This window comes from Peromyscus leucopus, chromosome 18 (assembly GCF_004664715.2).
Source record: "Peromyscus leucopus breed LL Stock chromosome 18, UCI_PerLeu_2.1, whole genome shotgun sequence".
NCBI lineage: Eukaryota > Metazoa > Chordata > Mammalia > Rodentia > Cricetidae > Peromyscus > Peromyscus leucopus.
The window spans coordinates 30,646,614-30,790,792 of NC_051078.1; the positions used below are offsets into that span (position 1 = coordinate 30,646,614).

The 144,179-nt window shown below is 42.0% G+C and overlaps 1 protein-coding gene and 1 long non-coding RNA gene across 6 annotated transcripts; one reads left to right on the forward strand and one right to left on the reverse strand.

Annotated features, from left to right (window-relative positions):
• Positions 1-242: 242 nt before the first annotated feature.
• Atp2b1 (ATPase plasma membrane Ca2+ transporting 1) lies at positions 243-112,531 on the reverse strand. 5 transcript variants are annotated; one of them, XM_028881193.2, is made up of 22 exons: positions 112,420-112,531; positions 58,326-58,755; positions 47,262-47,459; positions 37,449-37,703; positions 37,223-37,348; positions 33,490-33,630; positions 30,891-30,929; positions 29,923-30,084; positions 28,262-28,476; positions 25,623-25,865; positions 24,057-24,298; positions 21,101-21,338; positions 15,785-15,964; positions 15,060-15,147; positions 14,592-14,698; positions 10,994-11,185; positions 10,564-10,777; positions 9,928-10,139; positions 8,543-8,650; positions 6,610-6,792; positions 6,163-6,249; positions 243-3,563 (listed from the first exon to the last, which is right to left on the reverse strand). In XM_028881193.2, exons 2-22 carry the CDS (start codon positions 58,531-58,533, stop codon positions 3,252-3,254), a joined length of 3,750 nt encoding a protein of 1,249 aa, XP_028737026.1. In that variant the 5' UTR covers positions 58,534-58,755; positions 112,420-112,531; the 3' UTR covers positions 243-3,251. The 5 variants fall into 5 exon arrangements, with proteins under 5 accessions (XP_028737026.1, XP_028737027.1, XP_028737029.1 ...); XM_028881194.2 differs by lacking the exon at positions 112,420-112,531 and adding an exon at positions 111,703-112,068; XM_028881196.2 differs by lacking the exon at positions 112,420-112,531 and adding an exon at positions 111,552-111,604.
• Positions 112,532-117,647: 5,116 nt separating this feature from the next.
• Positions 117,648-129,888, forward strand: LOC119086198. Its single transcript, XR_005089436.1, has 3 exons — positions 117,648-118,330; positions 120,636-123,996; positions 129,105-129,888. It is a non-coding gene; the product is annotated as an uncharacterized LOC119086198 (long non-coding RNA).
• The last annotated feature ends 14,291 nt before the right edge of the window (positions 129,889-144,179 follow it).

The window sequence follows — 144,179 nt, forward strand, 5'->3', positions numbered from 1 at the left end:
AGAATTAATGCTCCGCTGAGGGCTGACCCCGTGGGCAGGAGTGTGTGGACACCATACACATTTTACTTCCAGAGGCGAGACCATGGACATGAGCACACCGAGTCACTGTATCGATCGTAACATTCCAAGTATATTATAGAACTTCCATTATGTAGATTTAAAAAAAAAAAACTCAAGTAGAAAAACAGAATGCCAAAATATGATGTTCAAATCATTCCAATATTCAAAAAGTTCAGTCCCCATTCAGAAACAGATAAACAGTATATTTATTAAATGAGTTAAGACAAATAAAACTTTACAAATAGACAAATAATAAAAGGCTCAGTGGTTAAAATAGATGGTAAGCATCATTAAAAGAAATCAACACCATCATGGTAGTATCTCGGTTGGCTTACACGTGGAAATGAAATTTTCAAAGAGCAATTTCACAGAAATGAAGCCAGGTTTTTTTTTTTTTTCTTATAAACAAATCACCATTTCTTGGTTCAAAACTGATATCTGTTATGAAAATGACCGTATCACATATTCGTAAGATGAGAGGGAGTAAACCCAGCGTCAAAGTGCAGCAAGTCTATTTACAACCACAAAAAAGGCAATGATGAGGAGAAAAGGATTTTTAAAAAATATACAAAGATTAAAAACATTTGGGATGCAAAATCAAACAAGTTTTCTCTTTTGTTAAAGATAAAATGTGAATTACAGATGTTGATTTAGCTATACACTCTATAACGGGATCCAAGATCTTTAACAGCTTGCTTGCATTTTATTCCCCCTTACTTACATAATGTTCTGGAAATCTCTAGTAGAAATTACAGTGTCTCAGAGAGAGAAATGCACACTGAGCGTGTCTTGCTATTACTTCATGGATGTCCTGAGACCCGTTTATGGACTGGAGGTGGTGTAAGAAGCCATTGCCTTGAGTTGATAAAAAAGACCGGAAAGCTGGACACAAACCCTCCAAAGCACATGCAAGTCTAAATCTTGTGGTAATTACATTCATATTTAAGCATAACCAAAATAAAAAAAAAAAGAAAATTGAAAACATTTCCCTTTTCTCTATTCCCTATGCCTTGCAGGCTTCTTCAGTGGATAGGGTCAATTTTTAGAGTAGAAAGGGCTCTTCAAGAGGAGTCTGGTCCCCCACCCTCTTTCAGGGTGAGTCATTTCCCCCAAGATCATGCAGCACATTAATGGCAAAATCAAGACTAGGCACCCACTGCGGATGCCTGGTCTAAATATGCTTCCCAGCATATCATGCTACCTCTTTTTACAGTATGAGTAACTACAAATACCTGATGAGTAAATGTACAGTGATGGATGCGACAGAGCCAGTATGTTCCTAAGACTTGCAGAGGATTACTGCAGGCAACTGATGGAGAGAAAAGATTCCTCCCACCCACCAAAAAAAAAAAAAAAAAAAAAAAAAAAAAAAAAATCTCGAGCACCATCAACTAGGTTTCTTTGCCGGGTCAACATTCTTGGATGTCACAGGCCTCGTATGCTTTATCAGCCTGAGGATGGTTTATCCGGTGAAATCTGCGCCCTGAAACAATACCAGTTTCAAAAGGGTGAAGACGCAGGGCAGACAAAGGAAGAAGGCAGACAGGAAAGAAGCAGAGAGCCCAGAAATTCAACTGACTCCGGGATGGGCATTTCAGCACATGGTTAATTATCACATCTGCGTATATTACGTTTAGAAGCTTTCATGTTTTCATGATTTATCTCCTTTCATCTAATGTTATTTGGCCACTTAATAATAAAAACAAGTGTGTCAGAGACAATGGCGGCCACGACTTTTTATAAAACGGTGACACTATTTTAGATAAAACTAGGTTCTATGAAGAACATGGTAGGTGGCAAAACTGTGCTGTCTCGGCCTGACTCTATGAGGTGAGCAACAAAGAATTCAAACAGTACTTCGTGGGGCCGTTACCAGCTTGAAATTTATTCCAATTGCAGGTAGAGGGAACAGACCGATGCATCACGTAGGCAGGACTGAGGATAGGAGCTGAGCTGTCTTAAAACCATTGCCGTGTGTTTATTTAATAAAAGGGCATATTCCTTTATGTTTACAAACAAGTTCCAAAAACAAAAGGAAAACATGTATGCTTCTACCTATTAACCTTTTTCAAAATGCCAACAGCCCTGTATGCTGTATGCAGGTCTCTAAGGAGTTATTAGAAAAATCAATACAGTTCACTCACAGTTCACCAAGACATCACTGAACTAACATATTTAGACAAAAACAAAAGGACTAAAGGTTCTCTTGTAGTTTGATAGTTTAATTTGATTTGCCTGAAATAACAAAAGCATTTCAAGCATCTTTCATTGTGTATTTGACGTCCGGCAATAAACAATCTACTAAATTCTGAACAAAAGGTTATTAGCAAGTTTTCAAAAAATTTAAAAATTAAACAGTTCTTTCAAAACCATTAAGTAGTAAATGTATTTAAGAAACTAATTAGGACAGATGCCATAACTTCATTAGAACACCACTGCTCATGTTTTTTTTTTTGTTGTTGCTGTTTTTTTTTTTGTCTTATTGTTTTCTTTTTTTTTGTTTTTTGTTTTTTAAACAAAGCATTAGTGTTATCTATTTGGCTATTAGTATTAGCAATTTATCTACAATATTTAACAAGATAAATTGTAGGCAAAAATTTAGTACAGTTTCAATAGAAACACCCCTTTTTTTTATTTCCTGAAAATACAGCAGTATTTGAAGGACTAAGTTTTCTCTGCATTAGTTATAAGGAAGCTTCCCATCTATGAAGAAGAACAAAAAAAAAAAGTATCTACAAACCTTGTAAACAGATCTGTATCATTTATAAACATAAATAATCCAAATTATTAACAGCCAACAGCAGAAATTAAAGTATTCATTCAATGATCCAGGGTTCTCTGTCTTGCCCAGCCTTACTTCTCCCCCTCTCCCATCAAGGACTGAGATAAACCACAGCTCTGTTAATACACCGTCAGGACCACGCCAGGTACCACGGATGATCCACAGGTCACGTATGCCGAGCTGTTCATCCGTCAGTTCATTTCTCCCACCCCCCAAAAAGCACCCTCAGTCTGGCAGAAAGCTTTGCATTTTTTTTTTTAAAAAAATAAATCTACATTCGTACAAGTGTGTGTCTTCTGTTGAAGTCCAAAGACAAGAAATACTATCTTGTCCGTCACAATATGTGAAAAGACTCAGTTTCAATTTGTTTCTTTACACTGCAGCTAGTGTGTTAACATTCAGCTTACAATCAGAGTGATGTTTCCAAACTATGTAGCGGGCTTCCTGGGGATGAAGAGGTAGCAGACTTGTTCATCTCTACTGTAAGGTGAATTCCGCTGTCAACAGCATTGTTATTTTTGTTAGGAGAGGGCGGGGGGCTGGAGTTGCGTTTGGTAGGAGCATCATCTTCAGCATCAGTGTCATCAATAAGAGGGATGTGAGGCTCTGAATCTTCTATCCTAAACTCAGGGTGTGTCATAAAGTTGTGGATTGAACTTCTTGATTCTGGCTTTTCTAACCCTTCATATAAAGAACTACGAAATGCATTCACCACTCGAATCTGTAAACAGCAGAAAACACAGAAAGATGTCAGAACACCAGTAGCTGTAACTACAGCAATGGTTCACTTATGAGTTTGAATCCACAAACAGCTAGGTATGAGTGAATCATATTTGCATGTAATGCAGTGGAGCTTGCAATACACTGTAAAAAAATGAATATTTTAGTAGGACACTACAGAACAACAAAACCACATACTCTAATTAAGAGGTATACATTCAAAGGGACACTAACAAAATCTTATTGTCACTGGCTAAAAATTTAATAGCCATTGTGTAGAATGTTTTTTTTTTCTCCCTAAGACGACAAAAACAAAAAACAAAATGAGAACTTAGCCATACACAAGCTTAGTTGAATTATCTTTAAATCAAAAAGAACGTACTTCTCAAAACAACTCAAGTCAACTAAACAAAGTCAAGCACAAGGGTTACTGTTAATCATGCTAGGAGTCGGGGTGTCACCAACCATGAGAAAGCCAGGCAAATATAAGCTGAATGCCACAATGAACTCACATCGGCCCCACTACTTCCTTAATTAAAAATGAAGACTAGAGACAAGTCCAAATACGTATCGATAAAATGCTAGTGAACAGCTATAAATATTTGAGCATATGCCATTTTTCTACACAGGTGTTAGTGGTTTTCTGTATAAGAGATTATAACTTAATCACTACAGTTTGCTGGAAAGAACAGCTTACACACACACACACACACACACACACACCTCTCTCTCTGGGACTCTTTGAAAAATTCTGAGAAAAGGACACACAGTTTCAAACAGTTTCAAAGTTTTCTACTAACTATTTAGACTTACGGCCCAGCAGTTTACTTTTCTTCTTGGGTGTCTGCTGTATACAAGAAACTAGGTTAAAGGGCAATCACAAAAATGTTGCTGTACTGCTGACAACAGGCTTCCACAAACTAGTGTCACTCAAAAAACGTTTGAAAAGAAAAAAATCCATTCAGCTGAGCACTTACGTTAGTTCAAAAATGTAAATATTTTCATAACATAAAAACGTTCACTTTTGTGTCAATTTTAATAATTTTAAGAATGAAATCATCATTTACTCATAAAGAGAAGTCACACCAGCATTGTAGAAGAAAAGTCATCACTAAAATTATCTCAACATTGAAATGATGATTAAGCACCATTCAAATATACGTTCGAATGTGAGTTCTAAAAATGTATGGCTAGGGTCATGTGCCCTTTCAAATGATCCTACACCCACCCGGGTTTGTCTTTCCGGACTTAGCGTCCTCATCTGTAAGCCATGTTAAGTCTAAATCGGTGGTTCTCATCTTGGGTGGGGGTGGTGTTGCGTATCAGATATTTACATTATGATTCATAACAGTAGCAAAATTGCAGTTATGAAGTAGAAATAAAAATAATTGTATGGCTGGGGGTCACCACAACATGAGGAACTGTATTTAAAGGGTTGCAGCGTTAGGAAGGTTGAGAACAACGTTAAGTGGTCTAAATTAACTTGGCCCTTTACAGACAAAATAGAGACGGAAAATGAGTTTCTGGTTTCCACTTACTAGAGGATCAGGAACTGTAATCAAATGGGATTCTTCAACACCTCGTAGTGTTGTTATCGGGTGTGGTACAGTGTTAGCATAGACGAACAATCCCAGGACCCTCAGACACTAATGTGCATATGCACCAATTGGGGGTCTCGGGAAAAGGCAGATTCTGAGCCAGGAGAGGTCCGAGCTGACGCTTGAGAAGCTTGGCCATGCCCACACACAAAACCAAACATATCCTGCCAAAATTATCTTGTGACTTGACTATGCTACTTTATAATTCTACTTTATTCATGCTTTTCTATTTCAATTTGACAGACTAACAGTAGTGAATACACTGTCAATTTTGTTTGTAACAGGAGAATATTATCTATGATGCATTTTTAAGCTGAACTGATGCACAAATGGGAAAAACCCAAGAACCCAAGCAATAGAAACAGCATAAAAACTTAGTCAAGGACCCTTCTCATAAACACACACAGAACAAGGCAAAGCAAGCTCAAGTCAGAAGGCAAGCAACTGGCTGTCTACACAAGAACTTTTTACTTCATGCTACTAAGTTACAGGACAATATTCAGGTTGAAATGCTAAATTCATTCTTTAGTGTTCTAAACGTCATTTTCTGGTTCTCTTAGCTCAGTTTCAAATCACATGCTATTGGGAACCATGCAGTATGAAAATGCTTAAAGGCATATACTCAAACATTTATAGTAGTTTCAAAAGTGCTGAGCTACAGTTTTATTCCCCATATTAGCTATAAAAGTTAACACAAGAGACAAGCTCCCTGATTTCACGTCTAATCTTTGGTTGCAATTGTTCGGCTCCTGTCTAACCCTCTAAGAAATAAAACAACAACAAATGGTAACACTTGAGGTCTCAATCCACTTTACGAAAAGAAAGCTTTATGGAAAGCCTGAACAATGAATTTAAACATTAAGGAGAAAATGAGAAAACGTTAGGTGTGTGAAGTAGGAAATGTTAATTTCATGCACTTAGGAACACACACTCACACCCCACAGTAGTAGAAGCAGTAGAAGAGGAAAACACTACATGTGTAGGGGTAGAAATATTTGTTACATCATGATGCTGGCTGGCGATGGAGGGTTGTCGCCTTAGAGCCCCCTGAATGGAACTTCCACTCTGGAAAGCATTCACTACATCCATCTGCAAGGAATCAGAGATTGTGACAGCGTGCTGAGCAAGAGAGAGAGAACAAGAGAAAGGACCGTTCCATCTACCAACATTTACAACGTAAAGAAAAAGGCACTTTACAGAGCAGATAAACAGGCCAGAAGTAGCATTTGGAGATGAAAGGGGGGGAAAAGCTTAGGGCGTATAAGAGACATTTTTTCATAATCAGTTCAGAGTTTCACCCAGTTCAGCCATCAGTAGGTTTCAAAAGAATAAACTTTGCGGGGTGGGAAGGCTGGAGAGGCAGTTCAAAAGCTCAGGTGGTCTGGACCTCTCTCCCCAGATAAAATCCTTACTCCCATCAGGTTTCCTACCTCTCTACCAGACCCATACCTGTGTTTGGATTCTGTTCAGACCTCTAAACCACAAGATCTGGCCACGCCGCAACTCCCTTTCGGCATGATCAATCTCTTCAACATCCTCGGCTAACTCCTCCTCGGGTATTTCTTCCTTTTGTGTTCCATGACCAGCTTCTTTTAGGAATTTTAAACGGCTAGTTGGAATTGTTGAAATAAGCTATAACACAGGGGAAAGAACTTAAGGTGTTATTAAAAACTACAGGAGTATCCGCTTATTTTCACTAGTGAAGCAATGAGATCTTGGTGATCAGACTTCAGAACAGAAATCACTCGGTTACAGAAAAGACCTAAGTTCACAAGGCAAAGTGTTTTCTGAATAGAAGTTAAGTTGATGGTATTTCTCATATTTTAATTTAGACATTCATGACATTAAATTGTACAACCATATTTCACTGTGTCTTTATGTATAAAATCTCCACCTGAACTCATATTAATTACATTTACTTCAAGTAAAATGAAATGGCGTGTGGTCTTACTGGATGCAAAACAAGCTTGTAATCCACTATTGCTATAAAAATTCAACAAGTAAAAGAACAAGAATTCAGGAAATCTTTAAGGTTATACTGAAATAGTTCAGGTTACTATTTTTATAAAACTTAGCTATCTAAATTAAATCAACACCGATCGATAATAGCAATACATAACAACAGATGCCTTCACAAACATGAGCATTATCAGAAACATCAGTAATACATATTAGCGTTTGAGCGTTAACAGGCGATACCTATGAAGTAGAGTTCACCAAGGGGAAACGAAGCTACATTCAGACACAGAACAGCCTGGAGAACTTCTCCTCGTGCCATTTGAGTTCACAGAGGTAAAACAGGATCGAATTTGTGAAGCAACCTGCTCATGAAATGGTTAAGATTCTAGGTCTCCCTGGCACCAAAGTCAGGACTTTTTTGTTTTCCAAAGAATCACACACTTGAAATCAACAAGACAAAAATCAATGTAAGCCTGCTGCTGCTGGCTGTGTGTGTATGCAGCACTGAGTTTTTTTCTTGAAATTAGCCAAGTTTTTAGGTTGTAGGCTTGTGCTCTGCCTATCAGAGAACATTGTGAAATAATTAGAATGGCAAGAAAGAAATGTGGACCAATTAGGGATCACTGAGAAAGAGATTTTTTAAGATAATAAAAACCACGTAGAACCCAGAACACAACTATGAAAAACATAAAACCTGAGTTTGGTTGATCTGCAGAATGACAATGAATGAGCTATATATATATAAATATAGATATAGATATCTATATCTATATATCCGCTAACACTCGACCCTGTACTCATGGATTCGTCAGTACCGATTGTCCAGCAGCTCGTTTGAGACTAGTAACAACAGCCCGCTGGTGAACACTGCGTGTGTACGCCAGGACCACTCATCTCTCAAAGAACGTCGTGCAGCGGCAGGCAAGACGACTATCTGCAAAGCTGAGGCGGATCCGACTTTCCTGGCCTTTTCATTGATAGACAACTGTTAAAACTACTGCAGTGCCTTAAAATCCCGTTTTGTGGCTCAGGTTTTTCAGCTACCCATTCACTATATAAGGCTCAAAATTCCTCCCAGGCTTTAAAAGATATTAAAGTCTACAGCAAAGCGACGAAGCATACACATCCTGAAAATATGAAGGCATGTGGTAAAGGCACAGGCATTACCATTCTAACCAGGCATATACATGCCATGTTTGTAATGGCAACAACCTGCTCTGAAGCCTTAGAAGGGAAGGAAAGTCCAATGAGCGTAATAAACAAAAGCCACCTCGGAAGAGCCACTTGGGAAAGGGACGAATCCCATGTCACTCAAGTTCCCTTTTGTAACTCAAGTGGTAACTAGAACAAGTAACAGAAATGGTTGAAAGTTAAAAAAAAAAAAAAATTACTTTAGGTTTTAACAAAACAGTGAGATTTTTACCTGGCCCCAGAGTAAGGTCCCCATTCCTAGGAATATTGACCACAGCCACTGTTCGATTGAAAGTTCTGAGCAGCTGAAAGGTTTCCCACCAAACTGCACAATTATTATCTGGAGGAATAATTAAGAGCAAATTCATTTAAACGACAACTAAAATAAAGCACAATCTCTGCCCCAAGTTTTAAATAGAGTAAATTACGCTTCTTGAAAATAAAAATCACATGACCAAAAGAATACCTTCATGTTCTTTCCTGTATTATCCCAAATAACTACATTCTTTGGTGTGCTTTCAATAGTTTAAGCCTTTCATGGAAGGTGGTGTTTTGTGGGAAGTACCACATGCCACGGAGACACATGTGGACAGACTATGCCACCTGGTTTCTTTCCTACACAGCAGCCACTCCTTGTCGACATTTAGATGTTAAGCCAACTACACATGCTCTGTGGTAGAAAAAAAGCAACCCGCCGAAGCTAGGATATGTGTGTTAGCCCTGCTAGTGTGTTCAACAGTGGGAGTAACGTCCAATGACATACATAAAGAAAAGTCACACTACGATGCTTGTGATCCCTTCCTGGTCCTTACTGTTCTACAGTAGTACACCTGGGAACAGTTAAGTAAGCAGCAAAATATTCACCTTTGTCTGCGTATGACAATTCTCTCTGATATAAGGAAGGAGATGTGAAATATGGAAATCCAAAAAAGGTCATTTTGGTACTGAACAGTCGTTACCATTTTTATACTTTTAAAAAGCATTACCAAAATTTCATGCTTTGCATTTATTTGTTAATTTCATTGCTTCTTTAATGTTAGGAATATTTGTCTATTTGTCCAGATAGAGTCGTCACTGGTTTGTTAGAAGCCTAGCATGACAGCTGATATTATATATATTATAATGTTATAGTATATAACCACTAGAACTGATTTGGTAATGAGGTCTGCATTTTCATAAAGGAATGAAAGTGAAACGGTTTTTCTTTTGTAAACAAAGAAAACAGGGAATGGGAAAATGTTCAGTGTTTCTAGTTTTTTTTAAAATTGGAAGGTTTTTTTTTTTTTGGTGTAATGAGGTGTGAAGGGAAGGCATTAAAATATGGGGACAACCAATAATTATGTGACTGGCTGATTTGGTCTCATTAAAAATAATTCTTTACTTTATAGCCGAAAAGAAATAAAGCTATTTGCTGAGGCAGCTGTGGAACTGACTTTTGAGAAAGCTAGAGAGAAGTCGCCATAGTTTTCAGAATATACCTGAAAGGACCATGAAGCTGGACAGACATCACAAGTCCATATACAGAAGCTCCCTCCCGGCTGGACTCATCTGCAGAACTAAGTACCTGCGTGTTGACTATGTTTCCTATAATCTAAAGCATCCTTGCCATGCACTCACCTGGACCACAAAGGTGCCTAGCACAATGGTGCAGAAGATGGCATTATTAAAGATTCCTTCAAACACATTTCTTTCACCATGAATTTTCCGGGCATTGATTTCATTGAAAAGCTGCATCAGCACGAAGGTATTGAACACAATAGTGTAATGTTCGGAGGGGGGAGCGTGCAGAGGTGCATTCCTTCCACTGTCGATATCAAAAAACTTCTCTCCTGAAATGGAAAGTCACCGTTTAGTAACGATCGCTTGAAAAGAGCATACCTTGTTTCGATAAAGTGCATCATCGCAAAGCTTGGCCAGTCTCAGGGCCAGAATGGAGCCTGGGATTATCTGGTGCAGCTTTTGTTTTACAGATAAGGAAAGTGAAACCCCTTAGCGTTATGGGGACAAGTCAAGATCACAGATCTATGAGTGGTGGAGCCTGGATAATAAAAGCTAAGCCTCTGTCTACTTCCCCCACCACCTCATCCCTCGCCCCAAACGGAGTAGGCAACACAAAAAGCAAGTAAAAATTTAAGGTATGTGGAGGCAGGAACAGAACTGAGGCTTCTGAAAATTCTGTCACACGAAAGTGAGGGACAGTAATGTCTTAACAGAAACGGTTTAAGCTGAAACTTTCACACAGTGAACTCTTACCCGCAAATAAGAGTGTAAAAACCACTACGAGCTGGTAGAATGCATGACCCAAAATATTCTTCATCATTGTGCGTGAGATGAGAGGCTTATTTCTACCATAGGGCTTCCGAAGCAGGAGCGACTCGGTAGGTGGCTCCGTGGCCAGGGCCAGGGAGGCCAGGGTGTCCATGATGAGGTTTACCCACAGCATCTGTACCGCCTTAAGTGGTGAATCCTGGAAAAGACAGGCTTCCTAATACACATTCACAACTGGGCAGGGAGGCAGCGACTTTCAGGAAGCCTTTAGGGTTACAGAGACTTAAGGAACAAAACAGATTACACTTTATGTTAATTAGCCTACAATATAAAGCATCTTACTTAAATACTTAAGGACTTTAAAAAGGCAGAGCATAAAATTTTGGCTTTGAAATAAATAGTAACAGTCACCTACTTGAGTAATACAAGCGCCCGTGAAAGCAACAATCACTGCTACTACATTAACAGTAAGCTGGAACTGAAGGAACTTTGAGATGCTGTCATAGACATTTCGTCCCCACATAACTGCTTTAACAATGCTTGTAAAGTTGTCATCTGTGAGAATAATATCAGATGCTTCTTTAGCCACATCAGTTCCAGCAATGCCCTGTTAAAAAAGTCTGTGAATTAGACTAGATGTTTAAAATATAACTTCACATATGCAAATGTGCACCATTATACTTAATAAAAAATAATCACACTTATGCTAAAAGAAGATAGTACTGTCATTTTAAGATGCCACCGAGAAAGACATTCAGGCTGAGAAGACATCGTACATCAAGAATGAGGCATGAGAAGCAAGATGCAAATGGTGTTGCAAATAAAGGGAGGCCTCTTCCCAAGTCATGCAAAAAGTGTATGAAAAATACTAAGAGAAAAAGAGTGGACACGAAGGTGGGGGGCAGGGGGGGCATGTTAGAGGGATTGGAGAAGAGAGGTGAAATGGAGGAGGTGGATTATGACTATTATACACTGTACATACGTATGACTTCTCAAATTTAAAGTATTATTGTAAAATTTTAGAAACTATTAAAAGTGATTAAATGTGAGGGAAAGGAATGTTTGCAAGAAACCCACAGGGACTGAAGCACATGATGAATAGCAAGTAACTCAGGAGACCGAAGGAATCTGAAGCTTAGGCCATCAGTAGGGAAAGCGGAGATGAGGTCTTTCTTCCCTGCTACAGAATTCCTACAAGGCTCAGGCCCTGCACACTTAGAAACGGATGAAACGAGAGATGCCCTTGAAGACCTGAAGACACTGAAGAAGCCATGAGAAGCCTCAGACTAGTAACACTGTCAACAGTAGAATGGGCAGATTAACAGACGGTGGGTTCATAAAAAACGAGTTAACTGTACCTATAAACATCCCAGATAACTTTCACATACTGGTGCTGACCCAAAGATGGACACAATGCATGAAACTCTGTATAGTTTAAAACAGGCAGAAGCAATGAGCTCCAGGAGTCACAGGACGAGGTCACTAGATCTCAGAGCTCTCTCAAATTCACATCTCCAGGCAGGCTGTCACTGCTACTCCATGGCCAGATTCAAGCAGGTCAAGGGGTAGGGCAGAGGGACACTGAGGTAAAACTGCTAAGATCACCAACTGTCTCTGAGTCACTGCAAAGAGACTCTGGGAATGAGTGTGTGCCGAGTATGTTAAAAATTATGGAAAAAATTAAGTGAACATCAACAAAAAAAATAATATGTAGGGAATATGAAAAGTTGTACAAAAAAAAGGAAAAATAATTGTAGGGGATCATGAGGCCTGGGATGGAATGGCACTGTTACAAGAAAGACTGAAGACTGATCTAACCCAAATGATGACGCAGTACTACTCTGGGAGAACAGCAGGGCAGGGGGAGCATGAATGTCCATGGAGAGAGTGTGGTACTGTGCCTGCGTTCAGTGCTGAATCCTCATCTTCCTGGAAAAGCCAGTAGTCAATGCTTTGTATGGTGACAAAGCACAGGAGTCACATGGTTATACGTATGGGGGACAAAATAGCTAAAATAGTCGTTTCCTTTTGGGAGTCAAAAAATAAGGTGAAAGAGATGGCATGTGGTAGGAGCATTCAACACCAAACTTGAAAGCTGTGGCGGACACTGTACGGCTCAGCAGGAAGAGCCAAAATGGAGCTTGACTCCAAGCATTCCGTTAGAAGCAACCATGATCTAAATTTTCAGTCTCTAGGTCTTCCCCTTAGCTTTACTCTCTCAATTCAGTCATTTTTATAGGTTGTAAACGCAAATCTCTTCATGTCTTTGTTCAAATCCTTACCAATTTGATAGTTGTAAGTGGTTAATTGGTATTCAAAGAAAACTTAAGTCCACAGACAACTATGGTTGGGAAAACTTTGGATCAAAACAGACATGAGATTTTAGTGAGTCCCCCAGTGCGACACAAAAACACACGGACCTAAACGGATTCATACTCTACCAGAAGTCAAGTTTTAGCAAAAACGGTTACAAGAGCAAGCCACCCAAGCACTTACTCCTTCCTCTAAAGTCAACTTAATTTTTTAAATTCAATTTTAAGCTGTGCAAAACCCACTACCCATTCAGCCTGTGTACTGTATTTCTTTTTTGTTTGTCCGGGTTAAGTTTTGCTAACCATTATCTAAAACTCACAATGTCCGTCTGATGCCCAAGTGTTGAGGACAAAAATCGTTTGTTCTATGGATCTAGTTTTGCCATCCTGGTTAGCGGTCAGGGTTGACAGAAGCAGAGAGACTTGTTAAGTGCTGTGGTACAACAACTGCTGGCCGTGACGTTCCTGAGTGGAACGATGCTGCTTGTTCAAAGCACAAGGCAGAATCTGAAGCATCCCTTGGCCCACTTCTGGAATTCTTCCCAAGATTTCAACATTTCACCTCAATAAAGCATCTAGATAGGGGTAGGGTGAGTCTCTTTGGAAACTTGGCTTTTGCTTGAGGGGAAATCTCTTCATATATTTCCTCTTACCATCTCTCTTAATTAAATCCTACTACAAGTCTTCCTTTAAATCTCTATTTTAGCAACAAAGTACTGAGGACAATTATGCACGTACACACTAGTGCACAGAAAACATCTGCATACCTGGGACCCTGAGTGCCAGGCTTTATTTCAGAGTTCAATGTCTCTTATACTTTAGGAGGAGGAGGCAAATTTAGCACCCCTTTAAAAAATTAGTATTTCTACAATGGCTATGGACAGTCACATTATGCAGAACAAATAGCTCTTCAGAAGAGATTTTTGTAGTCCAATGGAAAACTTTCCAATCCAATGCAAAAAAATAAAGACTAGGCTGTATATTAAACAAAAACAGTCAGGTATTCCGTTTTTTTCTGGTTCCGTTTTGGATTTGACAATTAGGATTATGGACTACTATTTTCTAAAAATAAGACAAAGAGTAAAGAAAACACTTCAGTGGAGGAACAAGCACCCCACTCCACCCCTTTAAAGCAACTCTCTGGTATGTAGACTCTGGACTGACAGACTGTGTAAGGCATCAAAGTAGAAGGGCAAACCGTGGAGGGTAAAGGGCCAGCAAGAGGGAGGGGGGTGAGTAAGAGAACAATGGCTATGTGTGAATATGAGCAAAGCACGCTGTATGCACGTGTGAGGATGCCATAATGAAACACAGTTTTACACACAGGAGACTGCATGTCTCTATAAAATGATGACATTCAAGCATCCTTTAAAAGCTCTGAGGTCACCATTGTGATCCGCTTGTTTAAGAAGCTGGTTCTAAGAGTCAGGTGATTTGACACATGCTTAAATGTTTCGCAGAGCACAAAGCAAAGGCATATTGTTAACAGTTGGCCAAAGGAATCATCTTCTAGCCAGACTTCAAAGTATCTAATAAAGCGAGCATATAAAATAGATGGATCAACTCACTCAGGCTTATCTTTTATCACTTAAACTAGTTTTTGAGAAACACTGTTTAAAATCAGCAGTACTTTTGGCACCAAGTAAGCAGACAACCCAGCTAGCCAACTGTACATAAATACGTGAGTAAGCAGGTTCCTACCATTGCAAATCCAACGTCTGCTTTCTTTAGTGCAGGGCCGTCATTTGTACCATCACCGGTTACAGCCACAACCTGACGTTGCTCGGAGACGGTGCTATCAATTATACCTTAAACAGAAGCAAACATGTGTGCTATAAAAACCCTCTGAACGGATAAGGCGGTTCCATGGACTATCCTGACCAGTCTGCTTCATAGACTGGAAGTCAAAAACTACATTTAAGCAAACATAAAAGTATAAACTACTTAGCTATGGCGCAAAGATCAATTCTAGAAACTAAGGTTCTATTAGAAGTAGTAATCATGCAAGATGAACCTAACTGTCCAAAGATACCAGAAGGAAATACATCTCCATTTTACTAGAAAACTGCTCTCTGTGACTCCATTTAATATTCAGGGTTTGTTTTAACTTAAGGAAGCAGAACGCGCTTCTGTATTAAGAAATTGTGAGACAGACAACAACTGACTTACCTTTAACCAGGGTATGTTTGTCAGTGGGGGAGGATCTTGCGAGGACTCGAAGCTTTGGCCAAATCTTGTCTATCCTCTCTTGTTCAATCTGTAAAGTTTTATCCAAGTTAAAATGTGCCAAAACTAGTCTTATAATTCCAAATTAGCTAGCTGCTATGCTTACCAGTGGTTCTTTATTATGGTCCAAAGAGTACTAGAAACTCCTTGGAATGTCTAGAATTGCATTCTTGGGCAGGGCCTCAGGTCAAACAATAAATACTCTTGAGTGGGGCATGTCAATCTGTTTTAACAAGCTGTCTTGGTGGCTCTGATTCATGTACAGGTTTAAAAACCACTGCTCTCTACACCTTAAGGTCAAATCTTGAAAAATCCCCCACTGCCTATGAAAATGCACTTCCTCAGCATGAGAACTGAGGATGGAGGGTCTCCTGACTTCCTCTCCACATCAGCTCTTCCAGCCCACCTTGTTACTCTTGGTAGCAGGTAGCGCAGTATTTATGAAAGTAGTCTAGACATGCCTAACTCCTTTCGTAAAGCATTCTTGCAACACATAATCCCTTTCAGATTCACTGTTCCTATCTCCTAGACTACAAGATGGTTTTGCTTCTGAACAGCATTACTGATGTATAGCGTCGAACAGAGAATGTATAATCAGTATGTATTGGCTGAAGAAATCACTAATACACTAAGCATATCAATTTAAAACTTAAAAAAAAAAATCTTACCTCTCCTTTCTCATTTCGTATTCTTCGGTTAAAATCTTTACCTTCTAGGCAAAGGAAATCTTCCCCTGGGTGTAAAATACCACATTTGGTAGCAATAGCACGAGCAGTATTAATATTATCACCAGTGACCATGCGCACAGTAATGCCAGCTCTCTGGCACTTCTTTATTGCCTCGGGTACCTGATTTACACAGGAAAGAGAAATCCAAAGGACAGAAAATTATTTCCAAAGAATAACGTCTCACCAAACAAGTGTGACCTCCCAAGCCCACAACTGACAACTTTATCTCAAACACTGCCAAAGATGTCTTCTTTTCTAGTACTGCCGGCCATTTTCAGCTGCCATCCTTACTGCAGATACGAATTTCCCAAGGTGACTGAAAGCCTCGTTTCCCTCTGGAAACCAGGCAGTTCTTATGTGCTAGTTGTCAACGATTCAGGTTTCCTGCCCAGGGGAGACCGGAGTAAAACGCTTAATTACAGATGGCTCCCTTTGATTTCCCTGTCTCCTAATCCAGTGATTCTCCACCTGAGGGTCGATATCAGAGATCCTGCCTCTTAGATATTCTCATTATGGTTCATAATAGCAGCGAAGTTAAAGTTATGAAGTAGCCACAGAAATAACTCTATGGGTAGGGGTCCCAACTGTATGATAGGGTGGCATCGTTAGGGGGTGGAGAGTCAGCAGCAGCCTAGGCCATCTTCTGTTTCCCTCCAAACCATTTATGAGCTAAGGACTTGACACCTGTACCCTTCCTTCACACTCTGAGAGGGGTCTGTATTCAAGGTTCCGTCTACAAAGTGGGCGTCACAATTTGGTACGGTATGCTTTCTAAACTAACCTGGGAGTCAACTCTAATTCCTCTCCCATTTCCTCCCTATGCTTCCATTAAGGCCCAACGAGTCGTAACAGATTCTGTCTCAAGCTTCTCCTGAGTCAGTTCTAGCCCCGGGGCTTATTGCAGCAACTTTTAACTGCTGCCCTCGTCTCTCGGCTGCTGCTTCTTTAAAATGTCTGATGCACTGTACGGTAGAATTCTTCCTCACATGGCAACACGTGTTAAAAATACGCTGTGACTCCTCAGCTGTTACACACAGAGCTCAGAGCTCTCAGTACTAAGAGTAACAGATGGCCTCAGGAGAGTTCTCGAGATTTACTGAAACTTTTCTCTACTACATATGGACTGACGTGGCAGTGTGCGTTTCTGCTACTGTAGTTTGTTCAGAAAAGCCTTTCCTGTTCCTCTGGCCAGAGAGCCCGTACAGACCCTCCTCCTAGAGCAGAGGCTGCAAATTCAGATGGCTTCAGGGCCACGCAGAGAGCAATGGGGAAAAATATGCTGATAGAGACACACCCAAGGGAAAAAAAAAACCGCTTAATCAAAGTGTTACTCAGCTCTCGCCGCCGCCGGGTTTGGTTTTTATGGGAGAATGAAGATAGCCTATGCGAATGCAATTTACGATTTCAAGAGAAAGGAGAAACTCTCCTGTGTGTGATCTCTCTACGTTCCACACGTCGCATACATACATGCAGAAGGAGGAGTACTAAATTAGTCCCGAGAGCTGCCTGCCTATGACCACTCCAAGTCCAGTGTAAATATAACTTCTCTGGAGCTCCACTGAACTAGCTACCCAGATAAACTTGGCCTTCATCGTATTATTAAATATCTCTATTATTGGCTACTCCAACATATTACAGATATTTGTTTCTTCATGTCCTCTGCAAGTCTGTTTCTCAAGGCAGGACCTTTGCTTTATCTCTAATTTAGCAGATTCTTTCATTTATTTACAGATTTAAGTATCTGGTAAATAATCAGAGCTTAGTATGTATTGTGCTTCTGAATTTAATGTTTCTGAAGAAATAGTTACCACAGGGATGCTTTTCAAGGGTGGTACAAATAGCAGGTATCTGCTAGTCTTAGAACACATAAATAATTAGGAACAACTTAAATATGTATCTAAGTTTAAAGGTTTATATTGTTTTCGCCTCCCTGCCAACTCTTAGTTGTCTATACCACTGGAGGGGCGCCTTCTCTACACTCCCTGGAGCCAATGTTTACTGGGTGCCATAGGAGGTCCTAATGATGCTTAGGTTATTGATTTTTTTTTTTTTTTTTTTTTTTTTGGTTTTTCGAGACAGGGTTTCTCTGTGTAGCTTTGCGCCTTTCCTGGAGCTCACTTGGCAGCCCAGGCTGGCCTCGAACTCACAGAGATCCACCTGGCTCTGCCTCCCGAGTGCTGGGATTAAAGGCGTGCGCCACCACCGCCCGGCTAGGTTATTGATTTTTAAATCAAGAAGTGATTTATGAAATACTGGCCAATTGTTTAAATATCATGTAACCCCTGACATCTCATACAAACTCAAGACACACTTTAGGTGAAACATCTAAGCAAAATCTCTGACTGGAAACTTACCTGGCATCACTGAGGCAAGGAGGACAGTGTGGAGAGGCTGGGACTGGTTTAAAACTATGTGGGGGTAGTATTTAGGAAGGGCACAGTTGCTCACAACTTGGGAGTTTAAGAGGTAGGGGGAATGGTGAGATGTAGGCCAGTCAATATTTAATTATAATGAGCTAAGGAGAATGGTTTTTGGTTTTTTTTAAAAAGTTCTAGGTAGGGTAAATATAGACACAGACATCAGACAAGTGCCTGGCACCACAGGATGCAGGATGCGGAAAGAGGGTATGGGTACCGGTGACTACGGAGCTTCTGTCTCAGGTGGTGACACTACTCTATGATTGGCTGTGATGACATCAGCCTAACCACCAGGAAGCAAAGGACGCACCATTAGACCACACCAGGTTTCTCTGGCTATACATCTTCCCCAGGACATCTCTGTTTGCCTCGGAATTTCTCCAGCCTAGACTATTTTGTTGGCTTCTAGGTCCAAAAGCCTACTCGACACACACAGGCTGTCTCATGCACTTCACCAGGGTCAAAAAACCAGCACACTCAAACCTAACCTACTCATTCATCCCCACTGGCCTACCTCTGAAGTCATCTTTCACTTTCCCTGTCAAAACTGGAGTCCAAGTACTGATGGAGACTGGTGAAAAAAAATTCCCCTGGGTGTTCCACTTCCCTTTCTCTCTTTCCAGCCTTCAAAATGGTATTTTAGCACACAATAATGCTACAGTATTGAAACTGTAGAAGAACTCAGAGGGAGGCCTTACAGTTTGTTGGGCCGTGGATAATCTCATCTCCTGCTTCTTTACACTCAGCACCACAATGGCTTCCTTTCCCTCTACCTCTGTACAGAGCGCAGTGCGGGGTTTTCTCACCTGCAGTCCCCTGTACTTTTTGCTGTCTGCCTGTGCAATGGCTGTTCTTGGTTGTCAATCTGACTACATCCGAATTAACAAAAGCCCAAGTGGTTGTTGGGTCACGGCGAGGGATAGTTTCTTAATTAAACCAAAGTGGAGAGACCCACTTTCAATCTGGATCTTCAGGCAGGAAGACCCACCTTTCATCTGGGCCACACCGTCCACTGCCAGCCCACCCAAAGGACACGGCAGAAGGAAGCCCCTTTTGCCCGCTTGCCCTCCCCACTCTCCCTGGCCAGTTCCTTCCTTTGCTGCATTAGAGCCTACTTCTCCAGGATTCTGGTGTATATGAACACCAGCTGAGATATCCAGTCTCAAGGACTGAACAACTCCTGAATTCTCCCCTTGGTAGATGGCCACTGTCGGACTAGCTGGACCATACTCTGTATGTAAGCCAGTCTAATAAATGCCCTTCCTATAGACATATAGATTCATTCTGTAAGTTCTGTTCCTCTAGAGAGCCCCGACTAATAGAGTCTGGAATGTTCTTCTTGCGGCTATTTATATGCCTGGCTCATAGCAAGCCACCATATTTCACTTCAGCTCAAATTCTTAATATAGTCTTCCTCAGTTTTCTTATTTTATTATGCTGTGCAGCTCCTTTACAACCCTTACGCTCTTATAAGAGCCCACGTAATGTCACGTTTCCATTTGGATCATCATCATAGCTGCCCCCTTCCCCATTTCAACGACACAGGTTATGAGCGCAGGGATCATCAGTATTCCTCACAAAGCCTTGCCCCTTCCCACTGGCACGCTGTCCAGGCATCCATCCCTGTACTAGGTGGGGTATTTTCTTCCAGCATGTACATTCTCTGACTATTTTGCTCACTGCAGTCAGCATTTCCTGTTCTCAGTTGCCCAGTATTAACGGTTGAATAAATTACTCGGTATAATCGCTGAACAAAAGGATTTTTTGCTTTTGTGCCTTCTTGGCTTAGATGTACTCACTGTGTTCCCAAAGCTGCCTGTCCTACCTTCTTTAGCTCATTATCCTCCTGAGACTCAAGACAAGCAATCAACCTTTAAGAAGTCTTATTTGAACCTTACAGTGAGGAATACAGTCTGATAATCTTTTTAACTTCTGTTTTAGAGTCAGAGCTAGGATCTGAACATATCATGTCTAAGTTTCCCACACATCTCAGTATTTTCCTGTCAAATCAGAGTAATTAATATTACAACCACCAGGTAAGCACTACATGAAGTTAGATGTGAACTGCTCAGAAAGAAACTTAATAAAAAAGATGCTATTGCTTTAGATTGGGCTGATACCCCCGGGTCTCCAATTATACAACATGCTCTGTATACAACTGGCAACGGACTAACATTAAGTACTGTGTTCACTGTCACCCAAGACATTGACTTCTTTGAAGCCGGGACCAGATTTCTAAATTCTTTCTGTCTCTAATACCTAGAACAGAGTCTGGGATATACTTCAAAACCAAAAGCCAGCAAGGAAACAAAAATTTCAATTAATTTAAAAGGCCAAGTCTAATGTTCTCTGCTAGCAGATATGGCAGATGTTTAAATGTAAGTCAAGTTAACAATTCGGTTCTCCAGTTGTATTAATCCCACCTCAAGAACATGATAGATAGACACTGCCAGTGTCTTTTGTACTGAGAGAAACGGAGACATTTCTGTCTTCCCTGAAAGCTCTGCTGGACAGAGTCCTGGTCTGCAGGATGAAAGCTAACCACTTAATGACATTCCTTATTAAGTTAAACGTCAATTGAAAAATGCACAGTGGAGGTACTGTGCTAGGTTATGGTGCCATAACCACACAGGACACCAGGGAAGTTGTCTCACCGATTAGCAGCAAGAGTAACAAGTGCTATTTTACTATTGTTCCATTATTATTCCGCTCTTTTTTGGTTCCCAGAGAGTAAAAAAATCACGAACATCAGGAGTTGTACTGGAAGGCTGGTTACGGTTAATGCCTAGATCCACTATAGCACAAGATTCTACACATGCAGAACGGGAGATTTCACCACCTCAGGCCTCACAGGATCTTCAATTCCCACAACAGCAATGCAAGTGAGGCCGGTGACGACATCGTTCTCGTTGTCCCACTCTGGCTCTGGCTCGCCCGCTGGGAAGTCTCTGAATGCCAGACAGATGGTTCTCAGGCCTTCCGAGGCCATCGGCTCAATCACAGTTTTCACAATATCATCACGGTCCCTGGGTCTGAATACTTTGGCCTCACCATTAGCACTCAAGATTTTGAAACACCTGAAAGGAAACATGAATCCAAACATCCACAATTAGCAAAAGAAAGAGCTGACGCCATGGAAGTGAACTGCAAGGCAAAGGGTATCATGGGGTCTGAGAGCTGGAGGTGAGGGAATCTCAAACTGTGCATTTTTTAGACTTGTTGACTTCTCCCCCGACTAAACAGTTCTCACCTGGATGGCTCTTGTCTGTGGTTCTTAACTAGTTACCACAGATAGTCTCTAGATTTTCTTTTTTGGAAATGCAATTTTTTTAAAAGCATTTTCACAAAGATTCCCAAGTAGTCACACAAAATATTTTCTCCTTTTCAATAGACAGTGTATCAACTCCTTACCTGTGAGGTTATTTCATCACCTATATTGTTTTAACCACAAAAGAAAAAAAAAGAATTTTTTTGTTAAAATATCAAAGTAGGCATTCTATTAGGGAAAGATTACATCAAAATAGTTTAATTTTTAGTGAGACTAGCCCCAAGATTCCCCCTAGTACATAGTCAAGTCACATCTTCCATACTCCTCTCTTGGTGATGCCCTTCTGTGTGTTTCCACGGAGGTGTCTGTCAAAGCCACACTCTCTGTTCGACTGCTTTCCAAGGCTCTCCGTCAGTGCTGGAGTGCTCTGCCCGACCTTTGAACCTCGGTGCACAGCACTGCATGCTGACTGTTCCTACCTGTGCGGGTGCCATCAACATCACCACACTTGCTTCTTCATCCCCCAAGTACTGTCATCTATCTCCTCAGCCCCACATTTCGCCTCTCTCTGCGGTCACGTGTTCATTCCTTTGGATTCCGTGCTACTTCCTCCTCGGGGCTCTCACTTCCCAGCCAGAGCTACTGTGTAACAGCCACAGCTGTTCCATCCATCCCTGGCATCAGGACTCCTTTCAGCCTGGCCTGGAATCAGTTCCTGTCTCAAGTCACAGCTTTCTTGTTTCTGTCTTTTAAATGAGGTTTCACTATGTAGCCCAGGCTGGTGTCTGATTTCTAATCCCCATGACTTTCCAATGCTAGGACACGCATTTATACGCATACACCCCACCCCCATGTCTAGCTTACGGTCACAGAACTTCAATGAAAAATGCTTTCACGATATTACCTGGTTTATTCATTCTTACCTGCCCAGTCTAACACTCAAGTCTTTAATCAAGGTATAAACATCACTGTGAGTTACTGTACGCTTCCTACCCATCAACCTCCACGGAAGAAATTTATAGGCTTGGCTTTGCTGCGGCAATGTTGCCACCCCCTTTTCGAATGGAGAATGGGAAGTAAGGAGAAAAAATTCTGCCTCAGATTTCAAAGCTAATTAGTTGCAAGGACGGAGTCAATGCCTGATTGATTTTGATTTAAACAAACAAACAAACAAACAAACAAACAAACAAACAACTCTCCTTTGCCATTTACCCATTACCAAGCATGCCAGGGATGCAACAGGTTTCTAACCTGTCACCCTGAAATCACATAACTAAGTATGCTATGGATGTGAGAAAGCCATTTGTAATCTAGGTCTCACAAAACCTTCTCACTTCCTGCTTAACTGTACAAGATGTTTTCCAGTACAACTGCATCCTGTCACCGTGAAGCCCTCGCTAACTCATCCCCAAACCCGTTTGAAGTGCTACCTCTCCACTAAAAGCTTGTGAGGAGTGCCAGTTCAAGGAGGCCTAGGTCAGATTCCCCAGCACTGCACACCCAGGAATGGGGCAAATGCCTGTCATCCCAGCACTTGGGAGTGGGGGAGAGCAGAGGGGTACAGCCCGAGGTACATGAGATTCTTTCTCAAAACAAAAACTAAGACAAGACAGTAAGATAACTTTATCAATCTACCAAAAGCTGCTTTTAAAAATGTACTTAGTCTCTTAAGGCTATTAAGACTATAATGTGTCAGGTGCTCATTAAAATAAGATTAAATTATAAACCATACACAAGCAATTTAACAGTAGAAACATTTAAAATTTCCAAAATTGCTCTTATGTTTTTCTGATACTTCTCTATTTCTCTATTAGAATAAAAGAAATCAAAGTAATTTTAATAGCTGTAATAACATAAATGGGGAATTATATGTTTCTACATGGAATGCTAACTTTGAAACTATGGAACTATAAAAGAACAAAGAAACAAAGATTATATATAAAATATATAAAAGAAGCTATACTTAAAAGACAGTGCAGCAGCATAAATATAAACTTCCCTTTGATACAAATGGGGAATCTTTCACTGAGTGGCCCATGCCTTTAATCCCAGCACACAGGACGCAGAGGCAGGAGAGTCATTGAGTTCTAGGCCAGCCTGGTCTACAGAGTGAGTTCCATGACAGCCAGGGCTACAAAGAGAAACCCTGTCCCCCCAAAAAAACTTAATGAATGAATGAATGAATCCAAAACCCAAACAAACAAAAAAACAAAAGGGGATTTTTTTTAAAGATTGTATAAAAATAATGGAATCAACATCTATTAAAAAAACTGAAACACTGAAGTTTATCTTATTTAAACTACCACACTAAATGTAAGAGGCTTATTTTCCCTAGAGCAAAATGCTGAGAAATTAGAAGCTAGAGTGTGAGAGGCAGAACCCAGTGGGCAACTCTCTGGATACCAGAAGTATGCTCCAAAGCTCTGTGATGCTATCAGATGCACAATGCTCACAAAGGACGTTAACAATACACAGAGGTATTCCATATCCAACAGTCGGCTTGTCCCTCCAAGTACCCCATGCTTACTTTTTCAGCATGATCTCAGATGCACCCTTGCTGAAGATGCGGTAACTTCCATCTGAATTTTTCAGGACTGTACTCATGGACTTCCTAACAGAATTGAAGGTGTAGACTTTGTACAATGCTTCTTCTGGTATTTCATTTCTAACATCTTGATAGTCCCGTTTTAAATCCAAGAGAAATCCCAACAAGGCACATTCTGTTTTATTACCCACATGACGAGGTAATCCACCCTCTTTCTCTGGTGGCTGGAAAAGAATAAGGGTTAGAAGCTAGCATTATCTTGCTTCCCTATTAAAAATTCAACTTAATGTAAAACAGGATATAGTTTCTGAAACAAAATAACGTAGAAACTGTCTTCTAATATGAGAATTTCAAAGAAGGACATAGGTAAGGTAGAAAAGAGTTTGGGGAGGGGGACATGGATTCCATCTCAGTCCAGATACTTGCTGGTCAAGTGAACGTCTAGAAGTCAAGCTTTCCAGCTACTATGGTGGTGGCTTCAGTAGCTATAAAGAGGAGTACTTATGAGCTTATAATCAAATAACATAAGATGCTCCTATCTTCTACTTAACTCTCTATACACAATACAACTTAAATTCCTTTTTCCCGTTTTCATTGAATATTTACATATTAAGTAATTCAAAATAAAGTCCTTATTTATAATTATAGAAAATAAGAACGCAAGACTTTCTGCTAGAAAATGGCAAGACTAGGTCTAGAACCAGAATCTCCTAACTCTCATCCACCCACCCACGTTTTTTTCATTCACCAACTTGCAATGTAACTTTTGCCCAACGATTTAACAAATCACTAGACAAGAAAAAGTCAAACACACGGGTTATGCTTCCTGTTTAAATAAAAATTTCAAGCTTGCAAAGTTGAGAATCCCTTAATGAAGTTCTCACAGAATCCACGGTTCCTTTGGGAGCCTTTAAAGGGTCTAAAGAAAGCTTTATGGGTAGGAAGTAGTGAACAAACATCCGAACAAGCACAGTATGCCACTGATAGCAGCTTCCAGGATTGCTTTAAACTGACACTGGGTGTTCGACCATGAGACAGCCAGGCAGGCAGGTCTGTTACACCATCAACCGAGTCACAATCATTTCATAGGATGAATCCGTTGGCTGGGAGTAGCATGGTGGTGGACCACTGACTTCACAGACACGAGGCCCCGTGTCCTACACCCACCGCGGCAAACGACAGCAAAAGTGAGAACGTAGCCTGGCGTTCTGACTGCAAGACTTCCTAGTTTCTGAATACCAGAAATTCAAGATAAATAAATAAATCAATAAAAAGCACAAGTGTGGGCTAGAAGAGGCTTCCGGGTTATGGCACTTGTATACGCCTGGAGACCTGAGTCTGATTCCTGGAGCACAAGTAAACTGAGAAAGAGGGACCACTTCCACAAAGTCATCCTCTGACCTCCAGAGGTGCCCCATGGCACACATTTGTGCCCACAGAAATACCATGCACACAAACCCAGCAATAATAATAAACAAGTAAATAGCTCTTGGAGTAATCCTATTACAAACAGTCACCCTTCATGCACGTAAATGAAAGGAATCTTACCAGTATTTTTGATGTATAAGCACAATTCACAGAAATTCCTGTTACTAGATAGGACAGAATATTCGGAGGAATGGCTTCTGGTTCAGGAACCTTTTTGTAGTGCTGTTCATTTATGTACGCTTGCACAACCGTCATTCTGTTCATTGTCAGTGTTCCCGTTTTATCTGAACAGATCGCTGTAGCATTCCCCATGGTCTCACAAGCATCCAGATGCCTCACTAAGTTATTATCCTTCATCATTTTCTACAGCGACAAAAAACAAAAAACAAAAACAAAAAAACAACCCGACAATCTCAAACAGTTGAACTACACAGAAAGACAATCATCTCATTACGTTACAACGGTAAAGTCAATTAAGGCAAACACAGCTTAAAGAGTGTCAGCCTAACACTGGAAGTTCTTGAAAATAGCATTGAATGGTTTCAACCATGTTACTGATGCATTACACAATCTAACAGAGATCTCAGTATCGATATTTAGGTGCTACATGCCTGGGATATGCTTAGTGAAATGTCTTACAACAGTCCAGGTATAGTGGTACTTACGGTAATGCAAGAGAAAGGACTAAGTCTCATTAAGTATGACATAAAAAGACCTCTTAGCAATTCCCAACAAACACATAGCTTTACTCAGAGAAAGTGAAAAATCTGGGGTGGGGGTTGTTTCCTCACCTTTTAAAGGCTAAGTTAACATTCTTTTTTGCCCCCCTTGGAGCTGAGGACCGAACCCAGGGCCCTGTGCTTGCTAGGCAAGTGCTCTACCACTGAGCTAAATCCCCAACCCCTGAGTTAACATTCAAAGGCATGATTGAGTCACTTGCATTCAATCCAAATGCTAGACATTTTCATCCTTAGGATCAAAGTGGACGTCACTGCTTTCATTTGTAACCAAAGAGGATAGTTTCAAAGATGCCAAGAGTTTTTACAATAGTTGAAAGACATTTAAGTTAAAATCTCTCTTTCTCTCTCTTACACACACACACACACACACACACACACACACACACACGGAAATTACATGAATTCATTTCCAAAGTTCCCCCACCCATAACTAAATCACAGGAGAATATTTTTTTTTAAAAAAAGGTTTTTGAATAAACATAGAAAAGGGAAATGTGTACTTCTGAAATTACTTATGGTCTGAATGTTAGAAACTAAGAGAATGAAATGTGCAGTGAAGGAAGCAGGTTCAATTTTAGGAAGCATGGACAGGGAATATAAAGACCACACACAGTGAAAGATCAGAAGGTGATTACTAGGGCCCAAGTAGACATTTAACACAGGCTTAAAGGACCTTGGGCAAAAGGATCTCACTTTTCTAGTCAAGGAACACAAACCTGTATCTATATCTATCAAACCTATAAACCTATATATAAATCTATATCTTCCCAATCAACTGAAAAATTAACATCATTCATGCCTATGCAAAACGAACTAACGACAATTTTTGCAAAAAGGGTGGTTTGTCTAAAATCAGTACTTATTCCAATTACTTTAGAGCACACAAAAACGGACAAATAGATGGTGAGCCTGTGTTCTGTGAACACCTTACTGGAACTTTTAAATTCTAAAAGCTGCGTTAAATGCCTGAAGAGAAAACAAAGAGTGGAGGGGCCGGCAGGTGGCTCAGCGGGCGAAAGCTGCGTGTCCCGAGCCCAGTGACTCGAGTGGGATCTCTGGGGCCCACGGACACGAAGGAAAGAATCCACTCCTGTCAACTGTCCTCCGACTTCCACACGCACACCGTGAGACGTACAAATGTGCAGACACGGTAAGTTTGAAAAAAACTGGAACAGCCGGGCGGTGGTGGTACATGCCTTTAATCCCAGCACTCAGGACACAGAGCCAGGCGGATCTCCGTGAGTTCGAGGCCAGCCTGGGCTACCAAGTGAGTTCCAGGAAAGGCGCAAAGCTACAGAGAGAAACCCTGTCTCGAACAGCAAGCAAGAGACGTTCTCCTGCCTGGCCATTTGTAAACCATTTGGAAGACTGAAGGAAAAATGTAAGCCCAGAAGCTGATTGATTAGATTCCTCCCCATCAGAAATGTTACTAACCAATTAACTTCACGAGTTACAAGAGCAGCATTCTTCGGTCAAGGGTAACCTGCACAACTATTAGAAAAGAAAAGCCCTAGATGGACTGCTTAGAAAACAGCAGGGTAGGCTGGGAGGGGGGGGGGCGGGGGCGGCGGAGGCAGATGAGCACCGACAGGGAGGTGAGCAAGGGCCAGCATGAGCGGGACTTTGCAGGCCACAGGAAGGGAGGCAGCGGATTGAACGCACGCATCTATCTGAGTTGTTTCTGGAAATATAACCCTGCCCACAAGTGGGAAGACTACGGTGTAGGAATAGAAAAGTAGGAACAGGCGGCCTCAGGAACTGGGCCCTAGGAAAATGTCCTCGCTCCTGTGCCCTATTCGAAACAGCGCATACCCTGGCCTCAATTTTACGGATGGGAGAGGGGGTGATAAGACCTCGCAAGGCTGCGGCTCTCCATGAAGTGAGCAGGTCTCCGTGCACAGAAATAGTGGAATCACAACCTGCATTTTCAAGGGAACGGAAACCCTCCACTCATCCAGTGTGTGCGGTTTCGATGCCAGCCAAGGCTTTAAGCGTTGTCTACCAACTCTTCCCACGAACCTTGACTGAGTAGGCCAATGAGATGGTGACGGCCAGCGGAAGACCTTCGGGCACTGCGACCACCAGAACCGTGACTCCGATAATGAAGAACTTCACAAAGTACTGTATGTAGATCGGGGTGCACTCAGCAAGCCACGGTCTCTTCTGGACCCAGAAGGTATCAATCACAAAATATAACACTAGGATGATAACTGTGATGGCAGACATCAGTAGACCTTGAAAGACAGAAAAAGGGCAACTGTTTCAATATATAAACACAACCCACTGCCAACTCTGTATTACCCACTGTACGGCTAGTCTCTTAACTCGCTAAGTTATGTCTGTTTTAATCTTTCTGAGAAGCTGTGATTTCCAGTTTGCATTTCACTCATCACATCTGACCCCTGCCTGTCAGATTTGAGTTTTGCTTCCAGGTATAATCGTGATTCCAGAGAACTGAGAGGAGCTTTTGGGATTCTTTAATAACTGTGTTTTGTCTTCGAAGGCCCAGACAAAGTAAGAGGCAAATACAAGCAACCCACAAGTCAGTGTGGGCTGGTCATCACAAAGATGCTGGGAAGACTGATCAACTTAGAGAGTCTCAAAATTAAATTAACGGTAGGTTTAAAAATATACACATAAAAGTATACTACCTAGATCATTTCCTAATTTATTTTTTTGTCTATCTTCACTGATACATTAACTCAGATAAATAAACTTTAACCACATATTACAAAACATCTACCTTTCTATGATATGTGTTACTTAGCCTCTTAAAAAATGAATATTAAAAGATAAAGCAAGTCTAAATATCTGGGTCTAATACCCTTACCCAATAGTCACTAAATGCTATTACTACCTCAGGTTTACCCTTCCCAGCGGCATGAGTCAACACTATGTTTGAGTGATTAATATACATATGTATTTGCTATTAGCAATAAACTTATTTAGTACAGAACACAGGCTGCTTCACCTATGATCCTAGTGGACCTCCAATAATGATGGCTGCATGACTCTCAAAATGCATGCTGTTTACATACAGTGATGTGTCCAAAGGTGGGAACACCCTAGGCTCTCCTTTTTTGGGCCCCCCGAGGAGGTTTCACAGGCACTTTCTAGCAAAAGCAGCATTTTCGTATCTCAGCTTCACGATTACCCGTGTTTTCAGGGGAAAAAAAATTACGTTTACAAAGATATAGTTTTTTTCACAGCCAGCCTATAAAAGGCCGAGCAAAATGTGTGCTAAGAACCTGTTACAGTTCAATAATTTGTACTAAGTAACTTCCCCGACAGTCCTTCTTCATTACTGACCCTAAACATTTAGAGCCGATTACAAGTGCTTGTAAATGAAGCAAAGGCAGGCACTGATTTTAACTTGACCACTCACTGGCTATCTCACCGACAGGAGGAGAAAGGGCCCGTACGCTGTAATCATGTTATGAGTGTCTATGGTCATTCAAAAGGTCCCATACAAAATAGAAAAATATTCTTCTAACATCCTTTTCTTTTTTTTTTTTGCCCCAGAGCTGAGGACCGAACCCAGGGCCTTGCGCTTGGCTAGGCCTCTTCTAACATCCTTTACACTTGCCAAGTAACAATGCCCAGCCCTTGCTGTGTCAAAAGACACCTTTAGAGTACAGAGGTACTTTAAAGCCAGCAGCCCGCTTTCTTCCGAGTCATACCCGCTTTGCCAATCTGAACGGCCAGTTTCGTCAGCTTCCCCTGAAGAACGGACTTTTCTTTTTTGGGCAGATTTGCTTTCTTCTTGTCCTTTTCGTCGCCATCCGCTCCTTCTTCGCTCTTTAAGGGCTGCATCTCCATGGCTGCGCCGTCCTGGGCTTTTGCTAAGTTCAGAGAAAACACGATCTCACGGCATTGTAAAGGTATGATTTGCACCTCGAAAACTTTTTTTTTTAAAACAGTATCAGTTTGTTATAGGAAAAAGGCTGAACAATAAACATTCAGCACTCTGTGTGTGTGTGTGCGCGCGCGCACGTATGCGTGTATGCGTGTATGCGTGTGTGTGTGTGTGTGTGTGTGTGTGTGTGTGTGTGTGTGTGTGTGTACTGGGGGTAGCTACACAGAGGGAATACGACAACAGTGACATAAGATTGGGATACTGTTCCAGATTTAAGAATGTCCCGTTCACTGACGGGAATGAGGCATACACAGTCCTCCAATTAAGAACTAAGAACACTAAATCTCTTTTCATGCGATGTTAGGGATTAGGTTCTATCCAAAGACTATACAGATCCCTCTCATGTAATTTATGATCAAATGCAGAGCATCACCTGTGATTCCACATATAGAATATGCATACGTTTATAGACTTTTAAATGTAATTTAGACCCTACAGATTCTTAGGTACTGTCTACCAACTAGGGACTAACATTTCAGGTATGTTACAAAGCACTTGAAACACTTATGTGGAAAGCCACCTCAGCCCAGCAGCACAAATCGTAATTCACAGCCTCTTCAGACTGTAGACAACATGACCAGAGCAATGGCAAGAGAGGGTGATCCAAGTGAACACTGTTGATGTGCCCCGCCATCAACAAAACCGAATTTTGGATAAATATAGTACACAGCAGATCTATTTTTGGAGACAATGAAAACAAGCTAACCGTACTTTTTATCTTCCTCAATTTACCTTTGTTGCGATTCTCAATAGCTCCATCTTGTTTCTTATCTGTAGGAACAAAATGGGAATGAAAGCTTTCCAAAAGAAATGGATACGGCCATGCTAAATTATGCAGGGGCAGTTCACATTTCCATAAGAGAACTGTTACACAATGGTGTGTAGGTATATACAAACAGAAAATGCCAGCTTGTTGAACTCACCTCAATCACTTCCTACATCTCACCATGGGAGAATGCTCCAAAATAATTTAGGGCACGCATACGGTATTTCTACATAAGGCTTTACTCTTTTATAAGTTACAATAAGCCCGAATATGGTACAAGAGATTGACAAGCTAAATACAGACCGGACCCTGAGAAAGCAGAGCAGGAGAGGATGGAGAGGGAGGGGGGGGAGATGCTATAAAAAGAAAACAGGCATACAGGAGAGCTTCAGTGGGAGTGAGAACAAGAGGATGTGAGAGCTGGGAGGCGAGTTAGGAAAGCCAGAGTATTAACAAGCCAGGATGATTGACAGCCAAAGCAACCCCTAAATTGGCTTAGATTCACAGACCACAGAGAGATGGTACACGTGAAGCAATAGGGGGGAGGGGGGGACAGACCTACTGTCTGGAACAAGCAAACCAGCCTATTTCTTTCCAACTTCCCTATCAAGAAGAGCATCTTCAAGCTGGGAAACCTGGAACGAGTATGTCAGGGAAGAAGAGGAGCTTGGGACAGATGATGGAGAGATAGTAAGGGAACACCTAGCTCTTTTCAGCGAGCTCGGGTTGGGAGACCGGAAAACCACATTGTAGGCAGGCAAGCCAATGCCCAGGGCACGGAGACAGATGAGCCCGGGCTGTGTTTGCTTAGGACAAAGTAGTCAAGAGACTAGGAGAAGAGGTAAAAGGAGACTAGAAGGAGGCGAAAAGCAAAAACAGCCAAACAATGATTCTGATGTTAATTCCTAGGGCTACTCCAAACAGTTGGGGAAGACCTTGGTGGACAGTGCTTACTGGAGGTCAGTAAGAGCAGTCATTAGCACACATTTTTTTTTTCCCCCATAGGATTCAATGATGTCTGAGGACAGAGAAGAGCACAGAGTTTGATCAGACACTCACTACCCGATCAGGTTACACAACCTCCATGTGGTTCATTTCCTAACAGAATGAAGGTAGATGAGGATGGGAGTGTGCAAAGCATTCAGTAAGTGCAGCTACCAGGTTTCAAGAGGCCTGTGTGGCTCGTCAAGGGCTGCCTGGGGTACTGAAGTGGAGAAATCTAGAACACAGGGCTAGCCACCCTCAACTTCAGCCACAACTTTCGACCGCCCCCACCCCTAGTGTTAGGAAATAAACACAGAGACTGAGTATGCCACTATGTTCTCCAACACTGAGCTACCCTCTCAACCTAAAGAATTCTTCAAATACATTTTGCTTGACATAAGAACTTCGTATGAAAAGATAATGCAAAAAGAACAAACAACCCACGAAACTATCAGAAGCTCTGATGCGAGCCAGGTGTCATGGCTCACACCTCTAATACCAATACAAGGAGGATGACTACCTCAAGTTCAAGCCAACCTGGGCTATCCACTGAATTCAAGACTAGCCCGAGGCAGAATGTGAGACCCTGCCTCAGTCGAAGCAACCAGGCACCTCCTCAACTGTGGGGCTGACTCTGGGTTCTACGCCCAGCATCATAAACTCCAACAACAAACTCCCAAAAAGCAACAGATTAAAAACAATGATACAGTACAGCAAGCCAAAATTTTAGCCAGACATTTATTTTAGAAGATCTTAAGGGACTCAGGTGAGAAAGCAAAATACAGGCTTACATCCTAAAGAAAATGAAATAAATCCAGATGGTTACAGATGGTTAACCACTGCCAAGGCAATGGGCAAAGAGTCCTGAAAGGTCCCTCTGAGTGAAATGGACGGCGTGGGGGGAGGGGGGGGGCGCATCTAAAGCGGCCCACCCTGAACTTCCAGTCCGAGAGGTCCTCCTGTGTGTACCACTGTGCTCTAAGATCTCTGTGGAAAAATGATATGCTACCAAAGTCTGCTGATGGAGCTCATGGTGGGGGGAGGAGGGGTAGGTAGCAGAGAGAGTCAAAATGAGAGATCTTGACATCGAATGATGGGGTCAGTCTGACGAGACAAGCATGAAGTGTCCAAGGGCAGCCCCCGTCAGCGTCCAAACATCCCACCATGTATGTACAGAATGGAACACGAGAGAGACGAATATCTGAAGATTAAAAACCAAACAAGGGCAAGAGGCAACTGGCTGAAGAGAAAAACTAGCAGTGAGGGAGAAGAAAAATCCAACCAGGAAGGGAGAGCCGAATTCATTTAGATGACCACATGGCCAGACAGGAGACTGCCCAAACTGAAGCACTACGTCTACACTGACCTGTCTCTTCCTGTGGTAGACGGGGCTGGTGGACCATTACAAGAAATCCCCTCTCCTTTAATTCTGTTACTTGAAAGTGTATCAGGTAATTAACATTTTACAGCCATTTTCACACGACAGTCTCCTGAGAGCAATCTATCTCTGTACCAGTTTTTAAGATTCCCGGCCGCTGTTATCTCCAAACGCCAATTCTTACAGCAAACGGCTAGACCTACTTTTCTTTTCTTTTTTCTTCTCATCTTTCTTTTCTTCTTCTTCACCTCCAGCTCCCAGTAAGGTGAAGATAATTCCAGTTTGAGAATTCACACCTACAGCTGTAACCACCATTCTTCCAGAACCTTCCATGACATGAGTGCCTAGAACAACAGAGAACGTTGTAAAAATTACAACAGGTTTCCCTCCAACTACCCAATTTCAAATCTCAGTAACACCGTTTTTAAATAAACTCAATATTTAATAAAGCAGACTAACATTGAATCTTCAACTCTTGTGACTGAAGACTGAGCCATTTGCAGTCAGTCATATACAAGTTCAAAACTTTTATCACCAAATGACAACAGGAAAATGATAATATATCAATTCCTTGTGTAAAATACAGATTATAGTACCCATATTTCATAAAATGTAATACAATTTATATTCCCCCCCCCAAAAAAAGCCTATAAGGGAAAAATTAGCACACTGCTTGGAATTGTATGAGTATTCAATGAAGTCAGTGTTAGCTATAACATAAGCACATAAGGGCATAAGGGCATGAGGAGTAGCATTAAAAAGTCATATCATTCAAACCTAAATATACTTATGACCAAGAATTCCACAGCACAAACATGTCCTCATATTCAACCCCCAAACCTCTTACACAGACTTTTGGCTCAGCTTGCTAAGGTTATTGCCAAGCTCGCTAACTAGTTTCTCTGACTCTCTAGTTTATCCTGGTGTTTACTATTCCACACTGTGACTTAGCGTCCCTCTTAGGGTCCAATCAATTCTGCCTCTACACACTGCCTACTGGATCAAGCCCAGCATCTTCAATTGAGAGCAACCAGCCATCTCAATCTTCTGCATCGGGACCATAAAATTCCAGTCCAGACAGCTAGGAACACAGACGGGAACACTGAATTCAGATCAGGTCCTTCATAACAATTTTGCAAGTTGACAAGCATCATCATTATTCTTTTCTAGACATTTGCCTAAAGTTATACAGTTATCACGAACAAGGCAAAGAGTCAATGTAGCTCTGTCAGAAGATAACGGGACCTACCGCCACCAGTTTCCTCTTTTCTCCAGTCTCCGTACATTTACACACAGTGCTCAAGGGCTATTTGCTAAATAAGACTATAAAGCGCATGTGCTTATTCGAGTCACTGGGATTCACATTTGGCTACAAATTATCGGGTAACTTATCCAGTGTGAACTTTTGAGGTCTTTGATTCTTTCCTTGCTTAGAGAACAAACAAACCCCACATTCTTAGTGTTTTACTGATTACTGCATTCGTTGTCAGTGAAAACAAAAGGTAAACACATGAAATTCAGAAGGATAATATTTATGAAATACGTATAAAAGACACATCCTTTGAACAATTCTGGCTTTCTTCAGATTTCAGTTTTTATGCTCTGTTTTTCCTTAGTCGAATAAGTCTGCTCAAATGTTAACAGTGAATGTGCTCAGGAAAAGTAAACAGTTTCTGTGCAGGTCCTATCCCACCACTAACCCAACACTGCTTTTAAAAATCTAAATTTAAGAAGCCAAGAACAGCAGGGAGAGATGGCAGCATGAGAGTAAATTTAAAAATAAATGCATGTCATGGTTTTTAGTGCATTTTTGGAACAGGGAAATAAATGCAGAGAAACTTTCCCACCCGTACTGTGATAAGGGACTGCACAAAGTTATTTCAGTCTTTTCTTGAACATGGAAAATTTATAGAGTTCTTTTGGTATCCTGGCATGTTGGGAAGGGAGTGTGTATGTCAAGTTTACCAGTCATCTTTGTCAGAGGACCAACGCTTAGTTAAAGGGACCAGGCTGAAACAGCTAAGCACTAGGTAAGTGAACGACACATGCATGAAAAGTCCATGATGCATACATATCAAAAGGCACCACAAGGCCATCTCTGTTCACCCAATATACTAGCTGGTGAGTCTACGATGAGAAGATGAGGACTGGGAATACTTCCTGTCCCCTCTGGAAGGACTATGGGTCTTACCTGGCTAACACTGATTTTAGTTTCTTAGAAACATGGCACAGCATTATAAAGTGAGGACACATTACTTACAGACATTATCCTTCTACATCGATGTAATGCATCCTCAGTATGTATTTTAAGTACATCAACATAACCACTCACAGGCTCAGCACTCTAAGTGGCCTAGGATTCTGACAAACAGCATACAATTCTCAATGTTCTGACAAGGCATTCCTATGTTACAACCGACACCCACTCTTTTCATCAATGAATGCACAGTTACTCTTGATTATTATTTATTTATTCTGCAGAAAGCCTTTTCATCGTCATTAAAAACTTTATAAAGATAATGGTTAATTTTAGGCTCCGATTTGAAGTTGTGAGTATAACTTAACTTCTGTAGGTATTGTAAGTTTGACTTCGATTCAATAAAGCTGTGTTCAATTTATTAAAATAGAAAGCTAACCAAGGCCTGAAAAAATACAGCTGCTAAATTATTTAATAGTCATTAAATATCAAATAGGGAGGAATCTTCAATTTACGGACACTAGCATCCCATGAACATTTGATGATACTAGATGGCCCAAGTACCACTATTAAAATTTAATCTAACAATACAGTTCTGACAAATAATTTCATAAATGTTTTAAAGGATATTTTAAGACTAAAAGTAGGGAATCGCAGAAATTTAAATTTAAAAAGTGAACAAACTTTTACAGACAACCTGGCATTCTGGTTTCTTCTCGTTTAGTATTTGAGAAGGCAGCTTGTACTTTTTTCAGTGTCCCTTCAATTTCAATCCCAAATAACCTTAGTTTATGTTATTACTCCTATATTGTGTTGTGGGATGTTCTCTATGCTGTGAATGTGTAGCTCTGATTGGTTAATAAATAAATAAAGTGCTGATTGGCCAGTAGCCAGGCAGGAAGTATAGGCGGGACAAAGACAGAGGAGAATTCTGGGAACAGGAAGGCTGAATCAGAGAGATGCTGCCAGCCACTGCCATGAGGAACAGGATGTAAAGTACCGGTAAGCCACGAGCCACATGGCAAGGTATAGATTTATAGAAATGGGGTTAATTTAAGATATAAGAGCAAGAAGCCTGAGCCATTAGGCCAAACAGTTTAAATAATATAAGTGCCCGTGTGTTTATTTGCTGAGTGGCTGCCGGGCGGGACTGGAGATAACTCCAGCTACAATACATGACCACACATGTCCTAAGCAGACATCTACATCTTCCTTTCCAATAGCACCCTTGCCTGTGAAAATCCTCCAGCTCTGTCCCTGTAACATGGACATTCAAACTCACTCCTGACGGGTCTATGTGAACGTCACTCCAGTGTGACTGCCGTCAGTTACTCATGTAACCTGACCTAAACAGTTCCCATTTCAAACAAATTACCCAACAGTTCAGGGAGGGAGGGGATTCAACTTTAGGTGTATGTAAAACAAAATGAACCAGTTCTTTGCAGTGCATTTTTTTTTTTTTTTTTGCTTTAAATCTATAATCATTCTTTAGTATTTGGCTATAACAAGCCTTAAGAACAAACTAGAAATATAGAAAGAGTTTAATAGATACCATTTATCATTAACACTATCTTTCACATTCTTTACCTTTTGGATTCTATCCTCATTTATGAAATACAGCGCTGTATTCCAAGGCCTGCAATATAGCTGTCATTTCATAAAAATCTTCATGAATTCTAAGATTAGTGCTTTCTTGGCTTTTCTTTTTTTAGTAAAATATTCAGTTTGTAAATGCCTACCCGATAGAAGTAAGGGATCCTTATCTAGAGACTTCTTAACATGATCAGATTCACCCGTCAACGAACTTTCATCAATTTTCAGGTCATTGCCTTGAATCAGTATGCCGTCCGCCGGGAGGAGATCGCCTGAAAGAGAAGGGCAGTGACTTGCTCAACCGTGCCCGAGTTCAGAACAGCCTCGGTGGGACCCTGCAGGTGGACGCGGCCGGCGCTCTGCCTGCCTTACCGTACTTCACTTGGGCAATGTCTCCCACCGTGATGTCGGCTACAGGTATCTGGATGACTTGACCGCCCCTGATGACCGTGAACTTCTGTTCCTGTTCGATCCGACTCTGCAAACCTCGGAACTGCTTCTCCTTACTCCAGTCGTTGAAGGCTGTCACCAACACCACACACACGACCGACAAGAGGATCGCGGCTCCTTCGATCCACCCGGTTTCACCTTCCCCTTCTTCTTCCCCGACCGCAACTTCTCCACAAACTGTTTGAAAAGAAGAAAATGACGATGATAAAAAACGGAGCGAATGTTTCCCGTTGTTTTTTTTTTTTAACTTCATCCATTTTACACAGAGCTTTGAGCACCACTGAACTTAATCCTTTTGCCAAGGTGAAGAGCCTCGCTCTGTCAATTTCAAAGTTGCCAGCCTTTCAGAGGGTGCCAGTAAAGAGTAGAGAAGGAAAATGTGGGGAAGGCCAAGCGTCAGCCGGCAGGGAAGTTACAGCCACATCTCTGTGATTCAGGGCTTCATTCCAGACAGACCCAATGCAGTCAGGATTTCAACTTACAGTTTCAGCTTTCTCGTGCTTTTCAGCTACGTCCACACTATAGTCTAGACAGGCTGCAAATGCATGAAGTCTAAAAATGTACACACCGTAATTATACACAGCTTTGTTGCTGAACCTGCCAATGGTGATCTGAGTCTTCAGTAACTCCTAAGTTTTTGGTGGTGTGAGCACTGCTCTTGATTCTAATGGTGGCTGCTGACTGATCAGGGTAGTTAGTGGTTGCTGAAGGAAGGGATATAAAGCAGCAACTTCCATGAAGAAGACAGGATGACTAAGACCTTTATTTTATTTTATTTTATTTTAAAGGGCAGGGCCTCTGTGTGTAGCTCTGGCTGACCTGGAACTGACTATGCAAACCAGGCTGAGCCCAAACTCACAGAGGTCCACCTGTCTCCGCCTCCGCCTTCCTGGTGCTGGAATTCAAGGTTGTATCTAGGAATGTGTATGGATATACACATAGGCATGGAACAATTAATGAAAAAAGAGGCCGTGAGTTTGAAAGAGAACAAGGAGGGGGGTATATGGAAGTGGAAGGGTCTAGAGGGAGGAAAAAGAAAGGATGTTAATTATTTATAATCTTCCCGAATAAAATAAATAAAAAAAATGGTAAGTTAAAAAACAAAAAACAACAACAACAAAAAAAAAAAAAAAAAAAAAAACAAGGATCAAGCTTGCTTGCCATGTAAGGTGAGTTTTTTGCAAGAGTTTCTTGGAGCATTTAAGGCAGTTTGGTATCATTTTATCAACTGTAGAAGAGTCACTTTCAAAGCTGAAATCAATCTTCTAATACTTTATCACTAGATACACAGAATACTCTAAATCCACAAGCTAATTCCACCTCAAGATGCCATTTTCTGAGGCTGGAGAGCACGGACTGGTTAAGTCTGTTTAAGCCATTTTCTGGTTAAGAGCACTGACTGCTCTTCCAGAGGATCCGGGTTCAAGTCCCAGCACCCACATGACAGCTCACAACTGTCTGTATCTCCAAGATCTGACACCCTCACACAGTCTATATACATGCAGCAAAACACCAATGCAAATAAAATAAAAATAGATTATATTTAATAAAAAAAAATGCCATTTCTTTGCTCACGTATGAGCAGCAACTCAGTCACATCTGCAGGCAGGCTGGTACTACAAGTTAGTTGCAGTCCACCCCATGAGTTCCTCTACTGTGGTGACGGACCCCTCGGAGTTATCCACGAAGGTGGAATCAATGTCTTCCAAATCTCAGTTAACGCCGATGCTTTTCCTCCAGGAACCAGGATGTTCTTCCCATCTTGGCTGGTGAACTCTTTCCTTAGGTTCTCAGTTCACTTTTTCCTTTGTCAAATTACCTATGATATCCATAGCCTTAGGAAATGTATTTCTTTCTTTTTTTTTTTTAAAAAAAATTTTATTTTACAATACCATTCAGTTCTACATATCAGCCACGGGTTCCCCTATTCTCCTCCCTCCCACCCCCTCCCCTTACCCCCAGCCTACCCCCCATTCCCACCTCCTCCAGGGCAAATCCTCCCCCGAGGACTGCAATCAACCTGGTAGACTCAGTCCAGGCAGGTCCAGTCCCTTCCTCCCAGACTGAGCCAAGTGTCCCTGCGTAAGCTCCAGGTTTCAAATAGCCAACTCATGCAATGAGCACAGGACTTGGTCCACTGCCTAGTTGCCTCCCAAACTGATCAAGCCAATCAACTGTCTCACCTATTCAGAGGGCCTGATCCAGCTGGGGCCCCTCAGCCTTTGGTTCATAGTTCATGTGTTTCCATTCATTTGGCTATTTTTTTTCAATAATTGAGTAGAACCGAAATTTATTATAAGCCATAGTCGTCCTAGGGACCTCTATACTACATATATATAGCCTCTATGGTTCTATGGGCTGTGGTCTGATTGTTCTTTATTTTATATCTAGAATCCACTTATGAGTGAGTACATACCATGACTGTCTTTCTGGGTTTGGGTTACCTCACTCAGGATGATTTTTTCTAGTTCCATCCATTTGCCTGCAAATTTCATGCTTTCATTGTTTTTCTCTGCTGAGTAGTACTCCATTGTGTATATGTACCACATTTTTTCCATCCATTCTTCCGTTGATGGGCATCTAGGTTGTTTCCAGGTTCTGGCTATTACAAACAGTGCTGCTATGAACATAGCTGAGCATGTATCTTTATGGTATGAATCAGCATTCCTTGGGTATATGCCCAAGAGTGGGATCTTGAGGTAGTTCGATTCCTAATTTTCTGAGAAACCGCCATACTGATTTCCATAGTGGTTGTACAAGTTTACATTCCCACCAACAGTGGAGGAGTGTTCCCTTTAGGAAATGTATTTCTTAAATAAAGATACCCAAAAGACAATCATTGCTTCCTGAGTCCGTAGGCTGTAGAGTAGATGATGTGCAAGCAGATGAAAAAACATTTCACCATACACCTTCATTGGAGCTCTTGGGTGAACAGGTGCATTGTTGTTGAGTAATAGAATTTTTATTATATGAATATGTAATCTATATGTAATTTAAGTATGTATAGTCTAAAAATGTATATTCCATATTTACAAATAATTTTATTGCTACAAACTGTCAATGATCATCTGAGTGACCTGTGTGCAGCTCGTTTTTTGTGTTGTGGCTGAGTGTTGCTGTGATGTTGAAGGCTCACTTCCACGCGTATATAAAACAGTTAGCACAGGAAACCTCAGTAGTGGGCTTAAAAGACTGTAAACCACGTTAGAAGAGACGCACAATGAGCCAGGCTGTGCTATTCCATTTACAGAGCACAGGCAGAGTAGAAAGATTTCTGGGGACTAACTGCATCAACCTTTAACGAGAATGAGCCTGTCCTTAGAAGCCGGGCACTGAAATCTTCACTGGTTGCCAGTCTTCAGTGGTATTTTCTTTCAATACAAGGCTGTTTCATTCACACTGAAAAGAGTTTCGGGTACCACTCCCATCAACGCCGTCAGCTACGTCTTCTGGATGATGTGTTTCAGCTTCTGCATCAGCACTTGAACCTCAGGCTGTGGTTAATGGAGAAGGGCCCTTCACTGAAGCCCCACGGACCAACCTCAGCCAGCTGCGATGTTTTCCTCTGCAGCTTCCTGACTTTTCTTAGCGCCCTCAAAGAACTAAGAATCAGGGCCATGCTCTGGATTACACGTTGGCTGACAGGAATGCTGTGGCTGCCTTGCGTGATCTTCTATCCAGATCACTCAAACTTCCTCTGTATCAGCACCAGAGCTGTTTCACTTGGTTATCATTTGTGTTCACTAGAGTAACCCTGTGCCGTTCCCCTTAAGAAATTTTCCTCTGTACTTCAAATGTGGCTGTTTAGCAGAAGAGGCCACCTGCTATTATTACAGATGGCAGACAAGATATAAGTAACAAGTTAAAGATGATATACGTTCCACAAATCATTCTGTTTTACTACAGTGTGGTCAGTGTGGCTTCTGTAGTATGCAGAGTTAAGTAAACAACTATTACTTGTTTGCTCTACCACATGAACCTACTGTGGGTGGCAGACGCTACTTTAGGACATAGAGTTTTCAGGTAAGACATCAGTAATAAAGTATCCATAAGTTCATTAAAAAAAATAAAACATGGTTATATGTTACAAAATGAAGTGAGGTTGGATGAGCCAAGAAAGTTGCTCTAAGATGCCCACAACACGTCAAATGGTCACCGGCAACCACCAGCATATAGATGCAACAGAAGAGAATTCCAGGGAGAGACTGAGGTCAGCAATAACTGCTAAAAAGCAGAAAAGCAGTCAGAAAAGGATGGGATTTGACTCCCTAAGCCCTGAAAACCACAAAGATACTGGACCTGGTCTTTGTTCTCTGGGGCTTCTAAAACTGACTCAGCGGATCATGATGAGCCTCAGGGGGAAAAAAAAAAAGGATACAGAGGCAGGGAGTCTTAATTTCGCTTTTCTTCTGTTTTAGCTATGCAGCCCATGTAGGCTTCAAGCTCTCCATCTTCCTGCTCAGTTTCCCTCGCGTTGGGATCACCACGCTGCCAATACCCTGTCCTGAAGCTTTGCTTTGGGTATTTACAAATTCACCGGGAGGGATACATTCTTTCGAACATTACATAAATTATATTCTCTGAGCGGAACTGAAGCTACTGGTTGGACAGGCTGGGAAGAATGATAGTGAAAATAAAAATGAGTAAATGAGCCATCGCAGAAATGGATTAAGCCTATTCCAGAAAGGTGCAGAGACCAGAGAAAGAATCTGGAGTGTGAGGTTACTGGGCAATGATCAGTCTTGGAAAGGAACATGTGAAATGGTCACGGAAGGAAGGATAAACCTAAGATCCACTGGAGATGAAGCTAATCACCACAAAAGCTATTTTGAAAGCTAGCAGAACTCAGCCATCGGTGGGCAAAAAGCACTTTTAGAAGCCAACGGTCCACTTAGTGCTGTGTTGACCCTGCCCCAAATTCAGTTATCAGGACTTGCATTTTAATTACTTTTAGGCTGAAGAAATGATCACGTCATTAGGTACAATAATACAATTGAATGAATTTATGATTTACGCATGTAAAGATACCCCACACATCAAAGGTAGGAGACTAACTCTGAATTATATCAAGTCTGGATTCAAGAACACATAAAGGTTGTGATAGTTAGAATGTAATGGCCCCCATAAACTCATAAGGAGTGTCACTGTGAGGAGGTGTGGCTTTGTTAGGGTAGGTATGGCCTTATTGGGGGAAGTGTGTCACCACGGAGGTGGGCTTTGAGGTCTCATATATGCTCAAGCCGCACCCAGTGTCTCAGTTCCCTTCCTGTTGCCTTTGGATCAAGATGTAGGACTCTCAGCTCTTTCTCCAGCACCATGTCCCACCATGATGATAATGGACTGAAGCTATGAACCGTAAGCGAGCCACCCCAATTAAACGTTTTCCTTTGTAAGAGTTGCTGTGGTCATGGTGTCTCTTCACGGCAATAGAAACCATGAGTCAAAGGTCAAAATACCATGTTGAATATTTCCAGCAACCTGGAAATGAGCTAGAAAATCATCCCAATGAAGCACCTGCGTGAATTTTCATTTCATTTATTAAAAGCATAAAAGAACAGGAGATAGTATTATTATTTCAACAAAGCTTCTGTGTAGTTGACAGAAAGGACCGAGAACCAATATGGACTTGGTAAGTATGTTTTTCCACTATAGAACCCTTAGTACAATTATGGAAATAAATACGGGCCAAAATTAAGTTCATGAAGTCTTACAGCTACTGTTGTACAAGAAACACAATAAAAATTTAATTTTTATTCATTTCTTATTCCAATTTCTACTTTTTAAATTACATATTATAAAGATACAGTTGCAAATACATATAATTAAATTTACCACTCAGAGGTATGGGTTAAAATTTTTCCTAAAAGGGTAACCATAAAAGATTAAAGACAATACAATAGAAGTTACTAGGAAGGAATTGTGAAGCAATTATGTAACTATCGGTTTTGAGTGAAACACGTATTTATCACTAAATTACTGAGGGCAGCAAAGAAAACAAGAAATGATGGCACACTTCATCTCACATACAGCTCCACTCCATATTTTACCCAAGACCACGTGATCTTCGAACAGAGAAGTACAGTATCCCTAAAAACTGAGACAGTTTGTGGCTGGTGACCACAGCAAACTTTTTAGAAGCTATAGGGACAGAGAAAGGAAACCCAAGGTCAAGGGTGTAAAAAGTGCACCGCTTTCATTCTTACTGTAAATACCTTTTACCAAATGTGCCCCCCCCCCCCGCCCCGGAAACATATTCAAACGAGAGGTATGAGGTCCACACTCCACCTCCATCTACCTCAAGGCAACTATTTCATTTAGAAAGTCTTCATTTACGAATCTTCTGAAAATTATTTGATCAAGGATCACATTCCATGGGCTGTGACACCCTGAATACAGACACAGGCATGGGATCTCGGCTCTCGTTAAGCCAGGAATAAAAGACACACTAAAGGGAGAAAAGGCCGGTGAGTGCGGCCGCATGCGTCTGTAATCCCAGCACTGGGAGGGGAAAGAGGGAAGAAGACAAGCTTGAGGTCAGTCTGAGCTACACGGCAAGACTGTTTACAAAGTTCCACTGTTCTTTTCATTCCTTCGTTCAAAATTATTTACGTAGAGATGAGGGGTGACAATGGCTTCCCCTAAGAATGTGACCAATACCACTTTGCAGTAGGCTTATATCCTAAGTTTCATTAATATTTAGATTTACTAAGAATAAAAAAACCATAGCTATATTTAAGGCAAATGGAATATTTTTATGTGTGTATGCGTATTTGCTTATGTTCATGTCATGTGCAGGCCAGCTGTCCTCCTCAAACATTCACCTCCTAACTTTCTTAGACAATGTCTTTCACTGAACTTGGAGCTCACTGATTCTGCTTGGCTGGCTGACCCACGAGCTCCAGGAAGCAGTCTGTCTTGTCTTCTCACAGTGTGCCTTACTCTTACATGGATGCAGAGGATCCACACACAAGTCCTTATGTTTGGGCAGCAACTACTTTACCAACGGGGCCATCTCCTTCACCCTAATGTAACCACTTGATTCATATAGACCCTGAGAAATAATAATGACTACAATCAAGTTGATTCATACTTTTAAATGTCTCCACTTTAGTTTAACATATGGGAAATGGGAAAGGAATATCTATACCCTAACACACATAATCAAAAGCTCTTTGGAGTCCTCAAGACCAAGTATAAAGGGTCCCTGAGACCAAAAAGTTGGAGAATCATTGACATACAGATACTAGTGACTCAAGAATTATATAGGGACATAGGCTGTATTTCATTTCCAAACAGTATTAGTAAGACATGCCGTTAACACAGATTTTTTAAGAAGATTCACAAATACTGGACTTTCTTAAAGATACTTCATTTAGATGTGAAAAAGTATTGGATGGAAGCACCCAGGTAGTACATATACAACTCTTAAAAAAAAAATAGAATAAAGTGCAACCACCAAATAACTAACTTTCTATCGTGGGACAAAAACCTAGGTTTCATCAACAAATTCTGCCAGATCCTAAATCTTAGCAGGCCTTAGGATAACTAAATTATCGTCTCACAGGTATTCAATTAGCAGAATGTCTAACAAATCAAAGGAAATTTCTCTTCTCTACCTCCTATAAATGAAGTAGGTTGGATTCCGGGAAGACTTGCCCTAGACTTTGCTCATAATAAACCTCACACATACAAAAAAATATTTTCCTTACAGTCTTGGGAAAAACTGTTAGTAAATTTTTTTTTGTATTAATTTATTAACTAAAATCTAGAATATCAATTTTCAATAATTTAAAATGAAAGCTGGGTAATGCAAAACTGAAAAATTGAGTTGTACATTTTAAGACTTGCAAAAAGCATGCACACACTCAAATAGATGACTACACATGGATATATATGGACTTTTTAGAATCTGGAAGGGATTCTGAATACTACGTAGAAAGTGGTATTTTCCAGTAAATTATTATTTCCTTCTGATTACCTTGTCTTCCTCTATTTTTTCCACAAACAAAACAAACCACACACTATTTGCTTAAATAAAAATTTGTTTTGTCTTTGCCCAATTACTGACAAATATATTGCCAAAACAACTTACCTGTACCAGTGATCTTGATCCAGGGACAATTTTATGTCCCTGTGAGACAGGTTACAAAACCTGGATGCATTTTTGGTGCCTTGACTGGAAGAATGATCCAGTGAACACTGAGGACTGTTTCTGATCAAATTTTAGCAGGATCGTTGCTCAGAAGTTCTGCTCTATGCTGTGGACATTGTTCTATATAAATAAAACACTGATGGCCAGTGACCAGGCAGGAAGTAGGTGGCCAGGCAGGAAGTAGGTGGGACAAGGAGAGAGGAGAATTCGGGGAAGCAGAAGGCTGAGGAGGGAGACACTGCAGCCACCACCAGGACAAGCAGCATGTGAAGACGCCGGTAAGCCACCAGCCACGTGGCAAGGTATAGATTTATAAAAATGGGTTAATTTAAGATATAAGAACAGTTAGCAAGAAGCCTGCCACGGCCATACAGTTTATAAGTGATATAAGTGCCTGAGTGATTATTTATATGTGGATTGTGGGACTGCGGGGCTTGGGGAACCTGGAGAGAAGCTCTCCAGCAACAGCTCTACACTATTTAAGATAAATGGGGATAGTCTGTGACTGACTTCCTTAAAGAAATCAGTGAGAAACAAGTGTTCACACAAGTCCTAGGCACATGTTTGTGCATTTCTTTGTATTTCACCTAGTCAAACTCTAGAGCTGGCTGCTATTATTATTATTATTATTATTATTATTATTAAACTCTTCATAGTGTAGAAGACATAAGAATAAAGCTTTTACCAAAAAAAGTCCTTTGCTATAAAATACAGGATAACTTGAATATCCAAAATCCAGGCTAGATTCTCCAGTATACAGAGTATAGTAATGATAATATTCATTATAATAAAGCCTTTTAAAAGGCAAAAAAGAAACCGAAGGAGGAATAAATGAGAAGCATAGAAAGAGCATATCAGAACCATTGGGTAGATACTAAAGCCGATCTGCTTCTTTTATGCTTCACCTCCTCATGGGTCACAGTGTTCCCCATAGACTCAATCTCCAAAAAATCCAAAACAGACTCAAATATCTGAAACCTTTTGAGCACAGACACAATGGCACAGTGGAAAACTCTAGCTAGGAAATTGTGCAGGTAATTCTTTAACATACTGTATAAAATACCTTCAGGTATGTATATCTGAATCATAAATACATGTGGCATTTAGACAGGCCCTTTTTTCAAGAACTTCATTTTGGATATATTTTGCAAATACTCCCCAATCCAAAGACACGAGATCCAATACCGTGGTCTCATGAATTGCAGTATAAAGGATAAACAACACCTTGGTCTCAAGCACTGTACTAAACCTGTGCGTAAGCATTTCCATATAAAACAAAATCAAACTTTAGAAACTTTTACCCTCGATAGCAGGGTGTATCATACAAGCGTCGTGCCCATATGTGTAACGATGTAAACATAGTACATATGCAGGGAAGAACAATTAAACCGTGACTCCCTATAAGATGCAGGCAACACTGGAACTCATCAGTCACTGTGGAAATCATTTGAAGTGCTTAGAACAGAGCCTAGCACACAGCAGTCAATAAATGTTCTCTGGCTTTACTATTATTATTACTACCACAAATTAAGCAAATGTGGTGACCTAGAATCCCACAAAACACCCCTCCCCCATTTACTTACGTGCAGTATCCCCTTCTGGAGGTTGATAAAAAGAAAGGCCCAATGACACTATGGCTGCAATTTCTAGGATAATTAAAGTGACATCTTGTAATGCTTCCCATACTAATTGAAGAAAGGTTTTTGGCTTCTTAGGAGGTATAAAGTTCTTTCCGAACACTGCTTCTCTTCTTTCCAAATCTGCAGGATTTCCACTTAAACCTGACGGAAAGAAACAAATTTTGGTGAAGACTGACCGCCTCATTCAAAGCACATTCATGTGTGACCCGCTAGACTTGACTCACAGGATCATACCCGACAGGAATGTTTCTTCTTGTCCTCTAGTCTACACACAGAGCTTAAGTCAGTGAAGAATATACGGAGCTTTACTCGAAGCACACATCTTGAGTAGCTAACTCACAAGAGTGGCCCGTGGCTGGGACAAGGTTCAGTGGCAGAGCTCATGGAGCATATGGAAGACCCTGGGTTTGATGCCCAGCACTGCCATAAAACAAAACCAACCAACCAAACAAACAAAAAACCAAGAAAAGGAAAGAAAAGGGGAAACCCCTCCTTTTTAAAACAGCTTTAAAACTCTACTTTCACTTTCTTATTTATTTTGACCATTCTTCTTATAAACACTTTTTTCTAATCCTTATTTACAAAAGAACAAGGAGTTCATTTTCACACACCCTCTAAAAGCATCTCTACTAAATGTCAGTTTTAGGTAGATTAGTACGATTTTTGCTGTCAGGAAGCAGGAGGCTTACAATGGCCTCTCAAGGGGAACTGTGGCTCCCAAGTGCTGTTGGGAAAAGGCGCACTGCAGGACGGAACATTCACTGTTCAGGTGTGGGATTTGAGAGATGGGAGGGGGAGATTGAGAGTTGGACAAACACCGCTTTGCCTTTCCCTGACCCTCCCAAGCATATCCTCCTCCCCAACTTAATCTCATCCATCCAAACCCAGATAACATGAGGAATTCTCTAATGAAAAAGTGCACCGACATGCACGCTGCTCACCAAGGGAAACCAGACAGCCTCCACAGATCTCATTTTCCTTAGTTTATTTAAGAATGGGGAAGGTGTCAAAGGAACCAGAATAGTACCTTTTAATTTGTCAAATTTGACCTTATTTCAAGCCCCCCCCCTTTTTTTTTAACCTGGTAGGAGCCCATGAAAGGCAACAAAAAAAATGGAAAGAACTGCATCACTATTAGAAGGCTCTCGTCTTTAGTGTTTTGGTTCATCTTGATGATAAGGCAAGCAGAGAGCTGAAGAGATACCAGACTACATCGCTAGAAGAAGAAACGGACAAACAGATCCAAAGTCATCACTGGCTTTGCTGAATGTACCAGAAGAAGATTCCAGAGAATGTCCTCACTGGCAACTGTTAACATGGACACACTACACAGTTCAAAAGGCCTTGATGCCAAGTCAACCAGAACCTTCCAGCACTCTAAACTTGGAGGTGGAGTCACTAGAACAAAGACAGGGTAGACTACAGTTAACAACGACGACACTGGACACTGGGAAGTCTGGGTCATTTGTTTAGTCTCCTGCCTCAGTGACCTCAACGTCCAGGAGGAAAGAAGCGAGTCCTAGTCTATCCTGTGCTGGTTTCCGCTATCGAAGAACTGGTATTATAAATATCTATTTTTTAACTCATACTGACTGGAGATTACCACTGATCACATAATTAACACCTGATCAGTTTAAATATTACCACTGTAATTACCAAACAATAAGTCAAATCTATCTTTATTAGTTACAGAAAATGTTTTATGTTAATAGTGAAAAGTCGAACAGTTAAAGAGAGGAGGAAAAAAGAGCAGAAAGAAAAGGAGGCGGGCAGCTCTAAGACTTTCTGAGTATTCTAAACATCCGTCGGGCTATGGTCGAACACGCCTTTAATCCCAGCACTCGGGAGGCAGAGGCAGGTGAAGCTCTGTGAGTTCAAGGCCGGCCTGGTCTACAGAGAGAGAGTTCCAAGACAGCCAGAGCTGTTACACAGAGAAACCCTGTCTCGAACCCAGCCCCCCTCACCTCAAAAAACCAAACCAAACCAAACCCATCATGTGGGTTAAACATATGCTTACAACACTCAACAATGAAGTTGCTGGGGCATTGGAAGACCTAAGAAATCTGGTGTCACTTTGCCTGGGGGTGGGTGGGTGTGGGGGTAACTTACAAGGTTGTTTTGAAGACAAGGAGAGGGCATTGAGTTTGTAAATCATAAATTACAGGGTAAAGTTTATGAAGTTAAGTAGAGGGAAGACAGGCTACCAATTTGAATACTCTAAGTTTCAAGCCCATTTGGAACATAATCTTTAATTATAGATTTAATAATCTTAATATCATGAAGTGAAGAGTTTTGCAAGTTGCCCCAAGATGGCTGTTTACTGATCATCACTACACTGCTCTGCACGCTGGGATCCAGCTCTACACTCAGCAAGTGTAAATTACAGGGGAGAGAGACAAAACAGGTAAAATTAAGAAATGTAAGGACACCTGTAACTCAGGTGAGAAGACGGTTTTTTTTAAAAGGCCACCAGAATTCTCTCAGAGGACGGACATTGGCCTTTCTAACCAACTACCCTCTAAAGGAGTCTGACCGACGAGGCGCCAACCACGAGAGGACCAGAACAAAGTATTTCCAGGAGCACAGACACAAAGGCCAGGCAGAGATCAAAGCAAGGTTCCAAGAAGGAGCCAGAGAGCAAACCACTGTGGCTAAGGTCCAGTGATCAAGGAGGAAAGAAAGAATGGGTGAAAACGAGGTGCACCGGAGCCAAGATCACAGGGGAGAGGAAGGAAGACTATTAGTCACTTGAACTGCGATGGAAACTACCCGAAGGTTTTCGAGCAGGGGAGTGACCACTAACGTGTGATTTAGAGAGGTCATTGACACTGCCCTGTGGGAGTGCTCCAGGGAAAAGCCCGGGCAAGAGGCTGTGTACAAAGAGCGAAAGTGCTTGATTCTGGGTTTTAGCTGCCGAAGCAGAGAGGAGTAACTGGATCGGCCAGGTACCCTGGAAGGAGATCAGACAAGATGAGGAATGATTGGATGTGGGATCAAAGGGAGAGAGAAGAATGAATGAAGAATGGTATCTAGACCTAACTTTTAACTTTTTTTTTTTTTTTTGGTACAAGGACTTGAGTGGGGGTGGGTTAATGGACTGTCTGAAGCAGGTGGGTTTAACTGAAAATCACAGCTAATGTGTGTGTGTCATGTGAGTGGGTGGATGGTGGTTATTTACCAAGACAGGGCAGGCTTTGGGGGACTACAGGGCTGGAGGAAGGGAAGGAGGACTTAATAGTTCTATTTTGTAGACTTGGGCAAGCAAGTGGCTGTATCTAGTAAACAGGCTGCAGGTCACATTCAGAATGTCTGTGCAACGTGCGAACCAGAGGGTTAGCCACACACAAGGCTTCTGGAGACACTGGCTCCGTGAGAGCTTTCTGAAGGCCAGAAGAAGCAGGAAGGAGAGAAAGGAAGTTTACAAGGGGAGCTGGGGGACGGATACACCAAGACACAACCTAGGGCAGAATGAAGCATTTCCGAGCAGGACTATGGAAATCTCCAGAAGAAAAGGGTTTAAAAGATGATGCTGAGATGCCGTGAGAAGGCTCAGTAAGGTAAAGGCAGAAAACTGCCTATTTTCTTTCACTGACAAAAGATGATGGTCTTGATAAGTGCCTTCCAGAGCAAAGTGTAGAAAAAAAGTCTGATGAGAATGAATTGAATAGACAATGGTATAAGCAAGTGGAAATGGTAAATATCCAGCACCCCCACCACCACCACCAAGAAGTGAGACACTCTGGGGGAGAAATACATCCGTAAAGGTGACTTACAGTGGGTATTATGTTATAGTTTGTGTTTCCAAAGATGGGCGGCAGATATTAGGTATCTACCAAAGGAAATGCGACAAACAGAGCAGATGACAGAAGTGATAACAGGAAATCATGGATATTCTTAGAGTAAGAACTGTGAAGAAACAAGAAGGGATGGAACCTGCTAGTCTGACGGATCAGGAAGACGCTGCCATGGTCCAAAGAGTGGAGCTGGTGATGAAACTCCTTGGTCCCAGTTTTTAGATGATAGAAGCAACAAATTATTAGAGATAACTTATCAGTAAATACAATGAAAAAGGCTGCTGAGTCCTGGGAGCTTGGCTGATTGCAGTACCGTGGCAACCATGTCAAGGTCAAGCACAGGACTGATCTTCTAACTGCACAGTTAGCTTCACAAAGAAAAAAAAAAACACAACCACAACCCATAGAGGGCAGCTTCAAGACGATATACTTCCCATGTCTGTATCCACCAAGGTGGGGAGTGAAAATAGCCTAAAATTGATCTCATGAACAAATAATATCGATCAACAGTACTATCTTACACTTGAATGGAGAGAGAATAAAACCAATCATATCAAGTCACTTATATCAAGAAAATACAGCATCTCAGTCGCTGATTCTAACTTATGAAAGAGTGGGTTTACTGTCGTGTTTGAAGCAGGTGGGTTTAGCTGAAAATCAAGGAGAATACATTCCACACACAACTAGAAACTACGACTATGGATGTATATATTGCACATCTACACGCATATGATGGCGGGATGGCTGTAGCAGTTAGGGTAATTATCCTACAGGGGAGAGACGGATACAGACTAGAAAAGTATGTGGAAATGTGTTCATGTAACATCCTTCTTCATTGTTTCAGTTTTGAAAGAGGAGGTGATCCCTCATCTACCCTCAAACTATGGATCCACCTATCCAAAGTCAGACACACATTTATTCCCATGTGCTAGGCACTGTGGAAAGGTACTGAATGTACAAGAGATGGGTCAGGCAGGATGCCTTTCCCTGGTTCTTGACCTTAAGGAACTCACAGTTTGGTAGGGGTGACTAATAAGCAACCACCCGGACACACCCAGTGTATTACGCATTAGATGGCAGTGGAGACCATACTACAGGAATCCATGTGGGGAAACGGAATCCAAACAAAACTGGCTACTTCAAACACAAAGACTCAGAAAGGGGAAAGGGGGTCCAACTTAGAAAGGTCCGGCAGGGCAGACCCCAAGGAGAGCTGTAGGTCTACTCGAAAATTCTAAATGCCATCCCAAAAAAGCAATGGGACACTATTTGGCTTTAAGAGTAGAAAAATGACAGTGTGTAGAAGAGGCATCAATGATGACCTTAGCTGAATTTTTATAAGACAAGACAGTGAATTCCACCCACAGGGTAAAGTGAGGAAAGCAGGAAAGGAGACACTGCTGGTGAAGAGAGCGTTAGGAGTTAGAACTCTCAAGACTTAATTGTGACGATATACTGTGAACCCTAATAAAATTTGCGTGACGATCAGAGAACAGAACAAGCCACCAGATTAAACATAGAGGCCAGGCAGTGGTGGCACACACTTTTAATCCTAGCACTCAGGAGGCGGGGATCCATTTGGATCTCTGTGAGTTCTAAGCCACCCTGGACTACACGAGATGGACAGTCTAGGAGGGAAACAGAGCCAGGCAGTGGTGGCACACACCTTTAATCCCAGCACTTGAGGTCTCAGGCCTTTGCTTGGGAAGCACAAACGCCTTTAATCCCAGCACTAAGAAGGAAGTGATGGCTAGGCGTTCAAGTTTCTAACTTGGTAGCAACATGGATAACAACTTCAGAAAAAAAAAAAAATTAGAGAGTTTCATTAAACAGGGCGTGGGAAAAGGATGAGGGATTGGGGCTTCGAGGCTGTGAGGATCCCGGGGTAGGAACTGCTGACTTGGGAACCACCATCACCCAGATGACGGCTTGTGAAGTCAAGTCGTTCCAACAATGGCACTGCCCAGAAGCACTCATCACAGGGAAGTAACAGCCTAGGGAAGCACAGGAGGAGAAGAGCGAAGTCTATTAACAAGAAGGAGAACTCCAGGGGTAAGCTGGGGAGACAGAAAGGGAGTATTCAAAAAGGAGTTCAATATACTGTTACCTAAAACCTAAACTTAGAAGCACAATAAAAAAACCAAGGACATGCTACTGCAGGCTCACATATGACTTTCAAAATTATATACATGCTACAGAGTTGAGAACGAGTTAAAGGATCTTTTAAAAAAGAAATCTATAACCAACAAAAATAAGTGACCAGAGCAGACATCAAAATAACACCTAATTCTCTACTACGGTATCAATACATTTCTCAGACAAGGTCATGCAAGATCACAGACCTCACAAGCCTAAAACCATACATGCTAGCACACCATGACCATGCAAACACTGGCTGACTGTCTACGCTAATCTGTAAAACCAAGCTCGAACCACGGGACATCAGAGCATTTTTGTACTAGCCTGTAAGTCAATCGGGATTTATCCCTAGGGAAAGGTCAATTTTCTCCAGGCGTTAAACTTTATCACAACATGGAGATGAGGTGAAAGTACACCAGTCCAAGAGACTGACTTCTAGGGAGTGCAAATAGGAACTGGCACTTCAAACGTGGAAACCAGGCAACCAACGACAACGGCTATTGATCCTACCCTGCTTCCCATCGTAGACCTCATTTGTTTCTCTCTACTCCCATTCTGTGCCTCCTGCGTTAGTTTTTTCTTTTTTAGCCTCTCTTTTACCTAATCTTGACGATCATCACTTCAAAAGCTCAGTTTTACTTGAAGACTTCTTTCCTTTGTGGTGCATGAAACCAAGCCTATTTAGTCCAGCATCTGTCTTTAATTTTTAGGAATTCATTTTTTACACTTTGTTTAGTGTGGCTTTACTGCCTAACAGATATGATAGTGGAGTGAGAGGCCTGCGTTCCAGAAATCTACAGCAGCAGAGTTCTCTGACACTCAATGTCAAGTTCAGACAGACAATGCAGGGTTAAAGCAGAGAAGACACCACTGGGAACGCTCCAGGACCGAGAAATGGAGTTTACAGTACCAACCTTATTTTCAATATAGGAAAATAAGACACAAAAGAAAAATAGTTCCCAGTCATTTTCTGCGTGAGGATGTTCAAACAGATTGTTCTGATATTAAACTACACTCTAGAGTTCTGAGAAGTGTAAGATAGATGCTTGCTCTAATACATCTAAAAGATACCATAAAAATACATGACATTCCAAGTCTCGGCTTCACTTTACCCTGAACTTGGAATGTCAATCCCCTCAGGAATTATGATGGTTAGTCAAAAAAGACGCAAAAAAAATCTCTTGAGGCTCAAACCTGTTCAACTGGTCAACATATTTGCAGTCTTCTTGAGAACAGGTTCAAACAGTACTTTTTTAGAGAACATGGGGTAGGCTGGTGTGCCAACGAGGAAAAAACATGGCTGTCTGGATAGGAAGGGCATGTTTTCAAAGGACAGAGTGCTGAGAACAGCACAGCCTGGATCTTGAATGCCTCCCCAAAGGCCCTTCATTCACCTCCTCGCCCCCAGGTACCAAGTGAATGAGTTCCTCTGCCATGCACTCTTGCTAATAATTACTGCTTCCTTACAGCCCAAAACCCAGCGAGCCAAGTAACCATGATAAAAACCCTTAACACTCGATCCAAATGAACCTTTCTTCCTTTCCATGCTGATTATCTCAAATATTTTGTCACTGACAGAAAGTTGACACACAGAACCATTTATCCACCACGTTAACTCCCAAAAATAAGTTTGTTTTTCCACTGGGGGAAAATCTGTTAAGAGAAGAGAACAAAGGCGTCTCTTTCTCAGTATCTCAACTCTAGTGTAAGTTATACGAACTGAACTTTTATAAAAAAGCAGCACACTGTGTGAGCCAAAAGCATCTACTCAGAGTGAGACCACAGCTAAAGTGACTTTGGGCAAGCTGCTTAACCTCTTTTTGAGGGGAGGAGGGGGTGGCGCTCTTGCCTATAACATAGGATAAAGGAGTTTTAAAAATAAAATGAGTTGATATTTGTAAGAAGGCACGAATAAGCAATCTAGCACAAGATGTTACCTGTAGTAAGGGCTACTGTTTTCGTTGTTGCTATTTCTAAGAAATGTCTTGAGCTGCTCCATCAGACATTACACAATCTAACACAGGCACCTCCAGCACAACTGATTTCCCCTTTCCATCCATCTTTCTCTGAAGCCTAACACACTAACACTGCATGTTTAATATAGTCACTATACGTTTAGCCCGGTGAACTGTCTGTCTCCCTTTCCTGAGAATGAAGTGCAGAGAGATCTTTGTTTTATTCACGGATGTATGCCGGGGCCTGGAAAAGTTACCTGTCATGTAGCAGATACTTTCTAGAGATTTATTTATTTATTATGTATACAGTGTTCTGTCTACATATGTGCCTGCAGGCCAGAAGAGGGAGCCAGATCTCATTACGGATGGTTGTGAGCCACCATGTGGGTGCTGGGATTGAACTCAGGACCTCTGGAAGAGCAGCCAGTGCTCTTAACCACTGAGCCATCTCTCCAGCCCCAGCAGATACTTTCTAAAAGACACGGAGACTCATATTTCAGTAAAACTTCTGAGTGCTAGATGTAACTTAATTTCATCCTTGAAATTTTCTTCTAAACTGCCAACGCCTTTCCGTTCTAGGGAGATAACAGGGATCTACACGAGAGAGAGCACCAGGCATGACTAAGGGTCGTGTCAGGGAGTGACTCATAAACAAAAGGACCTGAGGGACAGGGGACACCTCTACTTTCAGCAATAAAACCCATCTACTCTGAAGAGCCATTTCAGTTCTCACTTTTCCTGAACACAGATACCAACAAGGGATTTATGGCCTAGACACACCCTTGGCTACACAAACCCCAGCTGCTGACTTTTAATCCTGACTCACTTATTATGATTTGGTTGATCAGTGACAAAAATGTTAAGACTTTGGAGTGAAATATTTCTAATAAGAGAAAGGCTAGGAAGAGTCCTTTGGGAGTCGTTCCATGAAATTCGATGCCATTTTGGTTATAGTTCAGCAACTATGACCACAAATACAATGCTTACAATGGACCATTTTGTAGTATTTTAAAAGAACATTTCCAAATGACAAATTAATTTATATATGAACTGTAAGGACCAGTTTGTACAAATTTTAGCAAACATTAATTCACAGTATTATGAAGAACATGATCAAGAACTCTGTAAAATTTAGAAGAGTGAAAAACAATGCATAATTTCATTTAATGTCCCAAAGCACAAACAATAAAGATAAAATGTTAAGTGTTAAATCAGTTCTCTAGAGACCACTCATGGCTTCTACCACACTGTCAAGAGTGAATAATCACTTCTTCCCAGAATTTATGAGAAGCAAAAATTCCAATTAATTCATTAACTAAATAAAAATCAATGTAAAATATTACTCAAAATAAAAGAAACTGTAGTGCAAATTAATGAGAAATCACACTTACACAAAATGCCAAGGCATAGGAGAGATATATTCAGTAATTAGGAAATAAAGACTCTTGTAACTCATAGCAGCAAAATACAGAAATATGGCTAGGGAAGGGCAACCGATTGTACATCTGTAACTGAAGTTCAATGTACACCTTTTGCAGGGCTGGACATTCAACCTATGGATTTTACACATTAGGGAACTGCTCTACTACAGGGCTACATTCATCCCTAGCCACTCACTAAGCCTTTTCTGAACAAACGTATGTGACGAGGGTTTTTTTTTTAATGGTAATATTTCCTACTAATTTGCTGATCATGAAGCATTCATCAGTTGGGTTTTAGATGAAATTGAGTGCGTACGGGTAAAGAAAATTAATAAACCTACTAATGGAGAACAGCACATTGCAGTATAATCTAGCATGTCAAAAGCTTAAGCACGCTCAAATCCTGTTTGCCTAACGCAAAGCTTCACGTTTTATCATATTACTAAGATATAACAACAGTTAAGTCTATGTTGCTGGTAGTTCTGACTTTAAAAGGTACAGAAAAATCTTGAGCTACCTTGCAGAAAAGACCTCAGGCAGTGAGATGACATTGTTTTAGGGCATGTGTGAGCATGGACCCTGAGTTCCTCAACACTGTGGTACATCACAGAACTCAAAGGGCCTACCTACCACAATCAGTAGTGAGCAACTCACATACAACTAGATAAATATCTTTGAATTTAGTATGGCTTCTAATTCTTGAATAGTTCTGACAATTACCTTTTGCTAGTCCCTTAAGTAATAATGCCATAATTCAGCAGTAATGCCATGAAAATGCTGAGAAAAGCAGCCTTCATAATTTCTCTATAACTGGCTTTGGAATATATACCAACACAGTATTTTAAAATCAAAAATTCCCAATCTTACGAAGATAAATTGCACTGAACATTTACCCTCCTGTCTAGAGCGGTTCCTTAAGTTGTCACACGGTCTAATACAGGCACCTTCAATACTTCTGCCTTCCCCTTTCCAGGAACTTTTCTTTTAAGCATGTGATACTTACTATCCTACTACATATTTATTTGTTCACTTTCCTCCCTGTAGTTTGGGGAGTGCTCTCTTCAAACTCCGTATCTTTCCTTTTATGAACAATAATATCAATATATAAAAGCCCCGATTTTGTCAGTTCATTTCAAAGGTCACAGTACAGCAAAGCCCATACCGTAAAACAAGAAACTCGGGAAACTAAAGCCTTTTCAAACAGAGGGAAATTCAACGTAACTTGACCACACACATGTGTACTAAGTGAAAAACTTAGTGCTACCTAATTTAAAATGTTGTGTTCGGACCTCGTCAGCTGATTATTAGAAGTTTAGATTAAGTCCCATGAGCTCCAACAGCTTTGACGGCTACTGGAAGGGAGGACTATTTTAAGCCATCGGCAGAATGAAGGCTAGTGAGCAGTTTATTTCCACTGAATCCCCCGGGGGGTACCACTCTCAGCTCCACCCTCCACATCTCCAGTGGAAGGGCAAGCTTGTTCTCGTCAACTGGAGCGCTAACGCAGACAGGGGGACAAAATATTTCGGCTCACCATTCTGAGACACGGGGACGCGAACAGTTTCTCACGGTAGCTACCTGATGACTCACTGCTAAAATCATGCAGTGGCCAAGGCAACAGGAGCACCATGTTTCCATCTGAGCTGAACCAACAGCATCCCCTGCACCGGTGACTCATCAGCACACAATCAAACTCACCTTCATTGGGAGATGTTTTCAACTTGGTGCAGATCCCATAGACATCTCCATAGCTCTCCTGGATCTTCCGTAACGCATCCGTGGACCTGAGCTCCATGAGTGCCCGCAGCTCTGCGAGTGTAATTCCAAAGTCTCCATCATGATTAGCTTCCTTCAGAGAGTTTTTCACACCACTATATGCAACGGAGTTGTTGGCCATGTCGCCCATTACAAGTATAATTTATTAGGAGGAAAATGTTTCCCAAGAGAATGAAATTTTCACTTGATATATTTCCAAGATGAAAATCTTTTAAATATGAAAATCTCCCTTAAACCAAACACTCATTGTATGAACTCTGTGAAGTAGTATCAGCAGCAACAATTCCCAGAGAAGTATCCTGACCGCTGGCCCATGACTTGTGTCTTCCCCTCAATCCTGAGATGCATACATCTGTAAGGAGAAAATATTTAGGTGTTAATGGCTCATCCTCAAGAGTATTATGCATGCACGTAAGCCTATTTTTAAAATGCCACCCGGTAGCTAAACAAAGTACACTCGTCATACATATTGTGAGCCGTGGTTTCAGATCACAGTATAACTCCTAAATAAAAACTCTGCATCTAGTCATTAGAACCCAAGAATTAATGAAACTGCATAGCATGACTGAATTCTGTACTTGTGTGTTAGCAGTTAAGTTACTGTTGAAATGCTTAGCTCTAAGCAGTTAGTTCCAACTTTGCTAGCTGCCTTAAATTCTTCCTTTCATTTAACTATTAAAATTAAACACCACCATTTCTTACTCTACCCAGAAAAGTCAGGTCTTGGCAAACTAGTTTGCAGCTAACTCAAGGGCTGAAGTATCTGAAGCTGAATGGTCTCAAAGCCACAGTTCTTTCTTATACATGGGCCTAAGAAAGCTTGTTAATAAACCTTCTCATATGGAACAGCCTGTGACGACACAAAAAGCCTAATAAACCGAATACACAGTTTCCGCACTGTTCCTGACTACTCTGTGGCTCCATCGTCCTTTGGTTTTCTAAAGCTTCTTCCATACGTTTTTCATCATGTTACCACCTCAGGTCTTCTTCTGTCTACCTAACACTGCTTTCTATGCCTCAACCTTCCCTGTGACTTCATTTTCTAACTGCTTATCTAACTTATCTACATGTTACTCTATGCTTAGCTTCAAGAATTACGGCAGACCATGACAGACAATAAAAGAATAAGCATAATACTAAAATACAGAAATGCCAAAAAAAAAAAAAATGAGGTAGATAATAAAAGTTTGAGAAACAGTTTTAATTTCTTCACTGTACTTTCATCTTTTTTTAACTCACCTAAAACTGACCTGTCAATTCCCATCTAACACGCTCAAGACTGGATTGGTAATATTCTCTACTGCTACACCCTTCCACGACCACTGTCATCCTAATGACCTGGCCTTGAGCTTGTGCCGTCTTTGGCTCCATCCCTAATCGTTTCAGTGAGTGACCGAGTCCAGTTCAATCTTCCTATGATAACATCACCTTCATCCAACCCTTGGACATTTTACCCCGGCATTCTTTTTAAACTGAAATCAACTTTTCTGCCTCTCAAGCCATCTAACTCTCCAAATATTTAATAAAATGTCTGGCAAGTGGAAAGACACTGGCAAGTACTTCTCATCTCTAAAGCTGATAGAGGGATGTACGTTTGTGGGCCACACGGTTTGTGGTCCACATACTCCAGCGGTCATCCACGTCCACTGGAGGGCTGTTTATAAAAACAAAAGGCTGGGCCTACACCTCACGAGTGATACGTTTAGTAGAGTTAAGCACGTACTCCACAGCTTACATCTCTATCAAGTTTCCAGACAATTCAGGTGCTATCTGCTCAGGGAGCATCCTGAGAACTACTGGGATGGAGCTGGTGAGCTGAGGAAAGCTTGTCTGCCTTGGCTTGAATCTGCAAGAATATAGTGATGGATTCTGGGAAGCATTTCCTTTCACTGCCTCCTTCCGCCCACTTTATCACCCTACCCTTGCCCGATGACTGCCGTGTTACTCATCTACTCACATCAATTATTATAACAGTCAACTTAAAAAAAAAAAACAAAAAAAACAAAACAAGAGTGTAGTTGTTTGATAATCATCCGTTTCCATACTCAAAATTTGTTGGCTAGCGCATCACATTAACCGTAACATGGATTATTTATCCTAAGAGATAAAATAATTAAGATTCTTGTCTGTGTTGTGATAAAGGCATGTGTGTCCATCTGTCCTTGGTTTCCCTAAGAGATTTCCTCTGTAACTCCTGGCCCACTATTCCACCAACCGCCATGAAAGTGATGATTCTGTCGGAGGTATTTCCCTAGAAGCCTTTCTGCCTTTTTTTTTTTTTTTTTAATGGCGTGGCTGTATGGCTCGTATATTCTAGACTGAGATTTAATGAGAAGACTTACAAGATATAAAGCCCACTGTTGTTCAAAGTGCCTGGAGTGGAGGCAAAGTGCCATTCTGGGCTCAATATTAGAATGTCACGGCTGCCCACAAAAATCACCTTCCATTTAGCTTTCATCGGTACTATCACTCATTTTATTTTTTTGAGTTTTAGTTACCCTCCACCACCCTCTGGTATCCTCTCTTCTTCCCTTTGAATCCTTCTTTTCTCTCTCACCTAGTCCCCCAGTGGCTACGTGCTCTATTAGAGAAAATGACGCCCTCTCCCCTGCAAATCTATGAGCAGTACTAGCTCTCATAGCCTCACGGTTACCCCCCTCTATCCATGGTGAAAAGTTGCAGGGGCTGATCTGGTGCAGATGTTCACAGTTGCTGTTTGTGTGTGTGTGTGTGTGTGTGTGTGTGTGTGTTGTAATACAGATGTTCCATTTAAGACTGACTCTGTGAGTCACTTCTTCTCAACAGTCTGAAGATACATATGAGATAGGTCATCTTCTGCAAAGAGAACTTCTGTGCCCAGGGCTAAGAGCTGCACTAGTCTACAGAAGGCAGCTTGCTGACGTGCTTGTTTGGGGAGGCGATAGCAGCACTTACATGTTTGATTCTTAGGTACCTGTATTTGCTCTCTCAACAGATTGAAATCAAAGCATGTTATTCACTGGCTGCCCGTGAGAAAAGGACAATAGCTGAGCTGGGAGTGGAAGTGGCATGCCATGCTCCTTACATTGACAATGCTGCCTCCCCTCGATCCTCACATTTACTAGGTCACAATGGACCTAGCTGGTTTAAAATAAAAAAGTCAAATAACACCAACACACTGATTCCTATAATCAAATCAATACTCAACAGACACTGCTCTGGATTTCTGTTGTCACCTCAACAGCCCTTTCCCAGTGCTTACTAAATCTGAACTGGGTTCCACAGAAAACTCTTCCCCCCTGGCTCTCCCTGCTTCAGAAATGTGAATGAGACCCGAACAGTCTGGCAGTGAGACTTCTGCTGTGCCTCCATGCTACCAGCTTAGATCTTCTAACTCAACTTAAATCTGACAGAAGCATACATACAGAGCTGCTATGATCATCTGGTACTACGTGATCCAATAGGGAAGGCATGTAAGGCTGGATGACAGATAGATGCATGTGTGCATGTCTGGATGAACATATGCCTTTCAGTCCTAGGGCATCATTTAAGCCGCTCTTTTAAACAAACAGTAAAGTTTGTCCTGTCCTGGATTTTCTCAACAATTTATCAAGAAATAGTTTTGAGAAGTTGAGTTTACTATTATTTTATAACCACAGAGCCTTTGGTGGAGCATATGGCGATGTTCACTTCCACTACACTAAACAAACAGTTTGAGAAAAGGATATTCAGGAGAAGCACAAAAACTGCAAAAGAGCTCCTGTCCAAATTACCGATGATCTACAAATTACACATCAGGCTGTTTTCTACTTCTAGATTATCTATTATCTTCTGTTATTTTTTTCTTTATTCATTTGTCAAAATGACAAAAATGCCTTAACTCCTGGCCTTTATTTGTTAGCCTCAAAATTATAGTCATGTAAGAGACAAACTATTTTGGATTCAAATACAACAGAAACCAGAACATCTATTTTGATCTTCTTTGTTCTTCAAAGAAATTTCAACTTCCATTTTAAAAGCTTAAGAGGGAAAAAAAATGTTAAGTGGAAGCTGAGACCTCAGAAAGGTAAGGTCTTAAAGAAAATACCCAAATCTGTGTAGAATACTTAGACTATAAAATTTATGCCAGAATAAATGACATTTCTGATTAAGTCACTGTTGGTAGTCTAAGGCTTTCTAGAAAAAGATGCTGTAGCCTGGCACAGGCCACAACTAGCTACAATCTTCAAATGAGGGGATAGGGTAGATTCTTACCACACACAATACTTTCCTAGGAATGAGCAGAGAAACAAATGAACACACAAGGATGATTGTGAAGTCCACCTGCTAAGTGAGGCTCAGAGACTGCACTGTCAACACACAATCTCGATTCCTTTCAGAAGGTAAACTGATTTAAAGAACACAGGGGAAGTTGTATGTAGTGGTATTTGTTCCGCCCATGACCTTGGGCTATACGGTGGCACAAAGGATGTGATGCTTCCTGCTGTTGTACGTGACCTCTTATAAGGAGTTGGAGAAGGGTCACATGGCCTTCTCTCTGCTCCTGCCTAAGAGGTGGATCCGCTCCCAGTGAGATCAGAGGACGACTTTTGCTGTTGTCTACTCCATTCCGTATCTGAGTGTCTTTCCTCAATTTATAGCTTAGCAAATTCTGTTACCCATTTAATAGACTTACGTGGACTGGTTGTAGTAAGTGGCACCCAAAGAGGGGCCTGAACCTACAACCCTGAGATTAAGAGTCTCATGCTCTACTGACTGAGCTAGCCGGGCAGAGGAGACATCATCCATCGCCAAAGGAGCAGCAAGATGCCAGCAAACTGGTAAAGCCATGTTTAACCATGGCAAAAACATGGAACACGTGGTAAAACACAGATTCAAAGAAATGGGTTAATTTAAGATACAAGAGCTAGCTAGCAAGAGGCCTGCCATAGACCATACAGTGTGTAAATAATATTAAGCCTGTGAGTGATTATTTTAGAAGTGGCTGCGGGACTGGAGAAACTTCTGACTATAGTTGTAAGAAAGTTATCTAGATTCAACACAGGTAATCAGGTTTAAAAAACCATTTTATACAAACTAAAAGAAATGTAGGAGAAGAACTAAGTTACTTATGGAATGAAATATGGAGTCATATAAAACACTCCGTGAAATGACTTTAATATATACCAACAAGAGATTCCTATAGGTAAAACAGGAAACATGTGCTGATATAACTTAGAATATTAGCAACAAGACCTCCTTTTAAATGGAGTTCCCAACTCTTTAATGATTCTAAATGTATGCAGTGAGCTGAATATGTGAAAATTGTATTTATTCAATCTATAAAATTTAAAGGATAATCAGCAAATGTTAGATAACAGGATCAGGATCCAAACAGACAGATGGGAATGAGGCTAAATTTAATTGGCACACATGTATGATCATCCTATATTTAATTCTAAAATGCAACTGTATAAATATGATGTATAAGAATGTACTAGCATGCATGAAAGACAAAGGCCCAATTTATCAAAAGCTAAATGTGTTAATGCCATATTAATCAGCATTATCATGTTAATAGTAAGGCATCAACCCTAATCACATAATCGGGGTATACTTCCTACAACGTGCCAATGTTAAGAAGGTCTACCTGCCATCCGGCGAAATGACTGTACTCTTAAACTTAGCATTTAGACAGATCAAAGAACTCAAAAACAGTTTGGAATTTCAGCTCACAAAAGAACATGTAAAGAGAACTCCATTTTCTCACCCCCCCCCTTCTCTCTCAGCATGTGTGGATATATGTATCCATATGTATCATCATAGAGTCAATTCTATTTCCTTTGTACTTCCACGGTCAGTTAACAGAAGCGTCACCAACCTCTGCAATGGTTTCCACTGTGGCTAGCATTTTATTGAGAGCTGCTTTGCAAACTAAAGAACCAGGGAATGGGGTGGGGGGGGGGGAGCTGAGGGGGGAGGGTGGCGGGAGGGGGGAGAACAAGGGAATCCGTGGCTGATATGTAGAATTAAATTATATTGTAAAATAAAATAAAATAAAATAAAAAAAGAACCAACCCGCCCCACCCAGTTTTCCTCAATTATATTTAAGTCAGTGTGGACAACCTGAACCACGTCCCCTTAGAGCGTGCCTCTCAACCTTCCTGGTGCTGCCCTGCTTCAGTTCAGTTCCTGACGCTGTGGGTACTGCCCCCCCCAACTCACCAGACAATTACTTTGTCGCTACTTTCATAGCTGTCATTTTGCTACTGTTACGAATCGTAATGTAATTATCTGAAATGCAACATACCTAGCGTGTGATGCCCCAAAGGAGTCACAACCCACAAGTTGAGAATGATTGCCTTACGGTGTCCCTTGAGGGGGTGGATGGGTAGATAAATACTCCAAACTAGACTGGATTGATGGCCTCCTACACTGAAAACTTACCAGAGGCCAGACCCGAGCTATGCTATCTTGTGTCTCAGCAAGACAAACTCCACTCCTTCACACTCCTTCAGAGCTACTTCTGCAGAAGTGCGAAAAACACCTTTCGCCCGATTCCTGCCCCCAAGCCCTGAAATCGTTCAACAACTACAATAGTTTTTTAAGAAGTAACAACAACTCACTTCCAAGTAGTAGGCGTAACTGTAACAGTGGAAAAAGCACACATTTTAAAATCACCAGTGGTGGGAGCTTGCTTTACAAATGACAGCATGTCCACATTACCTCGTTAAATCAGTTAGGAAACCAAGGGAAGACTCGAATTTAATTTTACTCAGAACTCCTGTTTTATATTTTTTTTCCCCAAAGGACATAAAACTTACTCATATAAGAGAACACAAAGTCCACATTCTTAGTCACAGAAGTTAATTCCTGCTAAATGAATGTGTACACACACACACACACACACACACACACACACACACACACACACATTCACCAAGGAGGATCTCATTTACACAGAACTGATACAGCAGAAAACAAGCTCTGTTCACAATGCCTGGTTTATCAATCTCCAAAGATCTGTGGACACTGTTCTCACTGTGGTCAGTAATTTACAATTTCTCTTCTGGAAGACTATTCCAGGCAGAGATGAGGTACTGTAAAAAAGTCACTGCGGCTGTGTCGAGCTGTAAGCCCAGCGTGAAAGCTTCAGCAAATGTCTGGTGGTGGGTGGGGGCCGATTATTAGGACAGAAGAGGACCTAGCCTGTCACTTGTCACAGCTATCTTCACACAGCTGTAACGATCTGAGCTCCCTCTCTGGGTTTTTCCCAGTGAACTGTGACCTCAGGGTAGAATCTGTCCTACTGATTTTTAACCCTCATCTGTGTCTGTGATAGTGAAGGTTCAATGTTTATTGACTAGAAACGCTCTTGGTTCATGCCGTGAGCTACGATCTATTTGAAAAAGCAGCTCTGCAACCAAGTTGTGGCAATTCAAATAAAAACAAGATAGAACCTTACAACCTGTTTAAAATATATGCTAAGTGCATTATGATTTCTGAGAAAGCTGGCATTTGAGGGACTTTTCAAACCATCTCCGTATTAAAGATGTATCATTTTTATTTCCCTTTGAATCCTTTTGGACAACAGAAATTACAAAGTACTCCAGGCTATTTGGGGTGACATGTCTTTAATCCCAGCCACAGAAGAAGAGGCAGCGGTAGAAGCTATGTGAGTTCAAGATATCCTGGTCTACACAGTCAGCAGAGAGCCAAGGTCACACAGCGAGACCATGTTTCACAAACATGCATGCATGCATACATACATACATACACTTCAGAGTCTCAAATGAATTATACATGACTACTGGCAATAACTTTGAACAATGGTCCCGGATCTTTGACAAGAGGCCAAGCACCAGTTCTGAGCTTTAGTAGTTCATAAAGCTTGGAGGATAAGCATGTTTATTTGAGGAATAAACTGTTAAAGTTACTCATGCCAAATAAAAACACATCAAATCAGTACAGGAATCAACTTAGCCAGTGCTCCCAAGAAACGAAGACACTAAACTCTCAGCTAGTAAAGGCCGTTTGAATTAAGCCCCCAACCCTACCGTCCTTTGAAATGTGCTGTTCCGATTTACCTCCCTTCCTGATCACTGTATTACACTCTAGCTTCTCCAGTGCCCAGAGAAACCACTTTCTAGGTGACCAGTGATTCCCGCGTTCCTGAACCTGAAGAGCACACAGTCTTTCTTATTTGACTTTCTGGAAACAATTGCTCCTCTCTGCCACTCTCCTAACTCTTGAAGCTTCTGCTGTTTTGTTTGTTTGTTTGTTTGTTTGTTGGTTTGGTTTTTCGAGACAGGGTTTCTCTGTGTAGCTTTGCGCCTTTCCTGGAACTCACTCTGTAGACCAGGCTGGCCTCGAACTCAGAGAGATCCGCCTGGCTCTGCCTCCCGAGTGCTGGGATTAAAGGCGTGCGCCATTCTGCTGTCTTAATCCCTCCATTGCTGGACTCCTGTTCCTACCACACTGTCGTCTCTGGCAGCATGTTTTCATTTTCCAGAGCTGGCTCGGCTTCTTCCAACAATTGTCAAGGGAATCAGTGGGATGGGGTTGGGTGATCTGGTAACTGTTTTCATCTGGTTTTAGACACACACACACACACACACACACACACACACACACACACACACACACCAGATTGGCTTTTCGATAATAAAAATTTATTTGCAAGTGCAACTGCAAGACTTTTGTTTGTTTTTCTCTTATTTCCCAATGCCACAATTCAGTTAAAACACACTATAGTAGCCTGGCTCAGAGAAAGTATGGGGGGGGGGAGAAATCAGTTTCCTTATCTTCCCCCCAACACAACTCTTATTCCCATTAACTTTTCATTTATAAAAGTGTATGCCAGCCTAAAACAAAGCAGGGGTACAGACCAGCCGTTCAACCACACCTCTGGAGCTTTACATAGCTGCCATTTCCAGCACTGATACTTGTTCATGACAACAAAGCACTTTGGAGCGGGCGATAAAATTTTGAATGTCACTGATCTGGACGATAACTCGAGACCTCCTGTTTGCCTTCAGGTCAGGTAAGCTGGTAGAATCTGATCCAGTGTACTGGTGACACCCACAACTCTGAGGGGACTGGCATAGTCTTGCAAGGATGTACCTATCGAATCAACAGACCACAATAAATTTTAAAGTTAATTCTACACACAGCAGATCTCTGCCTCTCGAATACAGTGGCCCTGAGTCACCCTTGTAGGCCTCTTAAAACATGGACTGCTGGGTCCCACCTCGGAAACCTCTGCCGTCAAGCAGTGCACAGAGTGAAAACTGACACTCCTAAGAACTTCTGGGATGCTGGGGATACTCATCCTGCGGCTTCTCTGGTGAGTCGCTACCCTTAGGCAACTGCGACCTGAACTCTGACTCAAGAACTAACTGTTGGATATCCAACCTTGACCCAAAAGTTTCTGGACAACATGGCCAAATTCCTCATGACTCTGCATTGTACTGCTATTCCTCAGTTTCAGGAATAACTTAAAGCAGACTACCTTCTAAAAATATTTTGTGAGCTGGTGCCTTGAACTGTTTTGGTTTTTAACACCAGGTACATTGATATGTTTCTACTTAAGTCTCATAGTACACAAATACTGTGAGTAATTCTTTCAAACTAAAAACGCATAACGCTTAACCTTAAAGCATTCATTTGTAACAAAATGCTCTAATTTCGATACCTATCTTCTGTGCACACCTCTAAGATAAACTATACTTTGGTTTTTCCTGGCCTACTCTTCTACTTAGGCATCTTAAACCTTTCATTTTTACAGTAAGATGCCTGGCTAGGGGTGGGGGTGGGGGACTTTTGAAAAAGCTCCAAAATAAAGTTAATTTTATATAATCCTGTGCAATTTACCAACTATAAGAACGTACGATATCTCCGGTTAAATATGAGAACCAAATGTTCTATCATTTTCTGGTCTCTCTGGTGTTGAAATTTTCAACTCTAGTCAAGGAAGAGATTTCTAAATTAAAAGTGTTTTTTTCCCTTCTGTTCAAGGGCTAAGAGGCAACATGAACACTTGAATGTCACACCAGCTGCTCCAGCGGCCCACTCAGTTCTTAAGAGCTTCTATCCTGTCAATTCACAAGAACCTACACTTAACTGCTTAAGGAAACAGGATGCTTATTATGTCACCGAACAGGCTCACAAAAATAAAGTTGGCAATACCCAGGGAGGCGAGCTCTTCCCTGTAAATTAACATGAGCTTTCTGTTTATTTAATTGAAAATTCTAGATTCCAAAGATGTGGCCCAGCACTTCATATCCCCACCCCGACCCCCCCCCCCCAGCTGAGGACCATACCAGGGCCTTGCGCTTGCTAGGCATGCGCTCTACCACTGAGATAAATCCCCAATCCCATAGCCCAGCCCTTCAAAACTGAACACAAAGCTAAGAGGATGAGACACTTTTCCTATTTTATGTATGTAGTTTGATTGTGGATGGGCTTTTGCAATTTCCAGCTATGGTTACTGAAGAGGAGCTTGGAAAACCAATATTCACTTTCATGCTAGTTCAAGTAACTTGGCTGAAAAATAAGCTATATTTTAAGAGGATATTAGGCAGCATTTGATTGATGGTTAACTCAATAAAGTGCAGAAAGTCTGGGCATTGGGAAAGTCTTGACCCGTGGCTTATTCCACCACACCACCAATGAGCCTTGAAGCTGTTCACATATTCCCAATCTCTGTCCTCTGAGGTTTCCCCACACATTCCTGCTCTTCACTTTAGTCTGTAGGCTCACTACTACTGAAGGCCAGTGCCACCCATTCAAGTCCTCACCCAGACTTGTGCTCTTTTCAGAGTTCCTCTCTGCTACAACGTTCCTCACTGGTCCTCTTCAGTCTACCGAATCTTGTCACACATTCTGACTAGTTCTAAGGTCACCAGACTCCTTAGCACGACCAGCCTCCCTCAAAAAACTAACTTCCCAGTATCTTGATGTGTGACTGGCTCTGGTCCTCCTACTAGACCCATCTGGTTAATTAGTGACCCCTAGAAGAGACAAAGCATCTGCTTAAGGAATACTGAAAAAAGACATATTTAACTAATGGGGGAGAGGGTTGAGAGAGAGAGAGAGAGAGAGAGAGAGAGAGAGAGAGAGAGAGAGAGAGAGAGAAGACAAGGTTTCAGTATGTATCTCTGAGTGGCTTGAGCTGGACACAATCCTCTTGTTTCTGCCTCTATTTGCCCGACCCACCATGCCTACTGAAAAACAATTTTTAAAGTTTTTTGGGTTTTCTGTGTGTAGTTTTGGTGTCTGTCCTGGATCTCGCCCTGTAGACCAGGCTGGCCTCAAAATCACAGAGATCTGCCTGCCTCTGCCTCTCAAGTGTTGGGATTAAAGATGTGCGCCACCACAAGGTTTTTTTGAGGACTTTTTTTTAGTTGATTATTTGGAAATGTCACACAATGCACCCTGACCTCACTCATTTCCCATTCCTCTCAGGTCCATCGTTCCTAAGGCTGGACAGAGCGGCACATGCCTTTAATCCCAGCACTCAGGAGGCAGGGCAGCCAGAGGTACGCCGATTGCTGTTGGAGCTCGAGGCCCAACTGGTCTATATAACACATGCTAGGCCAGCCAGGGCTTCATGAAACCCCGTCTAAAAAAAAAAAACAAAAACCAGGTTCCAGTTCATTAATAACTTACATGACTTAGTAACATACAACTCACTGGACACATCTCATCTTCCCAGAATATTCTGATTTCGATTTCAAGTCTTCCATTGCTCGCACTCCAGTTCCTTTAACTGCACGGCAAGGTGGCATCTCAACGCCTTTTCCGTTAGGTCTCTCACTTGGTCTTGCCAATATTTACAGACATTCTACTCCATAAAAGACCATCTCTTTCTCTTCCTTTAAAAAGCCTGCCTCTCTTCGATGTTCTTAACCCATCAAGCTATCCTGTATCATCTCCTCCCACCACACCTCGGAAAAACATCTTTCCTCAATACAACTTCATTCCCACGTCTCACCTTGAGGCTGGCAACTGGATCCATCCTGGAGTCCACATACTCCTGAGATGACATTACAGTGATTAATGACCTCAGGTTGGTTTTTAGCCCCCACCTTTCTCTATGCAACTGTCTCTTCTAGTCACCATTATCACTTAGTTCTCATAGGTCTCTAACCAAATTCACTGGCCTTTTAAATCTTTACAACATCCTAAATGAGGGCATCACCCGGATCTCTTTGCAAGACTCTCTTGGCAACTCATATAACATCATGGCCTACATCTACTAAAGAGTATTACTCTCTTGCTACAGGTTACATTACAGCCGTCGACCCACATTACCACTTAAGTATTTCGCGGTACTTCAGGTGAAATCACTAATATTCAACTCATCTAATCTGCTTTCTCTGAGGTTCCTATCAGTCCCAAAGGCATCTGAATAAATCCCATGACCAAGGCTCTGTCCTCAAGGATTTCACAGTCTCTGTAAAGGAGAACCAGAGTCTCCTGCCAAGTACAGGGGGACAAGGAGGTAGCTCAAGAATTAGCCGGTCTTAGGATAAAAGCACTGTCCTATCTCCAAAGTTAGTTTCACAGAAAGTTATCTTCGCTCCTAAAATACAACCTAAGCTTCCGCGTAACAGAACGCTGAAGTAACAGCAGCACTCATGTAAAAAAGAAAGGGCCCAGGAGATGGCTCAGCAGGTAAGAGCCCTGGCTGTTCGTCCAGAGGATCAGAGTTCAGTTCCCAGGACACACACAACAGGTCACTTACAACTGCCTGTGACTCTATTTCAGGGCGATCTTAGAGCTGTTCTCCACTGGCACCCCACATAGCATGTGGGCATGTGCCCGCGCATGCACACATTTACACACATACTTTAAATTAAAAGTAACTGAAACTGAAGGCTGTTATAAAATCAACGAGGAAACATGGAGTCTTCAAATTTGCTGACTCTGATTCTTCCCGCTATTAATAAAGACAAGTGAAAGACTAATCTTTTGAGAAACCCAGAAACAAGTCTCATTTCCTTTCTTAGCATTGTAGAAAGTAAACCGAAGGAACCAGGAAGATAAGGATTGCTTTCAGCCAGTGATGGAAACTGGGAAGCCTCTAGCTCATGAGCATTAACACCGCCAGAGATCTTAACAGACCTTCAGACAGACGGAAGTCCTCGGCTGTTGCATGCTCCCTTGTGAACGCTGACCTATTCCCTTCCCTTTTATTGGCTTCTCCCAAGGGATGCTTCCAATGCCCCCCCTCCCTATTCTGACCTGACAGAATGGAAATAATCCATGTATGTGTTTCTGCGGTCTTTTGGAACCTCTGAAACACATTCAGCATGGACTGCAACCTCTTGTGCGGATTGCATGCTTCCTTGCTAAACCGCGAGAGTCAGGTCTGAAGGCGGGATGGGCATTCATTTCTGTATCTCCTAGTGACCATTCCAGCAACAGTACTTTGTCCCTAGAAACCGTTGAACACAGGGTAATTAAACTGAGCTGGAGCACATGCGGCAACAGCATTAAAGACAACGTCGTCCTTTATGAAAGGAGCCTCATTCAGATGCCAGAAAAACGCACTTAGCTGCTGCTTCCACAGAGACCAAGATTCCCTCAGCACTCACAATGACATACGACCCCTGAGTTAATCAGAAGAGGAATGATGGTTAGTCCACACAACTTAGATGCCTTGTCACACTTCCTTGAACTAGCACAGTAACCCTGACAAACACCTTCTCACCTTCCTAACTTTAAAAATGTAAGCGAACTGTTACCTTCAACTCCCTGGACTCAGCTTGCTCCTAGGGCCCGCGCTGCTACTTAGTATGAAGCACTCAGTGAACTGTAACTATTGTGATGGTTTTAACTTGACTAGCAACAAAATATTCTAATTAGCTTCCTGTCACACTTATGTCTAAATCAACCGTGTATTGTGGAGGGTTGTTTATATATATATATATAATAAATATATATATATATATATATATTATATATATACATAACATTGTATATTTATTATAATTATATATTAATACATTATATACATATTTAATAAATACATTATATATTTATTAAATAGACAAATGTGTCTATTTTGGTATTTGAAGGCGATATCCTTTCATATAGTGACTCCAAATAAAATTTAAGAATTTCAAAGAGCTGAAGAATTATAGTTAATCTCCAACTAAGTGGTCCATATTTGAAAGAATAGTATTACGGTCACCCAAAGGGAGAAAAGTTTTCTTCTTATGAATAAAATCAGATATCCAAATTATTAGAGATGTTTAAGATTCTTGGAGACAAAACTAAGACACAAACCTGGAAAACTCTTTGCTGCATAACATTAGAGGGGGTGGGACGGCAGCGCAGGACAAAAAATACATGGACCCAATGATTGTAACTAAGCAGAATTCAAATGCTACAAAGAGACAAGAATCGGCAAAGGTGAGGAAGAAGTGAGCACCTAGCTTCCAGGTGATTTTTTAAAATAATAAACTAAAGATAAACACACTTAGAAATAAATAATAAGCACACTTCCCAAATGTTTTGGACACTATTTGTACACCACAAAGCCAAAGTGCTGTTTTTCCAACTGTTAGGTATTCTGATTTTAACCTACCAGCAGTTTACTAAAATGCCAAGTGCAATGTCACAAATGTCCTAATCTCACGTCCTTTGGCCACTTTAATGAACACTAAGCAGTAAGTACTGGTTAATATCTTCAACACATTTATGAATAAATGGAGAGTATACTGTATGTTTAATGCCATCCGGAGCAAATAAAGGAAAAATGGTACAATACAGGTGACATGCACGGCTCTCTGAAGAACCTTCCTAGAACTGGAACACGGGAAGCCAAGTATAAGTGTCCAGGCCTTTTTAGGAGAGACATGAAAAAGCTTCAGACTTCAAATGACTCAGTCTGTATTGATGGAAACATTGAGGAGGAATTAAAATTTAAAATCCTTATATTAGATCAAGCCAAATGACAGTGTCATTTCTGTAGATGACAACCAGGAAAACATCAGCAATTTCACACAGTTAGATCCAGTCTAGGGAGCTGAACAGAAAGAACACTTAAACCAAACATCCTCAAAAGAATAAAATAGAATCCATGTCTCAAGACCTATGATTAGATAGACAATCAATTTAACTTGAGGAGAAAACTGGCTTGTCAACCATAGCAAAGCAGGCAAAGACAGAGCAGGGAAGGAAAGAAGGAAAAGCCAGCCCTTGTCATTTAGTGTGAAGAGCACTCTAAGCACGTGGTGAGGTTTTAGTAGTCGTATTTGTGCACAGATGGAAGAAAGTCAACCGCTAATAGGACACCTGAGCAGGTTCTGCACTAAGCACGTCATGGTACATTGTATGGGTCACGCTACGTAACCTCTCCGACCCCCAACAACAAGAGACAACATTGTACATTCCAACGTAACACTTGCTTGATAAACAACGTACTCTCTAGTCTGTCTAGAGTGGAAAGAACAGCCAGGATTGGGGAGTTTCTATCAGTAGGCTGAAAAAAATCATCAAAGTGGGATTGACAAATGGCTGTGAAACCATGAGGACCTGAGTTCAAACACCCAAGACACTCAGCACCCAGGTGAAAGCCGGGGTGGAGGCACCATTTATAAACCCTCCCTCTCAAACTGCCCTGAGAGGCTCAGAGGCTTGCTGGCCGGTCCGTCTAGCTGACATGGTAAGGTCTTGGTTGAGGGAGAGACCCTGTCTTAAAAATGGGGTGGCGACTGACGGAGAAGAACACTCAGTACTGACACCTGCCTCCAGACCACACGCATGCCGTCAAAAATCTCCGCACATGCACACTCACACCACACACACACACAGGCAAATGGAATTTCGGAACCATCAATCAGTAAGCCGGCATTCTGATTTTTATATCACTCTCACCAACTCTGTTAGAATGAGTTTGAGTGGAGCATCTAGAATGTAGTTCCACTGAGCTTCCCAGCCTGCAAGTTTGACTCGTTAAAAGTAAATCCACGAGAGGCTATAATAATTCCCATGCTATGGATTTCCCTCAGGGACTGCAGTCCTCTTCTTCCCAAGATCAGGTGACACTTTCACACCATCATCTGCCATCTCCTCCTTTTTCAAGTCGAGAGTACAAAAATAAACATCAAAGAACAAGATTTCTGACCAGGCTATCCTGGTCCTTAATCCCTACCTAGCAAAACACCATCTCTCCTGGCTTCGTTTGCAAAGACACCACACAGTCTTTCCCTCTTCCTCTCGACACTCACGGCTCCCCGTCCACGGCACGCAGCACCCTCTCACAGTCCATGTACAATTCCTAGTCCTTACACTGCCTGCGTTCCTTCCCCGTGTCTTGACTGGCTTTCCTACCAGCCGCCTGTCTCCCCGAAACCACCTCAGTAGAGTCCAAGGTTCTGTACTCAATCTCTTTAGCACCCAGTTATGACTTCGGGTTCCTCCCCTACTTCACACATCACTCTGAAAGATAGTCTCCTATTTTTCTGTACGCTCAGAGTATTAAAGACTGGAGCCTACCTGAAGGCTCACACCCAACTGAATGGTGCCAGGCTCAGCTTACAACTGCACACTGCTATTTTCCTCTCCAAGCTCTGTCTCTTGTTTTCCCATGCTTGACTCTAAAACTTCCAACTCCCAGCCTAAAAACCATCTCAAGCTCTCTATGCCAGACTTCCAAGCTGGTGTCCTGGAGAGTGACTGACTCACAGTGCACTAGCAGAGGCAGTGTCTGTCACCCCAGGCAAACGTGTCCCTTCGGCCTTTCTACGGCCTTGCACACGTGACTCAAAAGAGGGAAAAGGCACATGGTGCATTTCTTGAGCTTATTTTCAACTTTCTTTTCCACCAACACCTATTAATATACTCTGGAGCCAGTGTTTCACGGATACTTTAGGAAATGCTGCTCCAGTCTTTCCTATTTCCAAGTACCCACTACTTATATGCAAAAGCAACTCTGATCTCCTGCCGTATCTACCCAATATCCACTCAGTCCCTCCCTAACAGTGGTTCTCAAGCCGTGAGTCACGACACCTTTGGGGGTCACAAATCAGATCTCCTGCACATCAGATATTTACATTATGATTCATAACAGTAGCAAAATTAGTTATGAAGTAGCAATGAAATAATTTTATGGTTGAAGTCACCAACCACATGAAAGTATTTGAGGCCGAGTATCTTACTGAACCTAAGACTCTTAACTGGCTGGAGATCGTAACTGCCTCCCAGCTCTGGAACTAGAGGTGTGGGCCACCCTACCTGGCCTCTTAGATAGTTTCTGAGGATCTGAACTTGCTAAGCCATTTGTCCAGCCCACCAAATTCCCTTTTTTTCTATTTTCTCACATCCATTCTTTGCGTATTACTTCTTAAACCACTGAATTCCAGATCATGTCCTGCATAAGTTACAGGTTCTCTCTATTAAAAAAAAAAAAAAATGTTGCTATTAACATTTCAGGACTGCTGTAAGGATTAGAATTGAATGTGGTGCCATCTTTTCTCTGTGATACAGTTGAAATTCTTCCTGTTATGGCAAATGCTGATTCAGAGCATGAGGATTTCTAGCTGTTCTATGCAGACAGTACTTACTGACTTTGTAAATATTAGCTAAGACTGGGGGCTTTTAAATAAAGCAAGTAAGAAATGTGAATGACATGTAATCAGGTACAGAAGGTAACAACTTACAGCTAGATTCTCATTTATTCAAATATTTGATGTTGAATTTCCCTGATACTTTATTATTGTGTTGCATCTTTCAACTAGTCTATAAATTTCTCAAGACTGTCATGTCCATTTCGTTTAAATCGGTGAACACATATTAATATGAAGAGCATAAATATTTAAATTTTATCTCCTCAGTCCCAGGTATTGCGGGCAGAGGGGAAGACAGACACCCCCCCCCCACACACACACACACAAAGTTATTCAGAACATCTGTCTCCTACTGGAGGCAGAGGAAGTATACAATTTTTGTATTGTTTGCTTCGTGATAGGGTCTCACGAAGCACCCAGCCTGGGGCCAATGATCCTCCAAGAACTGCATGCCCTGATGCGGGTTGATTCATTCATTCATTCATTCATTCATTCACTCCTCCCCTCCCCACTTCTTTCCTTTCTCCTTGGTTATTTACAGTTGAAAATGAGAAACTTGAAAGTTGAAATGAGAAACTTGAAATGAGAAGGGGGGGGGGAATTCCAGCTTTCTGATTAAAGTCTTTTGGTACAGGCAAGAAAATGAAAGGAATCTGAATGAGCACAGTGATTGGTAGGCTGTGTCCACATGGCAGCATTAGAAGCAAATTCTTTAAAATTGTTCCTGTGACAGCAAACATACCTCAGATTAGTACTCCTTTGGCTTACTGAGGGAAGGAAACCTCTCAGTTTATTATAGAGTAAATGATTACAATAATGATGCTAACAATAGCTAACATTCACACAGTGTTTAATTTGGCCTTATGAGGTTGGTACCACAGGGTGAACCTATAATGCAAAGATCTGAAATGTTCTGAAGTCTGAATGTTTTGAGGGTTAGATTCTGAAGCATTTATGATTTCAAGTCCCAGATGTTCTGTCAGTAGTCTGTCTATACAAATATTGAAAAACATCAAAAAAAAAAAAATCAAAAACCAAAACCCAGAACCTCCAAAAACTGAAAACACTTCTGGCCCCAAGCATTCCAGATAAAGGATAATCAATCAGCACTATGCTCTGTTTTATGGAAACTAAAAATAGGCAGGCTAATTAATTCTCCCAAGGTGACAGAGCTATTAAGGGGCAGTGCTGGGTTTGCACCCCAGTCCTATGGCGTATACCTCCGTTATCTCTATGGTCTTTGCATGCATTTACAGGGAGCAGAATACTTGACCTCTCTGAGATGATCATCTATTTGGAAAGATAGCAATTCGCAAAAATAAAAATAGCCTACCATTAAATGTGAAATACTGCCCTACATTACTGGAAACGCCATTACAGAAAGCACACTTACTTGAATCAGATAGCTGAGCTCTTAGAAAATGGTCACATGCTGTAATAACCCCAAATCTACAATGCTCTTACAGGTATTACAGAACCTCTAGGTACACAGAGGGAGGACTGTTATTTATTGAAAAGCAGGAACTAAAATTCTTAAGAGCTGTAATCTCAAAGCATCCTCGATTTTAAAAATCAAGGACTTTGTTATCATCAATATTTACACTGGAACTCATTAGGTAAAAGGCATCATATGACAGTATAGGAACAAGAAGAGGCAGAGGGTAAAAGTCCGATTAAGTCTGGAACCCAAGAGCAGAATCATTCATGAAAAATGGATTAGGAAATGTCAGTGTGTTCTAGCAATAAGTCTATACTGATGCTTGTCATAAAACATGTATGGGACAGTATGGAGCAAATCATTATAGCAATAGCAATTTGTCTTCAGTGCCAAAGCATCCCTGCAAGGCTCACTCCCCTACTCTAAGGGATGACCACTGTATTCTGCAGGCAGCAGCACTATTCCTGACTCTTAAAACTCTGACTGTAAACCACGAGAGCATTTCTGCCATTGTTTTATTAGCGTTAAACCTAAGAAGCCCATCGTCTACCCCTGGGAGAGTGTGGTATGGCACAGGATTGACACACGTTTGCCAAAGGAATCAACAGAACCACAGTGCTGGGAAAAAATACACAAATATAGAATTTCCAACCTCTCCAGTGTATGGCCATTACATAATTTCCAGCTGAAGCAATGATGGTCTTGTAACTACATTCTGGAAAAGTGGCCTCTACAATTCCAATCTATCAAAATACTTCACATGCTTCAAACGCTACGGTGAACAGGTTAGACAAGAGCCCTTTCTACTGCCCCGGTCACCATGGTAATTTCAGTTTGGGAAGGATACTGCTTTATTCGAAAATTCTGGCAAGCCAGGATTAAATTTTAGGTGTTGTTAGGTCAAAAAAAAAAAAAAAAATCAAATGACCAAAGTTTTTGCAAACAATGTTAAATAATATGTTGGCTCCTTTTCATGCAGGAGGCTAAGGCTAAGGTTTGCTCTATGTTCAAGTATAGACTGGGTTAAATAATGAGCTCTAGTCCTGTCTGGCTAAAGTGAAATCCTGCTATTGGGGTTTTTTTTTGTTGTTGTTGCTTCTTAAGAAGTACTTAATCTATAAATTTATTTAAGAAGAAGAATGTCTTTTAATAATCTCAGAAATGAACATTGCTGCATATCAAATATTCTTTTATCTTTAAGGGGAACTGGCTATCTAAAGCATCAAGCCCAGGCAGCTTAGATTTTTGTTTTACATATCAGAATCATCGGGTAGCAGGGGCTAGAGAAAGAAGAGCAGCGACAGAGAACTTCCTAGTCTCATCCCATCAGAGCAAGCATGGAGTTTAGGGCAAAGGTTTTCAGGATACTCTTAATAACGACTGCTGCAGTCAATCTTGGACGTACAGAACCATGGAAGCCAGTGGTTCTCAACCTGTGGGTCGTGATCCCTTCAGGGTTTGAAGGACCCTTTCACAGGGGTCACCTAAGACCACGGGAAAACACAGATATTTACATTATGAGTCATAACAGTAGCGAAATTATACTTGTGGGGTAGCAACGAAATAACTGTCGGGGGTCACCACCACACGAGGAACTGTACTGAAGAGTCACAGCGTTAGGAAGGTTGAGAACCACGGACACAAGGCACTACCAAAGAGATCAAGCTGACACAGGCGATCCCCGTAGGGGCGTCTGGTGATGGTTCTCTCAAGTCATGTGGCGGTCGATGTCAGCTCCAACTGCGTATGCATGCAGCACTCGCTAACCACGGCGGCCTCCTGGACAAGGTCTACGTTATAAACACGGCATGCCAACTTTAAACGGGAGGGATCTGACCACGGATGATTATGCACTTACTATCGGCATTACAGGGTAAAGACATACCGAGGCCTGTGTAATACAGTCTTTCCTGAATGAGGATATCTCTGACTTAACCAGAGGCATAAAAGTGCAAAGAGAGACAACTCATTCATTTGACAGTCGTTACCACAGTCAACACAAAACAAAACTTCCAGATTCCTACATTTGTACGAGATAATTACCCTTCTAAACTGCCAATTCTGAAACAATTCTAATTCCCAACTCCCAGATTTATAAAGCAAAATTTAAAACTGCTATTATTACGTACGAGACACAAAAAAGGTAGCACCCCCCCACACACACAGAGGCACCTCATTCTCTCCTTAGAATAAAATTCTGTAGAGCTACTATCCATATGGATTTAAAATATTTCAAAAGTCATTCTCAAAAAGAAAAAACAAACAGACAAAGAAAAAACCCACCCCCTCAAATCACAGTGTTATCCTGAAAGGTATTTCAGATTTTTAAATACTGACAGCTTCACATCACCAGTATCCGAGGGCAGCGAGGAGCTTCCTTAATCACTGCCCAACGATACCGAATACAGACCCTGCAGGACATGAACCACCTTGTATTTTACACAGAGCTTGAGCCTGGCTTCTGAGACGCTCCTATGTGGAGCCCAGCTGTTTTGAGTGATTTATCCACAGGAGTTTAATTTCAATTGTGCGTGGGGAAGTGGGAGGCAGTGATTATACCTTCCCCAAATCTTTCCAGCGCATTAATGAATATTTTAAAGAATAGTCTCCAACTGAGATTAATTTGTCTTGAAAATATTCTCCTCTTAATTCTCCAGTGGCAATCTCTGATCCACTACACTTTCAAATGGGCGACCACAAGACCAGGCTTACAACGGAACTCATGCTTTACTCAAATTTTACCGAAAATGCCACAGAAGCGATGTACCCCCGTGACACGCTCTGTCTTCAAAAGAAAACTGGAGTGAAGGAAAGCTACTTACTTCCTTAAATGCACGGACCAAGCAAGTCCTTCAACTAAAGCTAAAGCTTGCTATCTCCTGGTTCCAAGCCTCAAATCAGTAACCTCAGGTGTGCTATTCAGAATGTCACTAATGGTATAATATCATTCATATATATATATGTGTGTGTGTGTGTGTGTGTGTGTGTGTATATGTATATATGTATATGTATATACACACACACATATATACATATATATGTGTGTGTATATGTATACATACACACTTTAATTTTTTTAAAAAGCCATGAAAGACAGTTTTTGCATAATGCAAAGAGAGATCTCATGTGACCAGATGGCAGGTTACATGTTCAAAGACTTCAACAGAACAGGATGAAATTTAAAAATATTAATCTCTATGTTTAGACTCCTTAGAAGGTTGGAGGTAGATATGTAAGTATAAAATGGAGACATCTTAACAAAATGAAGGGCTGTTAGTTCACTACCAACGCAAACCTAAGCTTGACTGTGTAATCTACATTAAGTATGGAAGGCAGCAGAGACCCCAGTGTTCTGGGAAGGGGGGGAATTAAGGAAAAGCACCCTGTTTGAATGTGTCTCTGATACCAGGAACCTTGGATGCAAAGTACAATACTTGAAAGCACCAAAAAAAAAAAAAAAAAAAAAAAAAAAAGCTCCCTTTCTGCATGAGTCAATACTTAAGGTAACCGGGGGTGGGGGGGGGGGTGGGGGTGGGGATTTCATTTCTACAGAAACTGAAACCGAGAGGATCTTATGGCGAACCACACAATAAATCATTCTGCTTAAAAACAAAGAACACCTTTGAATTTCCTGACATTTAAACTAAAGTACGGGGATTTATGCAGTCTCTAAGTTACAGAACTAAACATTGATTGCTTTTAAGTTAACTGACTACAACCCTCCTGGTTATAATAAATAGCCATAGATACACTACTATGTGCTTCTCTTAAGGCTAAAACTTTCTTAAAGAAGTCTAATTCCAAGGCCCTTCCCACTGCACCAAGGCTGTGCAAGGTGTCATACCACAGGCACCAGGTTCCAGAAGCCTGCCCATAGACCAGGGACAGATCCCGATCCCCCAGCCTGAGTGCCCCCCAAACAACCGCTGCTGACTCCCCATGGGAGACCTCGATGTGGGGATGCCGAGTGGCTTGGGAAAGAGGGCTGGGGGTGGGTGGGAGGAGGGAGGAGGGAGGATATACTGTGGATAGTATGTGGAGTAGAAAATTTCTTAATAAAGAAAAATGAAAGAATAAAAAAAGAAGTCAGCCAGCGGGGGGTGGGGGTGGTGGTGGTGGTGGTGGTGCACGCCTTTAATCCCAGCACTCGGGAGGCAGAGGCAGGCGGATCTCTGTGAGTTCGAGGCCAGCCTGGGCTACCAAGTGAGTTCCAGGGAAGGCGCAGCAAAGCTACACAAGAGAAACCCTGTCTCGAAAAACCAAAAAAAAAAAAAAAAAAAAGTTAAAAAAAAGAAGTCTAATTCCTGTAGTCTACAGGTCAATGATAAAGCACAAGCCAAGATCAACTACCCATTAGCTTCCATGGAGATAAGTGGGATGGCTCTGGAGGAACTTCACTATTGTTCACATTTTATCAGCAGGAAATGGGATAACCAAAGCTAAAATACACAGAGGGGCAAAAAGCACAGAACTGAGTGGTTAACATGGTGGCTATGGCCCTGGCTCAAAGAAGCCTTAAGCTTCTACTAATTTGCCTGTCTCCCCCATCTAATTTCAAAGAACACGAGTACTTATGTAAAGGGCAGTAGGCCAGGAGCTCTCAATGAGGGTGAAGGAGAGTATGAGTCTTTTAACTTATGACAGGGAAACAGCCTCAAGAAGACGTGGGCAGGATGCATTCTTAGCAGAAAAAAACGACAAGGTCCCGAAGGCAATATCCAGAAGTACAGAAGGGTCAACTCGGCTAGAGCATCAAGTAAAAGCCAGCTCCCAAGGAGCTCGTGAGTTAGTAAGGCCCAGATATCGAGGAGCCTGCAACCCACAGCAAGCAGTCGGATTGCTGTTTTACAATGCACCGTTCACTTTGTGCTGTGTGACTGTTGTGGCTTCTGTGAAAATAAAGGAGGGTGGCAGTGTCGCACGGAATTGAAAGTTGAACCTTTCAAAGAAAGACTGATTGGGGATTGATTCACATATGCGCATGAGCAGGTGAGCATGATCGGTATGCGCAGGCGTGTACGAGAGCCCAGAACAGGGTGTTCGCTCTCTGAAGAGTTGGAGTTACAGACAGGTATGTTGCGGGCCACCCGGCTTGTGTGGATTTGTGGTCTGTACCATGGTCCCAATGATTCAGCAGTAAGCACGCTCCGCAGGTGAGCCACGCCTCCGGCCTGGGAACAATTGGTAACGTTTCTAAGATAATGGAAAGAGTTACCAAGATACTGCATGAGCCAACATTACTAACGCTTAACCCCCTGCCTTCCTTCCTACTCCCTTGTGAGAGGCAGTCAGCAGAAGACTTTCAAACACTGACCACATGAGTGAATCATGAAAAATAGGATGACTAGTGACCAAAAATAGAGGTGACTAACCAACATAATGGGGGGGGGGATGACAAAACACCTTCAAACCATAGTGATTTCGTAATGGATTAAATTATACTGCAGAGGGACCAGTTGGCTCCACTTCCACGTTTCCTTCCAGTGGGAATAGAAAGAACCTATGGTGAACTAACCACTCAGTGAATCTGTTACCTGAGCCTTACTTGCTCCATCTCTCTATTCTTCTTCATGTTGTTTACCCTCTCAAAAATAATCTCTTATATGCTATAATCCTCAAGGGAATGTTGCCCCGCCCCCCGAGGCTGGGGAAATCAGGAGTGGGAGCGAGGTCAGCACGCTGCAAGACCTCTTTCTCTAACACATTCACACAATTCTGTTCAGCTTTCGGACAAGCACACGCCTCTGGCCACGGGAGAAGCGACGAGTTCCCGCGTTAGTATGTCTTCTTACTAAGACAAATTAAGAGTTGCTGTACGAAGCAATGGAACCTGGACACTGCCAGAAAGGCTCAAGTTCGGCCATACAAACGTCCAAACCATTTTCGTACACACTCTTAAACTTTAAAAAAGAAAAACAAAACTCTGTAAGGATATTCAGAATGTATTCTCTAAGAAATTGTCACTTCCGTGTTTATAGGGACAGCAGCAGATGCTCAGCACTGTCCCGGTCACTACTCAAGGCATCCATTTAAAGGGAGGTGGTGCCTGTAAAAGAAGCTGTTTTCTAGGAATCCTAGACGGTTCCTTGGCTGCATACGCAGCAACTAGCCAGTAACACCTGCCTGCATTTCCACTGGTGCTCTGGCTTGTTCTTATTGACTTGTCGCCAGACTAGGTCTAAGGCTATTAGAAACAAGACTTCAAACCATCAGAAGAAGTAAATAGAACATTCGAGCCAAACTAAATAAACAAAACTTTTGAAAATAGTGCATGGCAGAAGTTGGCCCAAATCACACACAATCTTTTTTTTTTTTTTTTAAGGTTAATTGCTTTTTTATTTTTAAAGGGAGGGGAAAGAAAGGAGGAAAAAATGGGGGGACAGGGAGAGAGAACATTCCACAAAGATTACCTGGTTCCCACAACTTCAAAATTTTAATAAATGAGCCTTTAGAGAAGAGCGTGCTTCTCCCTGGTCTAACTAAGGTCAACAGTTCTGCAAACCAGCTCTGTGTCGGGGTCACACCTGCATGCATACATCTGCATTTGCAAAGGAAAGATTTACAGAGCTTTACAGCAGGAGAGAGAGAGAGAGAGAGAGAGAGAGAGAGAGAGAGAGAGAGGGAGGGAGGAGGGAGGGAGGGAGGGGGGGGGGGAGGGGGGGGGGGGGGGGGGGGGAGGGAGGGAGGGAGGAGAGAGAGAGAGAGAGAGAGAGACAGACAGACAGACAGACAGACAGACAGACAGACAGACACACACCGGATTAGCATCCATAAACCTTCATTTTGAAAGGTTCCTTTACAACTTCTGAGGCAGGAAGATTCATTACTGCAGAAGCCTGAACCCCATCTCTCTCCTCTCCGAGCCTCCAAACACAAGAAGCACAAAAGCCACACATGGACTTCAGTACAAGGAGAATACCATGGACTCTGAATGACTGTGCCTAACAAACACCACAATCCAACAGGTCCCCGCTCCCCCACCCAGCGCAAGTCTGTGTGCACCTATCACGGAAGGGGCCCAAGAGGTCTTGTGAGAAGGAACCCAAATGACACAGACGAACCGGATGAAGTCACTCACGGAGGAAGGAACTGGTGTCAAGGGCCAAAAGGGATGAATATTGGAACATGGACGCTCAGCTCATCACACCCAATCACACAGGAGCAACAGCAAGGCTGATGGGACAGTCAGGCAAAAAGGGCTTCTCCAGAAGCAGAAGGCGAGCCCAGGGAGGAAACGAAGGGTGGTGTACAAACCAACGACACAAATTCCTGGCACGCCTCTTCACTACCAGCACTGTCCTTTTTTTTTTTTTTTTTTTTTAAAGCATCACTATTTCAACAAGGCATTCTTAAATCAGTAACCCAGCCCAGGCCAAAAACTACGTAAGAGCATGGCTAGGAATTTGGGGATGGGTGGGTGAGGGGATATGGAAATCAACCCCAGTCTACCCAAAAGAACTAGAAGTAATTGCCATTCGGATGTAAGCTGGTAAGAACTCTTCCCCACCAACCAACCTAAGCCACACATACGCCATGCATGAGAAGAAAGCTGTGAAGCAAAGTCCTTCATACTGAATAAAGGTAAGTGACAAAAAGCCACCTAGAAACAGTTGACGGATCTCAAGGAAGGGACTTAAGTTTTTGTTTTTGTTTTTTTTTCAGAAACTGAGAATGAACTCAGAAGGCCCAGTGTGGGACACATCTGAACAACATGTGAGAGGAGCTGGTGGGAGAAAGGAGAGTGAGAAATGGGAGTGAGGAGAGGCTAACAAAAGCAGAGGCTGAAACAGAAGACATGGGAGAGACTCAATGCCATGTAACTGAAGCTCCTTAAGAAAATACTGGAACAGAACTAACACTTAGACTGTAAGTGAAGAAAGACATCGACAATGTCTAAAGCAGCCGCATTGAAAAGGACCACAGCATACCCGGGAAGCCGGACCTACATCAATCTACTTCGCGACACATACTAACCACATTACCAGAATGTAAAGACAAACCAGGAAGATCCACAGCACGTGAGCAAAGACGGGGAATGATTTGAAAACACAAGCAAATGAGACTATGAAGGCAGCAAAGAGAATAGTGAGACAGAGTTCGTGAGAAAGCTACCAATACCAGAGCCAAGATGACCGTTCACCAATAGCCAAGTCAACGGAGAAAGGCTATCTGTGGGTGCTGAGGATTGACTGAACCAAAGGTCTCCTGAGTGTAGACAAAAACATGCTTGTGCCCAGCAACACCCTCCAGCCCAGAAAGAAGTTTTAACTGTATGAAGACTTGAGAATATTGCATACATGGCCCCATGAGGAACTTACATAATAATGTACTCCACCTGGTATGGGGCTTGACAACAGCTAAGAAAACATACTAATTTGCCCATCATCCCAGCTACTTCCGTTTTAGAAATCTACTCCGAAGATACATACACCTTAGCAATATGAAATACATACATACGCACAAGGTTATTCACTGTGGCATCACTTAAACTTCAGAATACCGGGGGCCTCCTCAAGCTCCAAACGTTAAGACGGTGGTTGCGCGTACAGAACGGCACACAGACCAGAATACGACCCACCTGTAACAAGGAGGAAGCTGTCTACCAGGCAATATGGCGGAGCTTCTAAAATATATCAAGGACAGGGAACAGTGCCAACCTCTGTGAAAGAACACAAGAAATAAGACAGCTTATGCAAGTCTATTTCTTTTGGGGAGAGAGAAGATCGATCAAGAACCCAGCAGAAGGAAGGTTACTTGTGAAAGGAGGCGTGTGACAGAGCAGAGCAGAAAAGGGCTGGGAATTCTGAGTGCATGGACGCTCTGAGAAGTCCCATCTGCAGACGCACACATTGAACTGGAAGCGGCGGCGGCGGCGGCGGTGGAGGGACCGAGAGGGGACATCTTACCAAAGTTCTGAAGCTTGGGGGAAGTAAGAGTGATAATAAAACCAGAACTTATTTTCCAGACAATTTAGGCGACTGAACTTCCGATCAAATCTCTCTTGATGTCACTAAATTGGAAATACGCATAGCTTGGTAAGCTGAACCAAGAAAAGCCTCCTGAACATTCCCCCTGTCATCTTCTATTTCCAGCCATATCCCTCCCTCTCTCACACCTCTCAAGCTTAACACCCCCACCCTAACCCCCCCCCAAACCCAAAAGCCACCCTCCAAGTACAGTCCCCACAGTCACAGCATCAACATCAGGTTGAACCTCGACAACCGTTCAAGCATGAGACAAACCCAGGAACCCCGAAGGCCTTGCCAAGCCTCCCAGGTGCCTGGGGATCGCCCTCCTTTCTCAACGAGGACTGCCCTAAAACTCCTGTGCTGAACCCTTATGTTCCAGTATGACTTCTGGCGATGGTATCTTCAAGGAAGGAATGAAATGTTAGGTGAGGTAAAAGGGTGGGACCTTCCTCCAAGAGAGCTGGCACTGTTGGAAATAACCCAGCCTGTGGTGTTTTCTTACCCCAGCCCCAGCAGATTAACATATCCCCTTTTACTTTAAAATAGTGTGTGGTTTCTATGCCCTGTCTCTGGCTGTATGGACAGAAGGTACCACCAGCTATTGTTAGGATTATTTCTGAAATTCTCTTCAGTGTCTGTTCATCAAATCAGACTTTCACAATTCAGATGGCAAAGGAGTATTCTGTTCCTGACCCCCTTGAGAAGACACCTGCAGCCTCTGATGGCTACCATCCATCCTTGTGACTCATTCCTCTCAAAGACTGTCAACCCTTTCTCAAACATCAGGTGACAAGTATGTTTATGACTACACTTTTATTATATGTTACGGTTAGAATAATGTAGAATGAAACTACAGACATTGCTTCCTCTTTTCTGTAATACAGTGGAACCAACAGATCATCGAACCTTCCAAATCATTTCCTACAAGGAAAAAAACACTATACTGAGTATGCCCTTTATTAAGAAATACTGATAAAATTATTAATGCTAGCCTATGAATCAAACATATGAACCACAAATCAAACATAAACTAACAAACTTAACAGTACCCTGGGCAGAGGCACCTGTGTGTGTATCCACTATGTTCCATCAACACATGGCACAAAATGCCATCTGGGAAGAGCTTCGTATTTCATGTTAATGTAGTGTACACAGGTACAGATACATCTAAATTTACATTAAGAGACCGGTGAGTAATTCTACATTAGCCAAGTATACATACAGTAAAACAAGTGTGTTACTTAGAAAAATATATATATAATCCTGCCTCTACCTAAGTATTTAAGTTTTATTTTTAAAAATGTAAATGTTAATGAAAATATTAAATCATTCCTCTCTTCCCTCCAATGCCCCACCCCATTCCATTAGTCCCTTTGAAATTCATGGGTTTTTTTTATTACTGTTACACACACAGTTTTTTTTCTTTATTGTTACACACACAAACACACACAGTTTTTTTTCTTTGATTATTGTTTTACACACACACAGCAGTCCCGAGTTGTCTGTAGCTCTAAGGGTAGGCTCCTTGAGGTGTCTCCCTTCCGTGTTTGTGTGTCTGTGAGTGTCGTCACTGTTCGGGTCTTGCGTAGGCAGCCATATTGCTGCGGTAGCGTGGATGAAGCCCCCCTGCCATTTTTAGGAGACCCAATCTCACAGCAGACTTTCTGGTTCTGTCTCCTCCTTTGAGATGTTCCTTGAGTTGCTCTCTGCACTCTGACCAGTTGTGGTCTTCTGTGACAGTCTCCTTCTCTTGTAGAGAAGCGTCTTTAATGAGGGTGAGAGCAACACGTAGCAGGCAAAGACTGCTAGAGAACCTCTACTAAATTAATTTAATATAATACCCTTTAGAGGCTATTTGTATTTCCCACAAATACAGATGATTTAAAACAAATGATTAGGATTTTTAATTTACTATGCACTAAGGTTAAAGAAACGAACACGCTAATCACCTAGTCCCTTTCTCATTCAAATTCCAACGGAAATTATTTTCCCATAAAGATAGTAACACAAAATGTCCTCTTAAAATGATGTAAAACTTTAATTAGAACTTAGGTTGAATATTTAATTAGAAAATCTGCTCCAACTTAAGGAGATAGGTCAAGCTCATAAATAAGTTGTTTTAAGTTTTATTACATTTTATTACATTTAACCCACTTTTCAGGGACTTGCGTTGGGGAGCATGCGTGCCACAGTGGACATGCGGAGGTCAGAAGACCGTGTGAACAAGCTGATCCTCTGGCTATGTGGGTCCTGCGGATGGAACTCAGTTCATCGGGCTTGGCAGCAAGCATATCTATCCATCTTCCCAGCATATTGTTGAAAATGATTTAAAACCTCATTCTAAGTAGTCTTTTCAAAGTGGTAATTGGGCTCAGTATTCCTCCCCCCTCTCTCTCTCTCTGGTAGACATGTATGTGTGTGGACAGGTGCACCTATGTGTGAGTGCAGAGGAGGCCTGAAGTTGATGCTCGAAATCACCCTCCTCCATTTGTCTACCTTATTTATCCAGGGAGGATTTCTCAACCAAATCCAGAGCTCATTTCTAACTGATATCTACAAGCCTGTTTGCTGTGGGCATCCCTTGTCGCTGTCTTCTGAGGCTACACTTACAGGTGGCTACCCTGTCCCCTGGGCATTTACAGAGGTTTTTTTGAGGGCATCCCCACTCCAATTCTCACGCGGGCGGGCACAGCAAGCAATTTTAACCACTGAGATTTTTTTCACAGTCCCCACCCCCACCTCCAATTCTTTTTCTTAATGAACACCCAACTGATTTTTGATATTGAGAATCACAACACTGGGGGGGGGCTAGTAAGAAAAACATTAATATTTTGAGAGTAGTGAGGTTCAACGTGGGATGGAAATCAGTGTGACTTACAAAGCAATTCTGATAACCAGGTCTTACCCAGGGTCTTACAAGTAACAGGTACATTTGCATTTTCAGTGTTGATGCAAACCAAGCATTCTTTTCTCTCCTGAGAACCACTGCTGAGAAATGCATTAGACTGCCAAAATAAGAAGGGCAGATGCATACAATATTTGTGGTGTTATCTTTCCTACTGGTTTATTCTATACACAAACCCTAAATGAATGAATGAATGAATGAATGAATGAATGAATACATACATACATACATACATACATACATACAAGAACATGTAAGAACACTGGCGCACCTGACAAGAAAATCAGGCCAATCCTGTTAATTAACCCAGGGCTTCCATGTGCTTTCTTACAGTTTAGAAACTCGTCAAGGCTGTTGGCAGACGTCTACGTCCAGGAGAAGAGGAGGCATTTCTTTGTTCACTATCTCAGGCAATGGTATCACCTGATAACATTTTCTTTTGTACAACCAATCAGGTCTCCTCCATAGTAACGATCATCACTACTGAGAGTGACTAAGACAACTACCAGTAAAGAAGCAGTTCAGGACCACAAGATGCACATGTGTTTTAAGTTACAAAGTATCTGGAGACCTGCATGAAAGTTCTGTACAGCTAAACTGTAGAACAGGGTATAAGCTCTGTAGCTCGGGACTATACACTTTAAATCAATCATTCTGTGCCATCTGGTCCATTTAGCTACCACCTATCTATGGTAAACGGAGACACAAGACACTTCCATATATACAGTACAAGGCTGCTTTAGGCACGGTCTTCCTCGGTATCCAACACACTACCTGAAGCTGTGACTGTGGTTAACATAGAGCTAACACTCAAGTATTATCTTGAATGAACACTACTACTGTGACTGTTTAGGAATGAGATCTGAGTTTTCACCCACCTGCATGATCCTGAGCAAAGTGCAGGATCACTGGATCTCATGTACAGAGCAGATGGTTACACCAGGTTCTCAGAGCCTTTCAGGCTTTACCTGCCCCCGGAATGCTTGAAATCCTTGGCATCTTCAAGCACAGAAACATCTGTGCCCCATTTAGTGGACACAGGCCTACCCACACTTCCTGTACACAGTCTCTATTACCATAAAACGATTATGAAGATGCCCCAAAGGGTCACAACATACATTCATTACTGTGTTTATGTTAATGGCTCAAAACCCTGGATTGATGTATTGAATTTAGTTTCTAAATGTAAAAATTCCTTATTGGTTCTAATCAATAAAAGCAGGTGCCCTTTAAAATTGGCTTTGAATCCTGGTACATTCTTTACGACTTACACACCGTCTGTATTTCAGACTCCTATTTACCAGTACAAACCAAAGATTGACCCCCATTACCGCCTGTCATATCAGTCCTAAAAGGGCTATGACACCAAGTACTGGACTTCCCATTACATTTAAACTTCAGAAAATCAACAAATGATTTTTAGTCCATGTATATCCCATGTAATATCTGAGGCACATAAAAAATACTCGTTGGCAAATGGATCTTTGTTTTCTCTGATTACAAAGCCCCGTTTCCAAGGAAACAATTTTAAAAAATAGATTAAGCATCACATGCAATTTAGGTTTTTCTTTGATTCTGAAGGAAATTGGGTCTTCCAGCAGCTGAGCATCACCTCACTCTAGTCCACCACAGCCCACCACACTTAACAAATACTGGAAATGAATTGTAAGATAACAGACTGTCCATCTGGCCTGAGCTCTTGGCTCTAATGACCACTCTGCTTCTGAGAGGAAGCTTAAAGACATCCAATGCGCAATTAGCAGTCAGGGAGGAGAACCCTCTAACCCACATTCCGCCCAGGCTCAGCATGGCCTTTCCATCCTAGTGTTCACACTTGTTTATTTCTGCCTTCCACATACAGTTTGGGAGAGTTTTTATTGTCCTCACGTCCACCCATTACCTTTCCCATACACACAGCACATCACGCAAATACAGTGTTTCGCTCCTATTAATTTGTTCTCTATTCATTTATCTTGAGACAGGATCTCATGTGTCCTAGGCTGACATCAAACTCCTGATCCTCCTGCCTCTACTTCCCAAGCGATGGAACTAGAGACGCGCACCACCATGACCAGCTAATCCTTGTCTTCTAAACATCAAATGGTTGTAGATCACTACACACAGACGGTGAGATGGCACTTCTGAATCATACTGATCCTGTGATAAACCCGGAGTTCTCTTTTTTCCTTTTAAATAAAATCCTATTAACTGTTTTGTCTCTAGTTTAAACATGAAATATATAGAAGCCCCAAATTCCTTACTTTTTGCAACCTTGGATTCTTTGTCGTAAGACCTCACTAGGTATTTGATACAATTTCTAGACATTTTTTTGTGGATGTTATTATTTCTATGCAATATGGCTATAGAGATATTATAAAAATTTAAATATACCAGATATACACAGGTTAGTAAATGCCTGGGGGTTCGTTTGGTTTGGTTTTTCGAGACAGGGTTTCTCTGTGTAGTAGACCAGGCTGGCCTCGAACTCACAGAGATCCGTCTGGCTCTGCCTCCCGAGTGCTAAGGTTAAAGGCATGCACCCCCACCGCCTGGTGCTTTTTACCAAGAGATAATTCTCTTAAGTCACCAGACAGCGCTCCCACTGCTTCAATCATCTGCAACTTCTACTCTGGTGCTCTTCAAAGAAAATGTCTCAAAGGTAGCAAATCTTCATTTTGTTTTGAAAAGGTAACACTTGAAGACATTTGGTAACAAGGTAAGTTGTGGCTCAGCCCTTCCTTAGGACATTGGCAAAGCTGTATCACAGAAACTGTCAGAGGCAAGTCCCAACACAAAGCAGTTTTGCAACACAAAAATCTCCCAAATCAATCAGATCATCATCAAGCTCCTGAGCCCAAATTCAACAGAACTGTTTTTAAACTTTAAGCATGTTTTAGCATCTACGATTTACCTCGTGTTAATTTGGACAAATGTGGCCTTTTTCTGTCCCCCCCTTCCCTGGCCCCTGAATAATCAGAAACACCACAGTTCATTAACAATGGCCATTTTCTCCCTCACCCTCAACCACATTGCTGGCAGTATACATTCTCCCTTTAAGAGGAGAATAATACCACCAAATGTGGTGGCACACACCTGAAAGTCCAGCACTCAGGAGATGGAGGCAGGGATCAAAAGATGAAGTCCAGCCTGGGCTACATGAAACCCTATCACACAAAAAGGAAAAAGAAGTGGGATAATATCAAGTGTTCACTGCTTGTTTGCTGCTTTCAATGAGTGGTACAATCCAAACAGAACTAGATTTAAACAGGTCCTTCTAAAACCAACATTTAGTCAATAGTTCAAATTAAATGCACAATATCCTCAACATTTTTGCAACAATAAATGGGCGGAACAGGCAAGCATTCAAGAATCATCCAAGAAAATTTTAAGAAAACAAACAAACAACACACACACACACACACACACACACACACACACACACACACACGTATATCTAGCTTGTGACATTACTTCACGTGTACACAAGCATGTCAGAGGCACAATTTCGGACAGTGGAAAGGATAGCTACTCAACTAGAGAACTGGCCCATAGGCCTTTTCAGGCCTCTGGGCACTTGGGAGGGTAAACTCACTTACGTCTTTGTCTACAGAGAAAGGAATTATGACCTTACAAGGAATCCGCCATACAGATCAAGGCACACCAGCTGTTGATGCAACATGCTTCACACACAATCACCTAACTGTGTCAGAAAAATCAGACTCTTGAACCTCATAACTACAAAAATTAAAGCCAACGCACCAGACCCATTCTCCTAAACTCAAGGCAAAGGGTGAAATCCATGACTAAAGCGTGTCTAAAGAAGTTATTGAGAAAAACGTGTGCTATGAGGTATGTGGCATGCGGTGGTCTGAATGAAAGTGGCCCCATCGGACCACAGGGAGTGGCACTATTAGGAGGTGTGGCCTTGCTGGAGTGGGTGTGGCCTTGTTGGAGGAAGTGTGTCACTAGGGGCGGGCTTTGAGGTCTCGGACGCTCAAGCCAGGCTCAGTGTTTCACTCTCTCTTCCTGCTGTCTTCGGCTCCAAATGCAGAACTCTCAGCTACCTCTCCAGCACCGAGTCTGCTTGTGTGCCACCCTGCTTCCTGCCCTGACGACAATGAAGCAAACCTCTGAGCCTGTAAGCCAAGCCCAAGAAATGGTTTCCTTTATAAGAGCTGCGGAGGTCAAGGTGTCTCTTCACAGCAATAAAACCCCAACTAAAACATGCATAAATGAAAATTTACAAAGATAGAAACTAAATAATTGGGGTGACAATCTTTTACCAACATACCACAAATTATCTTGGACGATTTTAAACAGCCAAGCACAATGCAGCCAGCAGGTGAAACTCATGATTACTATTCAGCCTCAGCCCTGCAGTGTCCCAGGAACCCTAATAGGCCTAGGGGTTACACTGTCACCAACTAACTCCTGAGGAACTCCCACTCTACCTAAGGACAACAGACCTATAAACAGACAATTTAAGATAACAAATGACATTTTAGAAACACACAAGACTGGCTGACAGGCAAAAATGTTTGCTGTGCAAGCTTGGGGATCTGGGTTTGGATTCTCAGCGCACACTTAAAAATCCAGGTGTGGCAGATAAAATCCCAGCACTGGAGAGGCAGGCAGAGTCTTGGGGCTTGCCGGCCAGGCAGTTAATAATTAGTGAGCATGAGGTTCAGTGATAGCCCTGTCTCAAAAGATAATGTAGATTCATACAGCAAGATACCTGGCCTCCACAGTCACATAATTCTCTCTCTCAATCTCTCTCTCTCTCTCTCTCTCTCTCTCTCTCTCTCTCTCTCTCTCTCACACACACACACACACACACACACACACACACACACACACACACACACACTCACACACACACAACGAAATATTCCAGTTAATAATTAGTAAGCACAAGGGTCAGTGAGAGCCTTTGTCTCAAAAGATAATGTAGTAGACTCATACAGGAAGACACCTGGCCTCCACAATCACACAGACACAGACACACACGTGGAAATACTCCACTCCTCTCCTCAGTCATTCTTTTCAGCTTCTCAGCACTATTAGCTTCCCAAATAGGAAACTCCATCCTTCTGTCACTGTGAGTCCATGGGAATCTGAATCCCCCATTTCTGTTTAAAGTATCTTTCAGAAGTCTGTAGTTAAGAAACAACACTGAAACCCAAACTCTAGTTTACACAGATTGCCTGTCACACGTCAGACAGGCAATAAGAGAGAAGGGACTGGCCTGCGCTCAGAAAAGGATTTTCAAATTAAGGAAGGGCAGAGTTTCCTCTTGATGCAGTAGCCCAGTGGATCATTATTACATTAACGACAGAACTAAATAAAAGAAGAAAACCACAGACAACTAGAAAATGTGAAATGTGGGGCCGAGGAGAAGGGTTCCATGGGTGAGCGTGTTTGCCGCTGGAGCTGACAACCTGGGGTCACGCCCAGCACCTTGGTAGAAAGCAGATGCTGTGGTACATCGAGTCATCCTAGGCTTCCTGAGACAAGGTGAGAGACAGGACAGGAGAAGATGCTCCCAGGCCAGCTAGCCTGGGTCCACTGTGGAGAGAGAGACTGCCTCAGCTGAAAGCTGACTCCCAGAAAATGGGGTCCTCGGACCTCCTTGTGTCTCTGACTGCCCAAGACTCTCTCACGAACTTAAAGTAAAAAAAAATCAAATAAGTAACAAAACATGATATCCAAACACGTCGAGACATTCTGCCAAGCTAAGTTACGTGCCCACTGTATAAAAGTTGTAGGGGAGGGTAAGACCGAAGAACACAGGTTATAAAAAGTAACAAGCTGCTGTGACACCATTCCCAATCAGAGAGAGACCAGCGTGACTCAACTGACTTGAAACTCAAAAAGCCTTGAACTTGGATTTCTGTACTATTATTTTTTTTAAAAAAGGACATCCCAGTAGTAATACAATTCTTTTTGTTTCTAGTTGAAGAATATATTCTATTACATGTAACAACCGAGAAAAGAACTGTCTCTAGCCATCGGCACAAGCATTGCTGCGTGCATACTTTCTCTTCTCTACAGCCGTTACTAATCTCATCCTTTACTTCCTACCTGATAGTTCAGAGTCAAGGAAACATTAATAATACAAAAACAACTGCAACACAGACATGGGGATGCTTCTGTGCAGGGAAGCAGCAGGAGGAGGAGCTTATCAAAGCCTAGCCTTTAAAGTGGACCTTGAAGAGGAGCAGTGTTCTGTAACAGGAGGGACTGAGTGAAGAGGAATACGACATATAAAGGCAGGGAACGGTGAACAGCTGCTGTGCACATCTGGAACCAGCCAAGTCTCCCGGTATGACTGGGGTGATGACTGGGTCAACAGAGCTGAGAACCACACAGCAGGGTCTAACTAGAGGGCCACTAATTCCTGAGATGCCGAGTCAGAAGCACCTAATCTTTGAGAGGTATAGGGGGTTTCCTGAAGGGAGTCTCAGGGTCTTAAATGATGTTCGTTCCAAGTGAAGGTTTTCTAGATATGGAGAGCAGCAAGGAGCCAATGTTTTGCAACCAACTGTCCACGACTGTTAAATCTGATCAATTCAAATATGTCATCTTTTGCCATCAGGACGTCAAATTTCGATTTTTTTTTTTAACCACGATCCTTGTGCTTGCCTCCAAACAATTTTGCTTCTCAAATCTGTTCTGTCATTTACAATATATTAGGAAACTAATTGTGAAATTTTTACAGGAACGAATCTAAAATGTGAGTAAACATGTCAAGGAAACACCTAAGCTGAAAAAGAGGCTTCTAGAGTTTTGACAGAAGAGTTTGGCTCCTGAAAACGCTTTTCTGCCAGTTTCCTGGTTTTCTACTCTGTTTGACATGGTTCAGGAAACTGGATGAACAACAGCCCCAGGCTAGCCCAGAAAGCACCCCGACAGCTCTTAACCTTTCCTCTGGCCTGCTGGTGCTTCATTCTTTCCCATTCCAGGAAGACTCAGTCCACGTACGCATGGCACTCCTCAAGACTGCGGGGACCGGCTCTTGCTGTGTAGTCCGTCCTGGTGGCCCCAAACTTGCTCTGTAGACCAGGCTGGCCTACAACTCACAAAGATCGGACAGTTTCTGCCTGCCAAGTTGATGGTATCAAAACCGTGTGCCACTATGCCCCTCCAAGACTGGTATTTAATGACTTCAACATAAAAATCGCATCATGGTACACTTCTTTTATACCTATAATTTTTTTCTTTAAGTGATATTACTTACATAGAAAAAAACAAAACAAAACCCTACATGTTCTGAGATCCCAAGGACACGTATATAAGCAGCTATCAATGTAAAAAGGTTACAGCCAACTACGTAACCTTTTCTCTCTCTCCACCACATCCCCACTTCCGCAGCTGCCCTCTTGATTCCAAAGCCCACAATTCCTGTATTATCGGTGGCTTTCAAGGATGACCTCCAGCTTCTTCTCGTATGTATTTGCAGTTTCGGCTAAATAAACATCTGTCAAGAACCCTCAAACCAATCTAAATTTCCTCAACTCTGGGGGCACACACTATACGAGACTAGCGGCTGTTGGCAAGTGCCCAGTAGGAGTGTGGCCCAAGAACCTTGTCAACAGTTTTCACTCATTTCAGGACAGGTATCTTCACCAGATTCTTGGGGAACCAGGTTCTTGGGGAACCACGCAATCTGAATTAACCATGCTACCCAGCTTACTATGCGCATCAAGGAAGGAGGCAGGGGAAAAGTCCATATACCTGAATGGAGAGCCTAACTCACCAGCCCTTGGCTCCACTTAGGAACATCTTCAGCAGCAACTCTTAAGAACGGAAACAAGGGCGGCAAAACCCCCGAGGTCTGAAAGCACACACCCAGAATGCCCCTCTGGTTTGTCAGGGAAAAATAGAAACAGCTGGAAATGATATACCCCTTTAATAAAGGGAACAAGCAAGGGAGAGAGGCAAACACACAATACTGGTTCTTGGAAGCCAGAAGCACCTGAGGAGCAAGCACCCTCACAGAAAAGGAAACCCAGACAGGAGCAGAGAGTGTGCAGACTCAGGGCTCCCCAGTCTCTTTCCAGCAGAGTCCCACCCACCAGGACTGACCAGCAACCTCTCTCTTGTCTCTCTCTTCTCTTCTCCTTCTTCTTCTTCTTCTCCTTCCTCTCTCCTCTCTCTCTCTCTCTCTCTCTCTCTCTCTCTCTCTCTCTCTCTCTCTCTCACACACACACACACACACACACACACTCCCCTCATGTCTCTCTGTACCCCTCTTTTTATTTTTTAGACAGAATGTCATGTAGCCCAGTCTGGCTTTGAACTCCTGATCTTGTCTCCCCGTTAAAAACAATAAAAAAAAACAAAAAAAAAAAAAAACACGTATTTAATTTTAAAAAAAAATTGTCTTCCACTCAAAATCTGGTTTGAAAAAACAAATCAGAAAACGTCATATGAAAATCTACTAAAATACCTTGAAATGTCGCCACAATCTTATTTTGCCTACAATGTAGCATTATACATTATTAGTTCCACACAGACATCTCCATCAAAGTTTAGATGTTACAACATCTGTAGTTGCCTGTTCTAAAAAACAAAAGCAAACCACATTATTCCATTCTGGGACATGACTCTCCCTCCGGCACTCTGGGCTCACAGTTGCTTAGGGATCTATAAGGATTCTCTTCCTAGTATTTGCTCCTTAGATCAGCCCATCTTTCTGTTTACAGAGGCAGTCAATCCTCCTTGCAGAAAGGGTTCCATGTATAAAGCACATAGCAGCCGTAACCAAATCTGCTCATTTGTGTCCTTCGGCTAACACATCGGTCAACTCAAAAGTTAAAAAAAGAGAAACAGGAGTTGTTGAGAAACTCTCATTCCAAGCACACTACTGCTTCTAAGCGGTGGGACAAGTATTTTACTTTTATTTATGTATACTAGTGCCTGCATGTATGTCTGTGCAACGCATGTGTGCCTGGTACCTGAAGAGCCCAGAAGATGCTATCAGAACCCCTGGTTCTGGAGTTACTGACATTTGTGAGCCACCACATGGATCCTTGGGATTGAACCTGGGTCCTCTGGAAGAGAAGCCAGAGCTCTTAACAGTGGAGTAGAACCAAATGTCTTATAGCATCAGAAGCCAATGGATACAAGCTCAACACTAGATACAAGACACTCATTCAAAGTCACACAGAATCTCCCAGGTATAAATAGGCACCATGCCAAGAGCAAGCGTTAGAAAAATTAACATCCTCTACTCTCAGACTGAACAGCTCCTGGAAGCGTCAAACAGGTATACCATTTAAAAAAGTGCTAGGGGATTTCGAGACAGTAGTGGAAAGACTTGTAAATAGGAAACTATATACAGAACCAAGAAAGAAAAAAAGAAAAAATTCCAAAACACCTGACTCTGGGAAGTTGGAAGGAAATTGGAATAGGTTACAAGTCACTGCACTTATTTATATTTCATAATTATAAAGGGCACGGTCATAAGTAAAGACAAGCATCTACAATTAAAGATTCACAGCCGGGCGGCGGTGGCACACGCCTTTAATTCCAGCACTCAGGAGGCAAAGCCAGGCGGATCTCTGTGAGTTCGAGGCCAGCGAATTCCAGGAAAGGCGCAAAGCTACACAGAGAAACCCCGTCTCGAAAAACCAAAAAAAAAAAAAAAAAAAAAAAAAAAAAAGATTCACATGGAGGGATTATTTAATAGAGAGGAAAGCCAACATATTCCATATAAGGGACTAGCCACAGGATAGATCGTACTAATTTGCATCAAGTTAAGGAGAAAAACTGAAATAGAGGGAAATCATGTCAGGTTTTCTAAAGCAATAGAATCACACTTTATTACTTCAAGGAGGTTAAAACATACACAGTTTAAACAGCAAAATAATTACACTTTAAAGCTAGCTGTTTATCAGACACAGAATAAGAGACTTTTCTTTAAAATCTTTTTTATCTTCTGTGTATAGATGGTTTTGTCTCCATGTAGTCCGTGTACCAGTGTGTGCCTGGTGGCTGTGGAGGGCAGAAGAAGAGGAGGGTGTCAGACCCCCTAGAATTAGTGTTAGAGGAGGTTCTGAGCCACCTCATGGGTGCTGGCAATCAAACCCGGGTCCTCTGGAAGAGCGGTCAGTGCTCTTAACCACAGAGCCATCTCTCCAGCCTGATTTTCTTTTGCTTTTACATTATCTTCCAAACATGATATAATTCGTGCTGTTTCACTTTTAGGTAGTCAGAAGCTAGTAAGTCACTGCATCTGTAGATAACTGTGTGTGGTTATGTGCATTTTCACGTGTCTAGAGGTATACATGCACCTGTGTGTGCGTGCACAGGGAAGTCGGATGTCGGCCTCGAGGTGTCTTCCTCTTGTTCTCTATTTAATGAGGGCAGGGTCGCTCACTGAAACCACAGCTCACTGATTCAACTTCTCTAGCTAGCTGGCTAGCTCCCGGTCTCCATCACTCAAGGATGGGACCAGAAGTGAGCTTCCATGCCCACCTGGCATTTAGTGGGTGCTGGAGATCCGAACTCCTGTCCCTGTAATGTCAAACACTTGACTCACTCACTCATCTCCCCAGCCTTGAGAATAACCCTTGAAAACAATAAATGACCTTTTTCATCTTCTTCTAGACTATCTCACGCACAAATTCCACAGAACGCACTCATGTGACTGTCTCAGAACAGTGGGTTACAGGTAAAAAACTGGTATACGGCGATTCATTTTACTCAGTTATTTTCAATTTCCTTTTTCTGGTCAGAGTAACTGGAAGTACTGAGGTGTCATGAGAAGAAAGCTCTAAAACATTACTACAGTATTAAGGATGGCAATCATCCACTGTTCCTCATAATAAGGACTTAGGAATTTGAACTTTAAGTAGAATGGGCTTGAAATCAGAAAGGGGGAAAAATAAACCCGTAAGTTGTCCACAGAATATCTCTGCAAAAGAAATGTTCAGGCATAACTGCATTACTACTCCTTTATGCTTCTATAGAAGCGAGTTATTTGACCCAAAGTAACATGATTTGTGTATCTAAGACACTCGAGATTGCGAACAGACACAGGGACTAACAGGTGACAGATCTGGGGTATCCACACATTGAAATTTATTCAGCTGGAGTTTTGACAAAATTCTAAGTTTGTTAGAGAGCCAAGATCCACAATGCTCTTTTACTTTTAAATATCAAGAACCCCCTTAGCTGTCCTACATCATTTTCTACTCAGGGGCAGCCACAAACTAGGCTTTCTCATCTATTAACTGTTCATTGTAGTACTTACTCTTTTAGTACTTATTACACTTTCAGATCTTAAATACTAGCCTCCACACCAGCGCATTTGTGAAAGGCTAGGCTAGTTACCAACCTGGGATGCTACTGTGAGTGATGCTGCTGTGAGGCCGTGGACATCTGGAAGGACTTTCGGTAGCTGAGAGTGTGCCCTTGAAGGAGATACTGGAGCCTGCCCATTCCCGGCTTCTGGGCTGCCCTGGGGTTATCTCGTCCTCTATCTACCACATGCTTCTGCCACAAGATGCCTTACCACAGGCCCAGAACACTGGGGCAAGGCAATCACGAACCCAAATCTCTGAAATCAGGAGCCCACATCAGCCTCTCTCCTCCGTCAACTGACTTATGGGGGGGGGGTATATCCCCACAAGGACGTCAAGATGACTGACAGTACCTATCATCATCTTTGCAAATAATTCTGACAGCGCGGCCTCCCTGCATTACCAGTCTGGGGTTTCATATATTCCTTTCACCAACACTTCCCCCAACTCCCCACACAAGCACGGATGATTCCTAAATCTCTGATCTAACCGATACAAGAGCAATATAACTCAAAAACAAATATAGAACAAAATGTCCTTATTGGTTCAATTGGTATAGCTATATAATGACGTCCTCATCAGCAATAAGAAACAAACAAACTATTAATAGATACAACATGGATGGATTTCAAAATAATCAGACTGAGTGAAAGCCAGCCTACAAAGGAGCATGTAACTGCGTGATTCTACGTACACAGAGTTGTAGAAATGTCCAATGAATCTGTGGGGACAGATCAGTGGTTACCCGAGGACAGTGGCAGGGGCTGGTGGGAAGGGGTGTGGTAGAAAGAGACAGAAAGACATTTTTATGGGAGAGACAACACACACTGACTGCAGTGATTTTACAGAGAGAGCCATAAATCAGAACTCGAAACTGCCACTTTAAACAAGACGATGTTGACTGCACAGTATTAGACCTTAAAAGAGCAGTAAGAAAAATTTTACATGTGACTTTTTAAAAAGACAACCAGAGTAAATCAAAGGTACAGACATCAGCGTGTGCCTTTCTAACCATGGATTTCACTGGAGATCTGACAAAGACCGCCCCCCCCCTTTGGACACACACACACACACACACACACACACACACACACACACACAAAGCAGAATCTTCAAGTCTTTCCCTTTGAGCCAGAGAACTCTCCCATGCTAGACAGCAGGCACACGAACAGCTGAATGAGGGGCGGCCAGGATCTGCACGCACTCCCTAAGGACTGTATCTTGGTCAGCTGTGGGCCTCGAGTTTTTTAGCTTCCCCAGAAAACAGGCTTCTGTAATCTGGATGGATGGAGGGGTCACAGAGCTACACCCAGAGCCTTTGGGGAACTCTGAAATGTAAACTGAGTAGCTATTAGGCTATCCTATCACCGTGGGTTTAGAATTCAGCTTGGTGCGTACACTAAGGGCTGCCCCTCATTCATCTGCTAGTGTGCCTGCCACGTAGCATAGGAGAGTTCTCTCGCTCAAGGAGAAAGTCTTGAAGATCCTGATTTGTGTGTGTTCAAAAGGGGCGGGGGGGTCCAGATCTTCTACAGTGAAATCACAGTTAAACAGCCACACACTGATGCCTGTGTCTTTGATTTAGCTTGCTCGTCTTATTTCTTTTTAAAATCATAATGTAAAAATTTTTCGTGCTGCTTCCTTAAGGTCTAACACTGTGCAGTCAACATCATGTTGTTGGAAATGGCAATCTTGAGTTCTGATGTAAGGCTATCGCAGCTTTTTCCAACACTTTGATTTGGATGGTATGGATTTTTTTTTTTTCCTCTGAATTTTTATGCAACTCACTAGTCACGTTTTTTTAGTGTACACTTGACAGGGAGCCGAATTAATGCTAGTTACACACAACTTCTGATGAAGTGAGACAACTTAGGTTTTCAATGAATCTATTTGTCTTCACGAACCAAACAGTGCTTTGTCACAGTTGAAAAAAAAAAAAAAATCAATGATACAAAGTTAGAAGACAGAGTTAACAAAATTTGGAAATTAAAGGTTTGGGGAAAAAAACAGGGGGTCTAAGTTTAATAAGGCTTCTGAAAGCTAAACTTAAAAGAGAAAATTAATTTAAAAAAGACTTGCCTCTTTTCACTTTTCTGGGAGGCGACACAGAAACCCAAGTGTTTCATCCACTCAGAGTCACTAGGGTTTTCAGGGGCAAAGACAAGAAAGAACTTAAACGTGGAATCCACGGAAATCACAGAGGGAAAAGCCAAGTGGACATTCTCGTTGTGGCCGCACAGAGGAATATATCCTAACAGAACACCGAAAACGCTTCAGCAAGAAGACCAAAGGGACGGAGACATCAGGTGGGTCCCCATGTTCCACATACTCAGAAAGACTGGTGTTTGAACTCAAAGGCATCCCAACCCAACCATTACCCCGATCTGCTGTGTGGACAGGGGACTGACTGACCTCGGGGTTCCAACACCGGACCTGGAGTCTGACGCTGAGAGGCCCGTTTTCCTCAGCATGCCCACCCTCTCTGCTCTTTCACTAAATGGCCATCCTTGTTTGGCGTCTTCTCCATACGCACTGGGCCCCTCTCCCTCCATGTTTCTCGGTCATGGTATTAGTTGTTTTGAGTTTACAAACTACCCAAATGACAATAAATTGGACCTACACAGGATAATGTCCCAAAATAAAAGGTTTTAAAGAAAAATAATCAATACTTAAAATATTAATCCTTAAGACCTTTTTTAAAATGTATGGAATTTAAAATAGTTAGACAAACAAGAACACAATATGCCAATTACTGAAAGTGGGTAATTTCTAGAGTTTTTTTCCCCCCAAGTATCTTGAGAGTGATGACTTACATGTTAAATTTATATCATCACTTGATGCTTGAAATTAATACTGTGCGTATAAAATGAGCATTCAGTAGAATTGATAGACGTGGTCTTTCCTGACCTGAAGGCAGGTGGAAGAATAACCATATTACCGTACCTTTAAACTTTAACAGACGGTATCCCGGTACTTCTTCCCGGTGCCCACAGTGACTGAACATGAGCTCGTGGACTAACACTTCACTTGCTGTTCAACAGGAGAACCTGTAGCCCACCGCAGCTCCACCAGCAGTCCTATCCACAATCGGGAACTCTCAATTATAAGCCATAACATAGGCTTCCAAGTGTGGTCTTTCACGCCATGCAAGGTACCAGTGGGATAGGTTATATATAGACCCAGGAAGCACCTTTCAACATTAACCCAAATGAAAGACAACGATGGCCCAGGCCAAAAATAAAATTAGTTATTTAAAATATATATTTTTTTCCCAATAACTTGTTCTCTTTTTCATTTTTATTAATTCTTTGAGAGTTGAGTTTCATACACGTTTTGATTAAAAATACAAATCTTAACTATAATTACTTTTTAGAATCAGAATGAAGTCTCCTAAGAATGAATACACCACACTGTTTACAAACGGAAAATACGTTCCCTATAGAAGGTAAATTCTACCTACTGTCCTAGTGATATTCAATAAAAAGGACTCTACCAGTAGTAAAACAGACTGTCCTTCGAAGCAAAAGAAGCAGAGTTAAAAAGTCAAAGATAAAAGAGGCTTTAGAAATTCTCAATTTTCTGTACGCTTGTTATTTCTACCTTACCAAAAGATACCCAATCAATATGTAACAAATTCTGATCGAACATCTGTTATCTCCAAGCCTATACATCATCAATGAACCCATGTCTCAACTTTCCCATATTATCTCCTCCAAATGAAAACCCTTACAGAAAGGGGATCTATAACGTAAGAAGCGGATCACTTCGGCTCGAGAGATGGCTCCGTAGTTAGGAGCCCTCTGCTGCTCTTCTGAAGGACCTGGGTTCTGTTCCCAGCACGCATTATCCGATGGCTCACAACTGCCTGTAACAACAGCTTAATGGAATCCAACTGCTCCCCGGCCTCCACGGGCACCTGCACACACATGGGGCACATACACTTAGGAAGCACACACAAAAAAATACGTGTAAGTAAGAAGAGAAATAAATCTTAAGGACAAAACCAGTAAGCGTATAGCCAGGAATAGAAAATCAGAGAAACTGAGGATAGGCAGATTAATGAAGAAAGGCAGGGGCTGAGCTTTGAATGATCGGCATACTTCGACCAGAAGACCCAGAGTTTTCTCAGGTTAGATGAAACACGTGTATGAAGTCATAGAAAAGGGAACCAGGGGAACAGCCAGACTACACAACTGTCTCCCATGGACAGTCAACAGTGCTACGCATACAGTGCTACGCATACAGTGCAGCTCTCAACTCCAGAAAACAGAATGCATTTGATGTTATTCTTATGAATAGCACCCCCCATGACTGTACAAACTAGTGACCCTGGTTAGGAGCAGATTAAGGCTGACTGATGAGATCAGTGCTCCTCGAAGGTGGTCTATGAAATAGAAGCAAACACCGAACACGTGTGGATAGGTTCTATCCATATTCTCACATTAAAGCAGTGGAGAAATCCCAAGTGGAAAAACTGCATAAACAGTACGTCTTAGATTTCAGCTCTGCCTGCTTCCTCAAACCCTTAATATTTCTAAGAGCTAGAGTTTCCAAACACACTTTAAAAAACACTGGGTTACTTAACTGACGTAAGGACTCCAGAATAAGTTGTATATGATTAAAAAAGAAAAGAGGAACTATTAAATGTGTTGGTGAGGAAATGATGCCAGCCAGATAAGGTATTTTCTTAAAAAAAAAAAAAAAAAAAAAGAAAGAAAGAAAGAAAGAGAAAGAAAAAGGGCAACAAATTTCAACACAAATAAGAAAAGTAGATTACAGTAAATAAACTGAGAAACTTTGAGAACAAGACTGTTAGTCTCCGTAGCAGGAGAACGTCCTAGGTTAATAAACTGAACAGATCTACACTGCTAACAATACAATTATTGTAAAAGCTCCTTTTAAGTTAAATGGTCAAATCCTTTCTAACATTCACTTTTCAGAAAACATAACATTTTATTCTTAAATGTACCAGGTCTGTCCCGCAGTCATACCAGTTTTCAGTGAAGAGTATAATCTCAGATTTCACAGTGTAAGCAGGCAGTGGTCCATTCAAAAGTATGCTCCTTGTCTCTGGAGGCCCAGGTGACAGCAACATTAATTCCAAACCAGAATCCCAGAATGTTGGAAACCACAGTGTTAGAAGTTACTCTACTTACAAACAGCAAATAATTTTCTTACCAAAGAAGTCATTTAATGAAAATCATGTATTCTTCAGTTAACATTGTTTTTGGGAAATTCAATAGACAACAGCTTTAAGAGACTATAGGGAGGAGTCTTCCCACTCTGCCAAAAATACTAATTTAGATTTCCATAGTCATTAGTAAATTATACCCCGTGACTCCTAACTGTTCCCTAAGGCTCAACCAATAAGCTACGTTTTAAAAATAAAAACAAGTTTTCAGAAGTCTTGAGGTGGGCTTTGAAGCTACTTTCATTTTAAAGCATGTACTCTTTATACACTGGCGTACATAAAACAACTGCATCTTAGGGCTGATTTTAATCAGGAAGGTTATTAAAGGCAGTTAGTCCATATGTAGTATGTAACAGTTAACAGTTAAAGCAGCCTTAACACCACATGAAATGGATCTTACCTAGCTACACAAATTATTAACGTGGGAGTGAAACATCACTAACTTTTGTTCTGGTGTCCAGTTGGTAAGTTATCAATCTAGCATCATTAATATCCTGGAAAGATCATCAGTACTATGGTAAAGCTACTTTTGAAGTAGCTCTTTGCTAAATGGTATTTAAAAGGGTGACTATTTATCTACTTGTTTATGTCCATTATTTTTTAGGACTCCCCCCCCCCAACAATAAGACAAGAGGTAGACTGAAGCCTAAAGGCACAAAACTATGATGACACAACACTAGTCACTTTTAGAAAAAGACACCTGTGTTCAAGTCCTTTGAAGGCGGCAGACATTTAGACATGAACATAAGAAAGAACACTGTCTGGGAGTTTACATGCTTAACAAGTAACCACAGATAGATCTTCTGAAAGATGACTCTGCATACACAGTTAAGAGAGGATTTTTCCATCTATCAGTTTTTACAACTGCCACAAAAACTACCCAAGCCAACAAATCAAACTTTTCTACACAGTCAAAACTATTTACAAACACAAAGTCAGCTATGTTCATAATATATCAATGACTTCCTCCTGAACCATGAAAGGATTTTTAACAATGTTACAATTTCACCTAACTTACAAATTCAGTATCAGTCTTTTTCAAAAACGCAGACTGGTAGGCCCCACCCAAAATCTGCTGAATCAGAATTGCCAGGGCAATGCCAAGGGACCTGTGCTTTGAGTAACTAACTGCCCCAGGTAATCACACCAACAGTTGAGAACCACCACCTTTTTGGTGTGTGAGAGAGATTTATAACAAGGTTTTGGATTTCATGAACTAAAGTCTCCTCACTGGGGACCAATTTAAACTTCTAAATTCCCCTGCTCAACAAATTAATATTCTAAAAAAGTTTAGATAACATACCTGTGGCAGAAAAACAAGCGCATAAAACATTACAGGATTTGAAAGGAACTTCTTTACTCTAACAAATTTTATTTTTAACTAAATTATTGCAAAACAGCAAGGTCACCGGAAACAGGATTTTTTTAAAAAAATTATAAATTTATAATATTTTACAGATCTTCATATTCACTCACTCATTGTCAGGCAAATCAGGGTATCTGTGAATTGTTTATATTACTCCAAGCATAAGCAATAATTAAACTATAAAGTTAAGCCTAAGTGAATTTACTTTTATTATTATATTACTAAATGTATACTGATCAGAAACTGACTTTTGTATATTATGAATATGAATATAATGTGAATATTCATAAACTTATACAAACACATATAGTGAGAAGAGAGTGAGTGAGCAGAACTCAGGGGACACCTCTGGAGAATCTGGAGTCCAGGTCTGGCTGATTTATCTGTTAGCTACGTGAACTGAACCTAGATAAATCACCTTGACTACGGGGTGGGGAGGAGTGGGGGGGTGTACAACTGTCTACGTAACTCATTTTGAAAAATTACTTGTTATGAGAATCATGCAGCACAGCATGTTAAAAAACCAAACTATGAGCATTTCCTAGTCACTGTTATAAAGCATGAACCAGGTGAAGCCTGAAGAGCTACTATGAAGCATCTGCCATACAACAGAGTATCAGCAGAAAAATCAAAAAAAGTCTACGCCACATACACAATGAGACAACAGAGTCAATTTTTCAGGGACTATTAAATATTGAGCAGTACTGAGTATCTCCTATGCTACAAATATTAAACGTAAGAATTCAGTTTAACACTCAAGAGGTAGAAGCAGGTGGAACTATGACTTCAGGGCTAGCCTGGTCTATATGATGAGTTCCAATCCAGCCAAGGCTACATTGTAAGAATCTGACATTTAAAAAAAAAAAAAAAAAAAAAAAGGATTCCACCTATTTACCTAATGTGCCATTTATAACACTCATTTCTAGTATAAGGATATTGACAGTGAACAGGTTAAGAGTTTCTGAGTTGTCAAAATGGTCATTTAATTTTGTTATTCCATTTTCATTGGCAATTTCTGTAACAAAAACTTTAATAAGGCAGTGTATTTGGTGTGTGTTTAAGTAGCATTTCTAAAAGCTAAGCTTTTTTTTTTTTCAAAATGTTTCTTGTGTATCATTTTCCTAGCAATGTTACCTCAGAGTCTGTAAATCCCCAAATAAGCTATTAATAGCACCTTTCTATAAGACACCAGAAAATCATTTTCCCTTCCAACTCATCAAGTAAATATTTTTACATGAGCTGCAGAAACGTAAGTTTTAAGTCTCTGCTTCTGATCCTTACTCTTCCTGTTTTCTCATATTAATTACAAATTCCATTAAGAGATGAAAATACCGCTTTAAACCTTGTATGTATAAAATATAGGAAAAATTGCCAAATGTTGTTTGATGTTCAATGTTATAATAGTTTTACTGAGTGACAAATCCTTGAACTCTTTCCACATAAGCGATTGTTCCATTCAAATGAAGTTAGCATGTTTGCCCAGGGAAGTTAGTCAACTGAATCCCCAAATAAAGGATTTTATCAAAACACATTTAACAAAGTATTAATTATTCTGCATGCATCAAGCTCATGGTTTTAAATGTACAAGGTTACCAGGGCCATATTCTATGGCTCCAGGAGGCCTTGTAGCAGTGAAGGCATAAATAATCTATCATCTCAAACGGATTTTTTTTTATTTAATTATAGCTTAATACTTATCTACAGCTCAACATCTAATGTTTTACAGTAGTCAGAAGAACTCACAAATGTTGAATTAAAATTTAAATGCAGATAAAACAGCAATAATAGCTTGTGGTCTGTAATTAAAAATCCGTCTTAGGTAATACCCATGTTAATTTACCCATTATTTAAAAGCTTACATCCTTTTCTCTCGTGTTCCACGGATGACAGTAAAAAAATTATCCTCTGCCTGAAGAGATGTGTACCTTAAAAATCTGGATTTGAGAAGGGAGAGAGAACTACGCAGAGAGAGAGAGAGAGCAGGGAAATCTCATCTGCTCAGCTGTCACGACAGCATCCCCCCCCCCAAGCCTGAAAATTTCCATTTATTTTTATGAGATGCATCTGAGAGGAGCTGTACGCAGAAACCACTTTTTCCAACATGGTCTTGATTAAACTTCGAATATAAGTACTCCTGTTTTCAAAGTGCTCATTCGTATTATCTTAAGGCAAGTAAATTATAAGCCCCGGTGAAACCACGGAAGGCAGGTAAACCAAGATAACGAATGGAGAAGAATTACCATATCACAGTCAGGCCAGAAAAATAATTGTACCACATTTTCAGTGTTTATTTTATAACCTGTTCATAGCTCAGCAGTTAAAAAAAAAAGAAGAAGAAGAAAGAAAAAAAGTCAAAGCACTACCATGCTGGTAGGTACTGGAATTTGCTGGAATGTCTCAACACAGTGGACAACACTGCTGCATTGCTCCTTTGCTCGGTCGATCCAGATCATCAATATCCTCTTAGTCTATTACCAACACGAGTCAAAACTAGTGTAGTTCCGCACCTCATCTTAGAAGGCTACGTAAGGTCTCTGAGCCTCAACTAAAAACAAAACACCATGGCTTCCCATCCAGCTGTTGAAATCCCTCTCAAGGTCTAGAAATTACAGAATGCAGAAAGAAAAAAAAATGAAGACAAATCCCCCCTTCCTTCTAAACGGGCATACGGGGGAGGACAACTGCCGTAGGAAGAAGCCATACTCTTCATTTTCACCATGTGATGGGGTGGGGGTGGGGGTTAACAAAATTTTAAATCAAAGGTGGCGCTCCGTCCTCATCTCACCCGAATGTGACTCACTTTTGCAGACTATATGGTAGAAAATAACAGTTACTTTTCAAAGATCTTTTGCAGTTACACCCAAGCCAAAATCAGGACAGAGATCCACCCTTAATGACAGCAATTTAACTGTCTTATCCAAAGCAAGGTAAAAAACTAAAACAGCTTCCCTGAAAAAACATGGCTTAAAAGGCCCATTTCATACACTAGCTTTCAAAAGCTCCCAATAAGGGAAAAAAAAAATTTCTATTTGCCCTCACCAGGAGGGGGGAAAAGAGGGATTGGGGTGGGGGTGCTGGACGCAGCACACAAGTACAAAAGGCAGATTCTCCTCCTCCAATCCCTCTTTAATTCTCCCAATCCGTCCCCGCCACACACAAGGACAGGGAGTCTCCCTAGGGAAGGCTGGTGGCAGAGCAAGTGAAGGCTCTCCATTCACTCACATGGGCCACCATCCAAAGGGATGCCCTAGGAGCGCTTTATACAAACCAGGCCCTTACAAGTACTTATTATTATAAAATACACCTACGCTGAGCAAGAATCTTATTTTAAAGTAAAGACTGTCCTCAGGTGGGGGAGGTGAAATACAACAAAGCCTTCCATGTTGAAAGGCAGACAGTCCAGACGTGCATATACCTACACACGTATGAAAAAAAAAATCCATATAACTAATTTATCAGGAACAGCAATCGATACCAACAGGAGCCATTAGATTATTAATAAACCCAGAAAAGTAGCATGCACAGCTGCCAAAGGTGGCTGGCTGCGGCGCTCGAACCCACAGGAAGGGTAAAAATCAGCCCAGCGCGGAGGTTCGCGTCCTCGGCGGTCCTGCAGACCCCTGTCCCCATGCAGACCAGCCCCAGCTCTCCCTCGGGGTCTTCTCGCCGCCAACAGCAAAAAGCACTCCCAACGCCAGAGTCCCGCAGTAAACTGGTGAATGAAATGCGCACAGACACCAACCTAGGCAGAGACCGAAGCGCAGACCCAGGGGTCGCTAACTAGCTAAGCCACAAAATTCTCTTGCAAGATGAAACAGAGAGGAACCCCCGCCCTCTCCACCCCCACTCCCCCCCCCCCGCAATTGGAATGCCACCCTCCTTCTTACTGACCCTTTCCGGGGACCCGAGGACAGCGCGGAGATTATTGGTTTTGTTTTTTTGTTTTTTTTCTTTTAAACTAAGTACATAAACATGAATCGGAAGCAACCGTGAACATCCTGGGGGGCCAGACGCAAGACCTGAAGACAAGAGTCCAGGCGGCTCTCCAACTCCCCGGGAGTCACCGTCCTGGGTGACACGCATCTATCACACCACCCACCTCCGGGGGGCCGACGCACGAACCCTCACCTTGCGCCTCCAGCACCTCTTGGGGGGGCCCAAGCCAGGGATTAAACGGGTGACCCTCCCGGGGCGCGGGGAAGAGGGAGTGCCGGGCACGGCTGCCCTCAAGGTCACCAGCACCCGCCGGGGTGGGGGCGACCGGTATCTGGAGGGGCTGTGGCGGCAGCCGAGGGAGGCAGCCCCGCGAAGTAGGAGAGCCGCGCGGGGTGGAGACCGAGAAGCCACCGGGACAGCGGCGGCGGCGGCGGCGACTCCAAGCTGGAGCCGGCGCCGAGGCGCGCGCGCGCGCGGGGGAAGAGGAAGATCTTTCTCACCTTTACGGGTCTCCTAGCAGGAGCGAACCCCGGCGGCTCCGGGCAACTTCGCGGGGACCCGCCGCGCTCCACCCCGCGCGCCCAGCTGTCAGGACCCCCGCCGCGCCCTGCGCGCTCCGCCCGGCCTCCCCCGCAGGTGGCCGCCACTCACCTCGCCCGCAGCGGGAACCATTTTTCCGAGGGGGGGAAGAATCAAGGAAGGATAGGCGGGAGGGTCGGAGGAGGGGGGGGAAGAGGTGGGGGCGAGGAGATTGCAGGGGGGTGGTCTCGGGACGTGCTCGCAAACCGGCTCGCTGGGCTCGGGGCGCCACGCGGAGGTGCGGCTGCACCTCGAGGAGGAGGAGAAGGAGAAGGAGGAGGCGGCCGCCGCGGAGCCCGGAGACTCTCGGCGTCCAGCAGCCGGGGCTCCCTACTCACGCTGCACCGCGAGGAGGCGGCGGCGGAGGAGGAGGAGGAGAAGGAGGAGGAGGCGGCGCCCGGTCCGGCCCCCGCCCAGAGCCCGGCGATCGCCGAGTGGCCGCTCGCGTCCCCGCAGGACCCGCCTCCTCGGCTCCGCAAAGCCGCGCTGCTCAGGGCGCGCCGCGCTCGGCACACAGCAGCAGCTCTGCCGGCCCCGCGCGCCGTCGTCCGCTGCAGCAGCAGCAGCAACAGCAGCAGCAACAGCCAGCAGCAGCGGGCGGGGTGCAGCCCCGGGGCGGGGTCCGGGGACACCGGGAAGCAGACGGCTGGAGCACGAGGGGGGCTGCGGCCAGCTCCCGGGGGGCAAGGGGGCCCCGTGTGCACCGGGGTGACCCGCGGGATCGTTTCCGAGCAGGCAGTGGGTCTCGGGGTCGGGGGGTTGGGGGGGGAGAGGAAGGTGGACGCTCACCCGTTCCACTCCGACGCTCCCCTTGGGCTCCACACCTCCACGCCTTCCCGCTCCACGCTGGCGGCGCAGCTGCCTCCCCGCTGCCTCTGCCACCGCCGCCGCCGCCGCCGATGCTCGCGCGGCCGCCGCTGCCGCCTTGGCTGGGCGCGGTCACGTGACGCGGCCCGCGGGGAGCCTGAGGCGGGCGGGCGGGCGCGCGCGCATGGGCGCGCGCACGGAGCGGAGGTTTTTTTGAGCCCGGTTGGGCCCGGGGACTGGCGCTTCGCTCCCCCCCCCGCCCCACCTCCCCGAGAGGGCGTTTCAAGGGGGTGGATCCACCGAGCGCGCCCCCCACCCCACCCCACCCCGCCCCGGGGCCGGCGATCGCGCGCGCGCGCGCGTGTGCGCGGGGCCGAAAGGGTGGCCGGAGTGCAAGGCGGGCGGCTCGCGCCTCCGCTGCGCGCCCCTCCCTCTCTCTTCCTTTCTAACCCCCCCCCACCCCTGCGCGCCGGGCTCGCCGCTGCCCCCGCCCCCCCCCTCCTGCGCGTCTCCTCCCCCCCTCCCCACTCCACCCCACCCCACCCTTTTCCCCTCCTGCGGCGGCCTCTGATTGGCCGGCGGCCTCTGACGTCTGTGTTTCCATGACGTGTCGGCCCGGGGAGGGGCGCTGGGAGCTGGGGTTGGGAGGGGGGGGCGGCGGGGAGGAGGGGGCGGCGACTCCGTCCGTCACCGCCGCTTCCGAGGCGCGCGGCCGGGCGGTTCCCGCAGCGTGCGGAGGCAGGAGAGTGATGACTGTCGCCGCCACCGCCGCCGCCGCTGCTGCAGCGGGACGACCTTCACCCGGGGTCCCGCTCCAGCCGCCCCCACTGGGGTGGAGGCGAAGCCGGTTCAGCGGACCCGGAGAACGGCTCCCCGCGGCTGGGCGCCCACTCCCTAAGCGGACCTGTCTGTCTCCGGTCCCGGACAGTGACGCACTCGCCCGACAGACAGCCGGAGTGCCTCCCCCTTGGGGACCGGAGCCCACTGTCCCCGTGTGCGCGCCGGCCCGGCTAGCAGACACCGGGGATCCCCGCTGCAGCGGGCCACAAGGTGTCCGCGGGCCGGTGCAAACAGGCCTCGCACGGTCCGGGCTTAAAGTCCTCGTGTTTCCTCCTCTCTTAGGTTTGCTTTTTAATCTTGTTCTACCTGTGGCAAGCTTGTGGGGCTTTGAATTCCTCCTCCCGTCAGCCCTGCCCTCTTCTTTTCCCGAGGAGAAAGAAACGAGAAGAAATTTAAAAAGAAAGCATACAGAGCCATGTGCAGTGTGGCGATGGTTAAAAGGTAGCCGATTCTGGCCCAACCTTTTGAACGGGTTGCAGTTAAAAAAAGAAAAAGAAAGAAAGAAAACCGCTCGTTATCGCATCTACTTTTTCAAAAGGGTTTTCTTGACTGTATCCACGGATTTAAAGATGTGGATTCTGTCCCTTTCGTGTCTGATCGCCTCTGCTTTAACTAAAGGTCCCCCGATCGTTTAGACCTTATCAGGGTTATTTTCAGTATCACTTAACCAGAAAAAAAAAAAAAAAAGTTCTGTAGTGTTCTTTTTGTTCAACCCCTGAAATGGAAGACTTAATAGTTGCACAGTCTTCTCAAAAGCACACAGGTAAAGAAAGGCAAGTACTGCATTATGTATGTTCACTACCTGATAGCATTTGTTTTAAAATAATGTAAAAGCTTGGAAACAAAGTATCTGAGTTTCAAAGCAAGTTTTCCACGATAAAACTAGTTGAAAAAACGCATTTTTTCCATTTATACTTTTTCACCAGGCTAGACATTACCAACCCTCTGAACTGTGCCCTTTACATGTAAAACTGGCACTGGGCATTTTTTTCCTCTCTGTTTTATCACAGAGAATAGGTTGGTGTGGTACAATAAATAACCCTTCTTGATACTATTTCAAATCTACAAATAGGAAAGCAGATTAATTAAATTTCACTTAGGTAATTTCCAGTATTTTCTCGCCCTGAAATATCTTTTTCTGAATAGCTCAGACACATCCACAAACCCTTGGCTGGTTATCAACTTTCGACCAAGGAAGTCCCCGTAGAAAATTGAATTGTGCATTCTACTTTAATCAGGAATTTGACATTAAAGTAATAAATGAATCATTGTATGCTACACTAGCAAAATTGATAAAGGATTAAACTAGAATCTGTTCACTTTATGGGTTTGTTGAAATTCTAAATCATCAAATGCATGTTTTTAAAAGTATATGTTCATGAAAAAAATCACTGAGCATCCTTAGTATGGAACATTATTGCTATGAAATTTTTATTTGAGTGAAAATGTATATGTCCCAGAACATAGTTGTATGCACTTTAATAAACGTGAGTTACATGCATGATGAAATTTACTCTCATATAGTCAACATAATTGTACTGTATATTTGATTTGTATATTTTCATTCCTTCAAATACGAAATTAAAGCTAAAAGCAATATAGAAGTAACTGCTCATTAAGAAATTCAATTTTTTTTCCTCCCACAGGGCTTCATCCTGAAATCTCCCAAATGACATACTTTTCGATGTAAAAATGCTGAATTGCTTAATTAGGGTTTTTTGTTTTCCGTCTGGTGAAAGAGATGGAACCAGGGCCTCATGGTTTCAGGCAAGTACCCTGGCACTGGACTAGAGTTCAACCCTTTGCAATTATTTCTCATAAGATATTGGGCTACTGGAAGTCATCAATGCCCTTGTGTATTATATGAGCATATCATCTCCATTTTAGAGCTAATTTATCCCATGAATTTAATTGAACTGGAGGTATATTAGCATATAATAGGAACAACACAATACAGTTTTCTACTAAATAATATTATAGTTTTGCAAATATGCTTTTTAATTACAATACCAAACTTACAAGGATGAACCCCAGAAAAGTTACTGTTTTGGATGCTATATTGGAAATGCAATAACATGTTAGGCAACTTTAATAGGTGCAATCCTTTAATTCCTTTTAATGGCATAATTGTATTGACATCTTTACTGGTAAATTGATTATGTCAAGCTTTATAACACATGCAGAAACTCCTCAGTGTAACCAAATGTGAAGAGAAACATTAGGCTCTTGATTCTCTTAAGAATCCTAGCCTAGCATGATTTCACACTTCCATGATCCCAGCACTCAGGAAGCAAGGACCAGGAGGATGGAGAATTCCAGGCCAGCCTGGGCTACATTGTGAGTTCCAGGCCAGTATTGTAATACATAGCAAGACCCTGTCTCAAAAAAAAAAAAAAAAAAAAAAGCATCATAAGTGTTCAGCAATAGAGCAAAATTAGCTGAGTGGCAGTGGTGCTCACCTTTAATCCCATTACTCGGGAGCAGAGCCAGGTGGATCTCTGTGAATTCGAAGCCAGCCTGGTCTACTGAGCAAGATCCAGGACAGGCACCAAAGCTACCCTGTCTCAAAAAAAAAAAAAAAAAAAAAAAAAAAAAATAGAGCAAAATTAAGACACCAACAGTAGTATGTTTTAAAAACAAGATACATTCCTTAAATGGACTTCTATATATAAATGTGTCAGTCCCAATCATAACAGAATACAAGAAGACTGATGGGTGGAGGGAGGGAGCAGGGTGGGAGGAATATCAAACACTTCCTAAAATACAATTATATATGTTCTCAAATTTTCATTAACCTGGAGATAGAAACATTACTTAGCTGAAAACCTACAGAAAACATTTATTAGTAACAAATTAATTCTATTTGTTGAATTAAATGGATTAATTAAATTAAATTAAATTACAAGTAAGCCTAAAATAAGAATCTTCAAGTCACAAAACAGGAAGTTTTTTTATATATGAAAAATGCAAAACAGTTGGATGACATCATTTGCTGGGAATTATTTCGTGCCTACATACTTTGTACCTTCTAGGAGTAAGGCATTTTCCACACCCCAAAAACTGTATAATTTAGACAGATGGTATTGACCCCCAAATATAAATTCCAGCCAATAGATCATTCCAAAATGCTGAGAAGGTTTCTCATGGCAGATTTAGATCTACTCTAGACATCATTTAATTGAAAAGAATATGCACAGTAAAAAGGCTGGGAACATCACCTGGCCATGAACAAGTTTACCATAACCATTTCCCTTGTCCTCCGTTATTCAAGCGTATCCTGATGACCCTTGAGAGTCCTCGCCTCCCTTAATTAGAATGCATCGCTCTCCCATTACTAATGCCGAATTGTCATATAACATAGTGCTGTTATAAAATTTGGGTGAAATATGTGCATAAAGTTTCAACACGGTTTTTGTTTCTCGCTTTTCTGTTGTTTTGTTTGCGGGGGCGTCGGGGTGCTGTTATTGTTGTTTTTAAGAAAGGTTCCCATTCTATAACCCAGGCTGGCCTGGAAATTATCTGTAGCCCAGGGTTGCTTTGAATTCCCTCTTTTCTTCCTTCTGCCTCCTCCACGTCAGGTGTGTCCTACCAGACTCATCCGAAACACAGTACTCGATATCTACTATATACTCAATAAATGACATTATTCAGAAATACTCATTTTTATGTTTTATTACAAAGTATTTCCTTCTTTTCCTTCCTTTTTTTCTTTTTTTTTTCTTTTTGGTTTTATTCAAGACAGGGTTTCTCTGTGTCGTTTTGGTGCCTGTCCTGGATCTCACTCTGTAGACCAGGCTAGCCTCGAACTCACAGAGATCCGCCTGGCTCTGCCTCCCGAGTGCTGGGATTAAAGGCGTTTGCCAGAGTATTTTCTTCTTATTACAAATTATTATTTTGCGCTACAAACATGCACATTTGATTTGCTTAGTCAACTGGATTATACCCATGGGACAGACTAATTTGCTGGTGAAAAAGACTCTTATCTGTGGTCGGCCTTAAATCACAGCACACCGAACCACCAGTCCCTGCCTCATTTCACTGAGAGAGTCTAAGTCTTTTCCGGAAAACAAAAACAAAACAAAACAACTTACATTTATTAAATGAGACATGGTTTTGGAGGGAGTTAACCAAAAAGTGGACAAATAGTGGCTTTTATGAATACAGGTTATGTTAACGAGCTATTTTACCCCGCCCCCCATGCTTTCAGCCCATAGTCAGTTATCTTCACTGCTTTACCATTGGTTGTCAACCTTTCTAACGCTGTGACCCCTTTAACACAGGTCCTCATGTTGTGGTGACCCCCCCCAACCATAAAATTATTTCCTTGTTACTTCACAACTGTAATTTTGCTACTGATATAAATCGTAACGTAAATATCTGATATGCAGGGTATGTGAGGTGCAACCCTGATGGGGTCGTGACCCACAGGTTGAGAACCACCTTGAGGCGGAGCCTCCTACTGGGAAGTCTGGGCTGGAGCCAAGCAGCTTGCTTCTTGGTGACTGGGAGAGAGGTAGAGTGGGGTGGAAGGAAGGGTGGAGAATGGGGAGGGAGGCCAGGAACTAAGATAGAGCCTCCAGGGATATTCCGCTCCCCAGGGATCTACTCCAAGTAGACCCTACATCTTTATAATCCAGTTACCTACAGATACACCAATGGATTCTTCCACTGGTGACTAGAGCACTCATGATCCAGACACCCTTGAGCACTGTTTTGTGCAACCAAGCCTTCATTCAGCACGTGAGCCTTCGAAACCATTGCATATCCCAACCACAGCAGATGCTGGTCCCACTTGAGAAGTTCTGAACAGATGGTGGTATGGAATCAGCAGCTGAACATGACCATCCAGAATGCAGGTTCATAGCTTTCTGCCCTACCGTTTCTGATACCGTCCATCCTAGAACAATCGGCAGATTTTTCCTATATTGGTGTCAAATTCTAGTCTTTTTAGTCTGCTAACTTATTTTTATGTAATTTTTAAAATTGATTTTGTTTGTTCTTGTTCTTGTTTTGTTTGAACATCCTTCAAGAACCACAGTGAAGAATTACCTTGGTAAGCAATGCAGATTTCTGGGCCAGAACTTCTAGTTGAATCTCTCCAAAGTAGACAGTCCTTTACATGGTTCCTGTGTGGAACACTCTTTTCTTCCTCTGCCATAGCATCCTTTTAAAGTGTGTGTGTGTGTGTGTGTGTGTGTGTGTGTGTGTGTGTGTGTGTGTGTGTGTGTTGGAGCATTGTGTGAGACTTCACATAGACATGAACGTAGAAGCTAGAGGAGAGTGTTGCCTGACCTCCAGGGGCTCTCCACTTTGTTTTTTGAGACAGGGTCTCTCAGTGGCCTAGAGTTTGCCCTTTAGGCTAGACTGACTGGCCACTGAGCCACATGGATCTACCTATCACTTCCTTCCTGGTGCTGGGATTGCAAACATATGCCACCATGTCCAGGTATTTTTCATGTACATGCTGGAGATGGACTCAGATTCTTATGCTTGCATGCTTTTTATTCACTGAGGTATTTCCAGCCCTTCTGTGGTTTTTAATTGTTCTTTTTATCCACCCTGCCTATTTCTAATAGTAGGCTCTTGATCTTCAGCATTTGCCTATCTTGATATCGAGTATGCCCACTTCCATGACTTCAGTCCCTTGATGGCAAGGGTAATGCTGGTTTACTTCCTAGGTACTTACTGAACCTGACAAATGTCCTCTGAGGTCACTAAGGTAGGAAAACAAGAAAGATTCTATTTACGCAACATTAGTATCAAGATAATAATAGTTCATCTAGTCATTTACACAAAGAAACATTTATTAAGCACTTACTACGTGGCAGGCCTAGCAGAATTTGGCACCAAGTGAATGCCAATTCATTTAGCGCAAATGAATGGACAAAGAAAAGAAGTAACCATTTCTCTGATGATGAATTCTAAGTTTATGCACATAACCTGATTTTATTCTTATCCTGGGCGGGAACTTTCTGGAGGGTCAGTGTTGCTTCTTCCACATAGAAACGATGCGAGAGAGCAATCAACCAGTCACCCAAAGCAAGGCACTGGAAACCGTTGTTGAGTTGATCCACGTGTCCGTCGAACTGGAGCCATGGGGTGAATGTTGATAACTGTGGGGCAGTAAGAGGAACGTGGAGTCTAGAAAATAACAAGAAGGGAGCCTGGAAACGGAAGTTCAGAGGGAAGGTAATGCAGGCCAGCAAGGAGGAATCTTGCTGTTCCTTACATACTGGTTAAGGTCATCAGCCAGGATGAAGTAAAACTGAAGATTGAGATGGGTAGATGGAAAGAATTTAAATATGGTTAAAGAATAAAGCGTAGGTTTCCCAAGGCCTGGTAAGTTTAGAGTGCTTTTTTCCGGCAATATGAGTTTGCATGACAGGTTGTCAGAACTCAGAATTGGGATTGTTTTCCTATTTGGCCTCAGCATGTAGAGTCAAGGGTCTGGTACACAGCTTCCTAGAGAGAATGGACATAGCCCTAATCATCAGAGTGTACTAGTCTTTTTCAGACCTCCAACAAAATACCTCAGACTGAATGGCTAAAACAATACAAATTGATTTTTTTTTTTTTCACCATTCTAGAGCCTATAGGGAGTTTCTGATAAGGCTTCTCTGCCGGCCTTGCAAGATATACCTCCATGCTTTTACATCACATGACTTGCACTGGTAAAAGTGAATGTAAAGGGAATCTCTCCCTTATGAGTACACTGGCCCTTTCAGATTAAACGCCCACCATTACAACCTCACTTCACTCTAATTGCTTATCTAAAGGCCTCTTCTTCATGCAGGCACACCGAGCGTTAGAATTTCAACACATAAATGTTAAGGGACTCAGTTTGGTTCATAATGCAGACTCATTTTTGGCAAGAAGTTTTTAGAGTTCTCACATGAAGCCTCTTCAGATCTGCTGGATTAAATTGCCTGCATTTATGTAACTCTGCTCCTCCAATGTTTGTGGGCGGTGCATATAAATGGTACCGAGGATGTAGGGAACAATACTGATAACAAAACCGAGGGTAAAGACACAAGACATTTGTGAGTCTGGAAATGGAGAACTCACTGGTAGAGGAACAAACAACCATAAGCAGTTGTTAGTTCAGGGAATTAGTAAACCTGGAAATGAGCCAGGTAGACAGAATCACAGAATTCTACTGATAACTGTGGCAGGAAAGGACCGAGGGAGCAAAGTGGGCACAAGCAGTCTGAATGTTGTGTCCCCCTGAAATTCATGTTGAAAGTCTAGTCCTCCACACTGATCAAGTAGTGAGGATTCAAAAGACCCTTTAAGAGCAGAATTGATTTGCTTTTAAAAGAGGCCGGAAGACTTACTGACTCTGTTCTCTACCATCTCAGGACACAGAAGGCACTGTGTGTGAACAAGGAAACTGGCCCTCACCCGATGCTCAGCCCCTTCTACCTTGATCTGGGACCTCCCAGCCTCCAGAACTGCAAACGTAAGCACCAGCTGCTTATAAAATAGCGAGTCTACGGTGTGTTGGTAGCATTCTGCATGGGCTGCAATGTCATGTAAAGATAGAATCCTGCATCTCACAATGGAGTGCTGGTACTGGGTCCTTCCAATTCACTTACGCCAGGGAAAAGCATCAGGGAGGCTTAATTTCTGCCCAGAATTGTAAATAAATAAATGGGGAACCAGTGATAAAAGACACTAAAGAAAACTACCCTACACACTTCACTAAGAAATCCCATGACACAAAAGACAGAGGAAGTCATAGCAGTAGCTAGAAATGAAAAAAAGAAAAGAAAAAGAAAAGAAACAATTACCTTCAATTACCTAATGGCTAACTTTATATTAACAATCACATGGGTAGAGAGATCAAGGATGCTTTCTTCAGAGTTCTTCTGGAAATAACTCTCCCATAGGAGTTTTCCATATTTCGTTAAAACGCTGTTGCCTTCCTAAGAGAATCACTCATCCTCCCAACACCGGAGGTTTCTGCATACACTAGTTAGATGTCTGCATAGTCAACATGTCAGGAATAATGAGAAATGGGGAGGGATGCCAGAGTGAGAGAGACTCGACAGGAAAGTTGACAAAAAGCCCGTGATGTGGCTCAGCATGGATGCCAGTTTCTCTGCCGGACAGCTTGGCATGTCCTTATCAGAAGATTGCAAGGAGTTGGGCCTGGAGGAACAAGAGGTTGGTAGAAAGCTTATCGCTCATGATAAGAAACAATAGTCTTGCTGTGCCCTCCCCCAAAACTCCCACATACACCTTTATGAATGTTTGGATGTCTGCCACTCAGAAGGCATCCAGAGCCAGCCAGAGGGGATTACAAATGGAGCCTAGCCAAGAAAGGAGGCTTGGTGTTTCTCCTCATCCCTTCTTCTTGTCCTCCACACTGGAAGCACTGTGTCTTTGAGAAATGAAAGAGGGAGAAAAATGGAAGTACAAAGTCTCAGCAAGCTCTTCTCTAGTACACACAGATAGCCATGGGGAGAGAAAACCTGTGGTTCTGGTGATCTTATACTTCCCTTGTTGAAAAGTCTCAGAAGGTGAAAGGACTTTCAGATGTTAATGAACAGGCTTGGAAGGCTCCTAGGCCTTGGATCAACCGCTGGAACCATCCTTCCAGCAAAATACTTCAGTTGCACATGAGGCCATAACCGATAGGCATACATGAGTAAGCTGGAAATGATGTAGCAGCTGCCAATCACAGTCTTATGAAAACAGTTTGGGTATCCTTGTCAGTCCATACAGAAAGCTGTGCTGACAAGGAGTCTCTCTGAGCTGAACAAGAAGAGCACACCTACCTTAAAATTTTGCGGATACAATCCTGAATGCTTATCACCGTGAAAACCTGGCAGAAGCAGGCAGAGCCCAGTCAGATGTGTGTTCCGGTCTACCTGCGAGATCCAGAAATGCTGAGTACTTCATAAAACTTTGGTAGAGGAATGGCGAAATCTCTGGGTACAGCATGTCACAGACTCATTGCTTTCCCAACTCTTCAGCTCCGACTGGTGGGACTCTATGGGTGCCAGACCCATTTGAGGCCTTCTGGACTTTGGCTTCCCTTTTTTTGGTTTGGGATCTGGAGTCCTCCAGGTTCTCAGTGGGTGTCTTGAAACTCCAGCAACTGTGCCCTTTTCCAGCTTCTGGCTACCCAGGTTCTGACGCAGTGATTCCACTTCTCACATATGTTTCCACTCACTCCTGCTTCTTTGCAGCTTAGCCTGTGATCTAGCTCTGGCCTCTCTGAAACTTTAATCGTACCTGTCTCTGGAAGGTGTTCTAATGGCTGACTTTTGGCTTGCCAAGATTCTTGACTCTTCTATACGTTTTTTAGCTTTCCAAGTTCCAAATTCTAGACGCCTTTTAATGCTTTGCCGCCATTAATCACAGTGTGTTTCTATTCCTAAAAGCCATGGGCTATCATGCAAAAATCCAAGTGCCAGGCTTTAGAGAGCTCCTTTAGGGTTGCTAGTTAGGAAGGCCCCCAAGACAGTACAAAGCCTTGCAATTCCTCTTGGGTGTCATCAGAAACAATGGGTAAGACTGTATGGCTGGAGTCACCACACATCTTTGTTGCAAAATACACTGAAATCAAGCTGGGACTGAACTGGAAGTTTCCTCCGTGTTGGTTGGTTTTCATAGTGCTAGATGGTGCTCAGCAAGCGCTAGGGGAGAGAAGGCAATGGCTCTCTTACCCAGCTGTGAACCCTGTGAACTATAATAACAACCTACCAGAGAAAAGCTATTCACCAGTGCAGTACTGGCATGACAGCTTTGGGGGTAACCAACCACTCTTTGCTTGGATTTGAGGCTCACCCCGCATGAGGGAATCCATACCTAATACTGCTAATTCAGTCAAAAACCTACTGTTGAAGAGGTCAGCGTGGTATTGCTGTGACAGACATGACTATTGTTTTGGGGAAGATTGTGGAAGGACCTTGGGATGCTGGCCTAGAAAATTCATTAACTCTTGAGAACTTAGTGGGCAGTTCTGTAGGAGCTTGGAAGCTAAGAATGTGGTGGGCAATGCAGAAGATGGAGGCCTGACTTCTGAAGTTTCAAAGGGAAGTTTAAAGACTCTGTCAGAGCCATTTGTTATTTTTAATTAATATTCTGTGGCTCTGGTTAGCTGGGGCTGAAGTATCAGCTGTGGTAAACAAGATACCAAAACCACGAAAGGGAAAGCTTTACTTTGCTGGGATACTCAATGCTAGTTGACTAGAGCTGAGAAATTAATAGTGATGAAGAGGAGACCAGCGTTGTTGGAGGTGAAATCTTCTGGGAAGTGTTTCCTGAGAGCATGTAGGACCTGTGTTTCATAGGCAGCTGACGTTGTACTTCAAGCTGGCAGCTGAACTTGGTAGTGTTAAGAGTGACCCAGGTGGTACTGGTTTTGAAGGTCATGGAGAGCAGTTCAGGCTTGGCACTGTGAGAGGCCAAGAGAGGGCCACTGTTGAAAGTGCAGCCCCAGTGGCAGTTGAAGGCACAGGATTGAAGGGTTCATAGAGGAGTGGAGGCTTGGCACCATGAAGAGAGCCTATGAGAGGCTATTGGTGAAAGTGCAGCCCAGTTTCAGCAGAAGACGCTGGCATTTTGGAGATGCCAGTACCATGGGATGACCACCAAGAACAGCAGCAGTTGTGGATTGAAGCCAGCCAGACCCTGGAAGACAAGCTGTACGTGTTGCACAGGGTGGAGCTGAAGAAGTGACCCAAGCCCCTTGGAGGAACCCAGAAGATGGTAAGTAAATCCCAGACATTAGACATTGAGTTATTTACACTTTTGGAGTTTGGTTTTGCTTTGATTTGCTTGTGACTGTGCCCTGATTCTTTTCTCTTGAAGTAAGAAAGTATTTTATGTATTTTTTATTTTATAGGACCCCACAGTTGAGGGACTTTGAATTTTAAAAGACTTCAGATTAAAAAAAAAGATTGACTGTTTTAAAGAGATTGAGCTTTTAGTAAAGACTGTGAGACTTTCAAAGTTATTTATATTTTTAATGCAGAATCTTGGGTATGAATGAGAAAGAAAAGGTTGTGACTTAAATGGTGATGTGTTTGGTGTCAAGTTGATAGGGGGTCAGTTGTCCTGGATAGTTTTATGTCAACTTGACACAAGCTAATGTCATTTGAGAGGAGGGAACCTCAATTAGGAAAATGCCTCCAAGTGGGATCTATCCCCGGTGCATGAGCTGGATTTTTGGATCCCATTCCCTATGATGGGAAGCCTTGCGCAGCCTTGATGCAGGGGGAGGGGCTTGGCCCTGCCTCGACTGAATGTACCAGGCTCTGCTGACTCCCCATGGGAGGTCTTACCCTTTCGGAGGAGGGGATGGGGAGTGGGTAGGGGTGGGTGAGGTTTGGGGGGAGCAAGAGAAGGGATAAGAGGGGGATCTGTGGTTGGTATGTAAAATACATAAAAATTAATTTCTTAAATAAGAAAATAAAATTTAAACAAATGAAAATGCCTCCATACGATCAGGCTGTAGGCAGGGCTGTAGGGCATTTTCTTAATTAATGATTGATAGGAGAGGTCCAGGCCTATCTATGGTGGGTGGTGCCATTCCTAGGCTAGTGGTCTTGGGTTCTATAAGAAAGCAGGCTGAACAAGTCATGAGGAGCAAGCCAGTAAGCAGTACTCCTCCATGGCTTCTACATCAGCTCCTGCCTCCAGATTCCTGCCCTGCTTGAGTCCCTGTCCTGACTTCCTTTGATGATGGACTGTGATGTGAAAGTATAAGCCAAATAAACCTTTTCCTCCCCAACTTCCTTTTGGTCATAGAATTTCATCACAGCATTAGAAAACCTATCAAGGATATGTATATATACTTTAAAAAAGTTTTCCAAAATAGATATTTAACAGAATTTTAATAATAAAACATCCAAAATCAGGTATGATACCACATGCCTGTAATCTCAGCACATGGGAAATGGAGGCCGGAGAATGAAAAGTTCAAGACTATCCTTGGCTATACAGTGAGTTCAAGACCTGTCTCAAAAAATAGGTCCAGATAGTTACCTGCATGTGTTTACATATTTTTCTAATTCTAATACTATAGACACATGATATGTGAGAGGAAGATTTCTATAGTCACCTCCTGGCAGAACCAGAGTAGAAAGCTGTTGTGATTAGTGCAGAGTAGTTATTGTGCTGAAAGAAGAGATTGATAGGATGTGGAACCCGCATACTTCTAGGAGCACTTGCCATTCACAAAATAGTCAGAGAATTTCAGAGAAATAAATGACTGTGGACCCCGTAATATACACTGTATAAATTTACGCTAGGGAATTTAAATGAACTGAAATATTATACTTGGCTTTGAGGAAGATTCAATATGGCATCTAGAAAGAGCCTGAGGTTAGGTATTAGGCAACCTGGACTTGAACTCCAGTTCTGAAGTTTACTACTAAATAATCTTGTTCAACCAGTTCCTCATCCTCTCTTCTCTGGTTTTCCTCTGTGTAAAAGGATAACTTTCTAGGGCTCTTTTGAGAATGAAGTTATGCAATGCAGTTTTCACAGCAGGTGTTCAATGACTAGGTATTCTTTTTCCTTTTTTTCTTCTTTCTTTTTTTGGTGTTGGTGTTTTTGAGACAGGGTTTCTCTGTGTAGCCCTGGCTGTCCTGGAATTCACTTTGTAGACCAGGCTGGCTTTGAACTCACAGAGATCCTCCTGCCTCTGCCTCCTGAGTGATGAGATTAAAGGCATGAGCCAATACACCCAGCCAATAACGAGATCTTTAACTACTGTCCTACATAATCTGTCACATTTTAGAGTAATTCTTAAAATTCACTAGGACAGTGGTTCTCAACCTTCCTGATGCTGCGACCCTTTAATCCAGTTCCTCATGTTGTGGAGACCCCAACCATACAATTATTTTCATTGCTACTTTATAACTGTAATTTCACTACTGTTAGGAATCATAATGTAAATATTTTTGGTTCTCAATCAGGGGGTCATGACCCCCTGATTGAGAACCACTGTGGCAGGCATCTATAAAAGTAAAGTAATTAATGGAAAATGAAAGAAATGTAGTTAAAAATGTATACAGCTTCAAAGGAAGTTTTTAAACTTTATAAACCATGTTCATTATTGTAAGGGAGGTTTTGAAAGTTTAAGAAATTTTGAAGTAGTAAAGACATTGAGATTGAAGTTCATTTGTGTGACATATTAATTAATCTGCTAACTCAGATTATTTTTTGGTCAGATAAGAAATTCCCTTCTAATTTAGAAGATCATTACAATGTGAGTTAAGATCATCTATGTATTCTATGTGTTTATTCAAACCACCGCACTATTCTTCAAGAAAGCTTAAGATGACCACTGAATTCAGAACCAGAGTCCAAACAATGAACACCAAACTATCTCAACAAGGCATGCTATCCTTACACTGCTTCCCAACCCTGCAGCTGGGAGCTAATTAAATAGCTCAGAGTGCTGCGTTGAACCTTAGTACTGCATTTACAAAACAACTTCAGAGGACATGCTCTTAAAGTCTGGGGTTTATCAGAAGGAGCCAGCATTTTTTTTAAAGCAGCCCTTAAAATTAACATACTGGATAAGCTGCTTATTATAGATGGAGCCTATGAGATCCTTCATATAGATCCAAAAGTTAAGCAGTGAATTTCTAAGCCAACTAATGAGACTATTGCACTGAGACTAAAATCTAAAAATAGCATTTTAGATAACCCAAGAGCATTTTGAGAAGTAAATTTATACTCTATATGGTCATTTCTAAAATGCTAAAAGCCACATTGATAACCACTCATATACTGGAATCTCTCTGGGCTGAAATGTGGAGCAATTCTGTACTTAATTAACTTAGAAATATACCAGTGATAATGGGAATGTGTGAGAAAAGGATATTTTAAATTACTGTGAATTATACTTCTCCCTTTAATTAATCTGAATAGTTAAGCTTTAAAATTCATATCAAAATATCCCCAAAATAAATAAAATCTTACTTTGTAAGGCAATGATGACAGCTATCATTATTTAAATTATATACAGTAAGGGGAGAAGTATGATGTAGAACCATTTAGCAACTGGACTCTTTGGAGGTCATAGAAGATATCTACTATTGCTTGCATCCTGATGTACTGGATACTCAAGAAGACATGGAGAAAACTGGTGAGATCTTTACAGTTCTTCTCACTCATTTCTAAAATGGGAGATGCAACATTGAGTTTACATTTCTTCCAGTGATATAACAAATTGCAAGACCAGGTTGGGAACAGTTCAGCATCCCTGAAACCTGCTACATTGTGTACAACAAGACCTTTCATCTAGACGAGGAAGCTATCTGACCTGTGGTGGCACATGCTCCTACGTGTGGCTTTCATCGATGCAAAAAGAAGAAAGCTGTGGGGGTTATGGGGGGGAGACGTCTATGTCCTTAAAAATAGTCTTCTTACTGAATTATGAAGCAGTAAAGTCTACAGATAAGTGTAGGATGCATTTACAGGATCGCAGTAGTGTATGAACTAGATGGGGTGGAAAGACAATCTGCTGGTAAACTTTTAATAAAGGGACCGCCTCTGGCTTGCCAATTTTTTTAAAAGTGTGTGTGTGTATGTGTGTGTGTGTGTGTGTGTGTGTACTAGAAGATCACTTTCTAGTTGAAAAATCGGGTCCTTCTTCAGTGTATGAGAATGTCATACTCTCTTCGGCGACTATGTCCCTATCTAAAGGCCCTGAACACCATCTTTAATAATTGCAAGTAGGAATTAAGCATTTCTTCAAGACTGGTCTTTTAACAACTAATGAAATAAAAATAAAAACAAAGTGACTATTCATTATCATGGTAGTCCTCCCCCCCCCCCCCCCCGAAGATTTTACAGTATGAAACAAAGCATGGACTTTTACAAATATCTTCTCTAGCTGATGGAAGCCAGGCCCTTCCTTGGTAAGATTCTACAGTGAGAACTTGCCTTTGTTCACCAAGCCACAGCTGCTGCTGGCTGGTTGATTGGTGGCTGTCTCCTCATATGCAGGATGTATAGCTTGGAAGAAGCCCTCAAGGCAAAAAAACATGGGATGCCTTGATAAAATGAGATACCAGGAAGGAAATGGATTTTTTGAGTGTGAAATGATCGAGAAAACGAAGTCTACTCCTGCTGGCAGGAAACGCACAGGGTAAAATTTAGATAGTATGCTAAGGACAGACAGCATGATGGGTTTAGAGGAGATCTATTCAAAGGATCTTTAAGTCACCAAGGCAAAGATGATCAGGATGCTGAACTAGTGTAGATATTGAACACAGGAAGAGAGACCTAACAGTTGTCTGCAGATATCAGGGATATTAGCTGGAAAAGATAGTTTATCTACCCATAGGTAATTATTTGCTTGATAGAAGCAATCTTTCTTGTTTATTCAATGGTTAAGTAACTAGCTACATTTTGAGCACCATAATAATATGGTAGGTATGACAGACACAAGGATTTAGTCTGGTAGGAAGAACAACAACAAAAAAAGCAATTCTAGCTTAGTGTGTTATGTACCAGGTATCCTGTGTGCGTGGGGGTTTAACAGAGGAGATGATGCTCATTTTGAAGTTTGAATTTTGGAAGATCAGCTTGAGCTTGAGTGGTAAAAGGAGAGGGCTCTCGTGTAGAAGGAACAACATATGCAAAAAAAAAAAAAAAAAAAAAGTTGAAGTACTAGCTTTTTCCACTGATTACAGGCTAGTTATAATGGCTAGAGCATAGACTATACTGGAAGCTGATGATAGGAATGAAGTTGGAGAGATAGGCTAGCAGCAGCATTGTAAAGGTGATGGGAAGATGGGAAGAAATTTTCAACTTTCCAGACAGCTGTGCGGCTTAACACCTATCATCCCATTCCTCAGGAGGCCGGGGAAGGAGGATTGTATCATCAAGGCCAGCCTGGGCTACTTCATCCATTCTATGACAGACTGAGCTACAGAGTGAAGACACCATCTCCAAACAAATGGAGGAAACTAACAGTCATTATCCATATCAACAACAAAACAGGGAAGGGAGTAGTAGAGATGAGGAGAACCATTAAAAGATGTGAGTTCTATTAGATTCTGGTATCAACGGATGGCTGTGCTTTCAAGGACCGTTTCCCTGATGTGTTACTGCTACCAATCGAAACATCTGAATCAAATAAAATATCTTAGAATGTTAAAGATGAAATGTATATGCATACATATAAGTATGTGTCTCTCCCCGCTGATAACCCTAGGTGGTGTGTCAGGGAGAATACAAGGGGGAAGGGGGATAGGATAGTAAGAGAGTTAAAAATAATATAGCTAAATATAGAAGATTATTACAAACACACATTTGAGGCTAAAATGAACAATATAGTGGCTAAGATAAAAGAATGGAAAAAAAGAGAATTCCCCTGTAGGACAAATTCTTGAACAATGCATAACATACACACACTACTTGAAAAATTTATACATATAAAACTTCCCATTATATATGCCCATGGTTCCTATACACACTAACTGATTTAACTCTACAGGTATGGGTAAAAGTACATTTTGGATCTGATATGAATATCCACTGAAGCTAAAACTGTCACATCCATTCAATTGCCATCAATGACAATTAGAAAGTATTGATCTGGGAAGGAGCCAAATGGCAAAATCATTTTCCAAAAAGAAACAAACCCCTCAAAATAAACATACAAAATGTAACCCTGTAAAGCCGCAAAAATAGTGGAGCCTCAAAATGGCCTATGCCGTAAAAGAACACGATAGGAGACCTCAGACTCTCTTTCTGTGTGGGCAAGTTCTTGGTCCAATATTCAAGAGCTCTATTTTTGGAGGCTTTCTATTTCTCCTTGCTGCCCGTGGGTGCCATCTTTTGAATACCAAGTACTTTCTTACAGTCCAGGTTCCTTCTTCCAACCGCTCCATTCCAGCAACATTTCCGGAAAGATCCAAGGTCACCTTCTCATTCTATACATTGAAGGACTAGATGTCGGTATGAACGTTAGGGACCCAACTATTGGAGGACATGGTTTTACTTAGCAAGCTGTCACTCCTCTGTGGGTCTCAAATAATAGCAATTTTAGGAACTCCCTCCATCGACAGGTTTAACTCTTTCCTTCCAAAACAGCTTAATACGTCAGTTGCCATCCAATGACTTTCCGTTGTGCAAACATTTCTCTGTCAATTTGCTTCCTCCCCCAAAAAGGGATGTGTAGCAATTACCCAGTTCACATTATTGTGGTGATAGTGACTCAGGACATTGAAAGGCATGTGACTTTTGGACGTTCCCCCTCCCCATCCTTTCCACTATATTTCGCATAATGCATGTGCTAATTGCAAACCTCCTGTGTAATGCTTTGTCAAGTTTTCCATGACTGCAAAGATGCGTAGACTTTTAATCCTGTACGTGGACGAAAGTCCATTTTGCTCTGTTGTTTCCTTGTTTGGCTGCCAAGCTTGCTGATAGCCACCTAATGAACAAAGAGTAAACTATTATCGCTTTAATTGGTCTCCACTGGCTAATTCATAGGAGGCTTTTAGAAACGCATTTATTATATAATTAAGAGATTTGCGATTCCTTTTAAGTCATTGGCCATAAAAGGCTTTGTTTAATATAATAATTACAGTCACTTCTCCTGTTGCCCTGGGTCAGCAGCCTACTCTCACCCTTGGAGACTGTTTTCTCAAAGTCAAAATTGTCTCTGGTTTCGCTCTCCCCGCAGTCTGCTTCCTTCACAGCCCACATTCTGTTGCCCTAAGCGTTTGTCAATTGTAAGAAGACTGAAATCGCCAGTTTGTTTGTGCCTATTTCCTCCTTTCTTCCCTAATCCTCACATCCAAGGCTTCTACTTGAAGACTCAAAACTGTAGCTTGGTAACCCTAAGCCATTGTAAAGCATATGCTAGAGGAGGTTCTGCATTTTAAACGTGGAGCTGACAGTAAAACATTTTTAGAAGTCAAAGTTTTCTCCTATTGCGTTTGTTGAATATTTGTCTCTAAGGCTTTGCTCTAAACCATCCTGCACTTGACTTCAAGCTACTTCATCTTTGGTTTTTTTTGTTTGTTTGGTTGGTTGGGTTTTGTTCTTTTTTTTTTTTTTCTTTTTCTTTTTCTTGAGCATGTAAAGATTCTTTCTTGGTGCCTGTACAAGCTGTTCTATATCCATGTCAACCGGCATGCTCACATTTTGCATTCTTGGATTGCCTGGTCTTACCTTTATCTCTTATCTTTACTCAGACCGCACAGAACTACTTGAGCATGCTAAATGCAGTTGACATTCTTCGTTATTTGGTAGGGAGTTAGCTACTGTTAGCTTTAGCACAGTCGTGTAGGAGCTGGATGTGGTGGCTCACACTTGTTATCCCAGTATTATGAGATGGAGGCAGGAGGTTGGTCTGGGCTACACAGTGAGACCCTGTCTCCGAAGAACCATATCCAACAACCTGACTGCACACTGCTGGTGATAAAATATTCATGTTGATGATGCTGATAACATTGTGAGGGCTAGAAATGCCAGCATCTTAGTGCTGCTACGGCCCCTCGCCCAGTGGGAGTAGAACTTGGAGTTAGACACTTGTTGGTTTTTTCTTTCTAATGTTATATTGTAGATCATTCTGATTTCAATTTTTAAGTACAATGAAAGCAAGTTATAAAGCTGTTCCTATAACCAGTGAAGAAACTGTGTTGACAGTCTCCTATTATTAATGTATTAGTGGTACCCTTGCTTTTGTTTAAAGACTTTGTTCTGTTGTTCATACTAGGTTGGACAGCCACTAAACTGGTGGGGAGACAGATAAATCTAAGTTTCTGGAGCGCTTTTTTTCTTTCAGTATAAATATTTAATTGTGTCATGAGAAATTCTTATGAAAAATTGTGACACACGCGAGGATTGATTCTCCCTGTAAGTAGGGCAATAGTTCCAGGTCTGCAAAAAGAACTAAAACTTTCTAAGCCTTTCGAAGTGGTGACTATTCCAGGCACTTGAAATGATTCTCTTTAATCTTTGTGGTACCTCACAAACTAGATGTTATCACCTGCAATGGCAGATGAGTAATTAAAAGTCAAATAGCTCACCCCCATTGCAGTTAGCGCTGAGAAGAACCAGGATTACAACACAGGACTGAGTCTAAAGTTCGTTTCCTTTTTCACGTTCTTAAAATAGGCCCTTCCTGCTCACGCTGAGGGTGGAACTCAGCTCTGCAATAAATTATAATGCTCACTTCCAGAGCCCACTGCTTTAGAGGAAAAGAGCAAGGGTTCTGGAGTTGAAATTTCTAGACTCCTAACTCAGTGCTACCCCTCAACAATTGTGGTAGTGAGTATTACGGTTTCATAATCTGTAAAATGGGTGGGAGTACAACAGTACCCACTCAATAGTGTGGTTTATTAGGACACAGAGAATACATATAAAGCAGTCAATCAAGTGGTCAATAGTAGTGTTTTATAGATATTTTCAAGGGTTTTGATTTCCCTATAAATGTCAGTATTTGTGACTGGGTTTGCTTGAGGTCCTGGGTTTGTTCCCTGGCACTGGAAAAAAAAAAGTTAGCTCTTTGTATGCATAAGCTATAAATTTTCTTGCTGGCTACTTATGTCTGGCTCATTTGGCAATCACTGTTCTATTTTAAATCCCTGCCCGATTTTACCTGTTTTTTTTTTTTTTCATTGATGCATGCAGAAGATTGAAAAATGCCTATAAATTCCCCACTAATTCTCCCTTGGAGAGCGTTCTCCTCTTGAAAACAGACTAGACTTGGTGACCCGCTTAAGGAACCGGCCAAGACAGAGTGAGAATTGGAAGGCTAAGTGATAGGAAATCCACCACATGTCTCTGAATACTCATTCAGAGGAGTCTCAGGCAAACAAAAGCACTCAGACCTCCACTTTGGAGAAGTGTAGGTGACCCTGGCCATCAGACCCGTTGTTTTAAGCTATAACATGTGGGAGTAACTTATTGCATAGCAATGAATAACCAAAGTATTATTTTTATTTATTATTATAGTATTATTTATTTTATTTTTATTTCTTTATTTTTGCTTATTTAAAAAAAAAAAAAACTATTGTGCCAACAACTGTTCTGGTATGGGGTTAGATTTATCTATGAGTGACCTAAGCAAGATTATTGCTGTCAATATGGTTACTGTATTAGTCACAGTTCTCAGAGAATGCAGCCAATAGGCTAAGAATATAAAGATTCATACAAAAGGAGATTCACTGTAGGATATCAATCATGCAGCTATGGAAACTCAGAAGTCCCATAGTCTGTTGTCTTAAATCTGCAGAAGTGAGAAAACTTGCGGTAATAAGCCTGAGGCTGAAGACCTTGAGGACTCATGGGTGGGCTGATGTCCAAGTTTCAAAACTGAAGAACCAGGAACTCCAGAGTCAAGGGTAGGAGAAAATGTGTGTCTCAGCGCTAGTTTAAAAAAAAAAAAAAGCAATTTTCCCTTTTCTCAGCTTTTCTGTTCTATTTAGACTCCTAGCATAATGAAGGAATCCTAACCATTTTAGAAAGGGTAACCCATGTTGCTTAGTCTACTGATTCAGCTCTCTCTGAACACTCTCACATCTCACAGACACACCTAGACAGGATGCTTTCCTACCTATCAGAGTATATTTAGTTCAGTTAAGTTGGAAAACCCACCACATTAAAATTAACCCTCACAATCCCAATCTACTAAAGGCACAGACAAATTCATAAATCTCACACAGCAAATAACCAGTGTAATCAGATACTGACAGGTATAGGTCTGTGGGGCTAGTAGAAAATTGAAGGGAATTTAAAAATTACTCCTCATTAATCCATTGACCAATTAATCAAACAAGTGCTTAGTATTGCCTAACTACCTTGTGCTTAGTATTGCATAACATAATCCATAATGTACCCTGAGGTAAACATACATCATAATAGTATTCAAGGAATATGCCATCAAGGGGATGCTCACCTAGAGCTATATCACATAATAATATGGAAATTAGCTCATCTATGTAGACACCAGAACTTCCCTTTTCACTTAAAATATGCATTTTCTGAGAACTTCATATATGCATACAACCAAATATGGTTATATACAATTCCCACACCCCTATTATTCACAGATTTCCCATACTATATCCCCTTCCAACTTTATGTTGTTGTCGTTTTACTTTTAAATAAATCTGCTATATCCAATTAGTGCTGCACATATGTGTGGGATGGTCCCCTGGAGCGTGAGAAAACTACCAATGGCCACACCCCCCGAAGATTCTCCTTCCCACCGCAACCATCACATAGGGGTGGGGTCTGGTGAGCTTGTTCCCCATTCATGGCGGATGGTGACTGCCTTGATCTTGTGCCAGTCTTTACTCATATAACCACCGCTGCTCTGAGTTCATGAGCTCAGTAGTCCTGTTCAGAAGACAAGGACTTCATGGCCCTCTGCCCATCCTCTGGTTCTTACATTTGTTCCGCCTCCTCTTCCTGGATGTTCTCAAGGCTTAGCGGTTAATGCAGATGATCCAGCAGCAGCTGAGCAGGTCATGATTACTTACATTTGGCACTTTGACCAGCTTTGAGTCTCTGCATAAACTGCTCCCCGCTGCAAAAAGAAGCTTCCAAAATTGAGAGAAACATAAATCCATAGGTACAAACATTTATTTAGATGGCAGTATGACAACATGCCCATTTAACAAAAGAGCAATGATCGGTGCTAACCAAGGGGCCCTCCGACCTCACCAGCTTCAGGCCTTTGACCAGGTTTATAGTAACAGGCATGAGTTTTGCTCTGTAGAAAGGGCCTCCAATCCTATCAGAGAGCAGTTGGTTAGCTCATAACTGTTATACCACCATTGCACCAGGGGGCACGTATGGCCTGGTGTGTTGGTAATGTAACACGCAGGGTCTAGGTCTGGGTAAGACCGCCAATGTTTTTTTCTCCCTCAGCAGCCTGCATAGGACCTTCTGCCGTCAGTTAAGAAGTTTCCTGTGGCTTTGAGCCTGGTTTGAAAACCTTATTTATTCAGCTATTGATACTGTATTTATTCAGCTATTGATAACTGTTCTTGTCACAAATCTTACTGATTCTACTTACCCAAATAGATATTGAATTTCCCGTCACCCACACCTACATTCCAGTTGCCTTGATTCAGGATTTTATGTCTTCTTAGCCAAAAGGACTGTCATCTCTCCTGCCTAGAATGCTTGTACCCACCCTGACTGCAGAGGGACAAATTTCTTAAAATGCACTTCAGGGTTTTTACTCCTGCATTCCAGGCATTGAATTCATAACAAATAGTATTGACCATACTGTATTTTAATTTGTATTGAAGTCTGTCTTAACCTCCTACTGCATTACTTAGTATAGTGCATGGCATTTCTTTCATTCAGTTATTCATCCAATAATCATATATTAAATATGGGGGCAGACAGTCTGCTTCAGTCCCTGATGAAGACAGACAAGGTTTCAGACCTTGTGGGGCATGCAATATAGCTAAGTAGTGGGATAATAAAAGACATAATTACTGTAAAGTCCAATGAACATAATGATGGGTGAGTGATGGGAGGCCATGGAAGTATGTGATGTAATTATACGGAGTTGGAAGAAGGTTTCCTTGAGGCAGTAACATTTAATCTGAGACTTGGAAGATGGGTTAGACTCATCCAGATTCAGAGATGGGAGGGTGGGGCAAGGAGGGAACATGGTTCCTTTCAGAGGAAATAGCTTGTGAGAACTTCCAGATGCCACCGAGAAGGTGTTGAAGGGAATTGAAAAATACTGTAAAGTCACCAGCAAATATGTATTGAATGAGTACATCTGGGAATGTGAGTCTGTCTGCAGCTTTTGAATTGTAAAACAAACTTTCAAGAACAGCTCGTGGTATTCCTTAAGCATGTAAATGCAAGCAACTGCACTTCACGTTTTATTATTAGACAGTCCAGGCTAATAGGCAATAATGTCAATAAGTGCTTGGATGCCACCGTCTTTGCTCACTGCCTGTATACAGATGCACCCCACAGTGCCCTTCTGTGCTAAAAAAGAAAATTATCCCAACATGCTTTGTGCCAAGCAATGAATCTGATTGTTCTAACGCTGTGATATCCAGGATGGCAAACCACTAATCACTTGTGGCTATTGACTATATGAAGTAAGATGAGTCCAGATTGAAATGCTGTAAGTATTAAATGTAAGCTAGATTTCACAAAGTACAAAAAGCAAAATACCACATTAACAATTTTATATAGATTACATGTTGAAATTTTTATGTTTTGATTTATAGTTAACTATGCTAATATAATCAATGAACTTGTTTCTTTTACTTTATAGTTTTGGTTGTGAGCCTAGCCTTTAATGGCTGAGCCATCTCTCCAGCCCCTACTTTAAAATTATATATATGGTATGCATAAAATATCATTGGAAGCCGGGCGTTGGTGGCACATGCCTTTAATCCCAGCACTTGGGAGGCAGAGGCAGGCCGATCTCTGTGAGTTAGAGGCCAGCCTGGTCTACAGAGCAAAATCCAGAACAGACACCAAAACTACACAGAGAAACCTTGTCTCAAACTCGAAAAACCAATAGATATAATTGGAAAGTACTGGCCTAGGCTGTTCAAAACAATCCTGCTTTTTTCTTTCTTTTTAGGCTTCCCCTACAGGTAAGGATGCTGTGACACTGTTCTATTTAATAATACCTGAGCAGATGTCTGCTGGGGGATTTCTAGCAAAAGCTTTATTTTCAAAAAGTCTTTGAACATTCCTGTTAAGAGTTTATGCTGCACGTTTACTCTGCAGTTTCCCTTTTTTTTTTTCACATTGAACTATGAATATGATGGTTCAGTCTTATATAGTTCTTTCGTTGCTTCTTGGTTTTTCATTTCATTTTTTAAAATTAAAATGTCATTACATCACTTTCCCCCTTCTCTTTCCTCCCTCCAGTTCTGCCCATGTATTTCTTACTAGCTCTCAAATTCATGGCCTTTTTAATTGTTGTTACACACACACACACACACACACACACACACACACACACACACACACACTCCTAAGTATATAAATACCACATACTCAATCCATATGTCACTTGATTGCACATGATTTCAGGGCTTACCATGTGCTACTGGATAACCAATACTTTAATATCATTTCTTCGTGGCCCAGTGCTCATGGGAAAAATCCCAGCAGGATCCTAGAGACGATTTTCTTTTAAAAAAAAAAATACATTGATTCATTGCTACTACATCCCAAATGGCATTTATTTATTTATTTAAAGTGATCTTGCTCCTACATTCTGCTCCTTGTAGTCAGATAGATTATTATCTAATACACTTATATCCAAAGCCAACCTCAGGATGAATTGTGGAGAGCCGGCATGCCTGCTTTGAGCACTGTGTCTGGCATGCTGAACTACATTGCTAAGGTAAATTGAAAAGATCACTCTTGAGTCTGTGAGTTCCCATTAGTTTGGGGCAGCTGTCTCTGTGGTTTTTCTCATCACGATCCTGACGTGGCTGGCTGGGTGGCTATCCCCTTGTGTCCTCCTCTCACTCTTTTCTTTCTTTTCCCAAATTTCCCCGTCCTGTTTATGCTCTCTGCCTGCTAGTCCTGCCTATTTCTCTCTCCTGCCTCGCCAATGGCTGTTCAGCTCTTTATTAGACCATCGGGGGTTGTAGACAGTCAAGGTATCACAGCTTCACAGAGTTAAACAAATGCAGCATAAACAAAAGTGACATACCTTAAAATAATATTCTATGACAATTTTGGCTCCAAAGCACTTAAATCAAGTGTTTTCTGAAATGTTACTATTTTAGTGTGTGTTGTGGATCTCTAATGTGGATACTATGTCAAGTTATTAAATACTGTGTTCAGATTTCATTTACTATGAAATTTTGCTTGTGACACCTGTTACCATCTTCTAAGGCAGATCTTTCATTAGATCAATATGGTAAATTCTAGATGACTGTGTCAAATGTTAAAGAAGTTTCCTGTTTTGGCTAAGAGTTAAATGCTATTAGCCACACAATTATGTCTTACATCCAGGTTTCTGCCTCTTTGTTGTAGGTGTTTCATCGGATTCAGATTTTTATGTTTGTCTCTGTGTTTTCTATAGCCTCCCCCCCCCGCCCGCCTCTGTCCTAATGAACCTACTTTTTGACTTCTGTTATATTATTCACCAAATAATTCTACCCCAAATAATATTTGTTAGCTTCTTATTGAGGACCTTGGGCTTTCTTTTCTCAAGTACTTAAACTCAAGGGTATGAGTGTTGAGACACTTACAAGTTATTACATATTACTTCTAAGATCTTGGCTTGGCTTTAAACAGAGAAGTTGAGTGGACTCAGGTCCAGCTATAAGAGAGAAGAATACAAAGGAGAATTAAAAAGGGAGACGCAGAAAATCACCCAGTACCAGCAGAATTAATTTTACCTCCATTTCAAAGAGAAGTGGTTGCTAGTGAAAATACAAACATTGTGGACAGATTACTGATGATATTGGAACAGAATGGGTTCTTGTGAAGAAATACAAGCCACTGAAAGCTCGGGAAGCCTGGTCATTAAAATACATTTGAAAAGGCTCACAAGTACTAGAAGCATTTGGCTTGTAACATCTGATGCTTCTTCTTTATGATATATGCAATGAATCTTGATTCTGCCAAGTGTTTACAAGACTGAGCCAGACACTTTAGCTTTAGGCCATTATTTCTCCATCTGCAGTATGAAGAGACTGACTAAATAAACCCTAATTCTGGGGACTAGATGGGGGTAATTAGAACTATGGTCTGGACTAGGGAATCAGTAAACTTTTGAGGTCAAAGGCATGACAGTAATAGATAGCAAGTAGTATAGGTTTTACAGGTCCTGTGTACTTCGTTGCAGTTTCTCAATTTGTCCTTTGTATCTTACAATAATCACAGGGAATACAGTCCTCTCCCCTTATCTGTGTTGGATATGTTCTAAGACAACTAGTGGATGTCCCAGCCATGGCTAATAATAACTTACACACACACACACACACACACACACACACACACAACACAGAGAGAGAGAGAGAGAGAGAGAGAGAGAGGAGAGAGAGAGAGAGATAGATATTTCCTTACATTATTATTATTATTATTATTATTATTATTATTATTTTTGGTTTTTTGAGACAGGGTTTCTCTGTGTAGCTTTGCGCCTTTCCTGGAACTCACTTGGTAGCCCAGGCTGGCCTTAAACTCACAAAGATCCACCTGCCTCTGCCTCCCGAGTGCTGGGATTAAAGGCGTGCGACACCACCGCCCGGCACATATTCATACTCTTAATAAAGTTTAATTTATAAATTAGACACAGTAAGACATTAAAAAACCAGTAGCTTCTAGAGAAAGGAAAAATATTGAATGGCAAAAAATAATAGTACTGTGACTAGTCTTCTGGTAACTGAGAGTACCAAGTACATAAGAGGCAGATAGCACATATTGTGTGGATACAGTGGCCAAAGGGATGATTTGTGTTCTGGGAAGGATGGTTAAGGATGGTGTAAGATCTTGTTGTGCTAATCAGAATAGCAAGCTCTTTAAAACTTAGGAATTGCTCATTTCTAGAAGTTTCCATCTATATCCAGACAACAGTGGACAATGAGTAACCATTGTTACAGAAAGCAAAACTATTGATATCAGGGAAGTACTGTATTTAAGGATTTGGGAATAGAAGTATTCAGATAACATTTAAATAAAAGTGGGCTATGATTGGCCGGTTCCAAGCTTAGACAATTAGCGTATTGTTGCTACCTTACACATATAGACTTAATGTTATCTCACATGTGACAGAGTGATTGCTTTTACAGGCACATTAACTCCTCCATAGAACCCACAACCGATACTAGTGTAACTTGTATTTCTATGACTTCTATAGCATTTACTATGGAAATCCGTACTTTTTTTTTTTTTTATAATTAGTCTTTGTTTTCCTTATTTAAGAGCTCATGCTCCCAGTCACACCATAGGAAATCCACTCACCCCTTGCAGAAGACTTTAATGCTCATGTTAAAATCACTTCACATCTTGTGCCTTTGTGGATGTGTGAGTTCGGCATGCTTCCATCTGTAAGGAGCAAAATCAAACCAGCAATGATTCAGTCATCAGGATAGTTACTGTTTTCTTAAGAAATCTGGAGCGAGGTAGAAGTTCGGTGAGTCAGTAAGGATCCTGAGTCTTTTCATCCCGCCTCCCATCCTCTCAAGTGTGTTGCCTTTTGTCTTCCAACTTCAAGTCTCATAGGACAAGATGACTACCACCACTTCAAGCTGTATGTCCTTGAACAAGTATCCAAAGCAGAAAGGGAGAGGGAGAATAAAACAACCTCCTCTTTATATCCCTCGTCTTTTATCATCAAATGAAATCTTTATCAGAAACCTTCTAGCAGAATCTCCCTTCTCACTGGGCAGAACTAGGTCACCCACCTCGGCTTCAGATCAGTCACTAGCAAAAAGAAATGAAGTTTCTGTGATGGCCTTAGACCAACTGTTGACAAACTGTGGATAGTGGGGAAAAAACCCAGCTGGGACCTGTTTTGGAAATAAAGTTTTATTGGGACACAGCCATGCATGTTCATATTTATATCAGCTATGACTGTTTTTGTACTAGAACAGGAAAGTTGGTCAGTTGTGACAGGATCCATCTGCCTTGCAAAGTGGGACATATTTACTACCTGGCTCTGTACAGAAAGTTTTTCCTCCTCTGACTTAGACTGTCACTCATCCCATGACACCACAAAACCGGGATTCTTGAAACAAGAAGAATAACTTTAGATGACAACCAGCAACGAGATCCCCACTGTACTTATAAGATGGCTTATATGCTTGTTAGTGAAAATGTCTACAGTTAACCAACAGATGTACTTTTTGAAAACCTTTTTCTACATCCTCAGTTTAGGCTCTTACCCTCGTCTTTCCACAATTCCACCCAAACCTTAGTAACATCTTAGATCTGTATTTTCTCTCTCTCAATACTTCTTTTGGACTATAAGAACTTAAGCATTCTTCAGACTCTAAGGCTCTGGAGTGAATATAACATAAGATTTGATAACTGAGTAAAATTGTGTTTGTATTTGTGTGTGTGTGTGCGCGCGCGCATTCACATGTATTTTTATACACGAGGAGATAAAGTCAACTTCTTGACAAAGCATTCTTCAAATACCATCTCTGTTGTTGTTGTTGTTTTCCAACAGGGTATTTTACTGACCTGGAATTTGCCAGGTAGGGTAGGTTGACGGTCAACAAGTCCCAGGCATCCTCCTGTCTCTGTGTCCTCAGCACTCAGGTTACAAATGGACACCACTGTGCCTAGCTTTTCTACATGGGTTCTGGGAAGGTTGAACTAAGGTCCTTATGCTTGACCAGCAAGGATTTTACTGACTGATCCATCTCTCGAGCCCTCATACTTGTCTGAGACAAGGTTTCACGTACCACAGCCTAACCTCAAATTTCCTATTTAGCTGAGACTGGCCTTGAACTCACGACCCTCCCAGCCTCCACCTTCTTATTGCTAGGATTACAAATGTATGCTACTGCACCTGGTTGAATTTCATTAAAAAATATTCTGTATTATGTACTAAGGCTGCCTCCTGGCCTCATATTGTTCATGTGTCTAACTTCCTTCCCCGACAAGCCACTGGGCCTGGTTGGTCTAGGAAAGATGCAGGAAGGATTTTCTTGTGAGCTGTTTGTGCATTTGGCTTGTGGCAAGCTTAAAAGACTAGACTGCTTTTTAGTTTTGTTTTTTTATTTAAAAAATTTTTTTTTTATCACCACACAATCTCCTATTCCTTTGGCCTCTAAAAAGCTATAGCTTTTCATTTAGGTGTCACAACAGAGGGGTTTAAAAATAGAGGAACAATGGTCTAGGATATGAAGGGGACTATCTCCCTTTGTTGAACAGCCATTAGAAGTTAGGTCCAACTTTTCAGGTCTAAGGTTATGGGATGTGTTTAACTCACAGTTTGAGAAAAAATTCAACTGGAGTGAAATTTGTGAGCACAGAATTCTATGAGTTGGGGGCACATGGGCCTTCTATGACCCATTTTGTAGGTGACAAATTCAAAGAAGAAATCATTCAACCGAGCTGATCTCATTGGGCCTCTCTTTCCTCGGAATTATCCCACCGCACAGGGAGGAGGTCGGGGAGAAGAAGATCTCCAAGGGTCTAATTACAAACCGACCTGCATAAACCCCTAAACCCTTCGGCGTGCTGGCTGGACCCCGTCCCATGACGCTGTGGCAGCTGTCGATTCCCCTGCCGTGTCTCTACCCAGTTGGCTCCGCCGGGGCTACCCTTCCCCGGCAGCTGTCACCCCTCTACTCTTACAGGAGAGTGGAAGAGTGTCTTCCTCACTGCTGCTCACAGCTCTGTTTCCGGATCCGCTGTCAGCCTGCCTCTTGGTTTACAGGCGCGGCTGCCAAGGAATGTGGAACCTTTCCTACCGGCTGCATGAAAGTAAGTTTGACGGACACAATCATACGTCTTCCTAAAAAGGTGGCTTCCTCGCTGCTAATAATAGGTTCCGCAGGATGGACTCCAGACGTCGTGACCTTCTCCTGGAGGTGAGGTGGGAGAGTGTCAATTGTGGCGTCCCAAGTTTTCCATCTCAATGTTGTCCCCAAGAAAACCCGGCTGTCTGGGCAGACACTTGACCTCCTGGGAGCCTGGTATTGTTCTAGCCCACATTTTCCAAGTGAGTTAATACTCTGAGTCATTTCGTCCTTACCTCCAGGCTCTTCTCCATCACTCGGCCCAACATATATATGGATATATTATTTATATAATAAATACTATCAATATATAGCATATAAACAATATAATAATGATATATAATGATGTGTATTTATATATTATATGGTGACATAATATATTATAACATATATAATATATTAATATTATGGATATTAATGTGCATACTAAGCCTTGATTTTTATAACACTAAGGAGATAGTTGAATGCATGTCCGCCTATCCTCTTCCTGTCCACAGTGTCTTAGCCTTAACACATGGTGGCTGACTTGGAACCATGGAGGAGGTACTAAGCAAGACGTGGGTTAGGAAGGCCCAGTATTCACAACTCTGATGTTGTCCTTTGGTCATACGCTAGAGTCTTAGCAGATGTGTGCCATGCTTAAGATTGCCCGCTCGTGATAATGGAGAACACAACCGTGCAAGAGGCACGGCCGATACTTGAAATAGTACGGATGTTTCACACGGTGTGAGTGCTTCTGACGGCAAGAGAGGGCATAATTCAGATAAAACTGCAGGAATTTGACAGAGAATCTGTGCTTGAGTTATAAATTTGGAAACATTCCCCATAGAGATGACATCTGAAGTTCCGCGTGAGGTATTTTATTTATTTAGTCAACAGAAAACATGGTAAGTACCAGTGTGATAGAAACTGTCCTGGGTTCTTACGAAATGTGAAGATATGAGAATGAGGAAATATTTCATGGCTATGGTTTCAGTTCTGCAAGAAGGAAAGCGTTCTGGAGAGGGATTGTGTTGATGGTTGCACAACACGAATGTGCTTGGTACCACTGAATTCCATACTTAAGCATGATTTGGATATTGTTTTTTTGTTGTGTCACTGTTGAGACAACATCTTGCTATGTACCCCGGCTGGCCTCAAGCTCATGCATGATCATGCCTTAGCCTCTCAAGTGTTGGGATTAAAGGTGTGTGCTACCATCCTGGGTCACAATAGTACATCGTTTGCATATTACTCATAAAAATTGGAAATAAAACTAAAAAAAAAAAAAGGCAGAAGAAAAAGCCAGGCATAGTGGCACAGGTAATCTCAGCAGTGAGAAGAATCAGGAGTTCAAAGTCATCACGAGTTACACAGTGAGATAGAGGCTAGCCTAGGTTATGTGATACCCTGTCTCAAAATAAAACAGAGTAACAAAAATAAATACATTGTTTAAGCATATGTGCTATAATGTACCACCCAAATATAATCTAGTGATAGGCAACA

Excerpts from the sequence above, each read along its gene's own strand:
- Atp2b1 (XM_028881193.2), bottom strand. The coding sequence starts at position 58,533 with ATGGGCGACATGGCCAACAACTCCGTTGCATATAGTGGTGTGAAAAAC. Across the intron at positions 37,704-47,261 it reads TCCAGAAGGGGATACTGCAC|TTTGTGGAGAAGTTGCGGTC; the intron begins GTAAGTAAATGG and ends CTTTTCAAACAG. Across the intron at positions 10,778-10,993 it reads CGGGCGCTTGTATTACTCAA|GATTCACCACTTAAGGCGGT; the intron begins GTAGGTGACTGT and ends TGTCTTTTCCAG.